The 121,896-nt window shown below is 41.2% G+C and overlaps 1 protein-coding gene across 1 annotated transcript; it reads right to left on the bottom strand.

Annotated features, from left to right (window-relative positions):
• Positions 1-46,520: 46,520 nt before the first annotated feature.
• On the bottom strand, positions 46,521-98,024 carry GRXCR1 (glutaredoxin and cysteine rich domain containing 1). The gene is made up of 4 exons (XM_069458063.1): positions 97,632-98,024; positions 75,875-76,117; positions 55,105-55,170; positions 46,521-46,818 (listed from the first exon to the last, which is right to left on the bottom strand). The coding sequence occupies exons 1-4, from the start codon at positions 98,013-98,015 to the stop codon at positions 46,639-46,641; spliced, it is 873 nt and encodes a 290-aa protein (XP_069314164.1). The 5' UTR covers positions 98,016-98,024; the 3' UTR covers positions 46,521-46,638.
• Positions 98,025-121,896: the final 23,872 nt, after the last annotated feature.

Consider the following 121,896-nt stretch of genomic DNA (forward strand, 5'->3'; position numbering starts at 1 on the left):
GCACGAATACAGCCGTCTGCAAACCAGAGGGCCCTACTCATGCGAGCTCTGGACTCAGACTCCCCGACCTCCAGAACTGTGAGTAAAGGCTGGAAAGAATGGTCTTTGCTTTTGCTTTTCATCTTTTAATTTCTACAATTCAACCTTCTGTACCTCTCCCTCTAGTGTAAAACATTTATCGTCTTTATGAGTGTTATCATGCCGATGAGCATTGCATTTATTTATTGTTGATATTAAAGTACCACAGAGCAAGCAAATCATCTTGTCTTTAGCAGAAACAAGATAACATCACAACTCACATTGTCAGTCAAAGCACTGAAGATTATGATTTAAGCTAATTAACGGGAATGATAAATCAAAGCAATCAGTTGATGCTGAGTATGGATAACTAGTCACTTGGTTTGTCATGATAAAAACATGATTTCATTTGGGTTGGAAAAAAAACTGTCATTTCTGAGGTGGCAACTCATGTTCTTTTGATTGTTTGACATTTTCTGGTTATTTTGATGTAGTTGAAATAGGCCTTGAATGGCATGTTTACCCTATTTTTCGTATCCATGCAGCAAAGGAACATGGAACCACTGGCATATTTTATTACCTAACATTTCAAGGTAATTGTTTAAGACCTGTGGCTGTCACTGCAATACTGAGCTTCCTCTGTCTACCCAGAAACAGCACGGTGACATCCATCACCATGTTGCAAGGTAATGTTAGCTTGAAAGTATCATGTTTAAACTTTTAAATGTGCAGGGTTTGATTTGCCTTTGTTTGCTTTGGAATTATTTTATACTTAATTCCTTATCTTCAACTTAGACAACTAATTGCTTTTGAAAAATTACACCATTCAATTTCACATTTCACTCTATGGTAAATGCTGATAAGTAACTCTCATTTATCAATGGAATTATGTTTCACGGTATAATGCTCTGGGTAACAATTGTCTTTGGAGATGCTCCAATTAAGTGTAAAATGAAAACTATAAAGAATGAGAGTAAAAGTACCAAAATGGAGAATTTTATGGAATATTTTTAAAAACCTAAGTATCTCTGATAAAATTGTGGTATACATGAAAATGAAATAATTGTGACCCTTATTTGAATGGACAAAATAAGCTTTTTTTTTTTTTTTACTTAATAGTTATTTTACTTTTTTGTAAGCTAATACTGTAATTGTGACATTAATTTTTTATACAGTCTAATTCTCTCAATAGATTTTTTTTAACCAGTATAAAAATAAAGATAAATAAAGTTGATCCCAAAGAAAACAATGGTGGAAGTACTCCACAGAGGGCTTATTTGGTGGTGTATAAACAGCAATCTTGAACCACACACAGCCAATAGATTTTTTTGTTGTTATTTGTGTCCTAAGACTTCACTCACCTCAACCCCAGAACATTACAATAGATTTCTCTAATTTCCTCACACTAGTCTCTCCCAAAGCCAGCTCAGAATTGGATACCACTAGAGAGTAGAGCTCTAAAAAGTGCACCTATCACATTCTTCCTGTTTAAAAATCTTTGATGGCTTTCTGTTGCCAACAGAACAAAACTGAAATTCCTTTTCATAAAAACTAAGGACCGTCAAATACATTCCCAGTTTACCTTTCCAACCTGATCTCCGTCCTACCCCATTCCTTAATAAGAATACTAAGCCTCTTATACATTAAATTTTTTGACCTTTCTCAATTATTGTGTATTTTTATAAAGATTGTTTATTCAATCTTCACTTTCTTCTCCAAAAGGAAAACTCCTATTCATCCTTCAAGATACATCTCAGGTAATAGCTCTTTTGTGAAGCATTTAGCAACATTTCCAGCCAGATCATTACTGCTTTCATAGGTCTCCATACCACTTTTTTCCATGATTAGAGTGCTTATCTTCCTGTACCATAATCACTTGTCTGTTGATTTCTCTTATTCTTATATTGTGAGCTCCTCAAAGGCAGAGATAATATTTCTTCTTCCTGCACTTTGAGTGCCAAAGACAAGCCAAAAAGTGTTTCTTGAAATTATATGCATCATTCAGTATGAATTATAGACACAATCAAATACATATGTATACAACCACAAGGGATATTGCAGTAATAGCAGGTAGCAACCAAGTTCTCACCAATTCAGACTCAACAGGACAAGGAGAATGAGTTAGTTAATGGAAACCCGAAGGACTGGGAATCATGCAAAGTTAGATACCTTGAGAAAAGCAATGACTTTCAATCCAGAGATACAGTCAGCTGGACCCTGCCTCAAGGAAGGAAACTAGGAAGCAAATACCCTGATTGTATTCTACTGACTCCTTCTAGTCTCTTCTTGATAATCTTTATTGGCAGAAGTCAGCTCAAAACGTAGGGGCCTGAGATCCTCTCGATGTAGTCCAAGTATGTTAGTAATGCAAAGACAATCAGCTCAGAGAAGGATGGAGAGTGGGTCCAGAAGTACAGATGGAGAGATACAACATTGCATAGATGTAACATAATACTGTCTTGAAGGATAGCCCAATAGATAACTCTATTTCTCTTCCTCCTCGCTCAGGTTCTGAATAAATTGAGAAATAAAACTTATCTTTTAGTAAGAAAATTAGAAAATCTGTCCAAGAACTATCCTGGTTCTTGCTAGGAGAAGTCAGAATGAGGGATATAACTTTGTCTATTTTCCAAGTGAGTTTGCAAATACTGAGTCTTACATCTGAAAGACTCTCTCATCTATTCATAAACATCTATTTGGGCCAGTTCTATGGAGTGCACATGTGCTACAGCAGGGTCCACGCTCCCTTCAGGCAAACTGGCCCCAGGAGGAAGGACAGCACAGAAATTCTTCCCAACTTTACAAATCCAGTGTAGTAAGTGCTGTGATAGCATACCTACAATAATGCAAAATTCACTTATAATGATTGGCTTTCTTCCTGGTTCCAGACTTCCAGCTATCAAACTGGAATAGATGAAATTCCTAACCTTCAGAAAGGGGACGGAGGTTGCAGAGGAGAAGGTCGGGCATGGCGGTGAAATAGTAGACCAGCCATCTCAGGAAGCTGGGAGGTGGGGGCTGTGTCCTCTACCACCAGTATTTATTCTCCTCACCCAATCTGCTTGTCAAATATTGCTGCAATTGGCACCAACACACTAGAATGTTTTTGGAATTGCTGCCTGCTTCAAAAGTCTCTGCCAAACATAGAACCTAGAACGATCCTCATCAATATTTAACTTGAATCAGACAACAATCAACTAGAGGTTTCAAATGTAGTCAGGATTTGGATTGATTTGAAATGTGAAGTCAGACCCTCAGAACTCCAGCCAGTCTACTTTGGACATTCCTTAAACCCTCAGCAACGTGACATCATATTTAACAGGACAGAAATTTTTAGATTCTGCATATGGTATTATGGGGATGGAAAAAAACAGAGAAGCACTTAAAGAAAATCCCTCCTCATTTAGTCAAGACCAAAAAAAAAGTATATATTTCCTTCTAATGTTATATTTATCTACATGATAATTGGGTAATATTTTACTGCATTATGTTAGATTATATTGAATATTTAGAAGGAGATACTCCAGTTTGTGAAAACTGAATAGTTGTCATGATGATGATATCTTTTAAATTAAATTTTGCTCGTCTGTTTCTATTACATTTATACTGAAAATGTATTACATGTATAATATCAAGTTTAAGAAGAGTCTCACAGGTTTTCAGGTCTACAAGTGAAGCATCCCCAATCTGAAAATTCAAAATCTGAAATGCTCCAAAATCCAAAATTTTTCACGCATGGACATGACACCATAAGTGGAAGATTCCACACCTGACCTCACGTGTTGGGTTGCATTCAACATGCAGGTGACACACAGCATATTCAGGGTCCCCCAGGGAAAAAGACCCTCCCAGCCCTCCTCAGCTGTGACGCATCTGTTTTGCACATACCCAACTCCCCCCACAAGCCTGCCCGCAAAGCGCGATGAAATGGTGCGTGTAGACCGGGTGCACCAACTGCGTGTTCCCCACAATGCCACGCGTGGGGCCAGGACCTGCACACATGAGTCACTGTGGTTTTGTGGCTCATTCTCTTCTCTGTTGGAAATGTAAAAAAGAAAAACACCTGCAGATACCCCTGTGGGTCATGGTGGTAAGAAAATGCAGCAGGAACACGTTTATCTACAGCACAGAAAGTCAAGCTGTAGGAGAAACCGGACAGTGGGGTAAGTGTGGAATGTCTCGTAGAAGAGTATGGAGTTGGAATGACCACTATAGACAACCTGGAGAAAAGGAAACTTAAACTTTATGCTGAAGTTCTATGCTGAAAGTGATGAACAGACGTTAGTGAAAAACAGGAAAACACTACATAAAGCTAGAAATGAGGCCCCCAGTTGTGTACTGAGAGAGTAGCTGCATCAGCCTCATGGTGAGCACAGGCCACTTAGTGACAAGCTGATCAGGAAACGAGCAAAGATCTGTCTCCACGAACTGACAATTGAAGGAGACTGTGGCTATTCAACAAGCTGGCTGCAGAAATTTAAGAAAAGCCCTTTCATTAAATTGTTAAAGATTTGTGGTGATAATACCTTTGCTGATCATAAAGCAGTAGAGAAATTCATTGACAAATTCGCCAAGATCATCACTGATAAAAGTCGGATACCAGAACAAGTCTATAATGCCGATGAAACATCACTGTTTTAAAATTTTGCCCCCCAAAGACACTGAGTACAACTGAGGAGATGTCTCTGAAGGACTGAGGACTCCCAAGGACAGAACGACTCTGCTGGGATGTGCTGATGCCACAGGCTCACCTAAGTGCAAAGTTGCCGTGACACACAGAAGTTTGCATCCTTCCTGTTTGCAAGCAGTGAATTTCTCACCAGCCCATTATTATTCTAAGAAAGAAACATGTATCAGCAGGGATATATTTTCTGATTTGTTTCACAGCTGGTTTGTACCGGGAGCTCGTACTCCCCGAAGGAAAGCTGGACGGAATGACAACTGCCAGGTTTTGTTATTCCTTGACAACTGCTATCCCCCTCCTCCAGCTCAAATTCTCACCAAAAGTAAAGTTCATGTCATGTATTTTCCCCCAAATGTGGATTTATTAATTCAACCATGTGACCACAGTATCCTTAGATCAATGAAGAGTAAATACAAAACACATTCTTAAGCAGCATGCTAGGGACAGTGAACAGAGGTGTGGGTGTGGGAAGTTCCAGAAGGATTTTAGCATGACGGTTGCTGTACATGCTGTTGCCGACACTCAACACAGTGACCAAGGACACAGTTGTGCGTGCCTGGTACAACCTCTGGCCTGCGAGTAAGTGGAACAAAGCGATTGTCTATCCGTCGCATAGAAATTCACAATCAGAATCATGACGATATCAAACAACCAGAGACTGTTCACAAGTGGCTCAGATAGTGAAACTTTTGCCTCCTGATGATTCAATAACACAAACTTTGTTTCACACACATAGCTATTAAAAATGTTGTCTAAAATTAACGTCAGTCTATATGTATAAGATGTGTATAAAATTAAAGGAATTTTGTGTTTAGATTTGGGTCCCATTGCCAAGGTATCTCACTATGTATATGCAAATATTTCAAAATCCAAAGAAGTCAAAAATATTTCTCCTCTCAAGCATTTTGGAAAAGGAATATACGACCTGTTTTCTTACTGTAATGACATCTCAGATATAAAAATATGACTCTTCCATCATTTATCCCTTATATTATCAGACATTTGAAACATAAGTAACATCAGTAAATTTGATATAATTTCAAAAATAATTATAGCATGAATGTCCTGTATGAAAATGGACCTAAAATTTCAAATCTGCGAATTGTTTACTACATCCTCAGAGGAGTATTTTTTTCCAGGAAAAATACTTTGATCCCTTGTTTAGTTAAACACCAAGCAACGGCTGTTTTCTGAAATAGAAATAGTTGAGACAATTTCAGTCTAACCACGTATAATGCTTGGTAATGGAGAGCCTGACCTAATTATCTGCTGATAATTTTCCTTACAGTGCTTTTTTCACTACATATGCTTTGACTTCTCCATGCCTGCCTACTAGTGCACACTCTTACAGAATTAGATGCTGTGTGTTGAAAGAGTTGCCCCAGGTAGGTGGATCATGGAGTTGGGGAAGGTGCCAGCAGCATGCACAGGTATCTCCTTCGCTTTGCACTGCCAGAGAGATGATGCCATCTGAGGAGCCTGAGGTTGGTGCAAAAAGACTTCGTCTGATTTTTGAACGTCCTTCATGTCCTCTTTTGAGGGAGAACGCATAACCTAGACTTTAAGGCTCATGCTATGTTTAATCTAGAATTGATAGGGATGTCAAAGAAAAAAACCAGATATCAGGTAGACTCATAAATTTCCCTAGAAAAGAGACCATGCTGATAATCTCTCAGCATATCCACATATTGTAACATGCATTGTAGATTTTACATCATTTCTATCATTCTGAACATTCAGTGGAGTGGAGTTGAAAGTCAGAGCTTGCACTTTGTGCTGTACACAACTCCAAATGCATCTCTCCTAGGTTTCTGATTAGTAGCCAGAAAGAGAGAACGGGGTCCTCTTCTGCAGGCTGGGGTGGTGGCGACAAGAGCCGTCGTCAGTGAAGCAGAGCTGCGCCCAGCAGGGCTGTGATGCCACAGCGGCCACCTCAGCAAAGCCGGCACGGTGGCAGCATGTCTGGGGGCTGGAGCAGAACCATGTAGGAGGCTTATTTCTGGGCATTCATGTGACAACTATCCGTGCAGCTCTTAGAAATAGACAGAGGACATGTTGAGAGATGCTAATTTCTGTCATTCAAGCACATGGGGACGGTGCTCTGGTAATTTGGATATTTTGAGTCACTTACGACGTGTGGTAGTCACAGGCTGGTCGGGACAGGGAACATGCGGGTTACATAAGCCTCATTAGTTATGCAACACAAGCCACGTGAACTTTTTTTTCCATTTTTGTAACCCAGCCCAGAGAGATGAAAACTCTATTTTTGTGATTTCGTTTTCCCTAAAAGGGTGTATCTGTTTTGGAAGAGGTTATAGAAGCTGCTATTAATATTTCACAGAAAAAGATCTCTTTCCCCAAAGAAGTTACTTCGTGCCCTAAATAAATTAGTTTAATTTGTGTACAGCCCGTTTTGGTTTTATAAACAGAATCTAGGCTTGTGGGTGGACCAGTCAACACAATAAAACATCGATTCGAGGAACAAAAGAAGAAATTGTCAGTCAATTCAGTCAGAAAGTGAATTAGTGTTTCTTCTTGAAAATTCCATGGAGAGTAAGATAGCTGGATTCTATCAACCAGAGTACAACTGATCTTGCAAATGAAGGGATAAGATGTCTTGATTCTACATATTTTATTATTTCACTGGATTGTGTAGTCATCCAGAGATCACAAAGCTTTTTGTGGGATGGAGGTGGGAGTAGAGAGGAGAAATCAGGAAGAAAATTTAATATATTGATAATATATTCACTAGGAAGTTTTTGTGATGAAAGAGAAAGTGAAATGGGACAAGGTAAGCGTAGACCAGGTCACCCAGATGTCCTGGACACCATCGCCACGTATGTGTTCCTCTTAGTATTCCTTCAGTTAAAGTATTTTCCAGTACTCCATAAAAAAGTTAAAGGAGATGTAAAATGTTGTGAGTCCCAGACTAAATATCCACTATCTCTTATTTTAGCCTCTGCTCAGAGATGGGACCTGAGTTAATACTTTAACTTTTTAAAAATCCAAGCAGCATGGGATTTCAAGACACCTTCTCCTTTAACTCGGAGAAAATACGTTCAACATGGAATAAAGCAGTAAGTGAAGGTTTTTAATGACGTCATGCAGTTCAGAAATGTTCATTAATGCATCGAGTCAGAAAGAAATAAAATAAATGATGAGTAATGGGGAAGGAAGGTAGAGCGGAAAGGAGGGAAGAAGGAAGGAAGGGAGAGGAAGAGAGAAGGAAAAACTGACAAAGAAAGAGGGAACAAAGGAAAACAGAGAAAAGGAGGAAAGAGAGAAACAGCAGGTGAGAGATAGAAAATCAGCCCAAGCCTTGGCCGTAACTCCCTGCTGAAGGCTGTAGTTACCTCCTCTGTGCTGACAAAGCCTGGAGCCAGATGCTCCCAGGACCCACAGCAACTCAATACGCTATAGATTTGTTTACAGGTGAGATTCCAGCGGTTACTTGTGCACACGGATGTATCTCAGCTCTGTGCAGTGCAGCATGGCACAGTAATCACCATGGCCTCGCAAAGTCTTCCTCCGCTCGCTGTTCCTCTGGAAGCCCAGCTCCGTCAGGGACTCTCAGCCCCGCAGCCCTCAGTCCTCACAGACAGTCCACCTGCTCTCCTGCCCTGCCACAGCTCACCCTCAAGACCCCACTTCCTTGGAATCGCCTCCCAAACAGTCCACTCCCCCCTCTTTCTTCATGGCACGGGTTTGGGAGGCACCGTCAGAACAGATTTTGATTCCCAATTCCATATCCAAATCATTACGTTTCCACATTCTGGTAAAATCCTATCTGTTAATTTTACACCATGGTCCTTCTTCTCACCGACCATCTCTACCATCCTCCACCTTCCATTTCCCTCCAACCTTTCCTCCCCCAACTGCCTCGGTCTCCCACACCCTTCACCCAGGCTCAACGCTTTCCATGCTTAGAAAATTCTCCGTTGACTTTATCATCCCATTGACTCTTCCCACGCTCCGTCGTTTCTCAACCAAAACCCGTCAATGAGCACACACTGTCTCTACTTACCGTCACTGCTTACTCTACTGCAGTCTGGCGTCTGTCCCCACCACGTCGTCACAAGTCCTCACTCACCTGCCCGTCACCAAATGCAAACAGCCGTGGTGGTGCTCGTGCTGCTCAGCCCTTTCTGCAGTATTTCATGCTATTAAACCTTCGAACGTCTCTTCCCTTTGCTTCCCCGACACCTGCTCTCCTGCCTTGTCTTCTCTCTCATCTCTCTGTCTTGGTCTCTTTTAATTGACACCAGATCTTCAGTGTCCCCAGGGTTTCTTTATTCATCCTTTCCCTGTGCTCTGTGTCTTTAGTCAAGCATGCACATTCTCACGGATTTCAATGTCACCTAAAGCTGCACCAGAGGTTTCCTGAGTGTGGAGTAACTACTGTGTAGATTGATTATGAGGACTGAACAGGAATAGGCGCACAAAATGCTAAACACCATGCCTGGCACGTAGGGTAAACTCAACAAATTATAGTCATTATTTCTAATTATAAAGAATACTTTTTATACACTGGGGATGGTCAAATAGGACTCTATCACAGATTTCTGTGGTGAACTTTCACTTGAATATATGACCTCCAAGGCTGCCCAAAACTGAAGTCACATTCCCTTTCCCGCCTTCCCATCCACTGCCCCCCTCCCCGTAGGTGTGTTGTTCTTCCTTGCAGACTCCAAGTTTTTTGTAGAGGGAAAATTTTCTCCCAAATCTGAAACATTAGTCATTTTAAATTCCTTCCTCTTCTGGATCACACTGACTCTGCATTTTCCCACCTGCCCTGCCCCCACCACTCTCCATATCCAGGGCACCCCACCTGCTCAGCACCCAGCACCCCCTTCTCCTCCCCAGCCGACCCTATGCTAGCTCAGGTCCCCATTGTCTCATTCCTGAGTGACCTTCTCATTAGCCTTGTAGTCTTCATCTCACTAGTCCAGAGTGTGCATTGCCAAAGAAAGGTAAATTCAGGCAAAATACAGCATGTCTCTGTCACTGAAAAAATAACTACTATATCACGAATGCCTTATTTTAAGATAATTAGAACAACATATAGGGTGCCTGACTCTGCCTACAGCCATGTTCTCGCCATTTGCCAATCTGCCTTCTGAACTTAAATCCACTGAGACCAACCTCTTCCTATTTCAGATGCATCTGAGCTGTTTCATGCTCTCGTGAACATCCCTTTTTTTTCTACTGGACCATGCTTGCCCTTTTCATCTGTCTGAAAACCATCTCTCTGTCTTTTAAATCCCAAATCATTAGTCCTCTCTCCTATGGTGTTTTGATTCCCGTCATCCCAGAAAAATCCATTCCTGTTAGAGTCAAACAACATGGAAGAGTAAGAATCAAATCTGGGCTTGACCTTTTTTGTCACTCTATGGTCTCGGAGAAGTCACTTAGCTTCTCTTTGCCTCACTTTCTCAGCCTGCAAAAGGGAGACAGTGTTTGTGAGGCTTAGCAGTCGTGTGTATCTGACAAGAAGTAAATGCTCCATAAACTGTAGCTGTTATGGACGAGTGCAGAATCATACAGGTGCTATTAGTATATTATCATCATTTTTCCTGTTATCACTTGTCTTCTCTACTGTACCGGGAGGTCTTTGAGGAAAGGGACTTTGTGCTATTCTTGAATCCCTTTATCTCCAGAACCTAATGCTGTGCCTACGATTTAGTAGCTCTTCGATAAATATTTATTAGATAAATGTAAAAATAATGAATATTCCCGATTTTTACAGAAAGATCAGTAAGTTGCACATTGTAAGAACTCAGTAGGCTCCTTCACCACAGAGGATTCTTTATTAAAGCTCTTTGGCCGTTCTCCAGTTGTGTTAATAATAACAGCACATTCATAAGTCGATATTCTTGGATGTTATGATATAACTTTGTTGTGACAGTGAGGAAGTGGAGATTAATGGAGCCGAGAATATTTGTAAGTCTGTAATCAAATATACAAAGGTAGGAAGGTTTCCAATTCTGTACCTTCTGAATCCTATCACTTCAGAACCCCTATCTTCAGCCACAAGTATGAGGCTTGTTTCTAAAACAAATTATACCATCTCTCATTTCCAGTTCTAGTGCTTTGTGATTACACCTCTTTTTTTTTTTTTTTTTTTTTTTTTTTTTGAGACAGAGTCTCACTTTGTTGCCCAGGCTAGAGTGAGTGCCGTGGCGTCAGCCTAGCTCACAGCAACCTCAGACTCCTGAGCTCAAGCGATCCTCCTGCCTCAGCCTCCCGAGTAGCTGGGACTACAGGCATGCACCACCATGCCCGGCTAATTTTTTCTATATAGATTTTTAGTTGTCCATATAACGTCTTTCTATTTTTAGTAGAGACGGGGTCTCACTCTTGCTCAGGCTGGTCTTGAACTCCTGACCTCGAGCGATCCACCCGCCTCAGCCTCCCAGAGTGCTAGGATTACAGGCGTGAGCCACTGCGCCCGGCCGTGATTACACCTCTTAGCCAGGACGTTTCTTTTTCTGGGTGATCCAGGCACCGTGTTGCTGTGGCTACCAGCTTCCCTTGCCAGTCTGTGATGAGCTAATGCTGAATATGCTCTGGCTTCCAGCTCGTACTGTTATTCTTGGTGGCTTTTTATATATACCAACATTAAAGTATTGTTTTCAGATTACAGAGCTATTGACTACTACATTTGGGAAACAGGTAAAAAGGAAACAATAGGAATTAATATTAATTAGGCATCTGTTATGCACCAGTCATTGTGCTAGGCAATTAACACACACTGCCTCGTTTGACTCTCATAACACAAAACAATTATCTCATCCACCATTAACACATGAGGACACTGAGACCAACAGAGACAAAGTGACTTTTCACAGAGGTGGTAATTAATAGAGTAAATAAATTCATCAATAAAAGTGTTAATTTGCCTCTTAAGATAAAGCCACATTGCTTTTCTTTAATAACCTTGAAAACGTACCGTGTACTCAAGAAAGTGTCAAATAATTGTATATAATTATGATATATAGCCTTCATGCTAAAGTAGAGCTAGACAAAAAGCTAGGGAGTGGAGAAGCTGAGCTAGTCACTAAACATAAATACAGCAAAAATATTTCACAGTTTCACTGGAGGTCCAGATAAAGAATTCCACAGAGCTATGGTCAGTGAGCACATGAAGTTCTTGTTTTTTTATATTTTTATGAAAATACTTGGAGAACACATAAAGATGCAAATAATATTTAACTAAGAAATTATTTATGCCCTTGGATGCTTTTTGCTAAATCCTTCTCCTTACCAGCCACTCACTGGCCCTGACTTTGACAACAAAGTGAAAACTAAAAGTAGTGATTCACTCTATGCTAAATTTAAAAAAGAAATCTTTGCCTTTAAGAGTAATGACTATCAAGTTCAGATTTGGCTTCTTAGTACAATAATTAGAGAGCTGTGCTATTTATGTTGTCTAAGTGCCTCTAAAATTGAGTAGCGTCAAATAATTTAATAGGAAAGTGAAAATAATACACATATTTCATGTGGACTAACAAGAGTTGATCAGAATAATATCATTTTACTCTATAATGATGAACAAATATTGCTTTAGCTCTTGGCTTATTGCCTAGTGCGTGAGACATGTATCAGATACTGAAGAACATTGATTAGACAGAAATAAAGCTGAGCATTGAGCTGAGGATTAAGAAAATTGTCTCTCATTTCTTACATAGCACACTGGATAGATTTTAAAATGTAAATGGCCTGTGATTGCTACATATAATTGTATCTCTCATATTTCCAAGAAAGAAGACTATGTCTGGAGCTGATATCCTTTATGGAAACGTTTTCAGAAATCATTTTACTGTTTTCCTCTAAAAACAAAAGCAATATAAGTAAACCTCACTATTCTGGGAAACAGAATATATGATCTGATTGCAGTGAAATTGCTAATGCAGGAAGATATTTCTCCACTGATTCCAAGGCAACACCAATAGCATGTTCCTCATCGCACAGTTCTCAGAATTGAGTTGATTTTTTTATCCATGACCGAGTCAGGAACAAAATTTTTGTGTAAGTTTAGTAATGACTTACCATCCTTAAATATTAAATTAAGTTATGGAAAAACCAAACAACATGTTTGCAAAATGCTGTCACCTTTAAATTAGGGAGTATGAAACCCACCAGAGAGAGTGTGCTGGTTACCCTCTATTTACCTCAGCCTCTAACCCCGTTTATCCTCCACGATTTCCTTTCTGTGTGTAGCCCAGGAGGCTGCCTCCTATGAACTGAACAAGCGGGTTTCCCAGTCAGTTGGCTTCCACCAAAGTGATCGCTTTTAAGAGGACTAGAAGGGGTAAGGCAGACAAACTCACAGAACTTAACCCAGGGATTTCCAATCAGAGAGGTTCCTATTAACAATGAGGCGTGGAATGTCACCTTTCAAAAAAATACATAAATAAAGCTAGTCTTAGATTAAACCTATTAAACCACACAGGTAAAGCAAAAGAGTATGTTTCCATTGTGTTATGTTTGACTTTGCTTTGGCTAAAATGATGGCAATTCAACATGAAGCCACTAGTCATTTTAGAATATTCAAAAACGGCTGTGGGTGATTTTATACTGAGGACTGAACTCTGACCGTTTTTTCTCTTGCCCAAATTCCTTTCTACGAGGCTTGATGAGTCACACCTATGAACGATAAAATCTCACTAACCAGGTTTTATTAACTCATTATAATGTGGCTTACTTTCCAACCTAATTCCGGTGTAGCATCACCTGACAGATAGAAGATTCCTTTACCCTAACTCGAGCATTCTAGCAGACGCCCACCACAATCTTAACTCAGGCAGTCCTTTCTGCTGACTCAGGTCTTTGGACAAAGCTTAGCTCTTCCCACCAACTGCCAACTAAAGAATCCCTAAAACCCACCTGTGACTTGTGAGCCCCCACACCTACTTCGAGATGTCCCACCTTTTGGGCTGAACCAATGTATACCTTCCATGTACTGATTTATGGTTTTAGCTGTAATTCCCATCTCCACGAACATATAAAACCAAACTGTGACCCGGCCATCTGGGACACATTTTCTCACGACCTCCTGAGAGCCTGCTCCCCGGCCATGCTTGCACACACTCGGTTCCAAGTAAACGTCTCTAAATTATTTCACAGAATTTGGTTCTTTCCCGTTGACAACACAGCTGAGTAAAAACCGTGGGGTAGCTCATTATTTACACATCAGTACAAAGTGGGGGAAAAACAACTACACTTAGAGCCCACAGGGGGGAAAAAAATTATCAAAAGGAGTTCTTTAGGTTGAAAGTTTGGCAATGACCGACTGGCTTCATACCATGACATCAGCCATGGAGGGTCTCCTAACTCCGGGGCTTCTCCCTCCAGACACTGCCACGCGCCTGAAGGACACCTGGCAAAGCCGGAAGCCACCTGCCCACAGACAGTCGGGCTTCGAGGGCCCCCAGGACTCAGCCACGGCAGGCTTTCATTTTGAACATACCCCATGGCTTACTTCGGTCCCCTGAATTAGAAATCTACAATATCAGAGACTGAAGCAGTGGGATTAAAACTTCATCCGTGTTAACCCTGAATTTGAGAATCAAGTTCATAGACCAGCCCTGATGCAGGCACCAGTGTGTTGAGTTTTCATTTCTGAGCTACCCACATCAACGTTTCATTGCCCAGAACTAAATGTGGCTAAATTTTCTATGAAGGTGCGATATTGTGTACCCCAGTTCTGGAGCTAGCTTCACTCTCTTAATAATTTTTGTTAAGCATTTGATAATAATAGTAATTCCTGACTAGCATTTGATGCCATTGCTGTGCTTCAGCTGCTGCTGTCCGGAAATGTTAGGGGCAAGATTTCACTCACAGTCCCATTGGAGGCCGGTACACGCTGTCGCTGAGGCTCTGGCTGGTGAAGCGGTACACACCTGTAGTCCCAGCTACTCAGGAGGCCGAGGCAGGTCAATGTCTTGAGTCCAGGAGTTCAAGTTCAAGCTGAGCAAAAAAAAAAGAAAAATAAAAAAGATGCAAGAGACGGTCTCTGAAAAAAAAACCACTGTTATCCTGACCATCCTTTTCTTTCCAAGACTATTTTTCCTTAGGTGTCTTGAGCACAGCCTGTGATTTCTAGCTTGAGTACATCCCTGATGCCAGGCAGAACTTTAATACTAGGCTCTGGTTAGATGGCTTCAATTTTAAATGGTTAACTTCTATTTATTGATCTAACTAGATGCATATAGGAAAAGAAACATAAATACGTGCATATATATAAAATATATACACTAGTGCAGAACAAAAATACAATAGGACATTTTTAGTATGGCATTCTTAAACATTTTACTTACTTTTAATACCTTTTCCTTAGGGGGAAAAAACATTTCCCTTTCTCTCTTTTATACACGTGGTATAGTGTTACATATAGCTGAGCAAAGCAGTTACTGGATTTTAAAAGCTACTAGCCTGCCTGAAAATGCTAATTTATAGGAATCCGTCAAGTGAAAAACCCTGGGTCTTGCAGTAAGGAGACGAGGGTCCCGGTGTTGTCAATCTTCACAGGCTCTGCTGTTGATTGGAACCTCAGTTTGCTAATCTGCAAAGCGAGGACGCTGAGAGCCCCTCTGACCACCCTGCCTCCACCTCCAACTCACCTTCTACCCCAGAAGTCTGCTCTCCCACTGACTTTTCATGTTATAATTTTCACAGCTTGAAATTACTTGTTTACCCACTAGATTTTATAACATATGCATCTATCTCCACTCTCCTATGCCCTCACATAGTAGGTGCTCAGGAAATGCATGTTGGCTGAATGGCAGAACCAAACTGATTCCAGTTTTAATATCACGTGCATCCAATAGGCAGGATTAGCATTGAAACTGAGCTGTCACTGAGCCTGTAATGCCATTGAGCTTCGACTTGGGTCTTGCAATGGCAACCACAATAATTAGTGCACCCCAAAGCCAGACAGTTGTGGCAAGAAATGTGGCATTTCCTGGTGGAAATACTTGTCAAATTGAGTATGTGAATGAGGATGGCAGGTATTGCCTTGAGGACATCTTGGAAACCACATACTCTCAAATCTTACTCGTGGAGTTGAACTCATCCTTCTGAAGCTCACTCCAGATGTCATAGTTAAGGTCAAAGCCTCTTTGTGGCTTTGAAAGAGTATTGGATTTGGAGGAACGAGGCCAGAGCTTGAAATCCCTCTCCACTACTTATAAGTCGTGTGTTTGTGAAAAAAGGACCGAACTAATACTTCAAATCTAATTCCTCATCTGTAAAACTCAGATGACATCTACCTGCCTACCTACCTACCTTATGGATGGCTGCAAGTCTTAAAGAAGGTATCTCCATCAAAGCACATAGCATGTATGAAATCTACTAAATGAAATTAAATTTGAACATTTATTAATAGATTCACCTTTAGAAGAATTCATCTTTAGAAAACTTCATCTTGTCATCTTTTTAAGGTTAGTGTGAATAATGTGAGATGGTTACTGCTTTTGTAAGAAAAAACTGCTAAAGTTATTAGTAATAGTAAAACCACAGAATCACCTGAAAATTTAGTAATTAATCAATTAACATGACTTCATGTTAATAGAGGATTAAATCTTTTCCAAACATTAAAGCCATAACTATAGGAAAAATATTATTTTAAAACAAGGCTGAAACAAAATTGCACTAATAGTTCATAGTTAAAAGTTGAATTCTGAGTATCAGTAGATCCTAAAGTAGTAACAATCTTAAGAGTTCAGAGAATGAACTAGAGTCTGTTTCTACAATGTAGCAATGAACCGTTTCTACAATGTGGCAATCAACCATTTCTACAATGTGGCAATGAACCGTTTCTACAATGTAGCAATAATAACAGCGGATAACAACCTTGGCAAATGCAATGCAACCAGTCAATATGCACTGGTGGCTTACCATACACCAGAACTGTGTTTCCATGTACCGTATCTCATTTAATTTCCTTAACAACTCTAAAAAGTTAAATTCTGATAATACTTTCATTTTATAGATGAAGGAACTGAGTCTCAGAGAACTTAATTAAACTTTAGAGCTACAATAAGACTTTACGCGGTGCAAACCAAAGTTAGCATGAAGAAATAGAGATCAATTAATTACTCGAGTAGCTGAAGGCTCACAGCACTTCTGCATAGAAGCCTATGCGTCCTGCTTCAATTTGCCTGCACACCTGAGAAGCTTTTTATTGCAACTACTCAGTTGCTGAACATTCAAGCATTAATTACAAAGATAACAAATGCCCAATCCAATTAAACTGCTGTTAACTTGGTGTTCTATTACCGAGACACGTATGGACAAGCCGTGTGTGGTGGAAACTTTTACTCAGATCAAACAAGAAACCAGGAATCAAACTAGAAGGAAGATTTGATTTAAGGATAAGAGTCTTTGTTAGCCAGGCTAGCTTCACCCCACTGACACTCGTAGGCACCAAGCAAGCTGCTTTTAGGTGATCACTATCTCCCCATTGAGATTTATTATTAGAGTTGCACAATTAAAATGACTCACAATTGTTTTCCTTATTTCTTCCTGAAATATTATTTTAAAATCATAATTGCATAATTAAATGATTTGGAATTGTTTATTCATTCTTTCTTTTGGTGAAGTATTTCCACTCGGTTTTTAGATTTGCTATCAATTATCTCATTTAGATACCTTGCAAGCCTAATCATGCATCTTTTAATGATCACTTTGGGGTTAAAAGTCAATAAAAAATTAAATATGAATTAAATAAACTTTTCACATTTAGCCAAAATTTTATCTGTTGTGTGTCAATCATTGTCTAATATTTTCAAGTCAGCATGCTCAACTTACCATTCGAATACATACAAAATATAACTGAATATTTTCTTTGGTAGATAATTCAGGATTTTATAGGACCCTAAGATAGTTGATTTAAACCAAAAGCAAAAGAGACATATCTTTTTTTCTCTTTTCCTAGTGTTTTTTTCATTACTCGAGAATCAAAGAGATGAAATGGCCTCACCAAAATCACAGAGCTAGTTAAGGAAGTTGGCCAGGGCTGGAAGGTGGGTCTCACACTAATTCCTCCGTAGCCTTGCCATGTAGTGTAATATGACGACCTGAACCGTCAGCATCATCAGGGAACTTGTTAGAAATGCAGAATCTCAGGACCCTCCTCAGCTACACTAAATCAAAATCCACATTTTACCAGTTTCTTAGGTGACTTACGTCACCTTAAAGTTTGAGGAGCACTGCTCTATTGCACAGGCCCATGCAGCCCTGGGCAGATGTATTAGTCTAGAACCTAAAAGAAATTTAGGAAACGGAGGACTAGAAATTTTTAAAAAACAGGTTGAGTAATTACAAACACATCTTTTTATTATTACACATTTTCTTTAGAAATAATTCGTGATTATATCTGTAACTACAAATATAAGCTGTATTGCTATATATGCATGTGTCTAATTCATATATGATAGAAGAGGTATGTATCTCAGATTTTGTATTGGCCTGCACATTGGTTCATCCCCGGAAGCCCAGAGTGAGGAGCAAGTACATCCGCGTCACTCATCAAACCAACTTTGCAGAGCAAGTTGTTACCTATTGAAGCTCACCAGCGCCACCTGCTGAAGCCGCCGTAGAAAAACTAGCAAAGTGCTTTGCACGTTGTTTTGTTTTCTTCCACCAAGGTAGTTTCACTATAATTTTACGATTCAGCATTCACATTTTTTCCCTACTCGCCAATTTCTCTCCAACTTTATGACCACTCCATCTAACATTTTTCATCTGTTCCTGATGCCCTAATAGAGGAGATAAACCTTAGACCACTACAACCATAACGAAAAGATTTTAAGACCAGCTTCAAAATATATAAATTCGTCCTACCACACATGGCAGCTAAGGTGGATGAACCTGGAGGACATGATGACATTGTGTGAACTAAGCTAGTCACAGAAGGACAAATACTGTCTGATTACACGGAGTGTCTAAAATAGCCCAACTCCTAGGAGCAGGGTGGAATCCTGGCTGGGAGGAGAGAGGAGAGTGAGAAATAGGAGTTATGTTCAATGGGTGTAAAGTGTCAGTTATGCAAGATAAGTTCTAGAGATCTCCTGTGCAACACAGCATCTATTATTAACAATACTGTATTGTGCACATCAAAATTTGTTAAGAAGGTAGATCTTAACGCAAACAAACAGAAAACAAAGGGACACGAGGAAAACTTTTCAGGTAATTGATATGTTTATAACCTTGATTATGGTGATGGTTTCTTGGGTGTATGCATATGTCTAAACTCATCAAATTGAATACATTAAATATATACAGTATGTAATATAACAATTATGCCTCAATAAAGCTGCTTAAAAAAAGAAACAGAAAACAGTTTTAAAAACAGTATAGAGGAGAGGGAATCTACTATGTTAAAATATGTTGTTTAATTATCCCTGCTTTTTTGTATTGGAGGTTATGTATCAAATGCATTTCAGATAAACTTATTTTACAATCAAAAGATAAAATAAAATCATTGCCGTAAAACCACTACAATCATGCCACCTCAATGGCATATGACAATAATCGTTTATTTCTCATGCTTTGCAGGTTCAGTTGATCTATGCTGGGCCCACAGGAGTGACCCAAAATTTTTCCACATCCTTTTCCTGGGGTTGGCAGGCAAATGCAGGTGTTTCCTCCTTCTCAAAAGGTGGACAGAAGAAAGGGAGCAAGTGGACACACGCAAGCTCTCTGAGCACTGCCCACACCATGGCTCCCACCTAACACTGGTCAGATAAAGTCACAGGGACGAGCCCAGCATCAGAGAGAGAGGCCACTGTGAGTCACATGGCAAAGGGCCCGGTGCAAGGAGGAGTGAAAAACTAGGAATACTAAGGCAATCTTCCACAGATGTAATCATTAAACTATGCATTGAAGACTTGCTATATGCACAGAATAATGTTAAAGACTTCCTTTTCCTCTCAAGGAATTGCACAGTCTTAGAAAAAACTGTTTGAGCAAGTTCAAAGGCTTCTAAAGGAAATACTTACAGTATGTATTAAAAAACAGACCCTGTTTCATCGAGTGGAAATGCACAGAAATCATTCCTGGGAACATGTCAAGAAGCATGCACGTTAGAAAACGTGGAGCATATTGAGAAAGGTTGGATCTGAAGGGAATCATGAGTACATGGACAGGAATAATTTGAAATGTTGCTGGAAGAAGACATTGATGCAGTATCCCTTACTAAACCATCCTTTATCCAGCCCCTTAAACAACGAGCCTTTGCTTCCTCTCTTCTCTACCGGATTGATCTAATTTCGACACCCAAATTTAAGCAAATGACTCATAAAGCTGAATCTCCAGGCATAACCATTCTCCTTATACTCAGAACCTCTTGTTCCAACTGGTTTCTAAATATCTCTAACTGAATAGTCTAGAAATACTTTAAGGATGTTTCTAAATGAGTTTCTCTTGTGTTGAAGTAAGGGAGACTCATTTGAAAAGATAATCTTTAAAATATTTTAGCACCGCCAGATCCCTTAGCTAAAAATCTAGGACGTTTCCAAACTTCATCCCTCTTCCTAACTCAGCTACATCCAACCCTTCATTGAGTCACATCAATTCTGCCTCGTAAACATCCCATAAATCTTCGTCCTCCTTTCCATTTCCACATCATGCCCGTAGCTGAGACCCTAACATGTCTTGCCTGTAACATTACAATATTCTCCAAACTTATCTCCCATCTCCAATCCTGTCATCACTATCAAAACTGAATTATTTGATCATATCATTCCTCTGCAGAAAAAATTGTAAAGCTTTCTTTGATGGTCAGAATTATCTTGTTTGATCATTTCTTCATTCCAAAAATACATCTTTTTAATTTTAATTATTGTGGATGCATAATAATTGTACATATTTATGGAGTCATGTGATGTTTTGATACCTACATACAATGTATAATGATCAAATCAGGGTCACTGGGGTATCCATCACCTCGAACATTTATCATTTCTTTGTGCAGGAACATGCCAATACCATTCTTTTAGTTATTTTGAAATGTACGATAAATTATTATTAATTGTGGTTGCCCTAGGATGTGATAGAACACTAATCTTATTCCCTCTAACTGTATTTTTGTACTCACTAACCGGCCCATCTTTACACCTGCCCCCAACTCCCCCACCCTCTCTCTGGCAACCATCATTCAACTCTCTATTTCCAGGAGTTCAATTTTTTTTTAGCTCCCACATAAACACCTTGAGTTTCCAGCGTGTGTCAGGCCCTGTTCTCGGCAACAGGGAAACAGCCATGAACAATACAGGCAAGGCCTTGCTCTCACCTGGCTGACATCCTAGTGGGACAAAATAATAAAACAAGTAGAGAAAAAAATGCATAACATAATATAGTTTAAAAGAATGAAAAGGACTATAAAGAATGTAATGAAGGTCAGAGAGTAATGAGATAAAGAGTAATCAGGTATGAACTGTCTGTTTTAGAGTCCAGTTAGGAAAACAACACTGCTAGGAGGTGACGGTGACTTAGATTAGGCTGGTGGCATGAAGAGGCGATTAAACATGTGCCGAGATCCGGGTGAATGGCGGCACCATTCGCTCATATAAAGGGGAATATCAGGAAGCGGGAGATGAGAAGGGAAGAGCCCAGATCTCTAGTTTTACCATGTGTAGTTTGAGAGGCCACAAGTAAGCATGGAGTAATAGTTAATTAGTTGACAAATGAACTTTGAGAATTCAATATACTATAAATTTAAAAATATGTAAATTATAATGAAAATTGTAAAAAATATATTGACGTGCTTGCCTCTTTTGCATTTCCATAGGCAGAGATTTTTTGGTCAGGCAGTAGGATGAGGATTCCTGTTTTGGCCTGTTATCAGTTAAATGCCCCTCACATTTTGGATCTGTGCTTCAAGAGATGTTCCACCATCATCTATATCGTGAAGTCTTATTAAATCTCCCTTCGGAGGGACTAGTCTTCCATCTGTGGAAATATTGTATTCTTGTAGGCACAATGAGAACTCCAGAGGCAACTTTCCGCAGAAAAGTGTCCTATCTGGGCTGTAGTACAACCTGGTGGCAATAGCTTCTGGTGCCCCTGGTGTGTCATTTCTTCCCCAGGTGCCCTGAGTTCACTGCTGTCTCCGCAAACCACGGACCAGCAGGCATTCTCGCCTGCAGCACCTGACCCTCGGCTGTTCTCTGCTCCCTTTTAGTCCAAATAAGGCTTCAAATACCCTGCGAGCCCCCAAATGCAGGTGTTGGGCTCTATGTGAAAATAACTCTTTAGAGAAAAGAAAAAACTTAATATTCTAAAACTGGAAGAAAGAAAGGTACTGTGTCACACTCCAAGACATCCACATCTGGGTTGGAGAGTCATAGCCCAGATTTCCAAATTCCAGCTTGACGAACGCTTCCTCCCACAAGTAACTTCAAAAGTCATCCTAAGATCTAGATCTTCTTCAAATATCCCAAAAGCAGTTCCGGAGGCCGGCTTTGCCCTTTAGATGAACACATGAAAATGCGTGTGTATGTGTTTGTCGATGTGTGTGTATCCTATAGGTTTATATAACAACACACACACAGGTACATACCTACAGGTGTGTACATGCATACGCATACACACATATACACACACGTGTGCATACAAATACACGTATACATGTTTATTCTGTAAAGTCTTTGATACACAAATATCAAAGTGTCATCCCAATGTTAATTTGCTTAAATCCACTCTCTAGTGAAGTAGGAGGAAATATTTCTGTCCATTTTGTAGGTAGAAAACATACAGAATGTAATTTCAATATCTTCTGAATTATTTTAAAAAGTTAAAAATAGATAAAAAGACATATAGTCCCTTTTATTCTCTTCCTATGTCAATAACTTTGTTACTTTGTTAACTCTGAATACCTACTAGACTTTTATTACTAAATTCAGTTCCTTAATGCCACAAAAGCAATCCAAGAGAAACACTTTGGAAGAATTACCGGTTCGTGGTGATTAAAATCATTCAGTTTGTGCTGTCAGGTTCATCCCTGAGGTTTCTTAAGAAGCTAAAACATTTATTGGACACAACATCCACATTCTATAACGTCTTCCTTCGCAGCACAGTTGACTAAAGAGCTTTCGTTTTCCCGCACGGAGGTTTCAAGGCCATAACTTTGCATAGCAAGGAAAGTTGCCATAACGTCATTTTCAGGAAAGTCAAACGCACATACTGATGAAGCTGTTGACAGAAATATCCGTGAATTACGGCTTGGCGAGGCACGGGGCCGTTAAAGGGAAAATGTCCTCCAAGTCTTCCCTAAGGATCAGCAGATTTCATACTTGACAGCTTTTCTTTGCTTAATGGAGTTTCAACGGGAATTATAGTAGCACAGTTTGCGTTAGATGATTCGTTATTTAACATGTTGAAATATCGCTGCTAGTCAGGGTGAGCTCTACGGAGAGGCGGGGGTGGGGTGAGGACCATGGAGGCTTGCCTAGAAATGAGGAACAAATTCCAGTTAAAACCCCATGGTCACACTTGGCGTAAGTGATATTTTAGGGAGGAATACTTCCCTGTATGAGTGCCAGAATGGATGGTTCACTTTTTTTTCCCCCTCTAAGTTCCCTGAGATTTTTACAGTTTTGCAATAGACAGTGTTAAATCTCTGAACTAGAGATCCCGAAATCTAGTAATGATTTGACTCAATTGTCCTAACTCATAATTGGGACAAATCATTGTCTGTTTCATATCCAAGACACTTATTTGCAGAATCTAGATAATACCACTGGCGTCAAAAGGATGCAGATTAAAAAGACTAAATCACAAAAGATAACAAAGTAACAACATTTATTGTGTACCTCGTTTTGCCTATATGCTGTGTTAAAGGTTTTATGTCACAATTAATCTTTTCAATAGCCCTAAGAATCTTGGCAGCTAGTCCTCTTTTTTTCTTGGTACTAGAAACAATCTTAAAAATATCTTACAAAGACTATGAAAGCTGTTACTTTGTGACTTAGAATTAATACGATGGGTGTTTATCATCTTGTTCTACTTTTATTCAGACTTGCATAATTCAAATTTTTCCAAACATCTTTCCTTCCATTAAAGTAGTTCCAGAAATCTCTGTCATCCCGGCTAAATTTACTTAATCAAACAAAGAGGAGAAAACACTGTTTAAATAGTACCATTGCTTAAACAAATACGTGTGTGTGTGTGTGTGTGTGTGTGTGTTAACTTTCAGGTGTGATATGGTTTGTTTAATCAAGCATAGTTTCACTTAAGAATGTGTCAATGTGCTTATTTGGGGGCGCAAATGACCTGTTAAGGTCACCTGGATGATGCTGCTGCCGTGAGCTCCAAGCCCACGGTCATGTCTCAGGCGTGCACGCCGTGTGCGGTCCTGCACAGCCACACGCAGACCTGTGGCACCGGGCGTCACTGTCTTTGCGCAGCTGTGAGCTGCCGAGGAGCACGCACAGATTCCTGTAACAAAGTAACAAACCAATCTGGCTGAACGGACATGGGAGAAGCCCTCCTTTGAGATATGGGAACACGCACGTAGCTGGACAATTCAAATTTAATGTTTGGAAGAGTCTGGAGAGATCAACATTGACATAGGAAGTAAACTGAAATGAAAATGGGACGTTTTGTTTGTTAGGGAAATAGCGTCCCTGTCCCGGTGCTCTCACTGCCTGGCTGTGTGTCACTGGGCACTTCCCAGGGCCTAGTTCTGCCTCTGAAGTGGGTTGTTGGATTAGATAGTTTACATCTTCAATCATCCTTTTGCCCCCAATTTTAAATCTCTTTGGAAAGTCCAAAAATGTCCTAAATTGAACACCTCAGTGGACATTTCTGCTGTTCATTTATTTCACCCAACTCTTCAGCTAAAGCTGATCATGGCGCAACTGGTTCTATTGCGCAGGTCCCCGGTGACTTTGCTTTTATCCTCTTGTGCTGGTCCTGGATTGATGTCTTCTCAGATCCATTCCTTCCCCTTCCGCTGCTCCGCTGTCCACCCCCGGGGACGTGGTCACTGCAGCCTGTATTCCACAGACTCCCTGGACAGCCGGCATCCAGATGGGATCGACCGTGGGCGACCTCTGGAAGACGGCGAGATCAGGAGAAGCCAAGCTATGTAGGTCATTAAATATGAAATGTCTGATTTCGAATCAAAAGTTTATTATATCTCAAACAAGAAGCAGTACAATTAATCAAAGTAGGCACCTAAACTATCAACACAGTTTAGCCATCTTAACAGCAGCTTGGTTATGCCAGCAGCGAAGAAGCCTGGAGAGCGAGAGGCAATGAAATCACACAAGGCGTTTTCCACAACTTGTTGCGAATTGAACATTTTTCCTTGCAAAAAGTGGTCCAAAGCCTGGAAGAAGTTGGTGCGAGGTCTGGTGAATACCGTGACTGACAGAGAGTTTCCAAGTCCAGCCTCTGTAGTCTGAGCAGCGTTGTTTGTGTGACATGTGGTCAAGTGTTGTCTTGCAAGAAGATTGGCCTGTCTCTATTGACTAATCTCGGCTGCTTAATCGCAAACATCCTCATCATTTCATCCAGTTGGTTGCAGTAGACATCGCTGTAATCGATTGACCAGGTTTCATGAAGCTGTAGTGGATAATACGAACAATGGACCACCAAACACACACCATTAGCTTTTTTGATGAATATTCAGTTTGGGACTGTGCTTCAGTACTTCATCTTTTTCCAACTATTGTGCCAAATGTTTGCGATTGTCAAAAAAATCCATTTTTCCATTTTTCATCACATGTAACAATATGGTGCAGAAGTGATTCACTTTATGCTGTGACCGCAAAGAAAGGCAAGCTTCAAGACAATTCTCTTCAGATGCTCATTTAATTCACGTGGAACCCATCTATCCAGCTTCTTTACCTTGCCCATTTATTTCCAATGGTCCAATATTGCTGGAATAGTAACGTCAGACCTTGCTGCTAATTCATGCATAGGTTGAGACAGATTCGCCTCCACTACAGCTTTCAGCTCATCATTATCCACTTTCATCTCAGGTCACACATGTGGCTCAATTTCAAGATTAAAGTCACCAGAATGGAACTTCTCAAACCACTGACATACCATGAGTTCATTAGCCACGTCCTTCCCAAACACTTTATTGGTATTCTGAGCTTTCTGATGCATTTCAATTTAACAGAAAATATTTTAAAGCTTTAGTCTTAAGATACAAAGAATTACTGAAAATAAGATATGACATGGGGGACTTAAAGAAAATAGCCTCTCTCTGCCATTTCCTTGTGCTTAAGCTAAATACTCAGTAAGAGCTCGGCATGAAGACAACATGAATAACTCCCTGTGGCTTTCTCCCTTTCCCAAGGATAGAAACCAAACATACTTGTAATGGGATACTGAAGTGAGAAAGAATAGCGCTCAATTGACATTCTCAGGTTTAGGGGTTACCACGCCTTGTTCTATAAAAAATGCTTTAATATTTATACCACGTTTTATACATGACACGGTTTTATACATTCTGTATAAAATGCGATGTTTTTCATTTTAAAAACCTCCAGAAATTTGAAATAATATCCATTACAGAAAATGGAAATTTCCTTAAGGTATACTTGTATGAATACATAGTACTTTTTAGTATTAGAAACAGCAATTCAGCGTTAGAAAATACTTTCTAATTTCTCTTCATGCTGAAAGCAGCATCGCGTTAAGGATGTTTTTAGCTGAGTGAAGATGCACCAAAGTTCTTATTCTTTCTTTCCTCTCATTTTTCCAACTTTTCTTTATTCTCATTCCAAGTGTGCTTTGTAATGACGTGGCAAGAATATGGAGTTTGTAGTCAGAGATACCGGGATGTAAAGCCCAGATTCCCCACTTCTGATCTGGGATGATCACTTACGTCGCTGAGGGTCTATTTTCTCCCATGCAAACGTGTGTGTAATACTATCTCTTCCACAGGATTGTGTTAGGAAGAAATATGCCAAGTTCTTTCAAATTACGGGCGCTCGGTATATCTTAGTACCCTCTCTTTGCTTCTACCCCTTCCTCCCTACTAACCTTAATGCTTAACAACATAATATGTAAATAAGACACAGAGATTCTAGAATTATCTGAAAAGGACTTTCAAATCAATAGATCTAATGGAGAAATAGAGGAATGAATTCATTTATAACAAATAACAAGAATGAAGAGTTATGAAAGAGGAATCAAATAAACAAAGAGATATGATTATAAAAACATTATATTAAATATGCAGAGAAATATTAGCCTGGACATAGGTGGAGAACAAATTAGTGAGCTACATCACAATAAAGACTGATTTTCCCACATTACACCTTAAAAGATATATAGATAAGAGAATTATATCTGTATATATAACTCTTACATATGTCCATATAAGAAGAAAAGAAAGAATAATTAGAAATAATGAATGAGGCAAACATAATGCAAAAAGTAAAAAGATTTAGAAAATATATACAACATGCTAACAGCAATCAAACAAAATCTGGAATTGCAATATTAGTATCAGACAAAGTAGATTTTAGAGCAAAGAATATTACCAGGAATAAAATATATTATTTCATAATGATTTCATGATCAATTATTCAAATAGACATAACAACCCTACATGTTTGTGTACCTAATAACAGTGTTTTAAAATACATGAAAAAATTAATAGAACAGAAAAGAAAGAAAAAGAAAAATTCATGATTAGAGTTCAAAATTTTAGCACCCGTTGAATACATGATAAAAATTTTCAAAATTCAGGAATGAAAGAGAAAACATGAACAACACCAGCAACAAATGTAACCCAAATTGCCTTTATGGAATACTCCACCAAATAACAGCAGAATGTACATTCTTTTCAAATAAACTTGGAAAATTTGCCAAAATAGACCGTATTCTTGGCCATAAAACAAGAATCAATAAATTTACAAATAATTCAAGCAACGTAAAATATATTCCCTGATAATATTATCCTCAGCTAACACATTGAATTAAAAAAAAAATCCATGAGTCCATAGTGATAGTGGAGTAGGGGGGTGTTTTTTTTACAGAAGAATGCCAGAAAATAAAAGTAAAAGGAATAATAAAGTTAGAAAATGACTATTTTGCAATCTCAAATAAGGTACAATGATCATCAATGCTAAAACTACTCAGTGAAAATGTGTTGGAGAACACAATATTCGCATAGTCCCAAAATGTCTTCTCATAGATTACTTATCAAAGGAAAAAGCGTAGCTTCAAAATGAAATAAAAATGTGGGCAGACACCATGGTAGCCAGGGAACAAAATACACTGAGACCCCGAGTGTGATGTAATGAGAAGTACACAACAGCTCCTGTGCAGTTTTCTTACTAAGAATGTTTAACCCGAATCTAATCATGAGAACACAATCAGATTCAGAGACATTCCATTAATACACAACAAGCCTGAACTCTTCAACAATGGCAAGTTCATCAAAGGCAAAACACACATGGAAAACTGCTTGGAACTAGAGTCTAAAAACATAGTACCATTGCATGCAAGGTGCATGATCCAAAATGCACGTTTACAGGATACAGGGTCAACATACAAAAATTAATTGCACTTCCATAGAAGAGGAGCAAACAATGAGAAATTGAAATTAAAAAAAAAATCCCATTAACACCACCAGAATATTTCTAGTGCTTAGGGATGGCCTAACAGAAGAGGTGAAGGACCTGTGCACAAATAACTACAAAGTATCGCTGAGAGAAACTAAAGATCTATTAAATAGAGAGACATACTGTGTTTATGGAATAGAAAACACAATATAGTAAAGATTTCAATTATCCTCACATTTATTTAAAGATGCAATGCCATCCCAACCAAAATCCTATAAGGCCTTTTGTAGAATTTGCAAACTGACTCAAATTCACAAAAAAATATATAAGGGCCAAAAAATAGCCAAAAATGTCTTTGAATGTCTGTGCGAAACACTTTTGTTCCCAGAACCTCATTTTTCTTATCTGTGGAATGGTAATACAATACCTGTCCCGTGGGGGCTGTTAGCTAAGGATTCAGTGAGAAATGTCTGCAGAATCAATTTTTCATCAACAGCCGCGTGCGTCTACAATTATGGCTACAACATTAACAAGCTGCCATCGTCTAAAGAGGCTGCTGGTGCTTGTATCACAGCATAACCTTTCAGGGTCACCGAGGACAGTCCTGAGACGTACGTGCTCACATCGTTTTCATTTCTAACAAAACAACGGAAGACTTTTAAAAATAAAAGATGCAATTTGGAAACTTCAGAATCACTTTCAGTACAAAGAGTAGAATAGACAAAAGGAAGAAATGAAGTTGCTACACTGTAGGGGAAAAAATCTTACAGGGCAAGATGTCCGTTGCTGTCGCAGAGATGCAGATCCCACTAATTAGAATGAATTAGTGCTGGGGGGGGCTCCCACGGGCTGGAGTGACGGCTGGCTGACAAGTAATCAACAAAGAGTAATGACAAATGACCATGTGCCCAGTTGGGGTGATGTGATTAATAGAATCTGTAGACGTCCAAGCTGCCTTTGATTAGACTTAATATTTTCCTGAATGAATTCAAAAAGCAGGTTTTTTTAAAGCACATCCATTTAAATGAGTAAGAAATGGAGGAGGTGACAGATGATTTAAAGCAAGCAATCCCTGATCATCACCTAAATACAAATCTGGAAACGACACCAATTGGACATCAGACTGAGGTGGGGGGTGGGGGAGGGGATGGGGGTATGCCTACACAATGAGTGCATTGCGCACCGTTTGGGGAGTGGTAACACTTGAAGGTGCTGACTCGGGAAAGGGGGGGTGGGGAAAAAAATATGAAACTATTGTTTTTAACTTGCACTGTTCACTTAATAATTTATCATGAATATTTCCCATATTATTTCATATCATTGTACAAGAAATAATGTATACATTATGAGGACATACTGTATCTAACAAGATATACTGTTAGACTCTTTGATTCTGTAAAATTAAATTGAAAAAAAATAAAAAAAAAGAAAAAAAAGAAAAAAATAAAGCAAGCAAAAGATAATACTGCTACCTCACTCTCTTACAGAGCTGTTTACAAAGGGCTCTCACTGTCTATCGTTTAACCCTCTTGACATACTGAGTTAGACAGAATAGATATTAACCCCCATGATACAGTTGAAGAACCTAAATTCAGAAATATTGGGTCACTCATCCAAGCTCATATACCTAGTAAATTTCAGAGCTGGGTTTATAGTGACAATCTGCAGTATTTTTGTCTGCTTGGGATTTATTATCTATTCTGAAAATAATGCCCTGATTTTGTTGGAGGAACCACCAATAAAAGACAGGAATCTCTTCTATTACATAGTTTAAATGTGATGAATACCATTCATAGTTCCTGGGGTAAGTTTCAGAGATCTCTCTTTCTATTGGAGCTATATAAATTGATTAGATGAAAACACAGATCAGCATAAGGTCACAACATGCATATGAAAAATGTTTGCCCAAAAATAAATCCGGATTGAAGGAGAGCAATGCCAGGGAGAGAGAGAGAGAGAGAGAAAATGAATGAATGAATCTGGGTCATTATTTTGCCCCTGAATATAGCATCTAGCTGTGCCCTAAACCAGACCTTCTCTTGAAATTTAAGAGTTATATAAGCCAATAAATTCCTTCTTTATTTCATTTAATCTAGCCTAACTTTTATTTCTGTCACTTTCATATGACTAATATAGAAAAATTCAGGTCTCTGGACTAGTTTCAAGTGTTGCTCACTGCACCAGAATTCATCCATTGGTAATTACAAATGACTGCAAAATTATAACAGCTCATCTTCGCTGAGCACTCTGTATATGCCAGGCACTCTTCCAAGTGGTCAACGTATATTAACTCTCTTAATTCTTACAACAGCCCTGTGGAATTTATCCACATTTTCCTGATGAACAAACTGAGGCTCAAAGCAATTAAATAACTTCACCCAGCATGAATATCTAGTTAGTGGAGGATGTAGGATTTGAACCCACTGAGTCTGGCCACAGAGCCAGGGTCTTTTATTATGAAGCCATACTTATTATATTTTACAAACCTCAATTATTTTATGAGATATATTGGACAAATGGTTGGATAAACATTAGTTTCGATCAGTAATACTTTCCTGAATCTGCAATAGTTTAATGTCACCCATAAACAAAAAAGTATGATTTTACAGTCTCCCTGCTGCTGATTCATAATTCCTCACTAAAACTTTTGATCAGTTAAATTAAATGAGATAATACATATAAGGTACTTAGCAAAGTATTCAGCATGTATACAGTCAGCACTGATTTTTTTAATCATTGTCACTTTGTCGCGCATTTTCCCTATGTTTCTTTCCAATCTACTTCACTTCCATTCACCTACAGGAACTTTTAGTAGGTTCTGATATGCAAATAACAAGATTTTAACTGTCAGTCACAGACTAGGACTGATCCTAAAAGACAATGTCCCTGATCAAAAGTTTTCGTGAGGAATTATGAATCAGAAACAAGGAGACTGTAAAACCATACTTTTTTGTTTATGGGGAACATTAAACTATTGCTGCTATACCAACGATATTGTTTTGTACATATTTACATGGTAAATTGGTAAGTATTTCAATAATACCCTACATCAATGATATTATGAATATTATTGCCCATCTAGCTCTTAAAACCTGAATCTCATTAGATTTTATTTGAATATTTAGAAATATTAAATAACATGAACAGAAGCTTTTATAGGTAATGCTCAAGATCTAAAAATATAAGACCTATTTTTTTTTTCCCTTTTATTCTGGTACAAAATATTTAAATACAATACCCCTTTCTTTTCTGGTTAATTATTCTCAGTGACATTTTGAGATCAAAATCAGCATATAATTATTCTTTCTCTAAAACACCTAAAATTAAAGTTGAACTCACAAAAGAATATTTAAATTTAAGAACTTTTGAATAATTACCTCTAAATGAGTCAGCTAGAAATAACTTTATTTTATTAAGATTTTAATATTTTTTTTAAATTTTTGATTTTTCAAGGTGAAGAAGAGGTCTGGATGTTGGGGGAAACTATGGATGGTACTGAGAAAACCTGTTGCTTAAACAATGGAATTTTCTAGAATGTTTGGAACTAAAGGCTACTACAAATCAGCTCCTTTCCACTTCCTTAAAAACACAAAATGTGTTGCCACCCCAGGGGTTTCCCATGAGCCACTCCTCTCCTTGGAATGCTGACTCCAGGCCAGCCCACCCCCAATTCTTTAACTGCCTGACTTCCACTTATGCTCCCAGTTTCAGCTCAAGAGACACTTGTCAGGCAAACCTTCCAGATCTCTCCCTGGCAGACGTTCTGATATAACTGTACACTTTCACAGTTTACAATTATACCTTTAGTTATGTACATTTTTGTTTGTCTCCCTTCACAAAATCGTAAGCTCTACTCCATGCAGCTAAGAACTGTGTTTCTCTGTTTCCTTGCTATAATTCCAACAATCAAAATGCCTGAGATATAATACGTGGACCATAAATATTTGATGAAAACAATGAAGAAGATAACAGGAATCTTGTAAGGAAAAAACCAATCACAAGGTTATCCTTAATAAAGAAGTGATGTACAGCATATTTTTATTTCCCATAGTCATTTATTCTTTAATAAATATCAAATTTTTATTCAACAAATAGGTATTGGACACCTGCTCTATGCTAGGCAACGTGTTAATGATGGTGAACAAGTCGTGATCTCTGCACTTAAGGTATTAAAAATAACAGTCCATGAGTCCCTACTGATATAAATAAACAAATAATTAGGTGCAGATAAGAGAAGGTATCTTCTTTTGGCATGATGTCAACTAATACACGTAGAAGGAATGACAGAATTAGAAAACAACATTTCAGCACAGTGATATTAATTTAGCCAAGGCATAATAGGGGATGCTAAAATGAGCTGATTAAAATTTGAAGAGCAATGGGAATTTACGTAGTCTCAAAGTAACTAACTCCCTACAAAATACTTATTAACCGCAGAAGGGCACACCAGGCATTTTACGGTGGAAAAGCACAGCGGATGCTGCCTTAGTCAAGTGATCAAAATTAATATCACCAGTAATGAGACAAATTAAAATTGCATATTCTTAATAGGATACAACGAAAAGAACACAGTATCACTTCTCTGATATCCTTGCCAAAAATGCATAACTTGAATCTAATCATGGAAAAACGTCAGGTAAATCCCAACTGGCGAACATTTCACAAGGTAAGATTGTGAAAGGCAAGGAATGACTGAGGAACTGTTTCTGACCGAAGGACATTAAAAATACTGCAACATACAATCATGGGGAACCCTTGGGTTATCTGGTGAAATCTAAACAGAGTCGATAGCTTTGATGGGGATAATGTATCATTGTTCATTTTGATGGTTGTTATTGTGGTTTTTAGAGAAATGTCCTTATTTATAGAAGTTATATACCAAGTATAGGGGGTGATTAAATATCATATTGTCAACTAATACTTTAATGATTCAGGGAAAATTAGATTCTTGGTGTTATTCTTCTAACTTTTATCTAAGTTTGAAATTATTTCAAAATTAAAATTATCTTTAAATAAAATAAAATATCACAAAAGCCAAAACCTGGAAACAACTGAAATGTCCATCAGGAGGTTAATGAACAAACAAATTATACTGTATTCATATAAAATAACACTACTTGCTAAATAAATGGAACAAACTAGTGATGTGTGCAATGACGCCAGTGAATCTCACAGGCATGATGCTTAATGAAATAAGGCAGATACAAAAAATAAATACTGTGTGATTTTATGTATATGAAATTCTGGAACAAGCAAAACTAACCTATACTGAAAACCGCCAGATCTGTAGTTGCTTGCCTGTGGAGGGTGGGGGGTCACAGGGGACAGGCAAAGGGGACACACGGAACTTTCTGGAGTGATGAAATGTGCTGTCTCCATGGAGACTGCAGATGGTCATCAGGCAGGTGTCTACTGTTGTCAAAAGTCACCAGTCTATACTTTTGAAACATGTCGATTTTATTGTATGTAAATTACAACTCATTAAAATTGATTTAAAAATAAAATATTGCTTGTAATAAAAAAATAGCAGCAAAGGAAGTAAAACAGCAAGTAAAACATCAATAAACACAATAAATTTTAAAAACCAGTTGCAACTGTTCTCTATGGAAATATTTTTAATAAACAGTCATGAAATGGTAAATTACCTGTTTATTTACTGAAACTTAATCAGCTAGTAAATGTAATAGGCTTATAAGTATTTAATTTTCTTATCTCTCTTCATTTTAATGTTCTGTATTCAACAAAATCTTATTATAAAAATAAAATTTCTAAACCAAACCACTTCATTATGTAAATTTGTTTATTTAATGTGTTCCTTATCCTCAAAGCTTAAATTTATTTTAATTATGCTTTGTTAAAAGAATGTGTGTGTGTTTTAAAGCCAAACAATTCAATTAGCATAAATATATGCAAGCAAATGCCTGTATTCGCTTGGTCAAGGAGAGTGTCTAAGTTCATTCTGTGCTACTATAGCAGAATGCCACCCACTGAGTAATTTGCAATGAACAGAAAGATATTTGGCTCATGGTTCTGGAGGCTGGGAAGTCCAAGGTCAAGGGCCATCTTGCTGCATCATAACATGGCAGAAGGCATCACATGGCAAGAGAGAGAAAGAGAGGGCTGGACTCACCTTTAGAACCAACCCATCCTTGCAATAGCAAACCAGCCCCCACAATAATGACATTCATCCATTTGTCGTGGCAGAGCCCTCACGCCCTAATCACCTCCTCTCAACACTGTTACACGAGAGATTAGATTTCTAACACGTGAAGGTGGGGGACACATTCAGGCCATACGTAGCATTCCATCCCTGGCCCCCACAATCCACGTCATTCTCACATGCAAAATACATCCATTCCAGCCCAATGGCCCCAAAAGTCTTAATTCATTCTGGCATCAACTCAAAAGTCCAAAGTCTAGAGTCTCATCTAAATCATTTATGGGTGAGATTTAAGGCACTATTTATCCTGACCCAAATTGTCCTCTAGTTGTGAATCTATGAGATTAAACAAGTTAGCTACTTCCAAAATGCAACGGAGGGATAGGTATAGGACAGGCATTTCCATTCCAAAAAAAAAAAAAAAAAACCAATATGCAAGAAAAAAGGGGTGACTGATCCCAGGTAAGTCCAAAACCAAAGAGGAAAAACACTATTAAATCTTAAGATCCCAGAATAGTCTCCTTTGACTCAATGTCCCACCTTCTGGGCACACTGGGGCAGGGCTTGGGCCCCTAAGGCCTCAGGCAGCCCCACCCCACGGCTTTGCTGGGCTCAGCCCAGCCCGCAGCTCTCCTGGGCTGGAGTCTCATGGCTGCGGCTCTCCCAGACTGGAGCTGCACCGGCAGCCTTGCAGTCCTGGGGTCTGAGGGGCTGCCCCACTCTCCAAAAGGCGACTCTCTGTGGTGGCTCTGCTCCTGCCTGGACCCCCTCGCTGTTTGTGACATCCCTTCAAACCTAGGTGGAGGCGGCCACGGCCCCACAGCCCTCGTGTACCGGGCACCTGCAGAACTAGCACCACACGGACACCACCCAGGTTTGGGACCTCTACCTGCCAGAGTGGCTGGTCAAGCTGCACCGGAGCCCCCTTGATGCATGGCTGGGGCAGCCACGACATGCCGTGCTGGAAATCTGGGGGCAGAGTCCTGGGTGGGCACAGAGCGGAGAATGCTGAGGCCCTGCAGCACCTCTCTGGAAACCGTGACCCAAGGTCCCAGCTGGCCTCAAAACTCTCTGAAATGCCTTTGGTGTCATTCTCTCCTCGTCTTGATGAAAAGGACCTGGATCCCTTCTCCCCATCTTACTCTCTGTAGTAAACAGTCTTTTAGCCCCTTCCTTAGTTTACTCTCTTAAACAAGCCTCTTTATTCTTGGCATGACAGGCTGAAAATTTTTAAATTTTTGCTTTCCTTTTAACTATGCATTCCATCTTTAAATCATTTACTTTTCTTATTTTACTGTAGGAGGACAAAAGAAGCCAGGTGGCATTTTTAACACTTTGCTGCATGGTATTTCTTCTTCCAGATATCCCAGTTTATTGTTCCTAAATTCTGCCTTCCCCAAAGTCCTAGGGGACAAAACAATCTCACCAAGCCCTTTGCAACCGTATGACAATGACGACCTTCACTCCTGTCTCCAACGCCTGGTATCTCACTCAGTTCCATCGGAGACCTCCTCATAATGAGACCTCATCCTAATACCCTTTGCTGTCCGTATTCTAGCAGCATTCTGACCACGCCAACTTAAGTAATCTCTAAGAAGTGTCAGAATTTCCCTACAGTTATTTTCTTCTTCTGATCCTGTAACCAGCCCCATGAACAAATGTCAACGACCCCTATGTGTCTTTAATAATCCTCTCCCTTAACCAACTACTTGGCCTTTAGAGTTGTTTCCCAGAAATGGTGTATTTTCTGCAAGAAAAGGGAGCTGAGAGTCTGAAGGCTCCTGGGCAGACTTCCTGACCCCAAGACCCGTCGTCCCCCACAACCTGGCCCCAGTGCAGCCCCTCAGTAGCTACACCCCGACCTGCCTCAGGGCACATGCCCCTCCCTTAAAAGCCCATGACCTCTGTTAGTCTGGTCAGATGAGTTCGAAGGAGCTTGCCCCATTCTCCCAACAAGATGCCTGTCGTATTTAAAAAACTCCTTTCTTCCTTGGCAGTGCTCCTTGTCTCAATAATTGGATCTTTGTGCAATAATTGGACCTAGGCTGAAATCCCTTTGAGGTTTGGACAACAAGCCCTCACCAGAATTGTCCTTAATGCTCCATTTATGGTGATATGGTCCCATCATAACTTTAAAATGTCATAAATCAAAAATACATTTAAGCCAGGCATGGTGTCTCATGCCTATTAATTCAGTGACTCAGGAGGCTGAGGCAGGAGGATAACGTGAGGCCAGGAGTTGGAGACCAGCCTGGGCAACACAGCAAGACCCTGTCTCTAAAAAAAATTTTTTTTTAATTATCGAGGTATGGTGGTACATTCCTGTAGACCCAGCTACAGGGGAGGCTGAGTGGGAGGATCAATTGAGCCCAGGATTTCAAGACTGTAGTGAGCTATAATCGTGCCACTGCACTCCAGCCTGGGCAATAGAGCAAGACCCTATATCTACACTGTAAGTAAAAATGATGTAAAAATTGCATTTAATACACCTAACTTACTGATCATCATAGCTTAGCCTAGTCTGCCTTAAGTGTGCTCAGAACACTTACATTAGCCTAGAGCTGGGCAAAATCATCTATCACAAAGTCTATTTTATGATAAAAGTTGACTATCCCATATAATTTATTGAACACTATACTGAAAGTGAAAAACAGAATGGTTTTATGGGTACTCAAAGCACAGTTTCTACTGAATGCATATCATTTTTCATCATCATAAAGTTGAAAAATTATAAATGTAATCATCATGAGTCAAGGACCATCTATATTTATTATAGCGACAGCCCCATGACTCAAGCACCAGTTTTCTGTCTCAGTCGTCTCTGGGCTGCTATAACAGAATACCACAGACTGGGTAGTTCAGAAGGAACAGAAATGTATTTGGCTCATGGTTCTTGAGGCTGGGGAGTCCAAGGTTGAGGGCTCTGGTCTGCTGAGGGCTTTCTCGCTACATTGTAACATGGAGGAAGGCATCACATGGCAAGAGAGAGGAAGAGAGGGCTGAATTAATGCCTGTTTCTTAAAAAAACTACTTTATTGCTAATGAAACCATTCCCCAGATAATGACACAATCCATTCACAAGGGCTCCGCCTTCATGACAAAAGCACCTCTCAAAGGTCCAACCTCTCTACATTGTTGCATTTGGAATCGAGTTTCTAACACATCAACTTTGGGGAACACATTCCAACTATAGCAGAGATAAACCACATGAATTCGTTATCCACATATCTGATAAGGTGTTTGAAATATTTAACACCAAAAGCTTTATCATGACTCTAGTTTACCTGTAGACAACTTAATCTAGTCTCCTAAAACTGAAACCATTTTTAATTACCAAAGGACTAATTTCTTTTAATAGCCGTATACCAAACATGCAAGAGCACAGTGATGATTCTTTACAAACTAAATATACAGTGCCTAAAAAAAGAAAATGATTTATGTGATCTCAGCCTTGCGGGAAAAGTAAAATAAGGCTTCACTCCAGCTGGGCCTTATATTGGGCTATAATCTTTTAGCTCCTTGCAGAGCACTTATTCTAAGAAGCACTGATAAAGCTGCTAGGAGCTGATATTTTAAGAGTCTATGCATAACCCATTGCTTTTAAAACAATTCTTTTTCAGATTCATTATTCTGGAATGAAACAGAAAAGATCTCTAAGACTTAAATATCAAAAATTATGCACCATAATTTTGTTCCTCAATTTATGGGTGGATTATTCAGTGCCCCGAAGTGCCACTCCTAAATTATTTAAAGGAAACTAAGCAATCTAAATTCTTCTGCTGCTTAAATTATTTAGGTCATAAATGTTTCCTGTGGAATACTTCTGTGGTCACATTTTGTATGTAGCTAAGTGAATAAAATTAGCTTTAATGCAATAATACAGAACCAATAGCTAGAAATAATATATAAAGTGACAGTCATTGTCTCTGATCTTACGAAATTAATGAGGCAAATAGCAGTAATATGCATCCTAATTTTTTTAGTAAAGCCTTGCACCAACAGGAAATTGTTCCAGTATGTGTATGTGTGCATGTGTGGGTGTGTGCCTATCTTTTTCCTTATATGAAAGCCTACTGCAATAAATGTTCCCCTGCCAAATTTTTAACTTACTTGCTAAATCCACTGTTGCTAGCTCAGGTTTCCATACCTATTACAATATTTTATGTTGGCAATAATACACTTACCAGAGTGGCCAATTACCTTGCTGAAGAAAAGTTGGCAATCTGTCGTTTTATGTGAAATCCAGTGCGTTCTCTCTGGAGTATGGCTTTGATTATATTGCTAAAAGATAATATTGTGCTTCATTTGCCCTGAAGGTTTAGGAGCAGGCTACCTCGAAGCCTTACTAGAACCTCATTTTTGTCATTAAATTTAATTGCCTCTCATTTACTGGCATTTTTAGCAAGTCCAAAGCACATGATTTGAATTTCAGATTTCATTTCTCTTCTCATCTTCTTGTCAGTTGGGGAGGTGGAAATTAGGAGAAGGAAGGTCAGTTAAAAGTTTCAAAAATCACAGGGCAGTAAGAAAAATAAAGTTATGGAAATGACTAAATGAATCAGAAAGAGAATAAGCGATACAATTATTTAGCTCAAGAGATATTCTCTTAAATTGAGATATTTTCTGAATTGAATAATATTTTAATTGCAATGACAACCCTCTGTTAGAGGTTTATGGTTGTAAGTAGCAGATGCCAACTCTAGATATTGTAAAGAAAAAGAAAAAATTCATTAGATGGGCCAGGGTGATAGAATTTACTGTATGAACAAAGGGATATTTCATAGACTCCAAGGGCAAAAACTCCAGGTCTCCAAAATTGAACTGCAAACTGCAACTGCAATAGGGAGTTGGGAAGTTGCCAAGCTCTCCTTGCACCTGCCGAGTCTGATTCCTCTGGACTTGCTCTTTCTTCTCTTCTCAGTAGATTGCCTTTCCAGTTCACAGGGCATGTAGAACTTGGCTAGCCCAGAGTTTCCAAGGTTAGATCTGGAAGGCTCAAGAGAACCTCAGTCTCACCTAAAATTTCCTGGAGAAAGAATCTTATCAACCTAAGCTGCAGCCAAATGCTTCCCCCTGGTCAAATAAACTGTGAGCAAGGATTTCATGAATAGCGTGTGGCTTGGGGGACTGGGGGTGTCACAAGGTTGCAGAGGAAAGGAGAGCTTATTGGATTCACGAGCTTGGCATATACTCGAAACATGCCCACCGCAGAAACCTTTAGCTAATCCTTTTTAAAGTAAATTGTGTCCTTTGAGGTCAGTTCCTTTCGTAACTTGCATTCATAAAGTCATTTGCCATATATCAAGAAGTTCATCTTCCAGAATTCTGCATTTTGTCTACATAAGTGTAAATTAAACTTTCGTTTTATAAAACATCACATACTTTGTAAATGAAGTGTTTAATTGTCTCCCCCCAGGGTCTACGTCGCCAGTAGTTTTCAGGATTTTATCTCTGAAACACCATTTGCTATACTTCCCTGAAGCTGCCTTCAGAAACCGAGCGGGAGAATTTGCTATCAATCATCACGACCTGTACTCCCCTCTAGGGTCTAATCCAGGAGTACAAGCGAGGCCTGTAAAGGTGAGGACATGTCCCACAATCGTCTTTCTTGTATGGTTCTGGGTTAGAGTTCACCAGTGAGACAGATTCACGTGAGATTTGGAAGATAAAAGAGGAGGAGCCATTCTTTTACGTGGGCAGTTGCAGTTAATAGTAGTTAGTAGACAAACATGAGACCCAGAGACTTCTTGGTGAGCCCCAGAACCACCAACCTCACCTCTGCAGACTGAGCATGTTGATGGAAGATTCCAGGAGACACGTAAGAACCGCATCAGCCTCCTGGTGAGGTCTTGGGAACCATCGAGCGTTGGGTATTCCAGGCTGAGATCGTCCCTCTCAGCTCCCTTGACCCCGGCAACCGTGCGCCTCCCTTAACTCATGCATCAGACCCTTCGTACCTAGAATATATGAACAGCCTCCGTGTTCTTGATGGGACCATGTCTGATAAAAACATTGTTGGAATCTGTTCTCAGATTGGACTGTTGTTCATATGCCATAAAAAACGTGCCTGACCCCCAGAATCTACACTCTTCATTATTCTAAACTTTAATCCAAGACACTCTATTATTACTATTTTAGTTTCAGCTCAAACAGGACTTCTACTTATAGGATGTGGAGTCCGATCACGTCACCTGGGGTGACCAAACGTTTCAGAAGTATCCAGACTCAGAATTCTCCCAATTAATTGTTTGTATTCTTTATAGAAGGATATAACATCGTTATTTTTTATATGTATTATCTCCATTAAAATATCCAGAATCCTTTGGTAATGAAACTTGGCAGTTGTTATAAGTTAAAGACTGACAGTCTAGTTCTCGTCAGACAACTGCCTCCAAAACTATTGCCTTTCTCTTTCAGTCCCACTTTGGGTGTGACTGCCGGCCCAGTTGTGTTCTCCAGAAGTTTCAGAGGCAAAGTATTTTTACTTTTGAAACTCCTCTGGAACCCGCCTTGGCCCCTGCTGGTAGGAGTTCGAGAGTACAAAATATGACTCACCCTTCCATCCCTTCCTTGTAAGTATTTGCTTTCATGAAGACCAGTTTTGGCTGCTGTATTTGCCTGGGGTATTGAATATGCCCTGTGTTCACGTCAGAACACTGGGAGAAATAAGCACAGCATAAATAAATCACGTCAGATGAATAAAGCATTCGGTGTGCCGTGCAGGGGGGCAGAAGTCTCTGTCTGTTTGCAGGAAACTCAGCGAGAGACGAATGGCTTTGGAGAGCACAGCTAGGAAGGGCTCCAGACCAGCACGCGAGACGCAGTCAGTCTTTCATTGCCATTTCAGGGACCCTCCAGCTTGAATTGACACGGTCTTGGAAACCCAGCTGTTGAAACTCTCTTTTTCACTTTGAAACCCAAGGCAGTGGATTCTATTATGAATTTCACACGTTGCAATACACATGTCCGTCGTTTATTTTATTCCCTTGGCTAGCATTTGTGAAAGTGATGAGATCAAATCCATTGTTAACTTGAAGACATTGGTGAAGGTAGATGCGTCATTATCAAAGTCTTCCTCTGTGAGAATCGTTCAGCAGAATGTCACACACAGCAGTTTGTTGTGCTATTGTGTCACAGCCCGATGGGGGTTTCGAGTGAAAATTTGTTTTCCGAGTGGCAGTACTTTTCGTAACTTGGGTTCTTATTATGAACAATGTCTACATTAACACAAAACAGACTTCCAGGATGTTGTATGTCAAGCAGTAAAATGGAATAGCACATATTTTATCAACATTCACACCCTCTTTTAGACCATGAAAAATGTCACTACATTTCACCCAGATCTGCTATGTCGGCAGGAGTTTGAAAAGTGTCAGTGAGACTGAAAAACAAAAACTGACTCTGCTATTTCAGATAAATTTAATTTTCAATGTGTTGTTTAACCTCACTAGTCACAAATTTGGAAAAAATTATGAACCTAATTGCATTTTGATTTTAATCACTTTTTTTCAGTAACTCCATGTAGACATTATGTTACAAATTCTAAGGCATTCTGATTTGTCAAAAATTCAGATTTTGACTTTTTAGAAACATTTATTTTTCAAACCATTAGGGACGGACACATCTAGTGCATTTTCTAAATATTATGAAACAGCACATTTTTAGCGGCCACTCTAGTTTGTCACCTGGCTTTCCTTAAGACAACACACCTTGAGGAGGGAGAAAACGTGAAGGAAAATGCAAAGTTTCTGTTCCCACGCTCTGAACTCATCTTCAAAGGAGAGGAAAGAACAAACGCACAAGACCAATGAAGGGTGATCACAGGAGGTTGTTACCTGCGCGGGAAAGTTAAATAAAACTGAGAGTCCTTTTCTTTTCTTTTCTTTTTTCTTTTTCTTTTTTTTTTTTTTTTTTTTTTTTGAGACAGAGTCTCACTCTGTTGCCCGGGGTAGAGTGAGTGCTGTGGCGTCAGCCTAGCTCACAGCAACCTCAAACTCCTGGGCTCAAGCAATCCTACTGCCTCAGCCTCCCGAGTGGCTGGGACTACAGGCATGTGTCACCATGCCCGGCTAATTTTTTCTATATATATTTTTAGCTGTCCAGATCATTTCTTTGAATTTTTAGCAGAGACAGGGTCTCGCTCTTGCTCAGGCTGGTCTCGAACTCCTGAGCTCAAACAATCCACCCGCCTCGGCCTCCCAGAGTGCTAGGATTACAGGCGTGAGCCACCGCGCCTGGCCAAAACTGAGAGTCCTTTAAAGAAGAGTTAGAGTGTCATCCCCCTCGAGCTGCAGAGAAGCAGCAACAAGAATTTGGAAAGACAGCCTGTGTCTGCATTAGATATCAGGGAAAGACGTCTTCCTAAAAGCTTACCATCAATTTCCCCAGCAACATCACCTAGTCCTGTGAGTTTTGTTCCGTCCGTGTTTCAGCTCATAATCTATTCTGAAGCCCTCCTCTCACGCACCCCCACACAATAATCTAGAAATACTGGAAACCTTTGTGTTAAGACTTCCTATACAAGAGAGAATTGGGACAATTATTAGCAGCAATTTTATACCAACGCAATCAGGGAAATTATACGGCAGGGAATGAAATTTACACATGTGGATTTCTCCTTCCTGTTTCTTCATTGGATCATTATCCCTGCAATAATTTAGCCCATAAAAATTACTGAATAATTTAAAACCTCTTTTTAAGTTATCTAGTTTGACCAGGTCAGACATCAACACTAATATAATCTTCCAAGTAATAGCTAACTCCTATGTCGCTGTTCCTTAATACACACAAGTAGATATTAGAAGTACAAAGTAATGGCATTCTATTTCCATATTTTCAAGATTTTTCTATTTTATTTAAACAAAAATGAGCACCAACATGATGCCACAAGTGGAGAATTCATTCCATACCTGACCTCAGATGACAGGCCATAGTTAAAATGTAGCCAAAGCTTTTGCTTCATGCACAAAATTATTAAAAATATTGTTTAAAATTAGCTTCAGCCTATGTGTATGAGGTATATGTGAAGCATAAATTAATTTAGTGTTTAGCCTTGTGTCCCATCGCCAAGATATCTGTTATGTATGTGCAAATATTCCAAAATAAAAAAAAAATCTGAGATTCAAAACACTTCTAGTCCCAAGCATTTCAGATAAGGGATACTCAATCTGTATTGATAACAGCAAGAAGGTTATAGTCTATTCATAAGAATCTATGAGCTTATCAAGCAATCAACATTTTCAACATCCAATTCCATAAATGTGTATCTAGAAAATTCAATGTATTTTTAAGTATTAAGTATCTATTTTAGGTATTTTAGAATAATATTTTTAGCATTAGTAATACGAGTTGCAAAAAATGGTCAAATACAAAGTAATTTTACAAATCAGCTTTTCAAAAAGCTAACTACCTACAAATAATTGGAAAACATAATCACTCACCACCTATGTGGCAAGTACCAAAAAAAATACGTTATATAAAATAACTTAATCATTCAAACAACCCTATTCATGAGATTATTTTCATTTAACAAATAAGAGAATTGAAAGTATTGGCCAGGCACAATGGCTCATGCCTGTAATCCTAGCACTCTGGGAGGCCGAGGTGGGCGGATCATTTGAGCTCAGGAGTTCGAGACCAGCCTGAGCAAGAGCGAGACCCTGTCTTTACTAAAAAAATAGAAAGAAATTATATGGACAGCTAAAAATATATATAGAAAAAATTAGCCGGGCATGGTGGCGCATGCCTGTAGTCCCAGCTACTCGGGAGGCTGAGGCAGGAGGATCGAGTGAGCCCAGGAGTTTGAGGTTGCTGTGAGCTAAGCTGACACCACGGCACTCTAGCCCAGGCAACAGAGTGAGACTCTGTCTCAAAAAAAAAAAAAAAAAAAAAGAAGAGGAAGAAGACAATTGAAAGTATAAATAATTTGCCTAAAGTCACACGGCTAGAAAATGGCAAAACTGGGATTCAAAACCAGATGGTCAGAATCCATAGCCCAACCATAGTGATACATGACCTGTCACCGTCATTTTGGGGATAATTGGAAGCCTGCAACAAATGCTCGCCATCTGCCAGTCTAAGCACTTTGCTTTCCATCTGCCAGATTCCACAGCTGGGCTATGACTTTCCACCTGTATCTTTGCTATAGAAATCCTAGCTATTGTCAAAGACACAGCTTCAAGATAAGTCCACCAAGAAAAGAAAGTTTCTTATGCTCCTATATTCTGCTTCTTTGAGCATCCTGTATTTAATATTCTTAGCAGACATCTGATCGTCAATAATCTGCACGAGGCAGTTTGTGTTCTAGTTACCCATACCATGTCTTATCTCCCCAATTGCGATAGGGGCAAAACCATGTCATATTTTTGTGTCCCTTGTAATGCCTGCTACGCTTCTTGACTGGGTGTCACGTGGCTCGTCTTGCTTTCAGAAACTCAGGAAGTTCTCTTTAATTGTCACCATGACATTACTAACAAATTCAAATATTTGATTCAGAGATGAAAGTATTTCTAATTCATAACTAGACTCACAAATCGTCCCCAACATCTATTTCTGCAAACATGGAAGAAGAAAACGAGAAGAGGACATGTGAGGAAAGGGAATGCAGCTACCGGTAGCTGTTCCCACATTCCTAACAGCACAAGGACTTGTAGCAACTGCTGGAAAAACGCAAAGGGCACAGACACTTTTACCTTAGGGAAGAATGCTTTGAAAAACAGTTATATTTGTCTTTCCTAAGAGTAAAGCATGCTATGATATTTCCTAGTTGGAATACAAACGCATGAAAGAGAACATATTGACAGGTCTGTCTCCAGGTAAAATCTACAGCAGACAGTCACTCACAAGAGACCTTTAAAGGTCAAGGTATATATGTAAACTTCAGGGCAACAAGGTGGCATCCTGTCTTCTGGGAAACAACACCTTAGATTTTGTACTAATGCTCCTTTCTAGGATCTTTAAGCTTCACAGTGGATTCATTCATCAAATGCAAAGGAAGGTACAAAATAGAGATCAAAGGAACCCACAATTCATAAGGAAAAAATGTAAAAGATGACAATCATCCACTAGTATTAACTTTTATTTATTTCAACAAATCAGCACTGCGCCATAGCACCATACTCTAGATTACACAAACATTTTGTTTTCTAACTGCTCTGTGTACCTCTATTTGGGGTACTCAGATAACATTTATATTGATATTTATCTAACAAGCTGGTGGAGAGAAAAGGATTGAGACCATAGAAAACATAAAGAAAAAAGATAACGTCAGGGCACAGAATGCTAAGTGAGGAATGTGCACTGCAAAGGATCAATATGGATTTTCTAGACATCGATTAATATTAAGATTAAGCTCCAGTTTTATTACATATAAGCGATGCTTTTAGGACACCTTGCATGCTTCTACAAAAGCTATATTCCAGTTCAAAGTCACCCTGCCACCAAATCACACATTTTAAATTTTCCACTCTGTTCTGTGTTAGGTTTCATGCAAGAGTTTAAGAAGTTCAGAATAGGACCAGGACAAAAGTTTATACCAGAACGGATGCTCATTCTTTTCCTACAGGAATTGTGGCTTGGAAACATAGATACTCCCCCACAGTTGAAAAGAGATTTTCTCTTGATTGACTGGAATGACCACAGCCTGTCAAAGAATTCCCACAGGGGCCAGCGATCTTCTGAAAGAGGGCGCTTCCTCATGGGATCCACGGCAATAACTCCCAGGAAAGCAAAAGTCTGCTGCAACCTCGGGCTCAGGGAGACTGTCCATTTCTGAGTGAGGCAGCTGGACACGGGGCACCACGTCTTCCCCGGTAATTGAGTCTCTGGTCCAGTGCGGTGTGCGTAGAAATGCGGGTGTTACGCTTCTAGGGAGTTGTGTTAACTCATCTTAGACAACAGGGTGACGTTGTGGTAGGTACCCCTGGATAGATTTGATTCTTTTCTTTAGAAAAATCGAACACATTTAGGGAATCAGACTTTGGGTATCTTGAAATGGTATTGGGTAACTCCATCGATTGCAATTAGAAACCAGGGTCTGGCACAGGGCTTGGCACGTAGTACTTGTTAAATAAACAGTTGTTGAATAAGTCAACGAAAATGATCACAGAAAAAAATCAAACCAAGGCAATTATAATAAACAAAGTTTATTGATTAATCCATTAACAGGACAATTTTTTTAAAAAAAGTATAAACCAAATCATTACCTTTTGTGACTAAAATAAGGCTTTCCCGGGTGGAAGCGCCGCCTAACCGGCACAGCTGTTACAGCGCTGCAGGCCGTTCTCGTTGCACGCCGTGCACTTGAGCGCTTTGAAAGAGTCTGTGAAGCAGTTTCGAAACACGGACATCTTGCTCCCGTGGCACACGGAGCAGGGGACGAAGCCAAAGCCTCCGCAGGACGGGCACTCGTGTGGATGCTGCACTCTCTGCGGGGGGCGGCAGGGGGCAAGAGAGGACGGGAGATGTGTTAGCATGAGCCACTCAATCCACCTTCTCATCTTTGTGTACCGTGAGTGTCATAGAACCATGTTGGCATGATACGGCCAGGCACCTAAAACCCGCTGCCATTCATACACATTAGACCCACGGGAAAAACTCCCGGAAGTTCCCCTTCCTTGCCCCATCGACGGCATCAATAGCACAGACTTGGTTTGCAAAGGTTGGTAAATTTTGGGTTACAGGGAACACAGCTTCAAGAAATCCGTCATGGGAAAGCGTCTATGCACAAACCAAATAATTCAGGAGATGGTTATCTGTCTCAAAGCACAATACCTTTCCTTTCCTTTTAATGTCTCTTAATAGTTTTATGTCTTTGTTATAGAATAGTTCTACGAATAGCGGGTCTGGAAAATCAGAAAACGGAAAGCTGAGGTGGAGAGGAGCCGCTGAGACGGAAGACCCATCGTTACGCTGCACCTTTGAATATTGGTTTGTTTTTCTTCAAAGCACTTTCCGATGCATTATCGTGGAGAATCTTCCCCCACCTGAACCTCTACACATACAGACAACTTCTTGAATAAGACGTAATTCAAGCATCATTATGCTCATTTTATATTTAAAGAAGTAGCATAGACATCTTAGGACATGTACGCAAGTTCGTAAAACTTCCCACCGTAGCTATCAGCCTTTCTACCTCGGGCAAAGATAAAGCATCTCTAATGGTAGAATAAGAATAACTAGGGCATTGTGTTGAACATAGTATTTTGAAAATCATTCCAACGCCTGTCTATTTTGCTTTTCTGAGCACCGTAACCTTTGCAGGAGCCCACGAGCGGCATCCGTGGGGCTGAGGGAGATCGGGAGCCATTAGGGAGACAAATGCAAAGAGAAAAGAAGGGAATTGCACTGAGCTTCTGACTTGCAAAAGAAGAATTTGCAGCAGTGTGCGAAAGCCTGACTTTGTGAAGAAAAGAATTGCTAAAAATAAGTTTAGAAAATGTGTGTCTCCATACATACACACACCGAAACATACACTTAACATATTTAACATACACATACATACAAAATTTTCAGAGCTTTTCTCTGAAGATTCATAATTACACATATTAAAGTCTCTAAAAAAAAAATCCAACTGAAGAGAAACCTGATTAACTGGGCTTAACCCACCCTTTTCCCAACACATAAAACTATGAGAACCTTTTCTTCAGCAAATAAATATAATTCTGCCATAATTAGTAACCCATGGAATATCCTTTGGGGAACAAACATTAAGGACATGATCATCCTAAAATTTAAACATTTATATTTATGCTCCCAGAACGTTTTTCAAATAGGCACTTTCTGCATATGGCAAGACTGACTTACAGTTACAGTTTGGCTTAGCTACTACATCAAGATGGATAAACTCATGCCATATCTTAATTTCAATAGCACAGAATTACTTCAGTGGAAAGTCGTGGTCTCCAATCTGAATGACACAAACAAGGAACTTCAACAAGACTACAGAGCTTTAAAGATCTCTCAAAAAAGATGTATTGAATATGTGTAGCAATTGGGTTACTTTGTAGGTAGATTTTTGTCATTTCTTTTAGGTAAATTCTTAACAAAAAAATTTACCTAAAAGAAAGGGTGCACTGGACTTAAAGTTCGCATGATATTAAAATGCCTTTAGGAAGAAAATACAAAAATTACTTTCAAAAGGCCCAAATACCAAATGTTAAATCCACTAACACCAAGAGTTTACTGTCTCTTCATAATTTATCCCCTAGTCAGAACAAATGAATTTCCTAAAATAAAATTAACATGCAAATACTAAAAGCTACAATTTCATTTTTAAAGGAAATCACAAATAGACCAAGACCATTCTAGAATAGTGTCCTCAGAATCGATACAATTCTAGGATGAGATCTGTCTCTTATTCAAAGGATTGTTGAGAAGATCCAATGAATTTATTCATGTAAAATGAATAGAACCCTGCCTGGCACAAGTAGGCACTCAATAACTTAGTCATTATTAGCCATTATCTTATTAATAAATCTCTATTTGAAAGGATTTTTATTAACTGTTATCTCAAGTTAAATTGATTGTTGTCAGGTGACACAACGATTTGCCATAATCCTTGGAGTCATTTTATTCACACACCTTTTCTATACTTAGCTTTCAGGTTTAAGGTTTTGCCACTGCAGGACAGGGAGCGTAACTGTGTTTCGATTCATGTGCTCATTCTGATGTCTTGGAGGACAGTGTGGGAAAGATTCTGGGGCCATGTCCATTCTCAAGATAAATTAGCTATTTCAGCCATAAACATAAAAAAGGAAAGGGATGGCTTATACAGCATGTAGAGTCTACGTCCATCCTCACACCAGCATAGTGTGATAGAGATTATCATTTTACAAATGAAGAAACAACCCCTCTTAATGGGGAAAAAAAATTCAGGTCAAAATGAGAAACATGAGAATTAGAGAGCTTACTTCAAGAGCAAAATCCATGGTCTCGCCTCTGTATTCAGTTTTTAACTTTTGTTTGCATCAATTTTTCTCAAATGGTAGACCCTTGGGATCACCAGATGCAAATAGTGAAAGGGTCAGTGCTGTGACCAACGCAGGGTGGGCTGGGTCTGAAGCCACCCTTCCGAGGTCCCCAATGCTCCTTCAGCTCCCAGGAATCCCATTCCTGCCACATCACCCAGCACGACGTATGCCATTTATTCCACTAGTAAAAATAAATAACGTTGTCTTTCCTAACCACCTCTTTCAAAGAGCACTTCTGTTCTACTGGAACTCTGGTCCCAACTTAGGGGTTCCCCAGGAAGAGAAAGAACTGGCATATGTCAGATACCTTTGAGCCCTAAGAAGTCCAACACTCAAGTAGACAGTTTTATCCTCAGGTGGAGATAGAAAAAGAGCTGGGAAATTCCCCCAAAGAACTTAAATTATGTTCCAAGATGGAGGCAGAGGGAATAATTGGAGTTGACAATCCTCATTACTCTTAGTAACAAAACAGACTTCCACCTTCAGTGAAGAGGCTGAGTACAGAAACTTCGACCTTCAAGCCGGTAAGAAACCATGCAGACCTGGTTACAGATAGCACACAGTTAGAGTACTGATTGAACAGGAGGTGCCTCTCTGAAGAGTGGCTTGGGGTGAGACCTGTCACTTTGGGGTTAAGTTCAAGAAAAAAAGGAATGAGAAATCATCCTCCTCCTTACCTCTTCCTGTTCAGATATTCTTGATGAGAAATTTCCAAAAACTAGATACTCAGTAGGTGAGACTTTTTCACTTATTCACTCATTCCACAAATATTAATATATTTTGAGCATCCACTAGTTTTCACTGTGCAAAGCACTGGGGCTATAGTATTGAACCAAACACTTCCTCGTTCTCCTTAGGTCTTGACTAGGTCCACTCCGTGCTTCAGGCTTCTCAACTGAAGCACATAAGAAGTCCTATGTCTCTAACCAAGGACCAAACGGACAACAATACAAGAGCAGAGCTCATGAATGATTATCAAACAGACCTCCTCTGTAGCACAAAATCAAATTTCAGGAATATGAAGAGTTTATCCCCCAGTTATTTAATGTAGACAAACAAGATGCTAAGATCAAGAGTCTTCATGTCTTCTTTAAGATCAGGAAAGGAAGATCTTATTATTTTTAATCTCAGACTATCTAATCCTATTTCGGTAGATCTTGAAAGTCCCTTAAGTGTGCCACCAAAGAGGAAGCAACTTATGTGAGTCTCTGTGACCAAATATCTCATCATCCAGATTGTCTATGAAGCAGTCTTACCCACGAAATGAACTGTCAAAGAGTATACACTTGGCATATAATCATCTCTGGATGATTCACCTCTGTCTGTATTTTGTTTTAAACTAGATTCGACTATTTAATTCAGCAAATGCTTGTTATGTGCCTACTGAACACCTCTCTGCCTGACCAACCTGTTAAAAAGAAATAAATCGCATCTTTCCTCCTCATCAGTGTTTTTGGCATCCTCAATTTCCTGGGTTGGAAAAGAAGCCACTAAACAAAATGCAGACACAGAGAAAATTTGTAGCTCATAATCCTAAATGTACAAGCCTGACTGTAGGAACTGGATTCTTGAACCAGTAGGGATGGTCGTAAACCTACTTATTAATACATAGATGTTTAGAATTCAGAGAGGCAGATGACATTGCTGATTCCCCAGGTGAGCAGGTGGTGCTCTGCTGCCGAAGCCTCTGAACATGCCACATCTACGCCCCGGCCCCTGGAGGCCATCACCCAGAGCCGTACTTCACGGAGGCCCAGGACAGTCTCTGACAGCCCCAATGCCTCGTGCAGACAGCCTGTGCCATTTTTGACATCCTCAGTGTGTAGCTGGAAATCGTTCCTCTGTTCCTCATGAACAACAATTAAGCAGCCATTAGCCCTCAGGGAGAATCGGAGTAAGTAATTGTTATAAGCTTTACAAGAAAAAAAAAGGGCACTGTGTGTTGGCAATCTCAATAGAAATGACAACGAAACTGCTCATATCTTCAAAAAACATAGCAAAGTGCAAGCTTACCTAGAGCTTCTTTGCCATCTGAGATCTGTAATCCAGCATCTGCCAGGACCAGCGGGTGCTCCTGCGTCTCAGAGCCCCGGCGCTCTCTGCGTGGGCACCGGCAGGATCAGCTATCCATCTCACTGTTCTGGGGGGGACTCTTTATGCACCTTTTTGCTTCTAATCGCTAGCTTGTTTATTTACATAAATAAATGCATAAATTTTAACCAAAAAAAATGGTGTTTTCATTCATCCGTTTATCCATGCATTCGCCTACATAAAATAATGATTTTTCTTTCTTTTTGTCTCTTAACTGCTTTGCCTCCTCCAAAAAACTTCAGATAAATGAGTCATTCATCTATTCCCTCAACCAATATGTATTGTGCCTGTTTATATGCCAATCCCTGTTCTAGGCACTCAAAGTAAAAGATAGAAAAAATAGACGAGAATCCCTGCACACGTGGAGCTCATACTCTACTGGGAGTACGACCTGCAGATCGTCATTTCAGGAACAGGGTCCCCGGGGTGCAGCCAGCCCTGCCGAGCCCAGGTCTGCATATCGACTATCACACGTATCACCGGCCTTTGCGGTCTTTGGCCAATTTCGCAAGTTTGAGGCCACTGATAATCTCCATCAACAAATCAGATCCGTTCGGCTTCCCAGAACAATTTTCACTTGGGCATAATATATGCTAGGATTCTTGGGCCAGAAAACTTGAAATTATTTGGTGGCTCCATCTCTGAGGTCCCAACCACAACTGCAAAGCCTCCTTCCTCACCATCACTTGGGGTAACCGCTGGGAACCGGGACCTGAATGACGAGGACCACGGGTTGTCACCAACTACCCTGAAGCAACCCAAGCAGAAGCAAACTGCAACTTGGCAGGATCTATTAGCTTCTCTCCAAAGTTGTCACCAGTGACCCACATTCCAGGACGCACCACTAGCATCAGAGCCCTGAGTCCAAATCTTAATACTCTGCCTTTTTCCCAGTAAACTCTCACCCAGACCTAGTGTCCTGTCACAATAGTCAGATTTCCCAGACTCCTACATGCCACTGAAGCTGAGAGTCACGGCAGCGGAAATTCACGATTCAGGTTATCGGCTTGGGGTCACACTGATTAGAACCAGGATCAAACACTGACTATTGTAAGGTCTCAAGCAAGTAATTAACCTCTCCATGCCTCCATTCCTTCCCAGTGAAATGGGGATAATACTAATAACAGAGCCCACCTCATAGAGTTGTTGTGAGCCTTCAATCGCTTAATACACACAAAAATGCCGAGAATGTCACTCGCTACATAGGAAGGACTCAATTGTTTCCTGCCTCGTGGATGTTTAACTCTTGCTCCATTGCCAAAAGCCAACCAGCTGAATGGGATGTGTTCGGACCTGGATCTTGTATCCATTAATCCTCTTTGCTTGGCTCTCCCAGTACTTCTCTGGGACCAGTCTCTTTACCTGGATTGGCTTCCCTTACCTCCCAGCCCTCTCTCCGGCAGAGCTCCGTGCTTTCTTGGGTGGCTACAAATTCTCTGTCAGTTTATTGCATGGGCAAAGCAGCCCAACAGCGTCACAGAACTTTACAATTCCTGCAACAGTAGAAGGTGACACCATACCATTCCTCTGAACATCAGGAATAGCCTGAAATGCTTGTGCCTTATTTACATCATCTGTAGAATGGAGACAAGCTTAATTAAGGGGAAAAATCCCCTTTCCAAAATTCTTTGAGCTGAAGGAGAAAGAGAGATTACTTTATCTATCATGGTGGTGTTCATTAAGTTGCAGAATTGAGGAATTACAGACTCAATGGAATAAAATTCCCCAATGGCTAAGTCAATTATTATTCTGTTTTGAAAAAAAAAGAGCAATGAGGGACATTCACCCTATGAGATCCTAAAAGAGGCTATCAAACTATTGAAACAAAAAAGTATGATATTGGTATAAGAAATAAATAGATTAACTGTATTACATAACACTATTAACATAATTTTAAAATATGCACAGAAAATAAAGCAAACATTAACCTAGTTAAATTGTTTAAATAAGGAGATACACATTAACCTAAATTAGTGGCTTCATGGGATTGGAAGAGTGTATGGAAGCAAAAAGAAAGAAAGAAATTCATTGATGTATATTTTTTAGCTGAGAGGAGTTTTAGACCATCGAATACACCTCCTCATTTACTAGACAAGGAAATGAAGATCCTGAGAGGTGGAAGAATGTGCCCAAAGTTACACAGCCACCAACAGAGCTGAGGATGGAGCCAAAATCTGCTAATTTCCAAGTCATAGTCCTTCAAAAATTATAAACCACGGAAATTTAAACCTCTTTTATAAAAACGAGCTGAGTCTCTGAAAACATCTTGTTACTTTTGAATTTAGAAAACGAACCATGGCAAGTTCTTATCCGAAAGCCCAGGCATCCTCCTCCTTCATAGGAACTTTCTCTGTGGCTGCCACCCTCACTGGCAACAGTGTCAAAGTGTGATGTCACTCTTCTCATTATGACATAAGCTGGTACGAAACTTTTCTGAGTTCTTGCTCTGTGCACACAGTATGTTGAGAGGGCATCATTGTCTCCTTAGCAAAGTGTCTTAAATAGTAGAGACTAAAGAACTATTTGCTGAATGAATGAATACATTGTGTCTTCCTTCTGGACAAGATCACAATGCAAAGAAGACATGATTTCTATAATGAAGGATCATAGAATTCATTTGGGGCATGAGTCGAATACTCAAAAAAAGGTAATACAAGGAAGACTTTGATAAGCACCCAACAAAAAGAGGGTCATGGGAATTGAAAAGTGTGGAGATCAGGAATGATCGTTGGGAGAAGTGATATTGCAGACGAGCCTTGAAGATGGTGGAGGAAATGAGGAATTGGAATAATAACATTCTAGGCAGACAGAACAGCTTGCACAAGAAACCACATAGTTTTTTTCTTTTTACTGAAGTGGAAGGAATGAGAGAGAATCAGAAATAGGGTTGGCAAAGAGGACTGGAGCAAGAAGCGCTGATATTGGCGTATAAATATTGGATGACCACACATATAAATATTGGATGGCCTCGTTCACCTGGTAAGTCCTGTTTCTTGTTTGTTGCCACCAAATAATCACTAACGCAAACTTCTCACTCTCAGAGTGTTCCCGTCCAGACAATGAAGTACATGATCTTCCTACTTATACGGAGAAACAGGCTGATCTAACAATTTAGCAAAGACGTAGTAAGGGCTTCCTGGTTGCATATTAATTTAACACATTACATATTTGAACAAGTATTTCTCTGCTGCTGTACTTGTAACTATAGGGAACAAAATTAAAATGTGCTTTTTTTAGGGAAATAACTTTTTCTTTAATCTTTAGAAATGATGTAAGAAGATCTTCCCATATGTAAGAAATATATGGGAAAAATAAAGTCGTTTAAATGAACAATTTTCAGTGTGCTTCAAGATAACTGTCTGATTTGGAATACCTCATCAATGGCTGAATTATAGACAATTAGGCCCAAATAAAGCCAATCATAACATTCAGCTACCAGTAAGAGGTTGTGATAAGCTAACATTAAAGTCAGTTCTAACTGGAGCAAACCTAACAGCAAATTGTATCAAATTAAAACTGCCACAAGTCTCCTGTTACACAATGTGTAAGAACATTGAAGGGGGGATTCAATTAGGAAAACCCAATTATTATACAATCAGACTGTGTTTAACATTTTGATTACTATAAATAAGTTGCTAAAAGCACAATTACCTCAATTTTGGTTAAGAGGTCTTGCAGTTCTCCTGATTCATTCATTGACAAAATTTTCTCAGCGCCCTATTAACAAGAGAGGGTAGGGGGGAAAATCCACTCTGTTAGTATTTGAGACAACAAAGTTCTAGCCAGGAAAGCTTAACCCACAAAATCCTGCACATGATTCTTCCCTCCAGAGCCGAGTAAACGCACAACCAGGAGGCCAAAGAGAAGACATTTCTCCTGACTGCTGATATTCACCCATCTAGTGAGGCCACCTGCAGTCACCAGAAAGGCTGCTCTCAGCCAGTGAGCTCCGGGAGCCCACAGGTGCCAGGTTTATGTCCAGATGTGGGGGTGGCCGGCGCAGCCTTCAGGGTCGTTCAGGGAACCTGGAGCCAGTCTACCGTCTGGGAAGGGGACACTTAGAGCAAATTCCCAGCCTGGATCGTCTCTGCCCCACTTCTAGCAGTCTTGGACATGGCCCTCCTTAGAGTCATACGTGTAAACATATCATAACAGCAGCCAACAACAATAACAACCAACACTAATTAAGGACACGTGTGTTAGGCACCAAATACCGTCTCATTTGATGTAGTAGACTCTATTATCAGCAGAAATTGAGCCTCGGTGAGATGAAATAACAATTCCAAGGCCACCCAGAGAGGAAGCAGGAGGGAATTTGAACACAGGCAAGGGGTTCGTGCCAGAGTTGATGTTTTTAACTTCTAACACGTTCCCGTGGAAGTGGAGGAAGAAGGCAATGTGTGCACCATCCTACAAACTCATCACGTCTCTTTGAACAGCCCCATTTTTCTCTCCTTTAGCCTCTTCTTGCATCCTCCCACTCTCTTCCCAATGTACAGCCATAAGAGGGAAGAAGGAAAAATTGGAGCAACTATTTCCAGTCAAAGGCAGAGACCGTGTCTGCCTTGTCCCCATCACGTCCCCACCGCTTAGCACAGTTGCTGGCCCAGAGTAGGCATTGAATCGATTTTTGATTAATGAACAAGACAGGGAGAAAGATCATCACACAATAAACATTTTTTGGATTTCTATTTACGCTAAGCAGAGTGCCCAGCAGGACTCATTTAAGAAATAAAAAGTGTCTAGTTCTTATGGAGGTTACAATATATTTTTATGTAAAAAAAATTTTTTTTTTTTGTAAACTCACAAAAATGTAACCCACAGTGTAGAATGGAAAATAAGTGTCAAACGAATGATGCAGAAGACAAGATGGGCCAGGACATCACAACGGCGGTGAGGGGAGGAAGATCAGCTGGAGGGCAGAGGAGGCTTTCTGAAATTGGTGGCATTGGATTAGGACCTGGAAGATGGGGTGAGGTTTCTAACCTAGGTTGGACGACATGTAGGAATGTATAGGAGGTCTTTAGTTCTTGGTTTCATTTTATTTCAGTCTGTCTTCTATAACTCATGTCATCTCAGTCGCCATCAGAAACGTCAAGTTGTCACATTAAAAAGCACCGGGAATGAATACACAGGGCTACAGAGAACACGTACAGCTCCATGAGGCGTGTGACATTCCTTTATTTGTTGGTGGCTTTGCTGAGAATACAGATGAGGCACACCTGAAGTAAGCACAAAGGTAATCAAAGCACCACGGCCAAACATTAAAGCCTCAAACTTCGTAATAACTGGTAATATTTTAGTTTTGCTACATTCTATTTCTTTTAAGAGTTAGCTAGGCTAAAATGGGAAAAGCCTCCGGGGAATTTGGTACATGAACTAAAGCAGTAAGGAGAATATGGCCTCATTTTTCCTGAATGCAAGAAAATTCACTGCCGTGACTCCAAGCAAGATGAATGTGCCAGAAAAGCCGTCACGTCTACCCGGCTCTTTTCTTTCCGTGACACTGTGCCTTCGTCCGTTGTTTAGAAACAACGTGTATGCCAAGGAAGGACCTATCTCGTTGCCCTTAAATACGTGAAATTTGCTCTTCCTCAGCCAGATAATTCCAGCAGCTTTCCTGCTGTGTCAGCACATTCCACGTCACAGTGGAAACACACGCTTTGCTCATGGCAAGCAAAGTACCCGACGGCCACAGGTCTTCACGACACCCGGGTGTCTGGTGGTGTAACAAGTGCTTACGTTTGGGAACAGGTAGCTTCGTAACAGAACAGGCATCTGAGTAGCTGCTTCCCGTGCTCAATTGCTGCTACTCACCGTGGCCTCTACAATCCCGCCTGGCCTGGCCTCAGATCTCTTCCCTGGAACCAGCCCTGGTCCCCGTGCTCCGTGCTGAGTAGCAACAGGAGCCAAAACCTCCTGTTCCCCGCTGGGTCCCCTGTCCCTGCCCTCCACTGACCCTGTCATTGCCAAGCCTAAGTGCAAGATGCTACCGGGGACAAGGATCCAACGGTGCCCCTCTGTGACCCTGACTGCCACAGCAGCAGCCGCAGGATGGAGATCTCAGCCCAGTTGGCAAATTTTAGGGAAAAATTCCAGATGCCTCCTCGCCTGAGGTTTGGAGCACTCCAGTTATCACTTGACCTATAAAGACATCTTTGTGTCCACAAAAGAGAGTGTATTTCCTGTAAGCATTGACATTCTTAGGAAATCATCTTCGCCTGATTGGTATTTGGCTAAGAATAGCACACACGAGAGTTTGCTACTTTTTGTGTATAACTCCACCATTCAACTCCACATTAGTAGAAATTAATTCATCATTCTATTATCTGGCATAGTTTACCAAGACTTCTATAGGACAGCTGTGGAAATAGTTCTGGTGATTTTATAATTGATCCAGAATCAGTTTTTTCTTAAAATTAATATAATCCTTAAAATAAGGATAATAGGAATGTGTTATATGATTCACTATTACCTCAACTTTTAAAGTAAAGAAACTAAAATTTGAATAGAGTAAGGAGCCTTTCCGTTAATCAGTACAAAGCTCGGCTGGATCCTGAATTCAGGTTAAGCTGACCCTAAAAGCTACACTCTTTCCATTGTGCCATGCGTGCTCCCTGTTTCCTGATACAGAGTAATCGTATCAGTGAAAAACAGCACAGATAGCTCCTAGTTCGGGGAGTATGAAGGTCTGTGGTTAGAACTCACTGTCGACCAGGTGCCCAGGAAGTTCGGGTGGGTGAAAACTTCTACTGGAACGACATCCCATCCAGGAGGAATGTACCAGAGAAGCTATGAAATGCCCCAATTCTCTTTTTATCTCAGCATCGTGCCCTGTGCAGTATTTAGGGTAGATGGTGTACCGGGAAAGGACCTCACCCAGTGCCTTTAACACATGAAAAGACTCTACCTCAATCAAATACCACACACCTTAAAATTCAGACCAGTGACCTCCAACAGGTGAACAAGGCAAGCTTCACAGACAAAGATAAGATCGTCTGTATAATTTTTCCATCTATATGGATCACCAAGAAAGAGAATGACACCTTTAAGGAATAAAAAAAAAAAGATAAGAAAAGAAATAAGTCCCCTGCCAACTGAGACTGCCCAAACACTGACCACTTGACCCAGAGATGTGCAAACACATGCCGCCGTACCATTCATACGTGCACCCATTCATACGTGCACCCATGCATACGTGCACCCATTCATACGTGCACCCACTTCCACATTCATCACTATTCTGAGCCCCCATCGTGGATTGGGCACCGTGCTAAGTGCTAGAGATACAACAATGAGCCAAAAAAATAAAAGGTTTCCTGTTACTAAGGGAACGTAAAGTCTTTTAGGGGGAGAGAGATGTTAAAAAAAAGATCACACAAATAACTATACATCTATTTATCATTACTGTAAATACTCCAAAAGAGACCTTGCTATAAAATGCTAAGAAAGCACAGAATATGGTAAATTTAAGCTGATTGAGAAGGTTAGGGAAGGCTCTCCCCATGAAGGCACGATTAGGTTTTTATCTCTAGCAAGAGGAGCAGTTCACTGAGCGCACAGGTAGAGAGAAGGCAGACAGTCTGCGTGGATAATGAGGCTGCTTGCATGTGGGCACTAGTCCTTTTGTCCTCACCATTTTCCTTCCTGTGAGATATAAAAAGCAAAGCTGTGTTCAATGAAACATCCTCGCAGAATCTGCGTGGCACTTTGGATGGATGTCCTGAAGGGAAGTTGGGAGGACACCAAGACTCAGCAGAAGCTATCGTCTACTTCATACGATAAACTGCTGAAAACAGCAAAATGACACAAAACCACTTGTATGTCACGCACTCTTCTAGGTCTCTGGGAAGAGGTGTTACGTCAACCATTTCTAAACACCATTGTCAAAACGCAAAACAGACGAATGCAAACACTTAAGTACTTTTTTCTCGAAAATATTTAAAATCCCTCAAATTTTAGCTATCTCTATGCCGATATCCAGGCTTTTGATCTTGGAATACCAATGTTTGAAACCATTACCCTGGACATTTCTGAAGGGCTCAGAGGACTAAAAGTTCACATTAACAAAACCAAATACAAATTTTAATGTGTATACACATGTATACATGTATATTACATATATAGTTTTATTCTAGTTTATATTTATTCATACAACACCTCATTTTACTAAGAAGCTTGCAATGAAAGATCCACACCACAGGACAATGAAAAATTCAGGCCAGGCACAGTGGCTCACACCTGTATTCCTCAGCACTTTGGGAGGCCGATATGGGAGGATCATTTCTGGCCAGGAGTTCGAGACCAGCCTGGACAACATGTGAGACCCCATCTCCACCAAAAAAAAAAAAAAAAAAAAAACAATTTAATTAGCTGGATGTGACACCACACGCCTGTAGTCCTAGGTCTTCAGGAGGCTAAGCCAGGAGGATCGCTTGAGCCGGAAATTTGAAGTTGCAGTGAGCTGTGATCACGCCACTGCACTCCAGTCTGGGTGGCAGAGAGAGACTGTGTCTCAAAAGAAAAATTAAATAAATAAATAATGAAAAACGGGTAGGAATTCGGAACATAGGAAATATTCTAAACCAATCTCAAAATTATAGCTTGATTCTGAGCGAGCTGCTCAGATGAAACCAAGTTTCTCTCAGCACAGTAGCCTAAACGATGCCTTTCTTAAGCTTTGGAATGGACTGGTTGACACAATACATAGTAGACCTGCTTAACCATAGAAACACTGTTTCCAAATAAATGCTATTACACAAATGGCTCTTGAATCTAAACAGTGCAAGTGTTTACCCTTCCTGCTGACTCAGACCAGCCTCCTCTCCCTCTCGTTTACCCGCCCCCCTGCCATTATTCATCTCTATTCTATTGTAGACCCCGCCCTGCTTGTTAGAGCATCTTCTAGCGACTAGGGCAAAACCCAAACTCTTCATCTTGCCTTCGCTATCTGGTTGTATCTGTCTTTCCCACCCTGTCGTCTGATGCCATAATCTCCTGACTCCCTGAATTTCTCTCCTTCTCCTGGACATTCCAGGTCCTTCCACGAGATTTTCTGCCCTTACACATGCTCCATCCTGTGCCCAAAATTTCTTCTATCCTCCTCCCTACCGTCTCTTAGAAAACTCCTATACATCCCTCCAAATCCAACTGAAATGTTATGTTCTTAATAAAGCTTCCTTGATTTTCCGGAACAAAATCAGTTATTCCCTCCTTTGTGATCTTAGCCCACATTTTGCTCCACGGCACAGCAAGTCCAGCGGTGATCACAGGACTTCAGCAAATACACAGCATCTTGCGTGGTGCGCCATAGACAATCAATAAGTTTTCGCTATATTAATTCCTTCAGAATTTTTGTAGGAAATACACTATTAAATTCCAAACAGGTGTTTCTTATAATGGCTGATGATTTAAAAAAGAAAAACAAGCCAGGGCGTACATCCAAATGCACCTTTGTGGGGTGCCAGAGAGCAAGCTGATGTGATTTGATGGTAAAATGCCAGATTCCTGGAGGAGCGAGAGAGACGGATCAACACACACGATTTCCTGCACCGCTGCTCTCAGGGAGAGGCCCGGCGGGAACCGAAGAGCAAACCCTGGAGGCTGCACCCTCTGGTGAGGACCAGGAGGCCAGGACCCTTCTGTACCGGCTGACAAAGGATCCTTCTACTGTGTCACCAGGAGAGCAGATGGCAGGGTTGGCGCTGGAGCTCGGCCCACACCTAGCACGACGCCTGCCAAAGGATGCGCTCCATAAACGTGTGTTGCTGTGACGACCACGCCCACCGAAAGTGGGAGGTGACATCACCCCAGCCTGGAGACGGGCCACCGGGCCCTGCTGACAAAGGCAGAATTCACTTCGGAAATCAGCTCTGGACCTTTTCCAGGGCAGAACAGACTCCACCGAGTCCCCGGAGCTCTACAACAAACACTTAGGCCTGGAAAATGCTCGAAGCAGGTGTAACAACATCCCACCAGTGTCTTAAAAAACGCGGTAAAGTCTCCCGTGGATAATCTCATCCTAAAGAGCACGATTTTCCCGTGTCCCTGGCAGGAAGAATGAAATGCAAAATTAACTAAACTAGTTGACTTGTTTTTTGCAATTATGTGATACAGACCTTCGGATGTCAGGAAATGCCCGTGAAAGACAGTGATTTTGGTTTCCTATAATTAGTGCTGAGCCACTCTGTTCAGCGTTGCTGTAAAGAACAATTTCCCATAGGGGCCAATCCTGACTTTTATAATAAAGCCATATCCTCAAAGTAGATACAGGAGGATGTATTATTTGCTTCTCTATGGCAGAAGGCCATCTCTCCCAGTCCTTTAAAAATTAAAACAGCCTTTAAAATGATGGGAAGCATATTTGAGTTTGGTGGCTAAGAGCACAGACTCGAGATTGGAAAGCACTGTCCTAAACTCTGCCCCACCGTCTCCTGGCTGTGACCCTCGGGGTCGGTTTCCTGACCTCGCATAGCCTCCTCATTGCTTTATTTGCAGAATGCGGGGTGATAGTAGTATTTACCCCAAAAAGCTAGGAGGACTTAGCGAGATCCTGCAGTAAAGCATCTACCCCCATGCCTGCCACAAAGATCTCAATAAATGTAAGCTTTTAAAAAAGCGTGATTCTCGTCTACTTTAAAGTGTAGGTTTCGTTATGATTGGGGTATGGTGAGGCCGCAGATTAGGAGACGATCGCTATGGAAAGGGGAGTTTGTGCTCATAGCTCCCAAGAGGAGAGGCCAGGTCCCTCCACGCAGAGGCCACACAGGGAAGTTGTAGGTCACAGGGGAGGCACAGGGAGAAAGGGGACAAGGTGGGCAAGAGCCTTTATCGTGGTCTTCATGGGAAAAGCGAGGCCAGGCAGCACAAGCGGGTTTAGGATGGGCTAGTTTAAATGGTTTCGGTGAGCTCTGGGACGTGAAGGCTGCCCTTGGTTGCCTGATCCCAGGCCCTGGGGTCACTAGGGGAGGGGGACAGTGACCAGAGCAGGACAGTCCCCTGTGGGGCTCTGATGACTTTGTTTGCATTTCAAAGGCTCGTTCCAGAGCAAGAGGTTCCCTCTCTCTGGGAATCAGATGACACTAGGAAGGGAGGTCCCTCCAGGGTCAGCAAAGTCCCAGGTGTCAAAGCGTCAGAAAATACAGACAATAAAAAACAAAATTAATACATTTTCAGCTACCCATTTTTATTATTCCCTTCTGCCATAGATTTTAGATAGAGCTGGAACACCAGCCCAGACATTGCCTGATGTAAACAAAGACACAATATTGCTGCTCATTAAAATCACAGTTTGCCGGTCTGCTCTGTGATCAGTAACCGTCACCAAATAGTTGAAGTTCCCCATGGATAGAAAAAAAAAAAGCAGGACAAAATAGCATATAGGTAATCCAAATTTCAACTTTCAGGGATCTATTTTAAGACATCATTTATCTAAAATGTACCTTACCTACAGGTAATAATCTTCTATTAATATAGAATATTTGCACATATATATCAATTAAAATATCTATAACTGACATACAAAGAATTAAATTCATTTGTTCAACAAATTGTCAAAATAGCTACTGACTCAACACAATAGAAGACTGAACTGATGTAGTGGGAATTAAGAAAAAGGAACGGAAGTGAACAATATTCTACAAAGTAGAATGTAGAGTATTTGGTGGCCAAGAGATTGTTACCAAGGAATGAGAGAGAGAGGAGTACACACACATATTGTGAGACAGTCATATTTTACTAATAGGCCTTTTATTAATAAAAAATATTAAATCGTAAGATGTATGGAATGTATTGGAGTTTATATTTTTATGAAGTATATTATTTTACCATATTTTATAGTTATAATATTGAGGGGTACATTACAAAGTCATCTTCAAAATAAGATAATTAAGGACAACAGCCATCTACAATAAATCTAAATTTGTAGGAGTTATGGTTTTGGTGTTATAAATTCACAACATCATGAATACTGGACAATTTGAAAGGAAAAATGAAGTGTGATCACAGGCAAATCTGTTGTTGTACTAGAATTACATAATACATCTTCAAAGTGCCTAGATTATTAGTCAGGATTTCTTTATTGTGTAAAAGAAAAGGTCCACATATCAAAAAGCACAAGTTAGAAAAACTAGGAAGATTTATTCTCCAAGTAACTTTAGGTCAAAGTTAAAGATGACTTATTAGGGTCATAAAATTGCACAGGATGTAGTAAATTTATGCCTTTGCTTTGTTCCCTGTCATTTTGTAACCAAAGCTATTTCTACCCTGCCATGATGTGTATTTTTAATCAGACAGTATTAGCCGCAGCAGAGCAAACTACAAGTCACAAGGACAGATGATTGTAACTTTATTTATGACAGAGGTAGATTTCTGTGGCACTACACATAAAGCAAGACTTACAGATAAAATTAAATTTCCACTTCACTTCCTTAATAATTTTGTTTTCATAATAATAAAATCATTGTGACCCCTAAATTTCATCTTTAAAAACACACTTGAAAAAATGGATAATTTTTTTCTTCCAGCTTGTAAAGTAACAGTCTGAAAAAATAATATTCATTCTTTATTGATTAAATGCTACCTGTGATGAAGTAGCGTAATGAAGAAATCTGAACGCTCAAGGATGTTTATATTTGAGGTGTTCTCTGGTAAGACTCATGGTAGTAGATGAAAGCTTTTCGCGTGACTTCAGTCCTGGGCAAGTACACCAGTGTGTGGAATTAAACATCTTCTAAGACTCAGACTCAATGAGACCTCGTCTGGAACTGGCTGGGCCCCTTAATTCTTCAAAGATAGTGCTCTGTTTAATCCCTCACAGACAAAATAATCCACACTTATGTGACATGCTGTTCCTTGCCTTAGAAGGGAAAAGCCATCAAAAATTTAAAATGTCATTGCCTAATTTAAAAATTCATTTAGAGGGCAAGGGCAATATACGTAACCTAAACATTTGCACCCCCATAGTAAGCTGAACTCAAAAAAAAAAAAAAATTCATTTAATGACCAAAAGAGTGTCATAGACATCATACTCCTTTCTAGGGCAGCTAATATATTGGCATTTTAATAAATGAGCACCACGTGTGGCTTTCCTCAAAACCACCAATGCAGCCACTTAGTGGAATTGTAGGTAGGAGCTCCTTGCGGGGAGGACGTGGTAAACTAGCGACTCCTAGTGGATGGTATTAACACAGCATTGTGCAAATACCTGTTTCCAGGAAAGACTGAAAGAATGGGGAAAATAATATATACTGCTGTTTTCCTTTTGAACAAAAAAAGTAATTTCCACCAAATATGTTTTCAGATGGATCATTCGCACACGTGCAAGGAAAACACGTCCATAGGTAGAAGGGGCAAGACGCCAGGCGAGAGAAACCGCCAGCCAGAGCGTCTCTGCAAGAAAGACAGATTTTAGAAGAAAGCGGAAAAAGATAAACAGGCAGACAAACATAGATCTGATGCGGGTCGGAAGCAAGGGCGCCTAGAACTACAGGAGACTCCACGGGAAGAAGGCTGCGGAGGAGAGCTGGAAGCAGAAAGGGCCGGGAGAGGCGTGGAGACAGCCACAAGGGTGGGTGGAGGGGCTGTATTTCCCTCCCTTGCGTCTCGGACTGCGGGTGGGCTCCTGAGCGGCTGGAGAGACCTGGAACAACAGCCCAGAGACGGCTGCCACCAGTGAGCGGTGAGCCTCTTGCGCACAGGGCACCAGGCCCCCGGCCCCCCCAGGGCACCTCCAGGCCACAGACCTGAGCCCATCAGCAGGCACCGTATTGCTTCTTTCTCCCCTTCCTCTTCCCCACCTGCGGCTGCCGAGAGAGACAATGCAGCCACCCACCCGGAGGCATCTGCAGGGAACGGGATCTCTCCCTTTTGGGGGCCCTACAGTGGACTGAGGGGTACTCAGACTGTGAGCTCCCTACCCGCCGGCCCTCCCAGGTGCCACTTGCCTGGTGACTCCAGGAAAACAGGGCAAATCCCGAGGCGGAGAGACACCGACCCAGCCTGGGCACCCATGGGTGACATGAGACCAGCTCTCCTCTCCCTGGCAGGGTCAGGGACTGATCTCCAGGGCCCAGGGGACAGGCCTGCAGACCAGTGCACACCCAGGCCTCCACCGCATTGCCCCGGGGCACAGAGGGCTATTGGTGAGGGACCCTACTGGTGTGTGGCCTGCAGGGGCAGATCAGCGAGCCTGCGGGGCAGCCCTCCTCCCACGGGCAGGCCCTGCGCCCGGAGGTCTGCGATCCTGGGCAGGGAACCTCCCGGCCGGCGTGACAGCCAGGGTGGGTCCACTGGCTGGAGGTCCTGCCTCCTGGCAGGACCCGGGAGAAACGGGGGAACAGGGAGGGTGGAAAGGAGCCAGGCCTGCTCCAGACTGCGGGTCTCAGACAGCCCCACTCCCACACGCAGACTGTCCTGCTGAGCAGGGGCCGCTCCAGCCCCTCCCTGGCAGCTCTGCCCAGAGGCAGAGGACAGACCTTTGACCCCCGCTAACAGCATTGGTGGAGCTTGAGGGCAGCTCAATCCTATTTTTTATTTTAATTTTCTAATATATCAATAGCATGAATTTTGGTATATTTTGAAATATGTGTTTTTGAACCTAGAAAAGATGACCTTAAAAGATTATTTATTGTGAATAATTTCCCTTTAACCTGACTTCTTCTCTACCCAAAGAGAAAGAGTAGGCTGGACTTGGCAGTCTTCAGAACAGATTACACGTTCATTTTTATTGTACCTCTGCCTAAGAAATAACTGGGATTTGGTGTCATTCTGCATGAATGCTCTCAGTTAGCTACAGAAGGGAATTGATTTATTTCTCATCTTGACTTGTAAAAACCTGAAAATGTAGGTCTCGTCCTATTTTCCCCAGAGACAAAACACAATAGTCAGCTTGCAGCCAGGATTTTCAGCAAGGGTCCGTGCTGCCGAGATAGCGCTTTGCACCATCCCGGCCGCCGATCACCTCCTCGCACCCTCTCTTAGTCACTCAAGGGAATACGCAAAGAATGAAGTTCAGGATCAGGTTTTCAAGCTCCAAAGCACAGCACACTCCAGAAAAATGGGTGACATCTCAGGTCCCCAGTGAGAGGAACAAGGAGGGACTCTCCTACCCTTGGTGGATTCTAATAATATGTTTTGGTCTTTGATTTGGCGGCCACAGTGGAAGGTAGATAGCAAGGAAACTGGTTACAATCAGCTTTGAGCTAAGCTGCTTTGTATGTTATACAAGCTTAATTAAAACTTTCCCCCTAGCCTCTGACATTTTGTAAAGATCTAAATTGAGCTTGAATTCCTTTGGGAAAATTCATGGCGTCCTTAGAATTGTTTTACCCTGCACTTCATCACCTAGATCTTTCCCAGAACTGAATTGAACCACACCTGGTTAGAGAAAATCAAACACCTTCATAAGTCACAGTACAGCAAAGACTTGTTCTCTCTGGAAATGACTCATGCCAGGCACACCCGTGGCATGGAGTTAGGGGCACATTCCCGTCACTTCCTATTGAAATCTTACTCAATTTTCAAGGCACAGGTCGAACGCTACCTCCTCCTTTTTAGGACCTTCCTTCATTGCCCCAGTTGAAGCATGTCTCTCTTCCCTCTCTTCCTTCTAAATAAACCTTCTTCTCCACCATTAACTTGGCACTTAGAACATCTAGCATAGTGTACAGTGAGGTGGTTTGTGTCCACACTCATTGCCACACACACACACACACACTCACACCCCTCAAATTTTGTGCCTTGGTGACAGAGACTGTGTTTAAAATCTCTGAGTCTCTGGAACATTGCACAGTACTCTCTACGCAGAGGGTGCTCAGGCTTGTCACTGACTGCTTAGCTTGTTCTTTCTAGGCTTTTCCAGATAAGGAAATCTAAGATACCCTGGAGGCTGTACAAAGAGACTCATCTAGACCTGCTGCGCCGGATTGTAGATTCTCACCCCCCTCATCCTGTTTTAGCAACAGGGCCCAAGTTCCAGCAAAACCCAAATAACATAACATTGCTCAAAATAACTTTAGACATTTGCTCTAGAGTTTCCCGAAGCTATTCAAGTGAACTTTTTTTGTTTATTTTAAATCTTTCAAGGGAAACCATATGTGGAATACAATCAAGTGGAGAGGATAGTTTGGCATTCAGAGGAGAGCTTGAAATCCCTCCCACTCGTAGAACCCAGCAGGTACCCCCTAAGGAAAAGGCGAAGGGCACCCACAGATCGATCTGAAAGCCGTGAATTCTAATCCAGCCTCCTCGGTGCCTCAGGTGGGCAGCGTGAGTCAGAGAAAGGTGCTGAAAGTCAAAACGAACGGATGAACGTTGGCCCCCGGAGACCTCGAAACGCTGCTGATTTTCTGCAACCTGCCCTAGATGACACCAAAAGAGCAAGCCCACGATGAGCCCCTCACTTCAGCGTTTCAAGGCTTGTCGCGAGACAGATGGTTTGCTTCATTCTATTCATTCTATTCGTTCTTCGAATCTAACCCAGAAAATAAACACCATCAGGACGAAACATATGGTCAGGTCTTTAGCTTAATTTTTGTTTTTGGAGAGAAAGGCATCTTGGGCTAAGCTCAGCCAAACTGGGAGTCCAAGAAGTGATTAAAAACAAAACCAACCCCCAGCACAATGGATCATAAACCTACCTGAGCGTAATGAAGCTGCCACTTGGCTGAGAAGCCTTTTACTTTCTCCAGTCCCCGTGTGAGAGGTTTGCTCGGTTGTAATCATAGATACCATCATGGTGACAAACCAGATGTTTACAGAAAATAGGTCCTACAGGCTAGAAACTCTCAGAGAAAAGATATGCACTCTCCGTTTATTCTTTTCAAACCGAAATATAAATGAATGGCATAAATATGTGCTTCAAAATTAGACCGCCAATAGTAAAATAGTTATTATATCTAAGTTTTTGAATAGTCAATTTAAACTTTCTTCTCCTGATTCTTTCCTCTTTGTAAAAGGAAATGCAGATTTGAAACTTTGTTTATAATCCATATATTTAAATATTTAAACTTAATTGCACTCTAGAGAAAGACGTATCACAAATGATTTATTTTATTATACATTTAATATATTTTCTTATGTTGCGAGAGCCCTCTGGTGGTGGAAAGGACACTAACTCTCTATGCTTATAAGAACAGAAATAGACTTTATTACCAAAAACCACTAAAATACTTTACAAGATTGGAGCTGTGAACATGAGGAAACAGGCGATGGCAATGGAACTTCTGCTTGGGGAAATGAGAAAAGATTTGCAGCCATCTGTTAAGTGGATCACGATAGAAAACCAACAAGCTGCTAACAGCAGTATTAGATAATGGACTGAGATAATGCTGACAAACCAGCTTTGTTGTAGACCCTTTGCTATGGTTTGGGGATTTTCTCTAATAACGCCCTTGGTGTACTGGAGAAAGAAAGGAAAAACAGATGGAGGGGTTTGCACAGGACTAGGAACCAGAAAACTTGGAAGGTCTACAGCTAGGGTCCCCAACCCCCGGGCTGTGGACAGGCACTGGTCCGTGGCCTGCTAGGAACCGGCCGCACAGCAGGAGGTGAGTGGCGGGTGAGCAAGGGAAGCTCATCTGCATTTACAGCCCCTCCTCCCTCATCACTCACATCACAGCCCGAGCTCCGCCTCCTACCAGATCAGCAGCAGCATTAGATCCTACATTATGGTGAGTTGTATAATTATTTCATTATATAACATAATAATAGAAATAAAGTGCACAATAAAAATAATGCACTTGAATCATCCCAAAACCACCCCCAGCCCCTGTCCATGAAAAAATTGTCCTCCATGAAACCGGTCCCTATGGCCAGAAAGGTTGGGGACCACTGGTCTATTGAACTTTCCCAGAAACTGTTTATTCCCATAATCCTGAATATAGTAAGATTCGGGAGACAAGTGAAAACAAAACTGTGGCTATAAGCGAAGAGAAACAGGAAGGGGGGAAGAAGAAACAGTCTCAGTGATGACAGAGCAAGTTCAACAGGGGGACGAGTGGCAGAGACTGAAGGACAGAAGATTGCGGCCAGCGCAGGGCACCCCTGAACGCACAGCCTCGAATGCGGAGTGATTGCTAGTGATGAAGTCATTCAGGATGTGAACACGCGGCGAAAGAGTAGAATTGAGGCCATTGTCAATTTATTGGGACTTCGAGTCATCAATTGTAAAGAGTTTAAGCTCTAGCCACATGCACTTAAATTTCATTCCTGGCCATACCAATTGTGATCTGAAGATGTTTAAATAGTTTCTTAGCATCCCTAAGCTTCAATTTTCTTCAGGTACAAAATTTGGTTTTTGAGAGACGATCATAGTGCCATTCTCAGTACTATGTTAAAGAGTAAAAGGGATAATACAAGTGAAAGGCTTTGCAGAGTGGAACATTAAAATTAGCTTTTATTATCATTGTCATTGCTGTTGTTTGCTGTTGAAAACTATCCTCAGTGACTTAGGAAAGAAAGGACAAAGAAGCAATCACACAAAAAGTATTGCTTAATGCAAATTCTAAAAGCCTTGCAAAAAGGCTTAAATTTCAAACTTCTCTATCCCGGTGCTATCTGCAGAGTGAACAGGGCTTTCAACAGCGAAGCCTGAAGATCAAATGCTGAGCTTGCCTATTGCCAAAAAGTGTCCAAGACAATAAGGGGTAGATTTCAATGTTCAGGGACTCTCCTCCTACGAGATCGCTAATGGAATTGCTAATGACCAAAGAAATGACCAAAATGGGACAAAGATAACTTCCAAATAAAAAGAAGAAGAAAAGCCTAAAATTCATCAGTTTCATAATTAAATGCTGAAACATCACTATTAGCTATGATAGTACTTGCAATGAAGTGGGTCACGTTACTAGATAAAATGCTCAAAGACAACTAAAAGTAGGATACACTCCACTAGGAACCATCTGTAAAGTGCTCCTTTCAAAGAGAAGTTAGTTTTCCAGGGATGGACTTTCAGAAAACTCTGATACTATAAAGAAAATTGTATACTCGTACTGTGAAACAGTCTATAGCTTTTATCAGTTTTTCAAAGAATATATGATTGTAAAATTTAAAAATTACTTCTCACATGCATCTGGCAAATATTTCCAGGAAGTTTAAAACAGAACAGTTTCAAAAGCTAACAAAACACTTAACTTTTCATTGATGGCTTATGACACTAGTTATTATTTTATATAACAACACATCCTGATATAGAAACACCAAATTGGCTGGGTGCGATGTTCTCACACCTGTAATCCTAGCAGTCTGGGAGGCAGAGGCAGGAGGATCACTTGAGGTCAGGAGTTGGAGACCAATGTGAGCAGGAGTAATAGAATTTTTGTCTCTACCAAAAATAGAAAAAATTAGCTGGGCAACTAAAAATAGAAAAAATTACTTGGGCATGGTGGCACACACCTGTAGTCCCAGCTACTTGGGAGGCTAAGGCAGGAGGATCGCTTGAGCCCAGGAGTTTGAGGTTGCTGTGAGCTAGGCTGATGCCACGGCACTCCAGCCGGGGTGACAGAGAAAGACTCTGTCTCAAAAAAAAAAAAAAAAGAAAGAAAGAAAAGAAACGCCAAATTTACCAAAGACTCTCTGCCACCTGTCCTCCCACCATCTCTGCAGCCCTTCCTAACAAAGTAAATACTAGCAAGGTGTTGGCTACAAGGAAAGAATTAGCAAGAAACACACACAGCTTGGAGGAGGTTGTTCCAGTCAACCACTAAAAAAGGGCTTTACTCACTGTGGCAGACACTAACTGCCTACCCGATATCCATGATCTCCCTCTTCTATGCAATACTAAGAAAAGCCTGATTTTTTTTTTCAGTATATCAACATGCCCATCTAGAAGATCACAACTCCCATTCTGTATTGCAACTAAAAATCAACAATAAAATGCAAGTGGAAGTTGAGTTAAATTTCTGAAAAAACTGCCTTAAAAGGAGCTCGCTTAGTTGGGATGCACTCTTTTTTTTCTTTTCCTATTCCGTTTCTGCCTGGAATACAGACACGATGGCAAGAGTTTCAGCAGCTATCTTGAACCATTAGGAGACCTTGAGGATGAAAGTAGGAAGACACAGTAGCAACTCTGAAGTATTGAAAGAAAGAAAAAAAACCTTTCAGCATAGAATTCTATACCCAGCAAAAATATCTTTCAAAAATAAAAGTGAAATAAAGACTTTTTTAGAAATAAAAAAGCTGACTTTATTTGTAACAAACCAGCACGATAACAGTAGCGTATAAGAAGTTCTTCAGATAAAAGGAAAATGATGTCAGATGGGTATAAAGATCTGACTTTGTTTATGTTTATTTCTGACACCAAGAAGAAAAAGCGCACAAGAAATTAAAATTTCAGAGGATATAATACTTCCAAACTCATTCTAAAAGGTCATCATTAACCCTGATACCCAAACCAGACAAAGATATTACTAGAATAGTAAACCATATTGACAGAAAGATCAATGGTTGCCTGGAAGCCGAGATTAGAGGAAGGGACTGACTTCTGAATGGCATAAGGAATCTTTTGGAGGTCATGGAAATGCTCTGTATCTTGAATGTGTTGGTACATTTATGAGTGTACACATCTTTCAAAACTCATTGAATTATATCCTTCAAATGAGTATCATTATACCTCAATAAAGTTGATTAAATGAACAGAAACATGAAAACAGCGTATCTGATAGATACTGTGACTTGGCTTACTCAGTACCCAGTCCAGTCTCCTAGACTGTCTTCCTGTACTGAAGAGGCCAGAAAACTAAAAAGTACATTTCCCAGATTCCCTCACAGTTAAGTCTGTGGCTTCTTTAGTAAGCACACATTCACTGTGGACTTTACTTAGGAACAGAATTAAGTAGAAAGAAAGGCAGAGAACAAATGATCTTCTTTGCTCATGGGAATCACACCAAAGGCAGGGAGTTTCTAGAGCTGCTTCTTGATTATAGCAGAACCTTCCTTGGGGAACCCATTTCTGATAGTAAGTTTTATGAGTAGTCCTTAGAAATGTGTTTAGAGTCTATATTTCTAGTCTGTAAAGCAGCCATGCTCAGTGATAACTACCTTTATTCTTATGTGGAATAATACAGTACTTTAAATAGATACAGAATTATCAAACACACCTCAGTATCAGTGAGTTTGAGAGATCTGTCTTGGCCAACGGCCCTTCTATTCTTCTCTCTGTTACCTGAGACCTCACTTAGATTCATTCTACCTTTTACAGCTCCAATCCAATGTGGGTTTAGTGGATGTCCTCTGTAGGGGTTTATGATTGGTCCAGACAAGTCACTACTTCTAACTTATTTTCTACTGGAATTTCTAACATAATCTATGTCCAAACTATTTGAACATGATATTTTTTTGTAAAAAAAAAAAAAAAAAAAAGGATTTCTGATGCCAAAATAGTGGAAGAGTCCTAAGTAAGTTCCAAGCTGACTTTGCTCCCCACCCCCACCCATGGAGCAGCCAAGGGCATAAAGTGTTGATTTGTCATCTAAAGTAGTTCCTTTTCCTTGATGGCTTCATTGCTTCCATCCTTAGTTTTTAGCTTGGCTGGGGAAGAGAGTCATCGGGGAAAAAAGGCTTAGTGTCCTTGTAATTCTTCCATTCTCAGCCACTGAACTCTACTATCTTCACTTCCATGAGTTTGACTGAGTTCCTCCGGCACCACCCACCCTGGCTCGGGGGGCGGGCACTGATGTATCACAGTGAAGACGTACAAAATGTTCTCCTGTTCCCTAGCCCATCCCATCGTCTTTCCCAGTCTGCCTCCATACGCCTCTTTCTGTCTCTGTCTGCCTCTCTCTGGCTGTTTCTATCTGCTTCTCTCTTCTCTCTCCCTTCTTCCTTAAAAAAAAAGAAAAAGAAAAAGAAAAAATTGTATTGTGCAGATGATTCACACATCTTGATTTTTATCACCCATCTACATTTAAACTAAATCAATTGTTTTCACGTCACTGTTTAGAATACCCGGATGTGAAGGAAATTACCAACATCAGCTTCTTTTCTTCCCTGAAAATTATGTTTCACCACGTGTGGAATCCCAGCAGAGGGCATCCTCCCATCTCAGATGCGTGAACAGTGCAGGCGGAAGGTTCTGCAATTCAAGCAGTGTGTTCTATTTACAATCGTGCGTCGGAATTTAAGTGAAAGGGCTTTTGTAGCAGGAGGGGGATGTTGTTCTGGAGTGATTGCCATTTTGAATTATAGGTTTGGCAGTAATTTTCCTTTTATAAGAGCAAAAGAGGGGGGAAAGTCTGTTTCTGGACTCTCTCCAGGTTTGGAGCATTAGCTTCAAATGACAGAAGCAGCAAGGTGGCACCTGTGTGATACGTCCTCCCCTTGGCTACCTGGTGTGTAAATAAAAGATCCCAGAAAGAAAGCAGTTTAGAAAGAAATACGCTCCTACATCATTTGTCTGTTTCACTCTCCCTCTGAGACCCCTCAGACTGAGAGACAAATAGCAGGACACGTACTGTAGCCTGTTATGTTATCTCAGAAGTAGGAAGATAAGCAGTTTGGCTTATGGGTAGGAACATAAGAGGTCAAGAGCAGAACATCAGGTGGAGCCAACCCGGTTCCTGTATAAGCAGGCAGTCACCCTTTAAACTGTGCAGTTTCACAGAAATTGAAATTCCACAATGAGAAATGTCTTACAATGTCAGAATTTTTTCTGAGTTAAAAATGGCAAATGTCCACAACCCTGACAAGGTATGTGCTCCCTGGTGTGGTTGAGTTTATCTGATCCTCTCTTTATGGAAGTGCGTCTTAGGGCGAGAAGGTAAGAACACCAGGAGGCAACATAGCATAATTCATACATCCGTTCAGCATGTTTTGTTGAGCGCCTAATCTGTGCCAAGTCCTGTTCTGGGTGCTCAGCCTACACCAGCAAACAGTCAAAGATCCCTTTCCTTGAGGCGGTGTGCCAAGGAGCAAGGGTCTGGAGAGCTGGACAGACCTCACTTTAAGCTCTGGCCCTGCCACTTAGCCAGCTACGACACTCAGAGTAAAGGAATTAACGTTCTTTTTGGCAAAACAGCGATAACCATTGGTATTTGTTGAAAACTTGCTTTGTTCCAGGCATAGGAACTAAGCACTTATATGTATATATTATTTCATGAAATCCTCCCAATGGATAAGTTCTATCATTCCCATCTTACAAATGGGAAAACTGAGGCCCGTGGGAAATATCAGAGCAGGAGTTTGAAGCGAGGCTGTCTGACTCCAGCGCTTAACCCATGTCCCGTGCCAGAGCCGATTTCTAAGGCCGCCCTAAGGATTGGTGAGACGGCAGAGGTGAAGCTGAGAGTGCGGTACTGTTGTTATCAGTACTATTAATATTGTGTCACTGTTATCACTGCCATTGTTGAGACTTTTCTGGGACCTAAGGGTATATGTTGAAATATAACGAAGAGAAGATCAATACTTCAAATCTAAATCCTCCTGCTTCACAATGCGGTCTGTGCCCAGCTCTGCTTGACAGTAAGATCACATAACGTCACCGCTACTGGATCGTGGCTTCTCCACATTTATCTTTCCGTAAGATGACAGGCTGTGAAAACACAGATTGATTCTTGGAAACCAAACAAAAGCATCTCGTGCCCTGAATGTTTCTGACTTTTTCTGAAAGCTGAAGGTTAAGACCAGATGCTAAACCAAACCAAGATCCAAGTGCCCCTCTGCGGTTTGACAGTGTCTTTGTTCTGTGACAAGTGATCATGTGACAAGTGATCATGTAGCTGCTGCCCCGGGCAAAGCCCACTCTCTGTCCCTGTCCAAAGCCCACTCTCCAGGGCCCCCTGCCCGGGCTTCTACCCACGCGTGTTTGCAGACCACCGGGCTCAGCTGCACTAACGGCATCATTCAAAGAGAAGTGAAGGAGGCGTGTTCTGCGGCTGCACTAGGAGATCTTTCTGCTCACCGTAAGCCTCCGTTTACGTCTCACGCTGCGCCATTACCCACATCAGAAATCACTTTAAACTTGTTGGAGATAAAATCCTGGCTCCAGGCCCCATTTCTCATCAATTTCATTTCAAAACTGTCACCTCAGGTTCATTAGGTAGGAAGCTGAGCGTTTGATAATGGGGTATAAGACAATGCACAAATGTCTATCTTGTAAATACTCCATGTTTCTCACTTATACTAAAAAAAAGTAAGTTTTTATCACACGTGTCAACCTTCACAATGCAAAACTCAAGTCAACGGGAATATCTTAAAAATCTATTCCTGTTCACAAAGGCAGTTTGATGCTGATTTTATCTCACCGTACTTCTGTGGGGGTGAACATTGTCTGGGATAGAAATCAGTGCTTCCATCCCTCTGGTTTGAGCTCCAAAGCACAGCACATGTCCCAGTAAGTAGATTGCAAGTTACCTTGTCATACGGGCCCATGGGTCTCTATCAGCAATGGCTGTGTCTCACGAGAGAGGTCCCCTAGCAGAGCACTTACCCCGAGGTAATGGCCGTCGATGAACACGACAGGGAGGGAAGGGGCCTCCGACACCCGGCGACAGCGCTCGTCCAGCTCTTTGCCGTATTCGCCATTCAGGGCTATATTTTTCTCTTCGAATTTTACCCGGTGGTTTTGGAAGATCTTTCTAACCAGTTCACATCTTTCAAAGGTCGTCCGGACCACACGGAGGCAGGTGGTATAAATCACCACGCGGTCAAATTCCAGGTCTGTGGACGGCGGCTGAAGGGAAAACAGTGTCGTTATGAGTATGTTTGCTTTTACTTTCTCACGTTTTATCATCTTGAGACAATTAACAGGTCTCAGCAAGCGGCTTAGACGTTAAAGGCACACAGTGATAGTCGAATGAGCACGTTATTTGTCAATGCGAAGACATGTCTTTTTAAGTTAGAACATCTGTAATTGGGACAGGGATAAAAGTTGATATAATTTGAGTGACGTTATTTAGTTTTTTTCCTTTCTCAGTAGCACATCGAGCAATGGCATATCTTAAAATTGGTGATATTTCACAGGGGAGGCCATGGGGTAAAATAATGAATGCCTGGATTATTTTTCTTATGTTGTACAGACATTGTTCAATTGCTACATCTGTCTCTTAAAGTAAAAGAGGCCACAGAATAGTCAAGGTTGGCGTTTAACCAGCTGGAAATTCTTCCACCTATCAATGTACCACATTGTATAGTCTTTAGAGCAAGAATTTTCTGGGAAGGACAAGACCCGTATCTTGGGGTTGTTCCGAGGTTTAAGCAGCCCCACATCTGTGCAAGCGCCCTGCTGGCTGGCCGGGCTCCCGCACGCAGAGAGAGGGCTCGGCTACCGGGAATGAAAATCGAATGGCCCAGGACTGGTGCACAGAAGCCAAGGCCAACGTGGGCAGCGAGTCAAAGCCGCCACAGAAAGAAAACAGGAATCAGAGACACCGGAGCAGACGCAAGCGACACTCACAAACAAGACGAAGACTGCCCCACGGGAGAATCTTTTCCTGCATTTCCTGTGAAATCGGGAATCAGTGACTGCTCTCCTGGGAAACGCTGCTCGGTACTGGTAAAGGGCACTGAAGAGCCATATAGGCCAGGTGTGTCCTGACCTCAACAGGTAAGCTCCCCTTCTTTCTGATGGGCCAATATCTATGTGGGTCCATTGCTCATGTTTTAATTGGCTCACTTGTTTCTTTTTCCTATTGAGTTATGTGAACTCTTTATATATAGTGGATATCAACCCATTACCTGATATATGGTTCACAAATACTTTCTTCCAGCCTTTTCACTGCCTTTCATTTTGTTGATTGTTTTCTTTGCTGTGCAGAAGCATTTTAGTTTCATGTGATTCTACTTGTTTATTTTTGCTTTTGTTGCCTGTGCTTTTTAGGAAATATCTAAAACATCATTGCCAAGGGCAGTATCAAGACGGTTTTCCCCTGTGTTTTCTTCTAAGCGTTTTATCATCTTGTGTCTTCTGTTTAGGTCTTTAATCGATTTACGAAGATGGTTTTGGGGTATGGTGTAAGATAAGGGTCCATTTTGGTTCGTTTGCATATAGATACCCAGTTTTTCTAATGCCGTTTATTAAAGATGCTACCCTTTCCCCACTGTGTCTTCTTAGTGCCCTTGTTTAAACTTACTTTATCATATATGCTTGGGTTTATTTCTGGGCTCTCTTCTGTTTCATTGGGCTATGTGTCTGTTTTTCTGCTAGTACCATTCTGTTTGATTACTATTGCTTTGTAATGTAATTTGAAATTAGGAAATGTGATGCCTCCAAATTTGTTTATCATTTTTAAGATTGTTTTGACTACTCAGAGTCTTTTGTGGTTTCATATTGAATTGTAGAATTATTTTTTCTATTTCTGTAAAAAAAAAAACATTGGAATTTGGATAGAGATTGCCTTGAATCTGTATATCGCTTTGGGTAGTATGGGCATTTTAACAATAATATTTCTTCTTTTCCACAAATACAGGATAACTTTCCATTTATTTGTGTCTTCTTCAATTTATTTGATGTTTTATAGTTTTCAGTGTATAGATCTTTCTCCTCCTTGGTAAATTTATTCCTAAATATTTTATTCTTTTGGATGCTATTATCAATGGATTGTTTTCTTGATTTCTTTTTCTGATAGATTATTATTGGTGTAAAAAACACAACTGATTTTTGCTTTTTTATATGCTGCCACTTTATTGAATTCATTTATTAGCTTTACCAGTTTTTAGTGGAATGTTTAGGGTTTTCTACATATAGGATCATGTCTTCTTCAAACAGAGATAATTTAACTTCTCCCTTTCCAATTTGGATATCTTTTATTTCTTGTTCTTATCTGATTAGGATTTCCAGTACTGTGTTAAATGAAATGGTGAGAGTAGACAACCTTGCCCTGTACCAGAAACTAAAGGAAAAGCGTTCAGTTTTCCCCATTGATTATGATATTAGCTGTGGGCTTTTTACGAATGGCCTTTAATTCATTGAGGAAATTTCTGTCTATACCGTATTTTGTTGAGAGTTTTTACCATGAAACGATGTTGAACTGGATGCACATTCTACTTGGAGTAACGCTATTATAATCACATAGTCAGCTTGACAGAGACACTTGGTCTATGTCCCTTTAAAATAATTGCTATTCTCATTCAGCCATTAAAATAATTTATTTGCCAGACACAGTGATAGGATATGCACTAGGTATGCAATCGTAAGCAAATAATATAATTTCCTATCAATAGGGAGCTCACAGTTTAAAGTAATAGAAAGCCAAAAAGTTACATAAATAAATATAGAATTAAAAGGTGTTATCTCTAAGAAGGAAATGCATAAGTAATTAAGGAAGCATAAGGCAGGCGTCCCTTCTCTTCTTGTCTTAGAGATTAGGAAAGTATTTTCTGATATCTGAGCTTAGATTGGAAGGATAAGGAGTTGACAGAGAAATTAGGTAGAGAACATGGCGAAAAGTGTTACATGCAGGTACGAAGATCCTGAGATGGAGGGAAAACGTCATGTTTGAGACTTTTCAAAGGTTGTTTCTTGAAACCCAAAGAGGGAAAAATAGAAATGGTAGTAAATGATCCTAGATAGCTTTGCAAGGTTGATATCATGTTGTTTTTTTATAGCCACTTTAAAGATTTGGGCTTTTAACATTAGTGCAGCAGGAAATCTCTGAAGGCTTTTAAGGAGGATGGAACAGGTTGCAGTGAATCAGGTTTATGTTTCCAAAAGATGAATGAAGAACGGCCAGTCCACATAGTTGTTCAAGATGTGCACTGCACAAATCTAGGCCATGCCCTTAGTAGCATAGTCAAAATGAATGTTTCCCCCAAACTTGTATAGTCCACACTGAGCAATCATACTCAGTCTCATTACCAATTCCCTTGGGCTACGGACTGAGATTGAATGAGGGCCTAATTTAGGGTAGGAAGTATATTTATGTATTAGAAAACACTATTCAGTAAAATGCTCTTTAAAAAAATCTTATGGCCAGGCACGGTAGCCAGTAGCTCACGCTGTAATCCTGGCATTCTCAGAGTCCAAGGCAGAAAGATCGCTTGACCCCAGGAGTCTGAGACCAGCCTGAGCAACATGACGAAACGCTGACTGTAAAAAAAAAAAAAAAAAAAAAAAAAAAAAATTTAAAAGTCTAATTGTATAATTTTTGGTATGATTTAGAAGTAGGTTTTCCTAGAGGTAGTGATAGCTGATAGGTTGATTTCTCAAGGTCTTTTCCAGTTTTATAATATGAATTTTAAATGATATTGTCTTTGGCAAAAAAAAAAAAAGAAAATCCTCTTCTACGATTTGCTTCATTTTCTTTCCCTCAATAGATCTGTCAAAGCATCTGGCCAGAAATCTAAAAATAGCTTCTCACTGGTTTGCTGTCCCTCTTCCCCCTGCGTGAGGGTTACCATGGGAATAGGGGACGAGGAGGGAAGTGCTCAAGACTGCGCTGAAAGCCGCTGGGGTCTGCAGCCCGCTGGCCCCGAGAGCTGACCTGGATGGTAATAAGGGCCAGGCCATGTCTTCCTCCCTGGTGGTTAAAAAGATGAATCTTAGGGGTTCCAGAAGCCTTACAACAACCTGCAGCACACACAGATGCGCTGGAAAGGCATGGAAATTGCCACACTGAGAGTAAGGGGTTGACAAACAGCCAATCTAGGTCCTCACACCTGCTCATCTGGAGACAGGTGTGAAGCCCACCCCCACTGGCACTGCCCCTGGAATCCCACCATCCCCCACAGAGGATCCTTGTGGAGCAGGCTCAGCTCAGGAGGGAGAAAGTCCAGCAGGTTATTTCCAGCTGAGCCTTTGCAGACCCAGCCTGGCGCTGGGTCTAAAGCCATCGCGGGGGAGTCTCCGTGGAGCTGCAGATACATGGCGTTTTCACTGGCAGCTTTTCCAGCCCTTCGTTTGGGATTAATTACTCTGCAGGAGCTGTCTGCCCAGCACGATGGAAGCGATATTCATTCATCACCTCTGAGTGTGAGATTAATGAGAGCCACAAGCTCATTGGAATGAAACACTAAGATCTTGTTTGTGCTATCAATACGGAGGAAATGGGATAACATTTTTCTCTTCCATGTATTTCTACTTTCAACAATAAAATCAGGGCCGGGCGCGGTGGCTCACGCCTGTAATCCTAGCACTCTGGGAGGCCGAGGTGGGCGGATCGTTTGAGCTCAGGAGTTCGAGACCAGCCTGAGCAAGAGCGAGACCCCATCTCTACTAAAAATAGAAATAAATTATATGGACAGCTAAAATATATATATAGAAAAAATTAGCCGGGCATGGTGGCGCATGCCTGTAGTCCCAGCTACTCGGGAGGCTGAGACAGGAGGATCGCTTGAGCTCAGGAGTTTGAGGTTGCTGTGAGCTAGGCTGACGCCACGGCACTCACTCTAGCCTGGGCAACAGAGTGAGACTCTGTCTCAAAAAAAAAAAAAAAAAAAAAAAAAAAGAATAAAAAGAAAAAAAAAAAAAAAAAAAAACAATAAAATCAGATTAGATGTTCATAAATGCCAAGGATTCCATATATATATATGTTAATATATGTGTAAATATATATATACATAGCGCATTGGCCAATGTATGGGGAAGCCATCAGTAACCTCTGAAGGCAATAACTAAAAGCAAATTATAGAAGCCATCCTCATCCTCATACCAGTCTTCTTTTTAAGAGGGCAGTTCTTACTTCTTTCTTCCTCTCAAATTGCCTTCTGTGACCCTAAGGCAACTATTAGCGTAAAACATTGTAGAAAGGGGGAGCATACATTTCTGTATCAAACTTTTCATCAGCATGTACATTAATTCACTGAAGATCTCCACTTAAATTTTAATTATCCTAGAAACAGAGAAAGGCCTGGATAAGGAAAACACAGAAAGACTTGGGGTCTCATGGGTTTGATCAGCTCTAGGACCATGGCTTTCTGAGTCTGAATCGCTCTATACATCCCTTCAAATAAACATAAGATCAACAAGGAGGAAAAATAAAACCACATACATCCCATGCCTTCCACATTACTAGGAAACAGAAGAGTTTCAAATTAACTAAACTGGAGAAATAAATGCCAAATTACAACCAAGATCCCTCCACCACTATCATTAGCTTTGTCCACTGAGAAGACCTACAGAAAGCACCAGCTGCAATGTGAAAAACTATCCCCCAGGTTTTGGTTTCCTAACACCATTCCTCACCGAAAGGTGCCAAGGGGAAATAGCGGACTCCCAGGCTGAGCATGAAAGGGACCAGGTGAGCCTGTGACACCTTGTGCTCAAAGGTAAGGAAGTGGTATGTCAAAAAGACACCAGAGTCAGTTTTAAGAGGCTCCTACTGGCCAAAACTGGAGTATTTGGACCATTGAAATTAATACGGACAGTGATAGATTATGACCCAGTAATTAAGAATACACAAGTCTACATATTAAGAATCAATACACAGACAAACTCATAAACAAAGTGGAACTGAAGCATCTTCTTTGCAGAAAATTGCTGACAAATAGCTTTGGGAAAAAATCATTACCTTGAGAACATTATTCTAAAAATTGATTTAGGCAAAAATAATAAATAGATACTTAAACTTGGGTTCAGAAGGTTGATGAGGAACAGGAATATTTACACAGCCTCAAAGCATCTCCCAACAAGTTATTTATTCATTACAATGGGGAAAAAATGCACCATAGAGAAATTAGACACACCATAATAAAGTGATCAAAACTAATGTGATTAATGGATATCGTGTGCCTTCAGACATGACAGCCCCAGAATAATGTACCCTCACTTACATTATATCCCAGCCAGAAATGTATAACCTGAATCTAATCATGAGGAAACATCAGAGAAATCCAAATTAAAAGGTATTCTATAAAATAATTGGCCTGTAATCTTCACAATGGCAATGGTATGAAAGATGACAAAAGGCACCATTTTCTCAAAAAAATGACAAATATTCATTTGCTTTACATTTGAATCATGACCTTATTTTTTAGCCTGTACAATTTTTCCTTGTGTTTATATTAATAATTTACTTTCTCTTCATTAATGTGCCTGAATATCTCAGGTGGTCTGCTTTGTACCCAAAGACTTCCTCTGTGCTACCATTTAGCCTGTTAATTCCATCTGGACCAGATGCTCTCTGGGTCTGAGCAATCAGTCCGGGTTGGATTAACAGACTAACAGTAGTAAAAGGGAAATCTTTCATCATGATAGCTTCCTTTGCTGCTCCCCTGGGTTGGATCCAGTGTTTCTTGAATTCCAAATCTGAACTCCTGGTTTATAACTATCTGTTTTGCAAATGGATATGTTTGAGTAATTTTTTTTTTTTTCCTAAATGATGTGAGAAAGGAAAACTCTTTTGAATCTTCTCACAAATGGAATTTTTGTTGTTGTGGTTCTATACTTGAAAGGGAACTAGGCTAAGACTCATAATCTCATGACAAGTACAAGAAAATAAACTCATTGGCTGCCTAGAAACACAGCGCATGTGAGATGCATCAGGATACAAGCAGGATCTTGCAAATAGGACCTCAGTCAAGCTACTCCCTTAGTTTGTAACTGGATCTAAGAATTACCTAGTATCACCACAGAACAAATATCTAGTATCGCCGCTTCTTAAGATGTGGTTCCAAACTGCGTGGGGACACTAGAAACTGCTAAACAGGGAGGGGAAAAAAGAAAAAAAGAGAAAAACATTCTTCCATTCAAGACAACCCTGCACACCCACATTCCAAATGTGTGAAGAAAATGAACTATAGCAAAAACAGTCGGCACAGGTGAAATGAAAACGCTAGCACAGTCTGAAGAAGACTTTGTATCAGACACCTCTCACATCCCACCTTCAAGTTTCCATGGCCACACACCTCTTGCCGCCCATTCTCTGCTGGTGACCAGCTCTGCCTGGGCTCTAACCAGCTTTAAGCAGGTGCAAGTTACCAAGGGTTACCACAAGCCGACCCCACACCTGTTATTAATACCTAGGAAATGGACGTAGGTCCACCAGATTGAGACTACAGGTTTGCGTTTCTGAGCATGACTAACGATTTCCAGTTTTGGCTCAATAAAGTGATGAGATCCCTATTTCATCTCTCTAGTATCAGCAGTTTCCTACTATCCCAATAATGCTTAGACGATAACAAGGGCAAAGTGTTGAAAATGTTTCCATCACTGCACAAACACTGCTATATAATGGTGTATTCACTGTTCAAACTATTGACTTAATGAACAGAACTCCAAACCTGGCATATGAAAATAGTTCAGGGCTGTCATTTGAATATGAAGTAAAAGATTTCCTGCACACATGAGCTGTATCAATTTGTTTGCAGGGAGCTTTGACTTCCTCCTATGTTTGTTTTATTTCCATAAAGGATTCAGGTTCACACACTGCCTTGAACATTTCAAAATACATTAAAAGCAAATCACGATGTGCCAATATGTAAAATGAGACAAGGATTCTACCAGATTATTTTTAGATCCTTTTCAGCACTGAGTCTTTATGAGTCTATGGAAACAAACATGATTTTGAATAAACATGCAAAGGTTTCTTCCAACCTACAAACTGTTCTCTTCAATGCATTTTACACATTTATGCCAGAGAATCCCCAATGACTCTTGTTTGAATACCCTTTTCTAAAAGATATTTTTATCCAAATAAAACACTTTTGAGCATGAAAGGAGCTCTAATAATTATCAAGACAATCAATAAACCACAATTATCCAGGGAAAACCGAGACATACATCCACCCTATCTGTTTGCTTTTGTTACTGGCTATTTGGATCACTAAGAATTTAAAATAGAATCACTAAGAATCTAAAATAAAAAGAATCTAAAATAGCTTTCCAATTTTATCTCCCATCATTTCTGCACATAAACCCTCTACTAATGCCTTCACCAGTTTCCGAACATATTTTATATTTCTTCTAAAAGACTAACTTTCCCATATTTTTAATATAAGTTATATATAATAGAGTGTTAAATGCCAGTCACAGTTCTAATCTATATACATGTATTAATTTAATCTTCAAAATAACCACATGAATTAGATATAATTACTAATACCAATTTATAGATGAAATAACTAAAATTTGCCCAAGATTTCACAGCTAATATGTGGTATGTGACCTAGGAATTTGAAACTAGGAGTTTTTTCCCCACAGTCCCTGCTGTAAATAACTACTCACACCGTCTAATTCAAATCCTTTCAGCTGCTTAGAAACCGCCTTGCCCCTCTATATCCAGAAAATCTCAGAATCCCGATAGCATAGAAAATGTATTTTCTGCTAGTTATTTCCCTATTTACCCATGCTACCTTGTAATATTTCATATCTCAGTGTATTTTTCCTCTTTCATTATTCAACATTTTTGGGTTTGTGTCTTATCTTTCAAATTCTTGAGAACAAGAGTCATACGTTCATTCGTATTGATTTATTGCTTGATTTTCTTACAGTTTCATTGTAATCATTGCTTTGTTGATTATATGCATCAGAGACATATTTAGATACCTAGTAGATTTCTTTCAAAATATATCCATGCTTCAATTACTTTGGAATGGCCTCAAATTAGATTGGATTTTCTTTTGTTTTGGTAATATACCAGCTTAACCATACACTGCAGCATCAGAATGTGTTCCTTCATTTAGCCCACAAGCCTTTATGGAACATTTATGATGTAGCCAAGTACTACGCTCGGCATTCAGGATATGGAAACAAAAAAATATAGTCCCTCGTAGACATGGGGGAAGGCCGGTAGCAAACAGACTTCTGTGTCAGAGCGGCACTGTGTTGTAATAGGGCCTGTGGTGGAACTATAGCACAGGTGTTAGAAGAGCTATAGAGGTACTTAACACTACCTGGGGGGAACCTTGGAAGCTTCCAGCAAAGAGCTTAGTCTAAAAGAGTAAATAAACTAAGAGGAGAAAGTGGAGACATTATAAGCACAGAGCTCAGCATGGACCAGCGAAACACGAGGCCATGTGAAACGGAAAGCAGGTTAGGAGACCTGCACGGGGTGCACAGGCTGGACGGGACAGCGTGTCCAGGGGGGACTGGAGGGGTCACAATAGAAAGTCAGAGAGAGACTGATTTGCCCCAACCATCAGGCTGCCTCTGTTTCTCCACCCCACCCCTCCAGGCCTCACGCTGGACTCTAGCCACCTTCAATGCATTTCCTGTTGGTTACGTCACTCTGCCCAAGGGGAACTTGCAGAGAGCAGGTGTCTCTGTGCTGTTTCCTCTCTGCCCTGGGCCTTGTCTCGCTCCTGCGGGGCCTGGCCGAAGCCCACTCAGCTTACAGGTGTGGGGAGCCCAGGAGTGTGGGAGGAGACAGATCTCTGGGGTCACCTTATGAAAAATGGGGGAAAGTCCATAACTACATCCCCCCGTTATTGCTGGCTGTTGTGGATTCTGACCGTCATTCTAGACATTCCCCAGAAGGCCCAGCAGCGTCCAGGATCAAAGCCCATGGTCCGTGGCAGTGATCAATGCCCCTTAGTATTGGCTCTGCCTCCTTCCCGCGTCCCAATTCTGTCCTCCGCCCTCCCGCCCTGTGCGCAAGTCCTGTCTCACGCTTGGCTTTTGACGGGAGCTCAGGCTGATACATCCAGCTAGGAAGTGATTTTCCATGGAAACGCCTCCGAGAACTACGGGTTTGTTTTCAGCAGGGGAGTAACATGCTCAAAGTTACGATCAGATGAGGAATGGATTAGCCGAGAGCCAGACCGAAGGCAGGAACAGGGAGCGGGAAGAGTTTCTCCATCTCTACTGCAACACACACATAAAATTACTAACCAAACCCAGGAGGTAAATGGATTTTTAAATGAGAAAATGACAATAATGACCCTAAAAACTGCCTAACCAGATGGCAGTTTCTGATTGCATTTTAGAAAAAGGAAACTGTGCAGGGAGTAGCTCTGGCTCTGGGATAAATGAAATTTGGCTTTGGTTTGTGTTTTGTTTTGTTGTGTTGCGGGTCTTTTGTTTGTTTTGCTCCTCACCTTTTCTTGTTTTGACATTCTCTTCAGAAAGTTTTTAGCAGCTGGTAAACTAACTTCAGGGGGAGGGAGTCCTAATTTGTGGCGTTTGCTGACTTCTGTGGCATAAAACTGCCACCATGGCCAATTTCTAACTGCCAAGGGTCTAACAACCGACTTGCAGAATTTCTACCTGTCGAACAATCCTCTGTGCAGTGCAGCACTGCCACAGCCCGCAGGGACGGTCCCCGGCTGTTCACAACTCCTGGCCACCAACGTTCTCCTCAATGTGCTGTGTCAGTGAGACGCTGGTATCCTAAATTGCAGTCCCTTCTCTGCTCAACAGCATCCCTGCTTGTCCCCAGAGTATGTGAGTTCATGACAAGAGCATGCAGTGGACGCTGTGCTGGGCGTCCCGGCCTCCCCTTCCCCAGGCTGCTGCACCTTGCCCAGCTGGCGTGAGCGTGGCTCCCGGCTGTTCCCAGCCACCCCTTCCCCCAGGCAGAGAATCGCTCCCTCAGAGGAATGGGAGCCATTTTATCCCGCAGATTGGAGGGCAAAGGACAGCCAATAACTGACACTCCACAGGACCTCGGCCTGGGCCTGTAGGATCAATAACGTCATGTTAGTAAGACCTGATGAGCAAGAAATACCAAGGCCTGGATGCTTTGATAAGGCAGATGTATGTTCTCCAGAGCATGGAAGATAAATGCCAAATGAACTGAACAAAGATGCAAGAACTTGCAAATCCTGGTGAATTATTTAGGAGCCTGGGGGTCTAGGGTATGCTGGAACCACCCTTCAAGAGGACAGGACAAGTTATTGTATTTTGCACCTTCTGCTTCTAAGGAAGAAGGACAGTGCTTAGTTTCCCTGTTCAGGTTTTAGACTCTATGTATCAACAGGCACAGAAGGGTGCTGGTTTCGAGTTATACCGACCAAAAGAAGGACTTTGCAGCCCTGAAGCTCGATTCATAAAGCCCAGCCGACCCCTTGGTACTAGAGTTACCTGTGGTGGAGGAGGTACCAGGTGGAGTCTCTGGCCAACTTCAATAGGAAAGTCGCAGCGTGGATCCCTGGGGCTCTGGATGGAGACCGTGCCACATGCAGGAGACAGCGACACAGTGTGTGAACAGCAGCTTCACCAGGTTCTGGGCCCTGGGAGAAACTGAGCGTCTACCCCACCAGGCCATCAGAACTACCCGGCAGTCCCCACAATACGTACACTGTCACACCCACAAGGTCACAAGGCCAGGCAGGTATAGCAGCCATTCAGTGTAAAATAAAAGTGGTTTATCTAAGATCAGGCTCGAGCAGGCTCAGGGTCTCACCTAAGCTACACAAACAGAAAGGAACATAGCCTTGCCAGGTATCGCTACCCAGACCCGCCATGTGGCAGAGCTGTAGAGAAGCATCCGGAAGGTATAGCTGATGCATCATCTTGGAGATGATGACCCTCTGGGGGAAGGAGGCATCATTCTTCAGGATGCTGCTTATACCTGCAACCAGTGGTCATTACACGGGGCCATCTTGCCAATAGCTAGAATTCATGGATCCAGGAACCAATGGGAAGATGCACGAACAGTCCCATTCGCCATCACCGCCGGCCACCCACTCGCAGAGTTGTGCTCTACACAATCTCTCCGCCTTGCTGGTCATTGTCAGTCAAAACCCTTGATCCCAGAAGGGAGTTCTTCTTCCATGTAACATGTAAGAATTCCATTCAAATTAAAGCTATCGTTGACATCTGGTCACTCTGGGCTCATCGTGGCAGTAACCTAGATGGCCTACAGATGAGTCACCGTGCTGGCAAGGGTAACTACGCTGCCCGCCATGAGTAAGTAGAACTGCCGCTATGTGTACAGGGCCAGGAGAAGTATGTTCTGTACTCACAGGGGTTTAAATGTAAACAGTCAATGATGGCAACCACTGCCTGATAAGGGCAGAGTGACCAGAGCTCAGACTGTACAGGGACAAAGAATATGAGTCACACGACCACATAAGCCACCTTATTGAGCAGAAGTGCTAGCTAAGAGGAGGGTGTCTAAAATGGACAGTATGGGAGGGTGGAAAATAACTATTGACTGTCACTTTGAGGCCAACCACAGAGTGGGAGCTGTGATCTACCCCACTGACTCCCCCGCTGGCTGTGGCCAGGCTGGGCCTGGATGCATGAACTTAACAACTCAGATACATCTGAGCAATGCGAGGGGTGGGCTGTAGCGGAAGCTCCCAGACCCCAACCCACGAAGCTCTCCCCGCCGTCTCTAGATCCACCAACTTCAGACCACAGCCCATCCGACTCTTCTCTCCTTCGTAAGATGACCTTCTTAGTGTCCACCGGTTTGCAACTCTGACTCTTCCCCTATTCCCTGTCCACGGACCTGTGACAGCACCATGCCCGGAGCCTTCTCTGCTAACGACAACTATCTCGTGCAAATCAACACCTCGGCTTCCACTTCTCCACCCTCTCCGTGGACTATTCAAGCTTCTTCAGAGTTTTCCGTGAAGATCTTCAATTCCATACCATTGATTACACAAAAAGTACAAAAGAGGAGCAACTTAATTCTTTCACAATCAACTTTGTTATTTAGAAATTAATAAAATAAGGAATACTATTATTTACTTTATTCACTGTGGGAGTGGGCTGCACAAAATATACACCTATTTCTTCTCTCCTGATGAAATGTTCTAAGGCATAATTTGTCAGCAATTAGATGAGAATGCATTACTAGAAAAATAAAATAGAGCAAAGAGATCTCAAATCTTAGTTCAGTGTACTTGTGCAATATATAAAATGCCATTAATCAAAAATTTCTGCATGACATTTTATTTTGTTTATGACTTTGCAGATCCCTTCCAGGAGATAGTGATTGGGGGGTTGATATATTTATAGAGTGTGTCAGTTTATAGACCATTAAATGTTTAGATTGTTTTCATACAAAATTTAAAATATTGGCTTTCAGAGAAAATATCAGAAACTCTACCAGCATGAGCAAGCCACCAAAAGAGAGTTTGTCTTGCCCTGCTGTTATATTGCTTTTTTAAAGTTTGGAAACATCAGGTGCTAATTCCCTAATTATATGGTCACCATGGGCCATAGGAGTTCATTAAGCAGTTTCAAGTCATCTTGTGGAATCTGTGGGTTTGCTCAGCATGTTATTCTAAAGTTAGAGTCCAGACAGATTCGTAGGCTTAAGCTCAGCCAATTAAAACCAAGTTTCCAAAAATGAAAATGTCATGATGATACAAGGGTTCTGATAAATAGGGAAGAATGAGAGAAATTCCAATTTAGTTATTCATTGAAATGAAGAGAGAAAGTTTTAATAAGATTAACAGAACTTGGATAAGTCAGTGCTCATGGTCAGAGTCACCGTTATTGACTCGTGAAGACTTGTTGGAGCAAGATAAGCGTCATTAATTATCCAGATTAGCCTTCAGTTCTTGGTCCTTGAGACAGAACTGAATTAGAGAGAAGCAAGATAAAGCTAAAGAGAGAGCTCCAATAAAATGATGTCTAATAAGAGAAAGACTAAGAGGAGAAAAATATAAGCTTTGAAGCAATGAAGAATGGGTAGCAGAGGCTGCTGGGCCAACAAGAAAACACACAGAGAATCCTCCGGAGATGGGAAACAAGGTCAAATTTGTAGCTGGATTCTTCCAGAAATTGCTTTGCACAACCATTCACAACACACTACTGACTATACTATGAAGGCAGGAATTGGATTTTATTCTTCATATTGTCTAATATAGTTTTTGCTCCATGGTAGATGTATAATAAATGGTTACTAATGAATGATTGAAGGAATATTGAGGATTACCCACAAGAGAAAGAGAGGAATAGAGAAAGCTAACAACACTCACCATGCAAATTCTAGTCCCATCCAATATGGGAAATCTCCAAACCCAAAAGAGATGGAAAAGAGGAAAATAACCACTATTTCAGAAAATATCACTTAACTCATCATTAACTCAAAGAAAGAACATTTTTTTTTTGCATGAATGTTCATCACGGCTTTATTTATAATTATCAAAATCAGTAAGCAACCCATATATCCCCAAAAAAGCTAACAGAGAAACAAATTGTATATATTCATACAATGATATACTACTCAGCAATAAAAAGAAATGAACTATCAGTATATGCAACTTGAATGCATCTCAAAATAAGTGTGCTGAGATTTTAAAAAGCCAGATTAAAAAATATATATTCACTGTATATCTATTGAGATAAAATTCTAGAAATGTAAACTAGTCTACAAGTGACAGCAAGTAGATCAGTGGTCACCTGGGGATGAGGAGGAAGGCAGCGATGAATGGGTGGAAGGAATTAGAAAGGGAAAACATAACCTTTAGAAGGATGGATTTGTCCATTTTTCTCAATCATAACAATGGTTTTATAGGTACATACATATACCATAACTTGCCAAATTGCATACTTTCATTATATTCAGCTTATTATATGTCAGTTCTATCCCCATAAAGTTGTGCTTTGCACGTAGAAGGCATATTTGGGGCCCTGTAGTGTGCCCTGTAGTGTGAGCAGCTACGCATGATTTTATTTTGTTAACTTAATTTTTTTTATTTTTAATTATTATGGGTACATAACAGTTGTATATATTTATGGGGTAACTGTGATGTTTTGATATTGGCATACAACGTGTAATAAACAAATCAAGGTATTTAGGGTATCCATCACCTCAAGCATTTATCATTTTTGTGTCAGGAATATTCCACTCTTTTAGTTGTTTTAAAGTATATCATAACATAGAGTTGATTACAGTCATTTTGGTGTGCTATCAAATACTCTTCATTCTAATGATCTAACTATATTTTGGAACCCATTAATCTTCCCCATATTATCCCCCCACTCCCTGCTACCCTTGCCAGCCTCTGCAACCCGTCATTCTACTCTCTGTCTAGATAAGATCAATTGTTTTAATTTTTAGTTCCCACATACACATGAGTACCTGTGAGATTTGTCTTTCTGTGCTTGGCTCATTTCACTGAACATGATGTTCTCCAGTTCCACCCATGTTGTAGCAAATGCCAGGATTTCACTCTTTTTTGTGGCTATATAATATTCCATTGTGTATATATACAATTTCTTTACCCATTCATCCACTGATGGACACTTAGGTTGATTCCAAATCTTGGCTATTGTGAACAGTGTTGCAATAAATGCAGGAGCGCAGATATTTTTCCATATACTGATTTCCTTTCTTTTAGAAAAATATCTAACAGTAGGGTGACTGGGTCATATGGCAGTTCTATTTATAACATTTTGAGGAACCTCCATACTGTACTCCATTCGTGGTTTCGCTAATTTACATTCCCACCGCGGTGTATGAGGGTTTCCTCTCCTCCACATCCTTGCCAGCATGTTTGAAGAATATTTTTGCAGATATAATATTCTATGGTTAAGTTTTTTTTTCCTTTAGCTCTTTGAACATGCCATGCCACCCTCTCCTGGTCTCCACTGAGAAGTCTGCTGCTGGGCATAGTGGAGCTCCTCTAGATGTTGTTTCTCCTTTCTCTTGCTGCTCTAAGGATCCTTTCTTTATCCATGACCTTTGGGACTTTGATTATTAAATGTCTTGAATTAATCTTATTTATGTTAAATGCACTTGATAGTCTGTGACCTTCTTGTACCTGAATATCGATATCTTTCTCTAGGTTTGGAAAGTTCTTTGTTGTTATTTCTTTGAATTAACTTCCTGCCCCGATTTCTCTCTCTACCTACTCCTTAAGGAGAATAACTCTTAGACTTGCCCTTTTGAGGCTGTTTTCCAACTCTTGTAGGCGTGCTTCATTTTTTTTAATTCTTTTTTCTTTTTTCTCTTCGGACTGTGTATTTTCATACAGCCTACCTTCAAGCTCACTTATCCTGTATTCTGCTTGATGGATTCTGCAGTTGAGATTCTCTGTTGCATCTTTCAGCTTGTCAATTGAATTTTTCAGCTCCAGAATATCTACTTGGTTGTTTTTTATTATTTCTATCTCTTTGTTAAATTTCTCTGATAGGCTTCTGAATTCTTTCACTGTGTTGTACTGAAGTTCACTGAGCTTCTTCAGCACAGCTATTTTGAATTTTCTGTCTGAAAGTTCACATATCTTCATCACTCCCGGGCTGGTCGCTGGCGTCTTATTTAGTTCATTTGGTGAGGTCATTTTTTCCTGGATGTTGAAAGAACATTTATTGAGATCCTACTCAGTATGTCTGCCTAATGCTGTGACCTACAATGTCAAAGGGATGGTATGTGGGAGGTGGTCACAGGACTCTAAATTCCATCAGTCTATAATTTTTAATCAGACATAAATAGGATATCAGTAATACCAGCTTATCGTTCGTGCTTTTTCTTCCCTGCCTTTTTGATAACAAGTCACCTACTTTCTTAGTGTAGTTTCTTGCATCATTTGAAATTGTATCAAAAATCTTAGAGCTTCTTTACCTACTTTTTGAGAGCTAAAAAGGCAATTATTTCCATTAACAGATGCTTGTTTTAATAGAACACTACATAAGAATCTCTCTGGATAAATGACATTTTAAATCCTACAACTTAATGTTTCCTATACAGAGAAGGAGTTCAAATTATAATCAATTGATCAATAATGATACTACCTCATGGGGTTGCCCAGGAATAAATATGTCAATGCACATAAATAATGTGACCAGTGCCTGGCATTCAGTGAGTCTTAATGTTAACTCTTATCGTTGCTGCTTTCCAAAGTGGTCCAGATAAACCACTGGGAGCCACCAAGAGTATTGCCTTGGTTTTGTTGAAGTATTATTCTATCATCAGAGTTAGATTCAGTGAACTAGAGATGGGCAACACATGCTGCCGGAGGCTTCTGTGAATACCATCCACCTCGAGTTAGTGAACGGTGCTCAGTCCTCCTTCAGGGAACCAAGTTCTCCCCTTCCAGTGCCAGCCTCGCAGTCTCATCACAAGTTAATCAATTGTGTTATGGAAATGATATAAATCTTTAAAAATACAATTTAAAGCTACATAAAGGTGATTTAACCCTGAAGAAATACCTTTCCTAGATGAAGATCAGTCAATACATGATACTTTTCAAAACTTGCTAACCCAATGTTGAAATTTCAAAAGACCAGATTATATCATAACATGATATATTTGGCTTTATCTATATTCCTATTTGTCATGTGACATTCAAAAGGTAAAGTTGAAAATTTTTGCATATAGTATTATACTTTTAAAAATTAAAAAAGCCAAAACGGCAAAAGGCAGAGTTCTTTTGTTACTCCGTTGGGGCCACTTGATCTCTCTAATACTTAGTTATCTAAAAACAAGCCTTATAATAATTTTCTGGCTTATCTTAGAAAATTTTGGTCACAATTAAGTAAAATACTGTGTGTGAAAGCCTTATGCAAATGCAAATTGTTCCACATATTATTATGTTTGTCTTGATCTATTAGAATGCTTATAAATACAATCACAGTAATCAGAAATATACATGCACATACATGAAAACGTTTATATGTTTGAGTTCTTAGGAGCCACCAAATTATAAGTTGTAATTATTTTTCTTCTTCGTGCCTATATTTCTCTAATATAGTAATTTTAAATTTGCAGAATAGAGGGAATTAAAATAGTGGAAATTACAGGAGAATATTCTAACAAAGTATACTCACACAGTTTGAGGATAAGGTTAAGAAATGAGTACTGTCTGAAATTTAGTCCCATAAGAATTAGCAAAAATAAATGGTCTTAATTATTCTGTATCGTTGATACACCCTGCGAGATTTTGGAAATATATTGCTGCTAAGAACAAGGTATATCTCAAATCCAATCAGGCTAACTGGGGAATGAGAGGCATGAGCTATACAGCAGTTTTGTAATTTGTTTACCATGCCGCAACAGCTACTAATTTTAATAAGAAAAGCAAATAAAATTTTTTCTGTACTAAGGAGTCAAATCATTTATCTAGATAAAGATATCCTGAGAGCAGAATTTCTTAAAGAGTATTAAAACAGAACACCTACATCAGAGTGTACTGGTAAGATTTCTGTGCCTGTTCCCAAATCAACTGATATATTAGGATATCAATAAGAAACATGGCTGTCAGGATAACCTTTATTCATCGTTGGCTTAGCAAAGATCTTCCAGGTGAACTAACCCGATCAAAAGAACAAATCACAGATCAATGCATACCTTCTTCATATCCCTCATTAAATATGGAAGAGATAAGAAACACTAAGGAATATTTTTATTTACTCTAGGGAACTGGTGAATTTCCCTTTTACACTCCAGGGCAATGATTCTCAAACTTTAGTGTATGTAGGAAGAGCCTAAAGAACTTCTAATAAATTCCAGGCCACAGCCACAGCTAGACTCTGAGTTTTCATGTTTCCAAATTGACCTCTCTTGAGCACTGTATTGTTGTCTCTGGGAGAGATACAAAAGTCGGCCACCTGGAGCTGAGGAGCCATGAGCTAGACCAGCGGGAGATCTTGGGGTGCTTCATCAGGGAATCGCCCTTTACGAGCCCCATCTGAGCAGCAGGAAACCTTTTTCTCTTTGCTTCGTGCTTCATCATCACCTTTAACAACCCTTGATTAATATTGAACATCCTCAGTTACCCTAGATTCTATCGGGCAAATTAATTGACAAATGAAATGGAAATCCATTCTGATATCCCTTTCATAGACAACTTTCTAAGTAAGTGCTGCTAAGAAGGAAACATGTTTCAAAGCCAATCATTTCAATGACTAGTCTTTGTGCAGCTGAAATTCTTTCAAGGCATATGCCAATGTTTTATGAGACAAGAATAACGGAAAGGGGAACGAATAGAGAGGAAGCAAGTGATTTACAGGGTCTTTCAAAGATTTTATTTATATTTAGGGTTTCCTCTCTAATTTCAGGTTGAGTGTTTTCAAATTTTAAAACTTAAAACAAGAAGACAAACCTCACTGTTTCCTCAGTCACAGTTCCTTGCTTCAATAAGATTGGCTGTGCATTGGGACCTTAATCAAATAGCCAAGATACGACTGTTCACTTTTTCCTCCCTGAGGGAAATTGCTAAATTACAGTTACCTCCAGTCAAGTTTGCTGCTTTCTTTGCAAGGGATATGGAAAGTATGTAGAGATCCAAGGAAAGAGTTATATCTGGTAGTGGGTGTAGGAGTCATTGAATGGTAACTTCTGCTTTTAGCACCTGGGGCTTCTCTGCTACTGCTCTGTAGGATGCCTCTGGAAACCTATTTGGTCATCCTAAGACATCTGCTAAGACGTCCATTACCCCATATGACATGTACATCCCTTAAAAAGCACTGAGCATCCAAATCATAATGTTTGGTAGGTTTTACTGCACAATTCCAGGGAGTGTCATTCACACAGGGACGTGAATGTAGCTCCTTGGAAGGATACACTGGCAGCCCTGATCCAAGTGGATTAACTCCTTTAACTTAGGTTTTGTCCTGGAGAGATCAGAGAATATTCACATGATGATGATGATGATGGTGAAGCTAAACTGGAGATGATGGCCAAAATTTGTGAATACCTACAATGTGCTGAGTACTCTATCCACATTATAATTTCCTTGCCAGAAGGGGGAAAAAAAAAAACAATAAATATCAAAGACCTTGAGGGGCCTCTGCTGATAACCATTATTGGGGGCCAATGGAATGGGGTTAAATTATTAGAGACAGTTTCATCGGATTTTTTATCAAAAAAAGGGACTATGATATTATGCATAGAAAGACTATGCAAGTAAAAATTGTAACCTAATCTAGTGTTAACATTTTGATCTTCGAATTTCCTCTATTTCTCATTTGTGGATTTATAGCCCTGTCAGAGTAAACACATAAGGAGAAGAATAGTTTTTTTCTCTTGTAAGTTTTGAAGATTTAAGATATCTACCCATAAACAATAGTTTTGGGGGGACATTTGAATAAACAAACACAAATCAAAGTACTAAAACTGGTACAGCAATTTTGTAAACAACCCTCCAAATCATATAGCAATTTGAATGATGACAAGTTAATTGTAACGAATGCAAGTATTTTTAAACTCCATGGTTACAAAGAATCCTTGACAATAATTTCTGCATTTGGTGAAACTCAGTGGCCACTAAGATTATCTTCACCTAATAATCACATCTCTAGAAATTTAGATAATGTGGTCTCCAACCTAATAGAACATAGGCATCAGTTTTTTATTTTTGGTCCCCATCTCCACCGTTAATCTGTAAAATTCTTCATGGGTAAGGTCTATGTATGAAAAGAGCCTTTGCTTCCCACTGATTTTATCCTTTAACTAAAACTAACTTGTTAATTTGTTTTTTTTAAAAAAAATCCTCATAATGGGATATTTTAAAATACTTCCTTTTAAATAAAAAATATTCAAATATCTTTGTTGAAATCCTGCCTCTTCATCACTCTCACATTCTTATATAATGTAGAGACATTAAATAATTCATCACAAGAGATCATTTTATTTAAATATTGAGAATAACATAAAATGGAATTATCTAATACAATGAAAAATATTGGTTGGCTACTTTAATGATAGTGACTATGAATTCTATTCCTGCAATAATGGTGTCTATTTTTAACAACAAAGAAAAAACATTTTGCGAATGCTTCCAGGCAAAACCTTGTGCTAACATTAGATCATTATCAGAGGTCCCGGGACCTGAATAATTCCTATGTTACTCTGCAGAACCCAATCACATTTTAAGGGATAATTATTTACTATAAGATCTGGGTCTCGGTCTGTACATTTACAGAGGAATAACGTTTTCAAGTGTCACTCTGAGTTCTAACGGGGAAATTAATAGAGACATTAGGGTTCAGATGAAACCGGCAGTCTCCCCGGGAATGGAGGGAGTCAGAATCAGTGTTTATATCTTTGTAACATTCCAGTTCAATCCAACCTTGCTGAATGCAAACACTCAACCTTCCCTGGCATAAATATATATACACAAGTGATGATAGAGGCTGCACTGCTGTTTTGAGAATGATAAACTGGAAATTAACTTCTAAGTTTCACTCCAATGCTCTGAACACCAGGGCCTGCCTTTCTCTTGGCAAAGAAGTAGATACATTGTTTTGCTCATCACACTCTGGGAGAAAAGAGCACCTGCGTGTCAGAACTTTTGCTTTGAGAGGTCAGTCTGGTTTCCTAGGCATAGTGACCCTCTTTTAGCTCATGGCTGCCGAGACAGCGTCTTACCTAGACCGGAGAGTCTCAAGCAGTACGCAGGATGAACTGCAGAACCGGAGAGCCCGCCCGGGGTCGGCAGCAAAGCCCGGGGAGGGCCGTGCAAAGACTCACCTGCAACACTGTGGTCAGGTTGTTAAACAGAGCTTGGCCGGCGCTCACTTTGTACTTGACGCCTCTGACGGTGCCGTTTTTGCTTAAGATGTTGACCCTTCTCCTCCCAAAAACTTTCTCACTGGCAGCCCTGGCTAAGGCTAGCAGCTTGTCCTGGTCATTCTCGTGCCCGTCGCCTTCCCACCCCAGGTGGCCGTTCTGCGGGCCGTCGGAGTCGCTGAGTCCATCCACCCCGCAGGTGCTGGCACACTCGGAATCCAGGGAGCCCGGCGGCTGGCCGTCCTCGTACACCTCCTTCAGAACCCGCCCGCTGTGGGACGAGGCCACCCGAAACCGCACTCGCCGCGGCCTGTCACTTTCTGGCTTCATCTCTCTCTTTAGCATGGTCACTGCCACCCAGGTGAGCGGGTCACAGCATCCTGGATCTGCTGCGACTGCCCCGGTCCGCTGTCCCCGTAGCAGTGTCAGAGCCGACGCTGAGGACAGCAGCGCTGCTGGGAAACCACATCCAGAGGAAAGAAGATTCCCAAGGACCCAGCAGCGCCTCTCTGCCATCAATAATGCATGTGTGTGCGCGCTATGGTTACCTTTAAACTAAAACCTGCAAAATGATCTTGGCCTTTAAATATTAAAGGGCCATGGAGGGCTCGAACAGCACAAGTGCAAGAAAGTGGCACGCAACAGCACAGACAGCAAGCGTGGGGCAAGAAAGTAAAAGGCAGACTTTGAAGCCACCAGTGAGTGTTGAAAAGGATCCGGGCAGCGGACACATCTGTGTGGTCAGAGGTAAAATGTGGAATCAAGAGCGTCCACAGGAGCCGTCAAAGTCTCAGTGCTGATTTCTTCTTTCGCTCTCACCTGACGGTCTTTCAAAGGGCAGCGAACATGCCACATGCCTGCGTAGAGCTGTCAACATTAGCTGTCAGCACATCATTGATCAGACTTCGTCTACATTGTATAAGACGCATTGAAACTTTCATCTTCGTGTTTAAGTAGTTTTGCTAAAGAATAGCTTTTTAACAGACTCTGAAAAGAGAGAGTTTTCACTTTGTTGCTTTCCCTTTCTGCTTGTGAAACGTTGTTCACTTTGACACAGTGAAGGCTTTGGAAGGCAAACATATGGCACAGAGAGCAAAGAATGGAAAATCCTCCAGGCCAGCCAGATCTCCACAGTCATCCAGATGATCAGCACTGATAAATATCACCCATTCTTTGCTCTCTGTGCCATATGTTTTCCTATCACCCACGCGCAGAGAAGGGTCCTCCTGGTGCTGTGCTCGGGGTATTTTCTGTCACTTTGCATGTATGATATTTTACATAATATTTTTAAATGATACTAGTTAAGAGTCATCTCTCTTTCAAGGACAAACTGAAAGTCCAATAACTTGAACACTAGCCTGCCCCATCTGCTGGCCAGAAACTATATGTCCTAAGGTATAGTATGTCCTTGATAATTATAACTCACACACTCATTTTAGGCTAAAATAACATTAAGCTATTCTTTTTGTTGGACAAACCCTTTGCCATTCTTCATTCATGCAATGAGCATTCCACAAGTATCTACTGAGTGTCACCCCAGAGTAAGACATGGTGACACCCTAACGTAAATATAAAGGCTGTGAAATTATGGTCCATGCCATCTACGGGTGACATAGTGATTAAACAAAATAGCTCTAGTTTGATACAGTGTATTTTAAGCACGTATAGTATCTCCTTTCCTTGAAATAACCAAATTTCTAGTCATCTCCAATATATAACATCACTGCTATTCTCAATACTCTTCATCCTCATTCTGTTTAAAATTTGTTCTCAGCCACTCAGTGTCAATAGAACAAATTCTCACTACTCTGTCTGTCACTTTTTCCCAGTGTGAGCCTATCATTTCTTACATCTTAATCACTTTTCCAGCTTAAACTTCTCCCTTTGCCAAGAATTTTCTTCTCTTCCTTCAGATGTACTCACGCAATCATTTATCCATTTAATAGTATTAATTGAGCACCAACTACAGTCAGGGAGTTGCTGGGTATATACAGGTGAACACAAAAGACATGGTACTTGCCTTTAGAAGTGGACAGAAAATGTATAATAAAGAAATGAAGGCCGGGCGCGGTGGCTCACGCCTGTAATCCTAGCACTCTGGGAGGCCGAGGTGGGCGGATCGTTTGAGCTCAGGAGTTCGAGACCAGCCTGAGCAAGAGCGAGACCCCGTCTCTACTAAAAAATAGAAAGAAGTTATATGGACAGCTAAAAAAATATATAGAAAAAATTAGCCGGGCATGGTGACACATGCCTGTAGTCCCAGCTACTCGGGAGGCTGAGACAGGAGGATCCCTTGAGCTCAGGAGTCTGAGGTTGCTGTGAGCTAGGCTGACGCCACGGCACTCACTCTAGCCTGGGCAACAGAGTGAGACTCTGTCTCAAAAAAAAAAAAAAAGAAATGAAAATAAAATTAAAATTATAACCAAAATTGTCAGGGGAAAAAAGTGGATAAGATGAGAAATGATAAAAGAAGGGAGCTTACTTTAGACCAAAGAGATCAGTAAGCCTCTCTGAGGAGGACACATTAAGCTGGGATCTGCCATAGTTAGAAGAGACTGAACATGGGAAGGTTGCGGAGGGGGCAGGAGTGCTTGGAGCTAATTTCTTAGCGGCAGCAGCACAGCAAAAATCCTGAAGCAGAAAGCCAGTAGGTTTGTGCAAAGAACGAACAAAAGGCAGAGTGGCTGAAAACAAGAACGACGCCCATCCCACAAAGCCCTTCTCAAAAGAGGACAAGACCAGCAAGACTTTTCCTTCCTAACCTCATGCTTAATTTATGTGATCCCTCGTAACCTGAAACAGAAAACCTACAAGTCCTATTACCAACGCAGAAATATTTCAAGTGTTCATAGGATTGACACCAATGTCCATCTGTTTATTTAAAACAATAAATTATAAATTGCATAGAAGATAGAATGCTGCATTAATCAAACTAGAAACACAATGGAGAATACTATGAATGATACGTTTAAAGATTAAAAATACCCCTTCTTCAATTCCCAGTAGAAACAGTAACTTAGCAGATTGACCTAGGCTTGGATATTTCTTGTTGGTGTCAGTTTTTAATTAGAATATATGATTATTTTTTTATTGCTACAGAAGTTATGGCATCAAAATATAATTATTCATTGATTCGTCCTGCCTCCGAAATATCGCCTCCCAGTATTGCTGTGTGTGTGTGTGTGATCACCATGGCATGATGAGAAGTAATTTTAACCATATTCCCTGCTTTGGGGCATAAATTTTAAAAATCCTTTGAATCATGGTCTACGTATGCAATCTGCCTCCATTTGCTGCTACTTTATAGCTACCACATTCACTATTTTATTTTTTGCTCTTGAAAACACTAAAAATCGATCATTGAACGTGAAGCAGAGGCTCTGCCAGTCGGCGACGTATTTGTCTTTTCTCCAGCAACCCTTGTCACTGGAAAAGCAATAAGCAGTGACTCACTCCCCAAGTGCTGTTCTCAGAACTTCTGTCTGGATGGAGAAAACATATCAATTTTTATTTTCTAACTACAGTGTAGTGGTGATTAGAGAAGAAAGAAGATTTACTAGCCATCAGTGGAATAGGGAAAATAAGCTCTCCCTGACTGAGACTGTTCAGCCTACAGAATAGTGAACCTCTCTTAACGTGAATTCATAGGTCCAAACTCACAGCTCAGCTGTTAAAGTGCAGAGCATTTCTGATCAAAAAGCAGCTGAATGCATTCAAGAAAGTTTCTTTGGAGAAAGGACCTTTGTCATGTGATGTAACAACAAAGATGTACGAATTCTTGGCTTATAAGTTAATGTTTAAGAAAGGGGTATGTGGTTGCACACATGCTGGGTTTGACCCGTGGATCTGTCATCCTCTGAGTGACCCTGAGCACACAGCTTTACCTCTCTGAGCCTCAGTTTCCTCTTCTGTGCTGCAGCAGTTCCTGTGTTAGTTCCTATCGTAGTAGAGAGCGGATTTCAGCACCTGTTGCAGAGTGTTTGAAAGGATCAAATGGAATGATGTACATACGAAGTGCTTAGTGTGGTGCTCCGGGGACGACAGCTACCATTCTTATCGGCGACTTCAACTAGCCGACTGCACACACCGTTTGGAGGACGGAGAGTGGAGTAGAGCCCTGTGACCATAATTACCTCTGACAGAGAATCCAGGCACTTCCTGTTTCTGGTCCGATTCTAGGACTCCAAGGTTGAACCAATCTGTCATCGCTCAGAACCTAGAGAAGGGCCCGGTTCTCAGCAGCCTCATTCACTCTGTGCGTCTCCACGCTGAGCGTTCACTACCCGGAAAGTGCCGTAGGGGCAGGGGGATTTCAGGCTGGCTTAGTTGCTGTCGATGTGGATCCTGAGTGGGCTCAGGCTGTCTGAGAGCCCCGCGGCTGCTCAGCTGCGGATTCAGCACCTACCTAGCTCTTCTGTTACATAATCATCTAAGTTGTCTAAAAATTAACACAACCACAGGTGAAGGAGGATCAATGAAGAGTTCCCTGAGCAACAGCTTCCCAAAATAGACTTTCACAGTTCAGTTTTCACCTTTGAATCCCACACTGTATCTTGTCGTGTTCTGCATATAAACAGCGCTCAGAGAAGTGTTTGCTGAATTAAAATGAGCTAAGTTAGATTTTCGTGTCAGACCCAGACTGACCCCACACTTAGGAGGGAGGGAAATAATCGCATCCGTCTCTGTCTGGCTGGCTTCCAGTCCATCTACCAGGGGGAAAATAACACTTACTTACTGGTAAGGCAAAAGATCTGAATCTCATAACGCCAGCGGTCTCATTAAGGGCACCACGTACGCTACACTAGGCAGTGTAGAATGCTAGAAAGCAGACAGTGCGTTCTGTCTGTCCATAGAATCCAAGTCCCAGAAGAAATCAAAGAGCAAGGACTCAAGTGCACCTATTTAGGTGTCGAAAACTTGACCTGGCTACCTTCAACTTACAAAAAGCCAAGTGGCTCAAACGTCCAGTCCTCTTAGCGACAAGTAGCTACAAGCCCAAGCATAATTCTTAAGCAGGAAACAAGGATGTTACTATTTCCCCTTGAATAGTGAACTTCTTACGCATTGTGTAGCTAAGATCCTTCAAACTGGAAGGGAAAGAAAAAGATCTCTTTTACGTCCTTCTTAATGAGGTTCAGCACTCTGTAGAATACTTATAAATATGTCTTGTGGTAAAAATATTTTTAAATGACTGCATTATTACTATAGGGATTTGACATCTCAATTTTTAATAAAAAGATAATGAATAAAATTATGCATATTTTTATATGACACATGGGAAGTTTATGTCTCAGAATTCTCCTTGGAACTATACCAAAAGCAAATCCAGCTGCCATGGGCTGGGGAAGAGGTCGGATAGGATGAATGAACAAGGCATTCAAGAATAAAGATTAATGATTAAACACCAGAAATACTGAGTCGGAACCAGAGATACTCAAGGTGTCTTACACGTATCATCAGAATCAGTACAGAAACAAGAGGACAGGGAAGTAGAGTCACAGTATCAGAAATGTTAGCTGAAGAAACTGAAAGCAGTGTTTCAATTCAGCAGCAGATTTCAAAAGAATGTCAGCCCTGCATTTGGGAGCTTGAGAGTATTAAGTCCCTAGAGTGTCAATTTCTTTTTCTATAGTGAGAATGTGCTTGTAGAAAGTGTAAAACACCTTAAGAATTCTCAAATATACTGATATACAATGGCAACACTCTCAGGAGACTACCCTACTGATAAATTTTTCTTAGTCATTATTTTTAAATTAATGAAAAAGTAGAATGTTAAGAGAAACATGCAAAGCTGACTGAAAAAAATACATGTTAGAGAAATCCTTACCCTAAGGTAAGCGTCTTGTTTTATTGTTGTGGTTGAATTTTCTTTTCTAAAAAATCACTCAAAAGTTTAACATGTATTATCTTTACCAATAAATGCCATGAATTTAAAATGAGTAGACACTATACCTTTAAAGTCTCCCAAATTATATTTCATAATTGTGTTGTTTTTCTTTCCTTCCAAAGAGCATGATGCTAAAATGGCGCCCTGGGACATTCTAATTCTATTATCCTACTGTTGTTGCCAAGGTAACAGGGACTGTTGATGCTGCTGTCTGAGATGAAGGTTAATCCTGGCAGGGAGAGGGAACAGGGAGCCAACACGCCAGGGGGGAAAAACCTGTGTTCATTTAGAGATTTAGAGACGCTTTTCTTTTTCTAGTGGAATTGAACTTCCGAGTCCACAAATAAACTGGAAGGTTTTTCAAGAGCCCACAGAGGAAGATCAGGGAGAGGAAAGTTCCCCCGAAGAGAAAGCACCATGGAATACTGATTATGAGTCCCTCGGCCAGAAAACCACATCCCCCAGGAAACCACGGAGTTCACTCAACTCTCCCAAAATTCCAGTTACTGAAGAGGGGACTTTTGAAGAATAGGAGGATATATTTTCCTGTCCTGCAGCTTCTCTTGCAAAATGAATTAATACAGTTTCCAAAGCTTGTGCATATGTTAACTCAGAACTCTAAAATAATCTGACTGATTTGGTTTTGATCTTCTCTGTTTGCAAGCAGAACCTTTTTCCAATATGACTATATCCGCCAGACTAGAAACTAAATAAAATTTGTTGATCATCTATGTGAACTGCCCACCATTAGAAAATATTCACAAAGGATATTTGAGGCAATGCTGGCTCTCGAGGAGTGTATAATCTTAAATTCATTACAAAGAAGAGCAAATGTGTGCAAGTTGAGTAACAGATCATTCCTGTCGGGCTAAAACAAGGACATTGTCATTCTGCCTCCCCTGCCTCTGCATTTTGCACACGTTGCCACGGGGTGGGGGGGAGGCAGAGACAGGGTTGTTTGTTGTTATCAGTCAAGGTCGGGGGAGCCAAGAGAGTTTAGACGCGGAATGTGAGGCAACAATGGAGACATAGAATCTGTCTCCGTCTCAGAACATGGGGATGGTTTGAAGTCCTAAGATTATAGAAGGGACAGCTGGAAGTTGGGAGTCTCTTGGAAGATTCTATGGACTGTAGGAACACGCCTTGCTGCTTTGGGACCCAGAGAATAAAACAAGACAAGCAGTCGAGGAGAAGACCCTTGTCCTCACTTCTGCATGGAAACTCCTGCGTCTCTGACACCTGAAGGATTAGCAGTCCCTGGGAGAATTGGAAGACGGCACCTTCTGCATGGACATTGTCACTTCCCAAGGGGCAGGGGCAGCAGCTGATGTCCATAAGGCACATCTAGGCAGCTTCGGGTGTGGTGGGTGTCAACAAGCATGAGCCAGAGGGGTAAACACCATCCACAAGGGCTGCTGTGTGGTTTTCCATGTGAGACTCACTGTACCCCACTCCTTTCCTGAACGCATTATGGAGGCTTTGGAGTTGGGAACCTAAAGTCCTGCATTCACCGGCTGCAGGTTCAGAGCCATTATAATTTAGGGATCATCTGTCCCCTAGGCTGTGGGGTCCTGCAGCACATGTCCCCCAGTGCATGCATGTGAAAGGCTCGACCTAGAACGCTGATCTGGGGCGAAAGGAGGATCCTGAGGATCTCAGAGCTGTTGAGTGTTGACCACCCTATTTTATCAAGCCCAAGCCAGGCATTCGGTCTTCACATTTGTCATCTCTGCAATGGGTGTGCGCCTGACCCTCAGGCCATCGGTGACCGTCACGACAGGGTTGTCACTGCCTGCACATGTGCATCAAAACTTGCAGACGTGGCGTCACTGGCTTGGAAGAAAATTCCAGAGATAATAGCAAAGTGCACTTTTAAGAAATGACGCCTCATCAATGCCCCTGAGTACAGGAAGAACCAACAGCACCGTGTGGAAAACACACACCATCAGTGACTCTGAGCACAGAAGCAATTCAGAAATCTCAGACTGAGTATAAACACGTTTAGGAATATCGAATCAACTTAATTTATAAGTATTTGCCATTCTATGTATGCTCAAGAGTGATCTATGAGAGAAAGCTATGTAAAAATGCATCCAAAAGGACTTTTCCCATATATTTAAAATAAAAATTTTAAGTGACAATAAAATATTATGTCGTGTTAAATTAGCAGGGTTCTTTTTTTTTTTTCTTTTGTGGTGGTTCATAAAATAACAACGCATCTTCCAGCTGACGGCATCTTAGGTTCAACGAAACATGGGAATATACCACAATTTCCATGCACATGTAATCTTTATCTAATGCCGTGCAGTATCCATACAAGGCAAGAAATAATTTTATTACCAGAGAGGACACGTCCTTCCCAGCTGTCTGTCCCAAACGCACGAGAAGGTGGAGGACAGGACAGTCACTGCTTTGCAATCTCTGTAGGGTCCCCCTTTCTATACGATAAAGCCTCACTTGGAGGCTCAGCCACGGTTTTCTTCTCTCCACCCCCATCTGTCTCGTACACTCTTCCTTTTTCCCCTCTTCCCTCCGCCCACGGCCCCAGCTCCATTTGCTCATCACTCTGTGCGGCCAAAGCCACCGAGTCAGGCTCCTCTGACCCCTCCACAGGGGGGTCTTGCAGAGATCTCAGAATGGAGCATCTCTGAAACCAGCGGGAGGGTCTCTTGCCAACCCCGCTCACGTCTGACAGCATAAATGCAACGTGTTATTTGAGAGGAAAAATCCCCTGCAGCAGGGTTGGGGGGGGGAAGGAATGAATGGGTGGAGTGGACAAAGGGCACTGCCTGTCAACTTTATTTAATCTCATAACATTCCTGAGAATAGGAAAGTCTGAAACACACATTTCAGAGACGAGACTAACTTTTTCGAGTCATGCACTAACTTTGACATGGACCGATAGAATGAGGGTCTGTGGGGGTCACACTAGCTGTGACTTACACGGGGGGGAAATAACCTTATGTTTTACTTAAAATAGTGGTAAGTTGAATGACTGCTAATAATGACTTTCCTATATGTTTACAAATGCTTGTTTACAAAGAGTTTATGAAGGCTTACTTATAGGGGATCCAATTTAATATAAAAACAAAACAGCTCTCATTATTCATATTTATATTTCCTCTCCCCAATTCTGATAGGGATTAAAAGAAAATACAAAATGCATACGAGGTAGCTTATATAGCAACATAAAATAAATAAATTATATATTATAAAACAACTAGGGAAAAGGAGGGATAGGAAATATAAAGATAGGTGATAAATATTAAAAATTCACTTTCTGAACTGAAGAGAGTGAGACACGATGAGGTAAAAGTATTTCTACCTAGTGTCTAGGCCACCAGTCTGTGTCCTCTGCCAATGGAACTTTGGATTTGAGGTTCAATGCGAGTGGCCTTTCAGAAAGGCAGAGAATCAATCCTCACCTTTGTTCTTTCACTTGTCCCTTACAGACATGATTGCCTAATTTCTCAACCCATTTATTTTTTCAGAAGATACTTTTTAAGAGCATTGCCCGTGGCCCACATAAAGGACAACCCCCTTTATAGGAGGCCACCCCTTGCCCACCCAGAAATGACCTGCTCTGCCTCTTCCTCTTCATCATCCAGTTCAAATACCAACACAGACCATTTCAACATGAATATTTTAACCCCCAAAAGTTCTCAAGCTACCCGCAATCATTTGGTTAAAATGATAGTGCTCTAAAGCTAGTATTTCTCCATGGCAAATAATTCTCTTTGTTCCCAGTAAGTACACAGGAGAAGTGTGAGACATTTCCTCCTAGTCTATAGTTTACTTGAACTCCTTTATTAATAAATATAATTGTCCTTCATAAATATATTGTCCTGATGCAAATAACATCCTACCATTAAAAAAGAGTATTTCCATGAAAGGTTATTTCATCTTTTTCAGAAGTTTACCACCTCCCACAAAAGTCTACATTTCAGACAAATGCACAGAATTGCATTTTAGAAAAGAATCATAATCAACACCCTTATCTTTAATTTTCTTACACTTGGGTTTCTGGAATTCTGTGTAGGTATATCTTTTTGTACTCTATATCCATAGGAAATCTTGAAGTTAAAAGTTCCTCTTTAAAAGAAAAATTCTTAATCTAAGTCTATGGATCTATTTAATTTTTGTATGCTGAAATAAATCCTTCTGCATAGAGATATCTTGCTCAACATACCAATATTGAATTCTCCAAAGCCAATTGATAGAAAATCATTGATGATCTGAAGGTATCATCCTATCACTTAAAGATTTGTATCAGAGATGGTGTGAGAGAATGGAAGAGTAATCAATATGTATATTAAACCCCTGGAAATATTGAATCACTATAGAACGTAACACAAGTATTGGATTAATTTCCCTAAACTTCATAGGGAAATCTGTAAGGAAGTTTAGCATATGAAAAGTAAACATATTGCTAAAACTGAGGAATTTTATTTTTTAAATTACATTATAGTCCAAGGTAATTCTAGCCAGTGAGTCTAGGTTTCCCTCCACATAAGAAGCATAATACACCTCATAATTGTTTCTTACTTCCATTGACTAACGGCGTCCACAGCAACAGGTCACAGCATATGTATAAAGAATTGCTCCAGAAGTCAAGTTTCCATTTCCTTTCAGATTATCCTTTTACATATTAAATAATTTCTCTTAATGTATTTAAAATTTCATTAGTTTCCTCTAACCAAAGAGTTATGCTTTAAAAAAAAACACAAGATTAGTGAGAAGTAGATTCCTACCCATTAAATCCAAACATTAGCGAGTGATTTAATTTATTAATTTGATAATTATGCTGCTTCAACTGTAGGCTTGTTTATGTTCTATTGTAGAAGCATATTTTACCTGAGTATCACAAAAAGGGTCTCCATTAAACGAATGATGACGGTCTAATAATGAATGTCTAGCCTTAAATATAAACATTAGAACGCTATTTCAAAACATGGAGAAATGTCTATGGTAAACAGTTTTAAAAGTAAGTTATATAACGAGAGAGGATTTCTGTTTTTTAAATATAGAGAGAAAGACAGTTAAATACATAAATGTTAGAGGATGCACGGAAAATGGAGAGCCTCCTAAGATTGCTGGTGGGTGTGTGCCCTGATGCCGACATCCTGGATCCCAGACCCAGCAATTCCTGGGCACACAAGCCAGAGGAGTCCTCTCACAGCACCATGAGAGAGCGTGTGTAACGACACATCGCAATATTGTGTGGCATTGTGGGACGCTGGAAATAATAGCTCTGCCAAATGCTTTATAGAAATTGGACTCAATAAGCTAAAATGACATATAACCCTGATATATCTTTAATACATAGTATTAGTATGGAATAAAATAATTTAGAAATAGAATAGGTTCTATGAACAATAATCTTATTTATGTAGAATAAAAACAAACACATGCATGAAGTTACACCACGCGTTTTACAAGGGTAATATAAACAAATATAGGCAGTAGGTGCATATAAAATAGAGGAGCAAAATGGGCGTGGGAATGGGAGTGATGGGGACCGAGGGGCCCTGCGTGGACAGCGGTGACAGCTGTCACAGACAGTAGAGCAGTGTTAACTCTCCCCCCTGTGCCCAGGAAATCAGTATGTGATCATCTCAGGGTTAACATGCTATGGCGAGTCTTTCCTTTTTTGTGTTTTCTGTATTTTCAGATAAGCACGTGTTATTTTCATATTTAATTAACAAAGCATTTCTTGGATTTTGGAGTCACATTATGTATAATTTACATGTATAAAAGATTCACACTTTTAACGCCAAAAATTGATGTTTTAACAAACACGGACAAGATTGCCGTAGATTTTTAAGTGACTTGTTTCAACCAAATATGTACCAAAATCCAGTGCCCTTTCCATTACATCAAAATACTTTTAAAGATTGCTCAAAAACGTTCATGCATTTCTGCCTGTATTGTATAAAACATCATAGCCATTTTTGCCTTGAAAAATTAATTACTATAATAAACGCCTCCATAGAATTGCAAGTGGGAGGACATCCTCAGACATGTCCTTTGTTATGTGAAACAATAGAATTGAGGGGAAAGAATTCCTGGCAGGGAAAGAGCAGAGGACCAGAGAGGAAACCAGGACACCGTGAACCTGACATTTCCTTCAGTGAATTTTAATGGCTAGCCTTTTTTCTGGATAGCGTTGGACCTATCTTAAGAGAATAGGAAGGCAAGACTTCACATATTTAAAAAGATGCCATTCTAGCAGGAGTGACAACTTGCAAGTCATTCGTGGTTTCCTTCTTTTCATCTGCCGTGGATGGTGTGGGGCTCCAGGGGAGTTTTTGGAGGAGCCGGGAGCAGAGACAAGCGACTAGACAGCACGTACAATGAGATTAAGTAACGCTGAAGGGTAAGAGAAATGAGCTGCTGGCATCCGACCGACAGGGCGTGGTTAGCCCGGACACGGGAAGATGGATATGATATGAGGTCAGCCACCCAGATGATGCACGATATTCCTGCAGCTGTTAGGACATTGTCCCCAACGACGCCGGCAACAGCTTGTAGTCTGGCTTAGAAATCAGATCTCCCTCACCCAAAATAAATTAATTAACACCCACCCCTTTGAATTAAATAGCCCTGTCTGCCCGCCCAGCTCTGTCAGCATCTTTCTTCCTAACGCCGGTTCCTTCTCTGTGCTGTCCAATCGCCTCAGAGCTGCCAGGCGGGCAGTGCCTGTCCTTTCATTCAGTTCTCATGCCAGGCGATTGCAATCAAGCCTTAATATCCTGCAGCCTGTGGAGACATGAGCCATCCCTAAAGCCCAGCTAACTTTCTGTTACAGGCGTCTGTTAACAATAGATCCAAGTCTGTATCTGCACAGGATATACACTCCAGTATCAATTAGAAGGGCCAGCAAGTGGACTATCTCTTTTAAGTTGATTCTCTCATCAGATTCCCTATTCATATTAAAAATTTGCAAAGATTTTACCAATTACCAAGCGATGCTCTGTAATCTAGAAGATGAGCAAACACAGTTAAGACTAAACTCTTGGGAGGCATATTTTACTAAACTAGCGAGGTGGCACTCGACTCATTATAAGGTTATGAGAGTAAGATTTCGCATTCGTTTTCTGCTTTGGTTTTCAAGCAGCTCTCACCTGCTGTGTCTTCCGCATCAGGCAGTGAAAAGGCAACCTGAAAAGGCCAATTTTGCAAAATGAACCCCCAAAAGTTTAACGAGAGAAAAAAATAATTTTCAATCAGGTGATAATGCTGGCAGCCAAATAGATCAGATATGCCATCAGTAGTTATTTACAAACTCGGCCATCTATTACACTAAGCACAGCTAGTTCTACACATACAGCAGAGCACATTGGAGCTTTAAAAATTAAAACAATCGATTTGTTGTGAGCAAGTTTAAAATCTGATGTCCAAAAGATGTGTATATGAGTCATAGGAAAGTTTATAAAGACCTTAATTTCTCTTTTGTTCTACTTTGGGTGTAAGCCAGATCCACTCCTTCATTTTTTAATCAAGAAATGAGCCCTCATAAGACTCATATTATCCCAGAGAGGCACACTCCACAATAACGCTTCAATTGAAGTTTTGGCCACACAACTATAGGGGTTCTAAGCAACAGAACTGATGATTTAAAATCGTCCTAGTCAGAGTGTGGCACTCAACCATCAGCATCAAAGAGCTCGAGAGCTTGTTAGAGATGCAGATCCTCATTGTCTTTTGTGGCTGAGTAGAACCCCATGGTACACATATACCACATGTTACTAACTCACTCCTGTATTGACAGGCACTTGGGTTGTTTCCACACCTTTGCCATTGTGAATTGTGCTGCTATAAACATTCGAGTGCAGATGTCTTTATTATTGAGTGTATTTTTTTTCCTTTGGGTAATGTCCAGTCATGGGATTGCTGGACCAAATGGTAGTTCTACTTGTGGTTCTTTGAGGAATCTCCATGTTGCTTTCCACAGGGGTTGCACTAGTTTGCAGTCCCACCAGCAGTGTATGCGTGTTCCTGTCTCTCCACATCCACGCCGACATTTGTTACCCCACAGCAGCCATCGGATGTCGGTTAAGCCACGTCTGGGCAGAAAGTCATTCTCAAAACAGAGCCAGCGTCAGGTCCAAACTTCAGAGAGGCGCACTCCCTGCCCCCCAGTTTCTCCTGGTCTCTGTGCAAAGGCCACGCCCTCTGTGGGGTGACCATACATTGCAGGTTGCCCAAGACGGTCCTCGCTGACGCCTGCTACCCTGTAGAAATTGCTGACTGGTGCTCGCTTTCACGCGCCAAGTTTGAAAGCATCCCTGCATTAGACAATAAATTACATGGCCACCTTACAGATCATCGCTGCCTCACCTGACAGCTGAGATAAAATCTCCTCCTCTGTCATTATTTCCCCTGATCTACTCTTTTATTCTTCATATTTCACATTTATTTGTCTCTTAGGGTCTGCCTTCCCCCACTGGAACGGAAGCTGCACTAGAGCAAAGACTCAAACAATTTTGATAAATGCCACGTGCCGGCACCAACCTGCGCTGGCACCAACCTGCGCTGGACCCACCGCCCCCCGTGTGCCCAGGGGAGCGTGTGCTCACTCAACGGCGTGTTCTCAAGCTGTTTGTCTCAGCCGGGCCCCTCCACGGTGTCTGTCCCAGCAGCACTGGGGTGGCAGTGGGCTCTGCAGTCCTGTCCCTTGGGCAGCCCGTTCAGGTCGCTGGGAACCAGGACACAGCAATCCCAGCAGATTCAAAGAGAACAAGATACAGGAATTAACTGCCAGGGTCCCTGGGGTTTCCAGCTCTTGGCTCTTTCTGAGGCCTGGCATTGTGTCCTGCCTCGTGCACCTGTAATCAGCCACCCTTTCTAGTTCCCCTAGTTTGAACAGCTTCCCAACAGCCCCCACCGTCCCTGGGGAAAATTCACCAAAGAGTTTCTCCTTTTTATCACTATAAAGCGCAGGCATAAACTCCCTGGTGCTCACCTGCAAACACACCTCCGGCATGTCCTTTCTGCTCATTTGCATAACCTCCACGGGAGCCCTAGCCTCTGGGTGAAAGGGAAGCTGCACTGGGAATTGGCAGGTTTGGGTTTATTCCAAACTTCTCTACCAACTGACTTTGGGTCCTGTGTTTTTAAATGTAAAAACATAAACCAGAAACATTGAGAACCAAGAGCAGCAAACCCAGCTCACACAATTAGGGGCATTAATGACCATTGGTATCCAATAAATTCACCCTGTTTGTTAAAATTCTGTGTGCGCTTTAGCGATCAGCATGTTTCCATACAGCTGGCTCTTCTTTCCCTCCTACCTCTTCATTCACCTCTTTCCTCATTCCCATTTCCCTTTTCTATTTGTGAAATATCTTGTTTCAGCTTCCTCCACTTTGGTTTCTATGCCCTGGCACTGGTGAGCGTGTGAACACTTTCCGATTTAGAAGGTGGCACAGGTGGGCCTTTATGGGAAATGGAAAAGGACAGAACCTCTTTTTGACAATCTGCAGAACTTATCCAAATCTGACTTTTTTGACTGTTGCTTTATGTTTCTTTCTTTCTTTTTTTTTTTTAGAGGACTAAATAATATTCTCTTATCAACAAAGCACCAGTGGCCTGAGAGCAATTCCTTACTGTAAAAACAGGCAAAGATAAATAACTTGGCTTGTACATTTTAATATTTGTGAATGAGCTCTAGCCTCACAGAACGATCTCAGACCCTACGTTTAGATCATAATTCAGTCAGTGATTCACTGCACGCGGTTATTTAAAACTCTGGATTTCTTCAGCTGTATCAATGGTCCCTCACTAGTATCACAGCCAAAATCCCGCTTTATACCAAATATTTTATAACCCTTTTACGATCCCGAAATGAAATGCATAGACACTATATTCCATCTGCAGAGATGGAATAAATACATTTATTCCACAGTTTCTTCTCCATAACTCTAAAGCCCAATAAGCTCTGAAAACTGGAAACTTTTATCTAAGTTTGGCGCCAAACCTCAGAGGACTGCATCTTCTGACCTGAACTGATGGAGGAAATTTATTCAATTTATTCCACCTACTTGTAAATATTTGCTGTGGCAAAATCAGTGTGTTTGGTTCCACAGTGCTCCTATGTTTCACTGAGAATGTTACATTCTATCAGGTGTATGACTTCATTAACTTTCTAAAATCTGAATAGGACTGAAAACACTTCTGCCTAACAGACTCTGAAAAGAAATTTTGGAATTATGTAACCTACCTTTACACAAAAACACAATATAACACCTTAGTTCTAGCATGAAGAAGAAATACATGGATACTAATTTATAAGAATCTATATGGTACGGGCTGAATTGTGTCCCCCCCCCCCCAAAAAATTCATATGTTGCAGCTCTGACTGCCATACCTCAGAACGTGACCACAGTTGAAGATTGGGCCTTTGAAGAGTGAGTTAAGTTAAAAAGGGTGGGCTCTAAACCAATACAATGCTGTCCGTATAAGAAGAGGAGATTGGGACCCAGACAGAGAGATGCTAAACATGTCCATGCACAGAGACCACCATGCGGACACACAAGAGGATGGCCATCTGCACGCCCAGGAGAGAAGCCTTAGAAGAAACCAACATTGCCGGCACCTTCATATATTGGACTTGTAGCCTCCAGAACTGTGAGAAAATAAAGTTCTGTTGTTTAAGCTACCCAGTCCCTAGTATTTTGTTATGGCAGACCTAGCAAACTAACGCACCGTGGCTATTTCATTATGCAAACACTTGGACCTGACTTACATTTGAAGATGTACTGAAGTGTCCCGATGCCTGCGTCAGCCCACAGAGCACCCACCACCAGGGACGACAGGCAAACTGTCATGGCTTGCAAAATGTCGCCCGTGCAAATGGACACAGCTGTGTCATGCCATGTCATGTCATGCACTTAACTGCAAGGCCAACATTGCAGTCAGTGACATGATTTTCTAAAGTGATGAATAACTTTTGGTAAAATTCCAAACAAAAAAAAAAATACTATACTCTCCCCTCAATTTACATGTTGTAAACATTTTGTATTTATATGAGGTCTGTCCAGAGAGTATCCAGCCATGTAATATGAAAAATAGAGACATTTATTGAAGAAGACACAAGATACAAGAAACATTGTACACAGGACGATGACACCTCAGTCCCCTTCAGTGTAGCCACCTTGGGAGCTCACACAGTTCTCCCAGCGTCTCTTAACCTAAGCCGAACACGCTCAGCATTCTCAGGTGTTCTGTTTGCTGCAGGCCTTCCAGAACATGGGTCGCTTTCAACAGATTCTCAACCACCTTGGAAGCATTTGTGCCACACTGTTACTTGTGCTGCACTCATTACAGTGACAGATTCTCGACCATCTTTGAAGCATTTGTGCCACACTGTTACTTGTGCTGCACTCATTACAGTGATAGATTCTCGACCACCTTGGAAGCATTTGTGCCACACTGTTACTTGTGCTGCGCTCACTACAGTGATAGATTCTCGACCATCTTTGAAGCATTTGTGCCACACTGTTACTTGTGCTGCGCTCATTACAGTGACAGATTCTCGACCACCTTTGAAGCATTTGTGCCACACTGTTACTTGTGCTGCACTCATTACAGTGATAGATTCTCGACCACCTTGGAAGCATTTGTGCCACACTGTTATTTGTGCTGCGCTCACTACAGTGACAGATTCTCGACCATCTTTGAAGCATTTGTGCCACACTGTTACTTGTGCTGCGCTCATTACAGTGACAGATTCTCGACCACCTTTGAAGCATTTGTGCCACACTGTTACTTGTGCTGCGCTCATTACAGTGACAGATTCTCGACCACCTTGGAAGCATTTGTGCCACACTGTTACTTGTGCTGCGCTCATTACAGTGATAGATTCTCGACCACCTTTGAAGCATTTGTGCCACACTGTTACTTGTGCTGCACTCATTACAGTGACAGATTCTCGACCACCTTGGAAGCATTTGTGCCACACTGTTACTTGTGCTGCGCTCACTACAGTGACAGATTCTCGACCACCTTGGAAGCATTTGTGCCACACTGTTACTTGTGCTGCGCTCATTACAGTGACAGATTCTCGACCATCTTTGAAGCATTTGTGCCACACTGTTACTTGTGCTGCGCTCATTACAGTGACAGATTCTCGACCATCTTTGAAGCATTTGTGCCACACTGTTATTTGTGCTGCACTCATTACAGTGATAGATTCTCGACCACCTTGGAAGCATTTGTGCCACACTGTTACTTGTGCTGCACTCATTACAGTGACAGATTCTCGACCACCTTGGAAGCATTTGTGCCACACTGTTACTTGTGCTGCGCTCATTACAGTGATAGATTCTCGACCACCTTGGAAGCATTTGTGCCACACTGTTACTTGTGCTGCGCTCACTACAGTGACAGATTCTCGACCACCTTGGAAGCATTTGTGCCACACTGTTACTTGTGCTGCACTCATTACAGTGACAGATTCTCGACCACCTTGGAAGCATTTGTGCCACACTGTTACTTGTGCTGCGCTCATTACAGTGACAGATTCTCGACCACCTTGGAAGCATTTGTGCCACACTGTTACTTGTGCTGCGCTCACTACAGTGATAGATTCTCGACCACCTTGGAAGCATTTGTGCCACACTGTTACTTGTGCTGCGCTCATTACAGTGACAGATTCTCGACCACCTTGGAAGCATTTGTGCCACACTGTTACTTGTGCTGCGCTCACTACAGTGACAGATTCTCGACCACCTTGGAAGCATTTGTGCCACACTGTTACTTGTGCTGCGCTCACTACAGTGTCCCCTAAAGCCTTCTGAATCATCCGAATAGTTTCCACGGGGGAATGTCGAGGCTTGATGCAAAATCTGATGCAGATTCGTTGCTCTGCTCGCTCGGGCATTTTGCATGTGACGGCCACACAGTGCACAAGCCCACTGAACCGCGCCTAGCGTCCCGCTGACTGGTACAGCGAAGTTCACACATGCACGTCCCAGCCCACTCGCCTCGGCTGCCAGGTGGCACTGATGTCGCGCAAACTGTTCTTGTTATTGTAACAATAGCTGGATACTTTCCGGACAGCCCTCCTATGTCAGACCGAGCTCATTTCTGGGCTACCATAACCTCAGCATGGTACAGGACGTAAGATACCTATTTGCTCCACGGGGCTCTCCCACCCACGGCAGGACATCTCAAATCCCTGGATCCCACTTTGCTAAATGACAGCAGGGACGCCCCCCTGCCACGGTCACCTCCCCCATCATTTAACCACCAGAAAGCATCTTCCCAGTTCCCAGAGCGCCCCCCAGGGGGCAGTGCTTGCCTTACAGAGACCCTGAACTCACTCACCTGCAGTTGCTCCCAGGCCCTGCCAGCCTCAGCAGGATTTGCAACACAGATTGAATTGGCCCTACACTCTAACTCAGGCCATTTTTAGCACTTCGGGATCCTCAAAGACTTCCCTCCCCAGTGAGTCCCGTCGCACTGGGATTCTGACCTCGGGGTGTCAACAGCGTCCTCCGGGGTTATGCTCATCACTCCGGCCTCCCCTCCAAGACCCTGCCTCCATTTTTGCAACGATCCATTCAACTCATTATATGGAGCACGTGTCGGTGGGGACCCAAAATTCCTTAAGCTCCTGCCCTCAAGGGACCTTCAGGATAGTTTGACAGTATAATCGAGAGGGATGAAGTAGAGAGGAATACAGAAAATACGGAAGCAGGTAGGTGGGTGTAATGCCCAGCTCAGGTGTAGGCGGTCAGAGAGAGCGTCTGCCAAAAAGTTAATAATCATCACTGCTCCTCTAACTCCCAAGAATGTTGAAGAAAAGCCTTTATCCAGTAAAAATAAATATAGATGGAAATTATTACCTGCACATTTAAAGAAAAATAATGTCTTCCTTTTCTCAAGTTTTATCATCAGTGGAAAGAAAACTAGATAGTACTTCGCTCATTCAAAAACATGCTGATATATTGAACACCAGTAAGTATCTATAAAATATCCTATAATTCTAAGTTATCGTTTTCATCGCTTTTTTCCCAAGCTAGGCTGCAGATGAGAAAATCTATCCAAGTAATTCCTTCTCAAGAGTTCCTTTTTTTTTTTTTTTTTGAGACAGAGTCTCACTCTGTTGCCTGGGCTAGAGTGAGTGCCGTGGCGTCAGCCTAGCTCACAGCAACCTCCAACTCCTGGGCTCCAGCGATCCTCCTGCCTCAGCCTCCCAAGTAGCTGGGACTATAGACATGCGCCACCGTGCCCGGCTAATTTTTTCTAGATATTTTTAGTTGGCCAGATAATTTCTTTCTATTTTTAGTAGAGACGGGGTCTCACTCTTGCTCAGGCTGGTCTTGAACTCCTGAGCTCAAACGATCCTCCCGCCTCGGCCTCCCAGAGTGCTAGGATTACAGGCGTAAGCCTCAAGAGTTCTTAATACTCCACATGTGCTGTCTGGTTTTTCCTCGCTTTCTTTATAAGAAGGATGTGTACTTTTATGGCTACAGTTTAGAGCATATGTATCCAAAAGCACTCTTTGTCCAAAGACCTGATTTTACCACTTCCAGTGATTGTCTGTTCAGTTTACTAATAAAACAAGGAGAGAGGGCAAATAAAAAGCTCAGTGGTGGTGACTTACTGTTCAATAAATAGGATTAGTTCTTTAGCGTTCCTGCAAATTTGTTGTTGTTACTTTACAAATAACACCGCAGGCAGAACATGCAACTGAAAAGTTGTTTCTCATTCCGGGAAGATATAAATGTATATTCCATTTTCAGGGCCTATTTAGATAGTTTAAGCCGTTTGCTGCTTTGAATGCCAACATATGCTTTGTTCTTTCCTTGTAGGTGTGAACTACATTTTTCTTAATTTTTCGGAAGTCAAATTACATAATTAAATTGTGAAGTCTAATGGAAGACAAGAACTTAGACACTCAAAGCGTAATCTGAAGTGAGAAACTCACTCCAGCCTGTACGGATGTACTTCTTACTAAAGAATCTCATTTTTGTTTTAGGGGGGGATTTTTTTACATTTTATATTATTTTCATATTTAGTAAAGTGATACATGTATATAGTCTGGAAAGTTAAAGTACTGTAACACAGTTGAAAACGTTAGCACCTTTCCCTCTCCTCTCCCCAGCTTCTTGGGTTTTTTTCTGTGATTTAAAAGAAGTATGATTAGGATGCTCAAATAGATAAATGACATAGTAGCGTGTGTTAGAAGTGAATGAGAAGTTAAAAAACAAAAATAAGCAGAAATGAAATACAAATCAGGAGATACGAAAAAGAATGAATTTGAAATCCTGGAAAGAATCTCCCTTCTGGATGCTCTGTAAACATTAATAAGAAATATGATAAAAGTAACAATTATTAAATATTTCCTATATATCAAAAAAAAACCTCATGTTATCTCTTTCGTCCTAAAATAAGCCTGTGCAATGGAGAACATTGTCCCCATTTTACATATAAGAAAACTGCGGTTCAGAGACATTAATACCTTACTCAAAATCATTAAGGCCAAGCTGGGATCCAAACAGTTGAGGCTCGCATTGTAGCTTGTAGACATCATGGTATCAGAACTGAAAGATCAACTCTTCAATGTTCCTTTCGCTCACATTTCTGGCTGGAATAAGGATCCTGCTTTCATCTCTAGAAATGAAAAAGGCTTCTTTCTTATCCTTAATCCTTCCTTTTTTATGACCTGCCCTTCCCCCATGGCCTCTGCACAGTACAAAGCCTTCATTCAAATATCTCTTGTGAACTTTTTGGAAGCATCCTATGGAAAAAAATAAAATTCGCCAGAGTGGAGAACGGTAGCACAAATCCACCTGATAGTGGTGGGTATTTTATATGCTAGATGTCAAACGTTGTGATTTTCATGAACCTAGAAATTAAATACCGCACAACGATGACTAATGTCTAACAGTTTCTGTAGCTGGGTTCATATGCGCTCGTCCTCGACAACCATAATGTGTCTCCCATTTCTGCGACATTCATACTGAAGAACAGGAACTGATAGTAGGAAAATGTGTGCTCTCCTTGATTCTAACTGATGCTATTCGCTTCTGTGACTGTGCTTGCTTTTAGTTGTTTGATAAATATAGTTAATCAGAATGAAAAACAGAGATAAGAACAAAGGTAACTCCATGACAGGCTAGGCTTCCTGGATGTGAGAAGCCTAGTCCTGCTTCTGTATATATGGCTTGCTGGCTTGGTGCTTAGCGTAAGTGGAGCCAGGGCAGGCGTCACTAAAGTAAAGGAAAACAAAGCCCCGGGGAGGGAACCGCAAGTTACTCCCTGATAAAGGGCTGGAGAGTCCAGGGGCCTCCAACCAACTAAGTAGATAGGAAGAGCAAGACATGATCAGCGCATGAACGGCCTGTGCAGGGCGTGTGTTCCCAGTGTCGCTTGTAACCAAAAACTAGAAGGTATGCAACAACAGCCTCCTCCCCGTCGGAGACCCTCCTCTTCCCCTGGATGACGTTAACTACAACTGGCGCCAGCGCGAAAAGCCCGAAGCTTAGAGTCAACAAACCAGGAGCCAACGCGATCAGCCACTTCTAAAAAAGAACAAATAAACTGAAGGGGGATGGAGTGCAGACTAGCGTGTCGTGTGCAGACTAGTGTGTCGTGTGCAGACTAGCGTGTCGTGTGCAGACTGGCATGTCGTGTGCAGACTGGTGTGTCGTGTGCAGACCGGTGTGTCGTGTGCAGACTAACGTGTCGTGTGCAGACTAGTGTGTCGTGTGCAGACCAGTGTGTCGTGTGTAGACTAACGTGTCGTGTGCAGACTGACGTGTCGTGTGCAGACTAGTGTGTCGTGTGCAGACTACCGTGTCGTGTGCAGACTAGTGTGTCATGTGCAGACTAGTGTGTCGTGTGCAGACTAGTGTGTCGTGTGCAGACTAGTGTGTCGTGTGCAGACTAACGTGTCGTGTGCAGACTAACGTGTCGTGTGCAGACTAGTGTGTCGTGTGCAGACTAACGTGTCGTGTGCAGACTAACGTGTCGTGTGCAGACTAGTGTGTCGTGTGCAGACTACCGTGTCGTGTGCAGACCAGTGTGTCGTGTGCAGACTAACGTGTCGTGTGCAGACCAGTGTGTCGTGTGCAGACCAGGGTGTCGTGTGCAGACTAGTGTGTCGTGTGCAGACTAGCGTGTCGTGTGCAGACTAGCGTGTCGTGTGCAGATCAGCGTGTCGTGTGCAGACTGACGTGTCGTGTGCAGATCAGCGTGTCGTGTGCAGACTGACGTGTCGTGTGCAGACCAGTGTGTCGTGTGCAGACTAGCGTGTCGTGTGCAGACCAGCGTGTCGTGTGCAGACTGACGTGTCGTGTGCAGACCAGCGTGTCGTGTGCAGACTGACGTGTCGTGTGCAGACTAACGTGTCGTGTGCAGACTGACGTGTCGTGTGCAGACCAGTGTGTCGTGTGCAGACTAACGTGTCGTGTGCAGACTAGCGTGTCGTGTGCAGACTGACGTGTCGTGTGCAGACCAGTGTGTCGTGTGCAGACTAACGTGTCGTGTGCAGACCAGTGTGTCGTATGCAGACCAGTGTGTCGTGTGCAGACCAGTGTGTCGTATGCAGACCAGTGTGTCGTGTGCAGACCAACGTGTCGTGTGCAGACCGACGTGTCGTGTGCAGACCAGTGTGTCGTGTGCAGACTGACGTGTCGTGTGCAGACTAGCGTGTCGTGTACAGACTAGCGTGTCGTGTGCAGACTAACGTGTCATGTGCAGACTAGCGTGTCGTGTGCAGATCAGTGTGTCGTGTGCAGACTGACGTGTCGTGTGCAGACTGACGTGTCGTGTGCAGACTAACGTGTCGTGTGCAGACTAACGTGTCGTGTGCAGACCAGCGTGTCGTGTGCAGACCAGCGTGTCGTGTGCAGACTAACGTGTCGTGTGCAGACTAACGTGTCGTGTGCAGACTAACGTGTCATGTGCAGACTAACGTGTCGTGTGCAGATCAGTGTGTCGTGTGCAGACTAACGTGTCGTGTGCAGACCAGTGTGTCGTGTGCAGACCAGTGTGTCGTGTGCAGATCAGTGTGTCGTGTGCAGATCAGTGTGTCGTGTGCAGACTAACGTGTCATGTGCAGACTAACGTGTCGTGTGCAGATCAGTGTGTCGTGTGCAGACTAACGTGTCGTGTGCAGACTAACGTGTCATGTGCAGACTAACGTGTCATGTGCAGACTAACGTGTCGTGTGCAGACTAACGTGTCATGTGCAGACTAACGTGTCGTGTGCAGACTAACGTGTCATGTGCAGACTAACGTGTCGTGTGCAGACTAAGGTGTCGTGTGAAAACTAGCATACAGAAAAGTATAAAAGCTTAACCTTCACCCCAGGGCGGGGTCCTGGTT

The sequence above is a fragment of the Eulemur rufifrons genome, chromosome 24 (assembly GCF_041146395.1).
Source record: "Eulemur rufifrons isolate Redbay chromosome 24, OSU_ERuf_1, whole genome shotgun sequence".
Classification (NCBI taxonomy): domain Eukaryota; kingdom Metazoa; phylum Chordata; class Mammalia; order Primates; family Lemuridae; genus Eulemur; species Eulemur rufifrons.

What these genes read in the sequence shown, in the direction of transcription:
- GRXCR1 (XM_069458063.1), bottom strand. Translation starts at nt 98,015, where the DNA reads ATGCTAAAGAGAGAGATGAAGCCAGAAAGTGACAGGCCGCGGCGAGTG. An exon ending in TCGACGGCCATTACCTCGGG is followed by an intron (nt 55,171 to 75,874) that starts GTAAGTGCTCTG and finishes TCTTGTTAATAG; the next exon opens with GGCGCTGAGAAAATTTTGTC. An exon ending in ACCTCTTAACCAAAATTGAG is followed by an intron (nt 46,819 to 55,104) that starts GTAATTGTGCTT and finishes CGCCCCCCGCAG; the next exon opens with AGAGTGCAGCATCCACACGA.